We start from the raw sequence: 144,179 nt of genomic DNA on the forward strand, positions 1-144,179 counted from the left end.
GGGTGCTGGGCTTTCTCTTTCTGGTAGGCCTGTTTGAATGATGTCCCTAAGTGCAGTGGCCCTGGATGCTTGGTTGTAAATGACCCTCCCTTGTTTGTGTTGCGGGAGCTGCGTCTGATCTCCCACGTATCCTTATTCTCCTTTGAAGATTTGCTTAATTGTAGTGGATTCAATGTACATTTGTTCACGGAGGTTGAGCCTTATAGAGTGATTCTTGTGGATTCCCGGGAGATCTTACTGCCCATAGTCAAGGTATCATGCACCTGTTCTTCGTATCTCACATGATCGTCAATTGTACTCTTAAGAAGGCCCTGTAGGGGTTCAGATTGGATGGACATCACCAATGTGCCAACGGAGGGAGAGATGACTCTAGGATTGGGTTACATTTGGTGGGACCAGAGTTTCTGCGTTCGAGGTCAGTTTTCCTATCCTGGTTTTATGCTCGAGTGTCGTTTCTCCCGTGGACCATAACATGACCATTGTATGGGGAGAAATCGACTGCAGGTCACTTAAGTAGACACAGTCTGGGTTATTTGTATTTTGCATTCTTTGGGCACCCTGTGTTTCTCCTAGATTGCAAGACTGTTGCTTTTTCTGATCACATGCCCCTGAATCGTTTGCTATTGAGTTAGTTAAGCTGCGATTTTTACTTGTTTTCGTACTCTTGATAAAAATTGAAAAGAATGTGGCTGGCTTTTCTTGTTGTTTAGAAGGACCTGTGCCGGCACATAAACCCGATATCCCTGGGTGCCTTTTTTGAAGGTGCTGTTTTTTGGAAAGTTATTTCAGTTTCTTCTTTGCTATTCTGGAGAGGGAGGGTTCTTCCAAGATGTAAGAGTTTGGGGTGTCCTGAGAGGGACTCACGTGTATCAGAGAATTTAGGTGGGAACTTAAGGTTTTGTTGGCATTAGCGTTTACGCTGGCATTAGCGTTAGCTGAGTGGGATGCTGATTCCCCTGTTGGTGTGAGGGCACTAGTTGCCACTGCTGCGTTCTCTGGTTGAAGATTCATTGGGGAGCTGTTCTTTCTTACGTTGTCTAATACGGCCCGCAGGATTTCTGGTAATGAAGACAGTTTATCCATCAACTGGGTACAAGAGCAAAATAGACCCACATCTATCTGGCCAAGTTTGTGTTCAATCAGCATTAGCCTATTTCCTAAATCCGCAAGGCTTGTTGCTATCAACTCAATTAAGCCAATCTGTAGCTCCATGTTTTTAATTGACAGAGTAGGGCTTTAGCTATTGTGCCCTGTTTGTAGATGGAGAAATCCTTCTGGTCTAGGGTTGCAGGGCTTGTCAGACTAGCTTGCCCACTGTCCCCTTCATATGATTGATGGAGCGAGAAAGGATTGGTAGTAATTGCTTGCATGATTAATGGGGTTTGGGCCAGTGATGCTTCCATTTGAGCATCTATTTGAGCTTCTAAAGTTGTTAAAAATTCCTATAGTGGCCCCAGCTCAGGGTCTGATGTGCTGAGTCGAATTAGCTCCCTTAATGTGGATGGTGACTCCATGGAGACTGGAGTTGAGTAACAGCTTCCTGTGAGAGGTGCCCTATGTGAATCTGCGTTGTTGTTGTGATATCGTTATTTTGCGGAACCAATCAGTGAGTATCACAATCTTGGTGGAGTGTGAGGTAGGAGTTTGATCTCCTAAGTTTGCCCCCCATGGACTTATGCTGCTCTGAGTTCATTGTAACTGACCTCGTTAGGGAGGAAGAGCATCTTGTTGTTACCTTTGCGCCTTTTCCGGGGTCGGTATATGGGCGCTTTCTTTGCGTGACTTTTCAAATAGTCCTGGATTCTCCCCGTGGGTGGTAGAGCAAGGGTGTATCCAGTGATCCTTCTTTTGTTGGGCTTGTGCTTTGCAAGCTTCCACTTTCCATTGCAGAAAGAGTTAGTAACTGTGCTTGAGAGGCCCCCAGTGGCTCATGCTGGATACTGTCCTGCTCCCCTTTGCATGCCCCCAGCCTGGTGCTGCCAGTATCCGCTCTTCCCGAGTGGTCCTCATGGCTCCTAGGCCTTTTTCTGCTGACCCTCCCTGCTCCACCGTTGACACCACTCCCTGTTTCTACTTCTGCCTCTTAGGAGATTGGTGGGTGAGACAGGGTGAGAGCTGGAGTCTGGGAGCAAGGTGGGAGCAACAGGCAGCAGTGGACCAGCCCAGGCAGCACTTGCAAGCTCCCGCTTCCACAACCTGGCCCTCCTCTACCCCCTCTGCCCTCCGCCGTTGCCTCGTACCTTCATACCTCCTCTCTGCTTCTCCCCTCCCAGCGTGCTGGAGTGGTACGGTACAGGGTGGTGGTGCTGTGGTACGACCGCACCCGGGACAGAGCGGGTGGGAGCGGCGATGTCCTGGTAATGTCGGTAATGCCGGTAATACCCTGCAGCAGTGACTCGCTGCTTGCGGGTGCGGCTGCGGCTTGCGGCATCCAATTGACCCAGAAACGGAACAGCCTCAGTGACAGAAGGCTCTCACAACCTCAACCCTAGCACCTGATCTTTGCCATCTGTGAGACTACCATCCTAAGCGGTGCCACCCCAGTCCTGGACCCTTGCCAGTGGGCCTTAGGTGCTCTGCCAGCCTCTGTGGACCCAGTGGAACAGACGCTTCTCCTCTGCAGCGCGGCACAACCCTGACCCATCACCGTTGTTGAGTGGTTCTTCTTTGATGCAAAGACCTGCATCACCATCGCAGCCTCTTTGGAACCAAAACTGTGTGACGCATCCTTGGCACAGCCCCTTGCATCCTTTGTCGATGGCTGCCTCGATGATGACGCCGGATTCCACATCGCAGCCTCGCATCTCCTCGGAAGTGACCCCTCACCCCGACTGCTCTACGCACCCTCGACACTGGACTTCACATCAGAAACCTCCTGTCAAGAATTGTCTTTTAGACACAGCTCCTCAGGATCCGGACAATGCTCATAAATGGTCCACCCCTCAATATCCCCAATGCTGCATACTTGCATCCACAGAAGTTTAGAGCGATTGAGTGGGGGTAAAGGAGTTAGATAATGAACGGCAAGGAAAGAGACCTGCAAGAAAAAACAAGAAATTATTGTCTCCACAATTCCTGTTACCTGATAACTATTCTGAATCACTAAAAAAACTAGATATACCTGTCTAAATGCAAGTGCCTGGGAATAGAAGCCTCCTACAAATCACTGGAACTCAATTACTCCTCAGAAGGCACCGAAGACACTTTAAGACAGGCTGTACCCAGAGATATAAACAACATGTGAATGCAGGTCATCTCTTCAATCATGCCCAATCCCCACTCATCTCTAACTAACATGATGTTTGAATGTGAGAAGCATACATACCCCCTAAAGTATACACAGTTCCAATTACTCTTCCTTAGAATAATCGTACAAATGTGGATTTGTAAAAATGTTAAATTGAGCAATTTCTTTGATTTTCAATGCCATACTCTTCGAAAGGAAAAAAAAACGAAATTCCATTGATTTATTCTCATTGAGGAATGAAGACAGACATTAAAGACATTTATGCATGCCAAAAACAAAATAGAAATGTACTTATCTCAGAAAAAGTGTGTTTCAAACAAAGTCTCTCGCTCTCTTAAAGCTTTTCAGAACCGCTCCTTGCAGTTCAAACATCAGGATGCATATGCAGACACAGATCTGGTGTCTCAGCAGTGCTCTTGGGCATTGTTCCAAACCTTAAATCCAAAACAGGAAATACTCCATCACGAAATGTCAACAATAAAAGAACTCAGTGAAAACTGTTTAATCCTTGACAGAAGAATTGCCCTCGAAGCTCCTTTCAAAAGGAAAATACCACACTGAGTCCATTCTTTCTCTTCCCAGAACGCGGTGACATCCACCAAGGGTAAATGCAGCATTTTTTAGGTCGAGCCTAGCGTAGCAGCGCATGTGCTGCACTTTTTGCGAGGCATGCAGTATAAAGTATAGCGTGGAAGCTTCGTGGAAGCTCCGCCCACTCTCTACCCATCTTTTTCGTGGGCCTAGGTCCTAAATGCTGCTTTCCGATTGGTTTTAGGCTTGTTAGTCCCTCCTCATGACGGCCATGTCGTTATTAGTATCCTTCCATGGCTACAGGCCCCTTTACTCCTAACACTATTTTCTTCTCTGTCTACCCCCCGCCCCCTCTCGCAGTCTGTGACTTCTCGCCCCACTCACGTTTGTGCCGTCTCGCCTCCCACACTACCATTTCTAATGCAATAGGTCTTGCGTAAATGCGAGGTCTATTGCATTGCAAAGGGTTGTCTACAGAATGCAGCAAGGAATCTGAGTAGAAGTAAATTAAGGTCTTTGGGCGCCAGCTAACAAAACCGACAGGATATCATTAATAACGCACGGCCAGCCGTGGTGCACTGATCCTTAATATATCCCTCCTTTTTCTCTTCAGCTGAAACTGATTAGGTGAAGGGTCTCAGGGGAAATGTAGTTTTTGTTTCTTCTATAATCAAGGGAACATTCCTGATATAACCTACTTTGCATAAATTACTTCCTATTACCACATCATGTTTCTCAGTGTCACAGCCTGAAGGTGCTTACGTTATCGCTTCCTGACACTTCCGTCAGCAGAATCCTAGGGGACAGTGTAGGACCTTCCATTGCAGCCTCTCCGCATCTCAGAACTGATGCATTACTTCTGCTGTGTGACGCATCTTCGTTGTGAATTCCCGCAATGCTCCGCAAAGCAGAATTTAAGGTACTTTCTTCAGCTGGCCTGACTGGATCCCTGCAGTTGGGCTGAGCTCCATCATGCTCGGCCTGAACTTGTGACTTTGTCACGGTCTGGCGCGACCAGATATCCACAATTGGGGCTTTGTGCTTTTTGGAGCTATTTTTACTGAAATCTTTAAAGTTGCATATATCCGTTTCTACTGATTGGATTTTTGTTTGTTTTGGTCTTGTTTTATTTATTAAAGGATACTCTATTTGTTCAATCTGGTGTGGGTCCTTTTTGTGTGGTGTTTACACTTTATTACTGTTTGAAGGGTTGCACAAATACTTTACACATTGCCGACATGTTAAGCCTAACTGCTCTGTATCAATCTAACAAGGGTTGAACACAGGTTTATTTGTGGTGTGCTTGTGATAAGGACTGTGGTTGCTGCTTGACCAGGGCTCGCAACCCAGTCAACCAACAACCCCATTTTTTACAAAATATATTCACACTTTTCTTGTTTCCCAAGTTATGATCTTTATTCTCTTTTAGGCCTTCCACTCATAATCATAATTTGGGCCGACTGGTAAATATGGGCAGTATTTGTTATTATCAGTCTTCCTCTGTGCTGTCAGTTTTTTCAGTCTCTTTTACTGGTGCTTTTAAAAGAATACGACTTATGGATATTATTGGTAGCTCAGTTGTAATTCCACTTTTGTGTTTTAAACTGTAAATGTTGTGGCATCTTTTATTGAACTAACTGAGCCAAATCCAAAAATGGTACACTACATTAGCTTTCCTTATCACACACACCCATTGTTGAGATGGCAGTCTGCACCACTGCCATCAGAATAGAGTCTCTGCGATTCTGAAAGCTTAAAAACTGTGACATCTTTGCATGTCAGAATCGAAAAAGTTATCAAAACCTGGAGAGTTTGAATTTCGAGTGTGCACTAAAGCATTTGTAGTTTTTACTGCACTTCTATTGATGGTAGTTGGCCCACTTTCCATACTTCTTATTCAATTATTAATGTTAAAATTTGAACTATGAGTGACTTCTCCTTGCTATATGTTCCAGGGATGTAAACCTGAGATAGTAGAGTTGAATAGAAATATTTTGGTCCTGTGTTAAATTAGGGCTGGTTAACGTTCAACTGTAGAGAGGTGGTTTCAAATAAATTCGCTGTAATTGGCGGTTCCAGCAGCTCTTTGCAACCCCGCAAATGAGCATGCAGGTCAGGGTCCTCCTCTTGCCAGACACCTGTTGGAGTTCATCCCCCCTCTCCCCCAGGAAACTCTTCTGACTTTGATTTCATCGGTGAAAAGTGGCTCGCCGAGGGATCCCGCACCAATGAATGAACTGGAAAAGGTAGCACCCATAATTGCCCCTACCTGTCAGGGCTGGCCAGTTTAAGGCATCACTACATCAAAAGACACTTCCTGTGTGTGGCAAAATACATAAAGTCCGCCGATTTAGATCAAGCAGAAACTTACACCACCGTGGGCTTCCTCACTCCTTTGCGAAACGACCGATCCATGTACCGCGGAATTTCAAGATGGCCGCCGGCGATAACCTTTGAGGTTGCCGGTCTAGTGTTTTTTCCTCCTCCCCAGCGCAGCTGTGCTCGCGACTGTAATCGCGGCAAACTGCGCACTTCAACTGAATTTCTGAGGTAAAACGGTCGCGTGTTCCAAGCGGTGTTTTTCCTTGCCAGTGAATTCAGAGTTTTGTGAGTATTGCGGCATACCAGAGTTTCAGCTTCCACGGCTGCGGAAGGTAAGACAATTGCTCTGTATTTATTGGGACCTCAAGTATTTCTTTTGTGAGTCGCGCCAGAGTCAGGGATCTGACTAGTGTAGTCCATGAGAAGCGGCCACTTGTAAAAAGAAGGAGTTAGCATTCAGTTTTTCAAACAACTCACCTTTCAGCGCTCAACAGGCTTATTGAGAGAACTGCTAGAACTGTGTTTTCCTGATATAGATTTTCAGCAATGTGTGGTAGGGAACACTTACCAAAGAATGCGGAAAGAGCATAAATATTGAAGACAATTTCCCTAAAGAATCTACAAGTAGGTGTAGTTATGTATATATATATATTCACTGAAAAAACCATAGGTTTCAGGGGTGTTATAGTTAGCTGGACTTTTCACTTGTACAAAACCATTGAAATTCCCCCGTTATAGTTAGTTCAGCTAACTATAACTCGCGCGCCCGCAATGCACTGCTGATGACGTCACATATTACATCACTCATGACATGGTCAGTGACATCACTCATGACATCACTGATGACATCTCAAATGACATCACTGATGACATCACCCAGTGAATGTGTGTTTTTCTGAAAATTAAATATGTTTTATATATGTATATCTCAAGGTCGATGGAAGAATAAATGGGTATATAAGTGTCTAAATGGATGATTTGTTTTTGAAAAATGGATTGTGTAACTGACTGATTAAGTGTATCATAGTGAATACATGGCTTAGTGAGTAATGTTTAAATATGTAAATATCTGTATCAGTCTCTCACTTTGTGGCTGCATGGGTTGGTGAGTAGCTACATGGGTGTCTATATAGGTTATTAGTTGGTTTTTTGAGTATCAGTCTGAGTGTCTGCATGGTTCGGTGGGGGGTATTACGTAGTGCATAGGTGCATGAATGAGTGACCCACTGTTTGTATGTGTTGAACACAGCATGTGTGCAGGACTGTATGGGTGGATGAGTGTGTGTATGGGTGTGTTAGTGAGTGAATGACTGTCTCAATAGTATCTTTATGAGTAACTACATATGTTTTAAACTAGTATATGTGACTATTGGTGTATATATGTGAGTATATGTGAGAGTGAGAGATTGAAAGAGTTCCTGTATGAATAAGTATGTGTTTCTATAATTGATTGTTTAAAATACTAAGTATGTGTAAGTTTCCGTAGAAGTAAGTGTGGTGGTGTGTGTATAACTGTATATGCAAGTAAATGTATGTTTGATTCTTTATTAGCATGAGTGACTATGTGTGTGAGTAACTCTATGGATGAGTGGCATTGTGTAACAGGATGTATAGGTGTATGAGTACATATGATGAGTGAGTACATGTATGAGTGACTGTATAGGACTGTTGGTGAATGAGTGGATGTGTATGTGGATCTTAGAATTACTGAAGAGGTTGTTGTAACTGGTATTGGTATGTCCATTGTTTTGAACATTTTAGTCTCTATTTTTGAATGTGTGTATCAAAGGTTATATTAGGGTGAGAGGAGGTCTGCCACTCTATCACAAGGATGATGTCATCAGTGATGTCATCAGTGATGTCATTTGAGATGTCATCAGTGATGTCATGAGTGATGTCACTGACCATGTCATGAGTGATGTAATATGTGACGTCATCAGCAGTGCATTGCGGGCGCGCGAGTTATAGTTAGCTGAACTAACTATAACGGGGGAATTTCAATGGTTTTGTACAAGTGAAAAGTCCAGCTAACTATAACACCCCTGAAACCTATGGTTTTTTCAGTGAATTTCTGAGGTTTTTTAAATGCTAATTCCTAACTATAACGTGCCTGAAACCTATGGTTTTTTCTGTGAATTTCAAAGGTTTTTTAAATGCTAATTTCTAACTATGCCTACAGAGATAGGACATGTGAAGAAAGAAGAAAAAATGCACAGAAAGAAACAAAAGAAGTGCAGAAAGAAGCAACAGAAGTCCTCAAATACGAAGATAAGTGCAGGAAGAAGGATAACGTGCAGAAAGAACAAAAAGAAGAGCAGAAAGAAGCCTTGTTGCAAAATCATCCTGTACCCTCAACTTTTTCAGACGGATACTGGTGGTAACTGAGTCTGACTAACCAGTCCTAGAGCCAGTACTATGTTAAAAGACACTTAGAATACAGTGAAAACACCTACATACACTAGGGAACATTATGCGTTGGGGTCCCCCTGTGATTAGCATGACCTCCTCTGTAAGCCCCTAGTATATAATAGGGCATGGGGATTAAAACTACCTCTTAAAACAGGCCACAGGGCGTTTTTGTACACGTTAACTCAGGCCCCGTCCCCTCCCTTCACCACTGTGTAAACACGCCCTGTGTCCAATTTTAGTTGGGAGATTAAGTTCATTTGAATCCTGATGGTCCCTAGGGTCCAACTAGCCCACTAGGTACCTCCAGTAAGTGCCACAGAGCTGCGTTGCAGAGAGGTGTAAAAAGTGGCACGGCCTGGACCACCTCTCTGCAATGCAGCTCAGTGGCGCTTACTGGAAGCACTTGGTGGGCTAGTTAGCCCCCAGGGGCCCTCAGTATTGAAGGGAAATTATATCCCCAATTTAAAACGTGCCATAGTGCGTGTTTGCACACGTCACCTCAGGCCCCGTCCCCTCCCTTCACCACTGTGTAAACGCGCCCTGTGGCTGTTCTAAGTTGAGAGATTAAGTCCCCTTGAATCCTAAGGGTCCCTAGGGTCAAACTAGACCACTAGGTACCTCCAGTAAGCGCCACAGAGCTGCGTTGCAGAGAGGTGTAAATAGGGGCTTGGCCTCAGAACACCTGTCTGCAGCGCAGCTCCCTGGCGCATACTGGAGATGCCTATTGGGGGCGCGTTTGCAGAGTGCTGCACAGAGGGGGTATGGCCTCCGGCACAACGCCAGTCTTTTATTTATTTTAATTTTTTAAGAAGGGGGCTGTGTGGTTCCCCTTCTTATTCTAATTTATAGGCCCTGATGACCCCATCCCCCAGGGCCTGTCTCCTAATTATATTTTTTGACCCCAATCCCCAGGGCCGGCCACTGTTTTTTTATTATTTTTAAAAAATATATATTTATAGACACACCTAGGACATGCTGGACAAACCGTACGTACCTATCACCATGACGATTTGCGTGATATTCATTAAAAGGCGACTATGCATGCAATGAATCCACGTGGAATGTATTTACACCACTAGTAAAGCTCTGACATGTCTGATGCCCTACCGTGCCTAATGCCGGTAGACACCCTTGTCGTTTATTTATACAAACATGGGTAGCTATTGACGGGCACATTTAATACACATGCACACCAAGCCATTCAAAGAGGATTCGAAAAAAATTCGACCAAAACTATGTAAGAAACCCCCCTCACGGTTAATAAAACACACATCCACTGCCGGATGTGTAATACTTTTTATTTTACTCTCTGGAAAGGGGATGAACATCACTTGAGAGTCACAGCGCGCTCCTGACAGAGCCCAATGCTGTGTTACACCCACCATTGCCTGCCGAGTGCCACACACCTCTGTGTTGTATTCCACTAGCTAGTGCATATGCTATGACACTCTCTAGCCCATGTGCACTGTAACACCACCCCGTGAATATGTCATGCCACACTTGTCTTCGCACGGGTTATATTGCCCCATCTAACGTGCCTTCCTCGATGCCTATGTTATAACGCACAGTGCTATGTCATACATATTACAATCTGGGATCCATATCTTTGTCACAGTGCATATGCAACGTTACACTACCCAGCACATATTTTATATTACAACTTTAGAGACTAGTTAGGTTACACAACACTGCCCTGTGCATATTACACTCCAAGGCGCATATCGCATAGCACGCGCTAGTGCCTGTGCTATCTCACGCTCTCCAATGAATCTGTCATTGCGCACAATGTATTGCATATTATATTTCACGCCCGGTTCATCTTATATCACACTTTTTGGTGCATAGTTTATACCATACACTATATCTAGTTTTCATTTTCAATCGTGCTCTCAGGACTATGTTCTATATAACACTGTGTTCACCTACCCTTTTCACGGGCATTACATTTTGCGATAGGGGGTGGAGGGTCAGGGGGTGTTTCTGCCAAGTGAGCCCGGAGTCACAGTCACAAACGTCCTCTTCTTCCTGAATAAAAGTGAGATTATGCTGCATACTTGTTCATATTTTAAGTAGTTCGCACAGACACAATGTTTTAAAACCAATAAAGTTCCTAATACCCGCCTTCTCTGAACAGTTAGCTTGCTGCCCCATCCCCCTCCTCCCTATCCTCTGTTGTGTGAATCCATGAACTAGCCTCCTCCCTCCTGCCATGCATGGTCTAATGTGCTGCCACTGCCCTCAATTTAGTATGATGTACCAGTCCACTCCTCCTGCCCTCCATTGCCCAATTCTATGCCCCATCATTGACCTCCTGCTTAAACTCTGTGCTTAGCTTGCTGCCCCTATTCTCCTTCCCCCTGCCCTCCGATGTCTTTGTGCATGCCCCTGCTCCATCCTTTTTGCCCACCATGTTCCATGGACCTGCCACTCCTATCTACTCTGAGTGTTCTGTTGAGCTGCCACTCCCCTCCCACCTGCCTAGCATTGTCAGATGACTGTAACCTGTCCCTGCCACCTCCACCCTGCCTGTCCACATGCCATGCCCCTATCCTCTTCCTCCTGTCCTACATGGTCCATTGCACTGCCACACCCTTCTGCCCTCCCTGGTCTGTTGTGCTGCAACTGCTCCTCCTGCCTGCCCCGTGTGGTCTGTTGTGAGGTCCCTTCCCCTGAACTTTCTTGTCTGTGCACAGGTCCTGACCCTCCCTTCTATCCTCCATCGTCCTTTGTGCATGCCCCTGCACCCTCCTTCTTGCCCATCATAGCCATTGTGCTGCCACTAACCCTCCCACTTGCCATGCATGGTCTTCTGTGCTGCCATGGCCCCTCCCACCTTCCCTGTGTGGTCAGTTAGCTGCCCCTGACCCCCTCCCACCTTCCCTCCATGGTCTGTGTGAATGCCATCACAGTCTCACTGTTGCTCTTCATGGTGTGTCTTGCTTCTAGTGCCCATCCTGCCTGACCTCCATGGCTATCTTGCTGCTCCTGCCCTGCCCCCTTGCCCCCAGCCCTCTGTTTACATGTGCAGACCCCTACTCCCTCCCTCCTGGCTTGTCTGTTCCATTGTAATGCCCCTGATCCGTCCCTCCTGCCCTTTATGTTCTGTTATGCTGCAGCTTTCTCTCCTGTCTGTCCATTATGGTCAGCTAGCTACCATTGCCTCTTGCCCCTCTGTTCTCTGTTGTCCATGTGCATGGTCCTGTCCCCTCCCTCTTGCTTTCTATGGATTGTTGTGCTGCACTCCCGTCCTGCATGCCCTGTGTGGTGTATTGTGCTGCTGCAAACCCTGATGCCTGCCCTGCAGGATCAGTTTGGTGCACCTCTCCATGTCCCTCCTGTCCTCTGTTATCCAAGTCCATGTCCCTATCCCATTTCCTTCCATGATCCAATGTACCATACTTGCAAACATTTTGAACTTGGTAAGAGGGAGATTTTGAAAAAAAACTGGGGTATTGATTTTCCCCTTTGAGTTACATTGAAAAAGAGGATATTGTAGACAGGAGACAGTCAAATAAAGCCCATTTGAGCTTAAAAACATTGGACGTTTCCTGGCTGAATCGGGTCTGTTGGCATGTATGGTTGTACTACCATTGCCTCTTCCTTCTGCCCACAATGGTCTATTACATTGCCACAGCCTTGAAGGAGGGTAGATTTTGTATCACAGGGGGCCCCTGGCCCGTTCTGTCCACACCTGAAGTATGAGACCCTTGTCCTTGCCCTGCCAGCCGCATTTGTAGGCCGTATTAAATTGACCAGCGGGTCCTGTGTTGCTATATAATTATCCTGAGACATCCTTACCACTCAGCCAGCATAAAACCCCTGTGTAGGCCCTTTTGTTCAATATGTAGGCCTCTTTGTTAAATTGACCATAGCTCTGCAATTTTAGTGTATAGCAGTCTGAAGGCAGGTCTGCGAGGCCTTCTGCTCCAAACTAGTAGCCCCCACCCTACCCGAGTGCTCCGTGCTCGGTATCAAAGTTCAACATCCCCCTGAAGCTGTCGATATACAGTAGGCTGCATCCTGGACTGGTACTTGCTTCCTGGGCAGGTTTCCCGCTTTTAAGGAAGTGGCAACCGCAGAGCGTCAAGTTAGGAGAACTGAGAAGATTTTATACATGAATATATTGAATTCCCGTACAATACCCATTATTTTCTGCTTGCTCTATGGAACTTACGATAAGCGATTGGCCTGAGAGACTGACCTTTTCACCCAGTCCATTGTCAGCATTAAGTGGGTAAATGACGAAATGTCTGGTAAAATCTAACGACAAAGCTTTTGGGTAGCATACGTAGGTAGATGTAGCGTGCAAAGGAGCCCACAAAAGGATATAAAAAGGGAGCACCCACAGATATCGAGGGACTACCTCGCCGTCTGTATGTAGGTTAACAGGCTGTGCAGGTTTTCCCCAAGAGCTGGGAGCTCTTGTCTTCCTCTGCTTAAAATGTCTTGCTCTGCTTTGCTTGAAGTATCTTATTCTATTTTACCTATATGAAATGTCATGTTATGTTTAACCATTGTTCTCTTTACTTTTGCATTTAAAAGATTTTGTATTGTAATTGCAGGAATGCTTGCTCTAAGAGTAAACGTGAGTGTTCCTAGGTAACATTTTCGTTGGTGTAACTTGTTTCTCATGATGCATTTATAGATGTGTTTTCTCTCTCTGTCTGTCAGTTCATTAATTGAGATACAGAGAATATCATGACAGCTGTATGATTATCTGGATTCTGTATTTTGTACTTTATGTCTCTATTCTGCGGTTTCTTTGAAGTTGCATCTTCTCATTAAACTGCCATTGTATTCTGCCTCCAATTCCATGTCTCATATGTCTGTTTTCTTCATTTTTGGAGCAAGCGTTCCTAGGCACCCCGGCTCAAATTAAGGTGCCCCTTTTGTCCCTGACTCACTCTCCTGCTCAGTTCTGTGGTGGCTCCCGGGGCTCTGGGGACTGCCCCTAGCTTACTTGACCCGTAATAGATCTTCCCTCCAACAGCCTCTCTTGCAAGTCCTGTATTGTTGGTTTGTTGCCCCTGCCCCCTTTCCACTGCCCTCCATAGTCTGTTGTGCTTCCACGGCCCTTCCTGCCTGCTCAGTGTGGTTAAATTGTTGCCTTTGCACCCTCCTACCTGCCTTCAATTTTCAGAGTCCGTGCCCCTGGCCTCTGCCTCTCAACAGTATCCTAATGAACAACTGGATTGCTAACATTCTATATTTATTACAAAAGTGTGGAACGCCTGACATCATCTTGATGTAATCAAAACTGTAATACCTAGAGCATTTCCTTTAGAAATTACATATATGAGAAGGTCTTATTGGCATCAAAATTATGGTTAGTGCTCTAAAAGACTAAAATAAGGACATATTTTCTGAGTTTTCAAATAGCGACAAAGCACTTTTAAATTATTTGTTATCTTTATGTTTTTTATCCAGTTGACCACTTGATTAAATGTTGCACTTAGGGGAGAGGATGTGGTGTTACTTCCAGAACTGCAGACTTTGCAACTGGGGAACCAGGTTGATGTTTCTGCTTCAGCTCGACATTCTGTGATTCTGGTCAAACCACTTAGTTTCCCCATGTCTACAACCAAAATGAATTTGTTCTTGTGTGATGTAACCAATGCTCATGTAAAGCACTCCAATACCTGACAAGTCTGCACTATATAACACTGCAAAAACACAAAATAATAAGTGTTTTGCACACTTCTGTCATTGGGCTATATTTGGGCTACATCTGGGTGATTTTGGGCTACATTTGGGCTCTTTTGTCTCCGGTGGCCATCTTGGGAGATTTATTTGTTATGAAGTTTCCTAATTTCCTCATGTACTGCAGTCTCCTCAGTAGGAAATGCTTTCAGTTTTTTACTTTGATTCCATCATGAAAGTATTCAGATATGTCACACATTTGCCATACATTCTGAATGTTAGCACTCTAGTTGCTCATTAGATCACTGTAGTAAAACTACTGTTCACCATGGAAGACTGCTCCTGGTATTAAATGTGCATGTTTCAGTCTGCATGTCAGAATGTTTTAATGAAATAGAAGAGGATTTGAGAAGTCACTCAAAATGTGCCCTCATTTGCTTTCTTCAGCATTAATCATAATTTCTATGGCAAAATGAACCCCCTCATTGTGTTCCTTTTTAAATTAAATGTTTTAAGTGTTACCAGTTTATTCCAATCAAGATGGCTTCAGGTGTGCCATACTTTTGTCATAATGAAGACAGTAAGCGCTCTAGTTGTTTTTAAGAACATTCTGGGACATTCTGTCATTGGGCTATACTTGGGCTACATCTGGGTGATATTTGGGCTACATTTGGGCTCTTTTGTCTCTGGTGGCCATCTTGGGAGACTTCTTTGTTATGAAGTTTCCTAATTTCCTCATTTACTGCAGTCTCCTCAGTAGGAAATACTTTCAGTTTTTTACTTTGATTCCATCAAGAAGGCATTCAGATGTGTCACACATTTGCCATAAATTCAGAATGTTAGCACTCTTTTTGCTCATTAGATCACTGTAGTAAAGCTACTGCTCACCAGGGAAAACTGCTGCTGGTATTGAAAATGCATGTTTCAGTCTGCATGTCAGAATTTTTTAATGAAATAGAAGAGGATTTGAGAAGTCACTCAAAATGTGCCCTAATTTTTCTTTCTGCAGCACTAATCATACTTTTTATGGAAAAATGAACCCCCTCATTTTGTTCCTTTTTAAATTAAATGTTTTAAGAGTTACCACTTTAATCCAAGCAAGATGGCTTCAGGTGTGCCATACGTTTATCATAAGTAGGGCTGTTAGCGTTCTAGTAGTTCTTTGGAACACTCTGGGAAGCTGCAGTAGAACACAAAGGAATCAACTGACAGTCTCTGCCCTTGTTGGATGTACATGTTTTACTGAGAATGTCAGACTTCATTCTCACATGACTGAGAAAGATAATGTGAATTTACAGAAAATAAGCTCTCAGTTTAGCTTATAGATCACCTTCCAAACCTCTGTGGTAAAAGCATGAGTAAATATTTTTCTCTCAATCATGATATCCCAGCAGAAGGCTTTTTCACATGGTGAAATCACCTTAGAACATACCACAATTCCTAAAATGAGTATGGTACCATCAACAAATGATTTATAATGTAACTAAAGTCTTAAAACCTTCTATTAACTGCAATGCTTTTTAATGAGGTGCTATCATGTATATTGGTCCCAAGATGGCTGCCAACACTTCTTGGATGAAGTGCTGACAGCCAATCAGATCTCAGGACGAGATGTGTGGTTAGGCTCCGCCCACATATATATATGCTTTTAAATGCTATTTTCTCAGGAAATACTGAACAGATTTACACCAGACCTGCAAAAGGCACTTCCTTGACCTTGTGGCTACCTCTCTGCCAAATTTCAAGGAATTCTATTCAGCCGTTCGGGCTGTAGCTGTGTCTAAAGGTCCTATGGAAAAATGCATGGGAAAAACGCGTTTTGGGACCCCCCTTTTATCTCAGCCCCCGCTTGACGAATCACCCCGAGACTTTCAGGGTAGGAGCGGAGCGCAGCGCCCCACCTATTTTGAAAATTTCGCGAGGATTCGTCGACCGGCGCCAAAGTTATTCAAAATAGAATGTTGCGGTTTTCCTATGGAAACAGGGTCCTAACTATAACTACCTACTGGCGACCGCCAGTAGGTAATATATATATATATTCACTGAAAAAAACATAGGTTTCACACATGTTATAGTTAGCTGGACATTTCACTCGTAAAAAACCATTGAAATTCCCCCGTTATAGTTAGTTCCGCTAACTATAACTCGCGCGACCGCAATCCACTGCTGATGACGTCACATATTACATCACTGTATTCACTAACTGTTAATAAGTCAGTTATACAATTAATTTTACCAAAAAAAACATCCATTTAGACACTTATTTACCCATTTATTCTTCCATTAACCTTTAGATATACATTTATAAAAAATATTTATTTTTCAGAAAGACACATATTCACTGGATGATGTCATCAGTGATGTCATGAGTGATGTCACTGACCATGTCATGAGTGATGTAATATGTGACGTCATCAGCAGTGGATTGCGGTCGCGCGAGTTATAGTTAGCTGAACTAACTATAACGGGGGAATTTCAATGGTTTTTTATGAGTGAAATGTCCAGCTAACTATAACATGTGTGAAACCTATGGTTTTTTCAGTGAATTTGCAAGGTTTTTTAAATGCTAATTCCTAACTATAACGTGTGTGAAACCTATGGTTTTTTAAGTGAATTTGCAAGGTTTTTTAAATGCTAATTTCTAACTATAACGTGTGTGAAACCTATGGTTTTGTTAGTGAATTTGTAAGGTTTTTTAAATGCTAATTTATGTATGTATTATTATATTTTTTATATTTTTATTTTACAATAAACTACCTATGTATATAGTTATAGATTGACTGTATCCTGTAATATGGAATGGCTCAGCTCTTTTTTTTTTATTTGGACAAACTTGAACAGCATAGTTAATATCTTCTATAAACTTATAAACAGTTTAAAATGTGTTTTCTTTTTTTAAGGGTTTTTCACCATGCGGGCACGGTGCACGCACCCCGCGATTTTTTGAAAAAAAATTAAATGTTTTTTTCACCCGTCGGGGTCCTTCAGGGACCCCCTGACAAAGGCTAGGGGGTCAGGAACTCTCTACCCTGCCCCCTTTTCACGTTCTCCACCTTTCTTTTTCACTGTCACACACAAAATGTCGTCCGACACTTCCTGATTTCGACCGATTCGAATGTTGACTGACATCTAACCACCAATCAGAATTACGCTCGCGTACATTTGGTGCGCGCATGGTGCACGCACGGTGCGCGCATATAGATATTTATGTACTTTTAACTGCAATTTTCTCAGGAACTACTGAACAGATTGACACCATATATACAAAAAGCACATGCCTGACCTGAGGACTACCTCTTTGCCAAATTTCAAGTAATTCTGTTCAGCCGTTCGGGCTGTACCTTCGACTAAAGGTCCTATGGGAAAATGCATGGGGAAAACGCGTTTTGGGACCCCCTTTTTTATCAGCCCCCGCTTGACGAATCACTCCGAGACTTTCAGGGTAGGAGCTGAGCGGAGCGCCCCATTAGTTTTGAAAATTTCACGAAGATAAGTCAACCGGCGCCAAGGTTATTCAAAATAGAATTTTCAGATTTCCTATGGGAATTCGGTCCTAACTATAACTATCTACTGGCGATCGCCAGTAGAAAATGTATAAAGATACTTACCAACCATATGAAGTCCTCTTCCTCCACTCGAATTCATCTGGAAGCTTCATCAAAGGAAGTGATTTTCAACTGAAAAATAAAAGAGAAAAAGACTAGTTTCTACACCAGGGTAGCAAGGTAAAATATAGAGTATATTCCAATAGAAATAGATGAGTGAGAGTTATCTGAGACACTACATAATTTAGCATCTGAATTAATTTAGTATTCTATAATCTACAGAACCTTGGAATAACGGAGACCAAATAGGAAGCAACCTACAAGAGAATAGACAGCCACTTAACTAAGAGAGGTAATCATTTTTTGGGTTTAGTGTAAGACTAGAAAAAGGAAAAGAATACAATGTTAAAATATTAATGTAGATCTGTCTTGTAGGAAGAACCTTACAGAATAGAAGCAGACCTGTCCGGTGAAAGAAGACGTGGCGTATCTCTTTTCTTTCCAACTCCCCTTTCCCCCCTCAGGTTGCATAGGTATACGTATATATTATATATATGTGCGTGACTTGGGTAACGGAGTTGGGGAATTGAGGAATAGTCATCGGCTCCTGCGGAAGCTTGGCATTTTGTGACTGGTACTTGACACTACCATTGCAAACGTGATTAATGCCTCACTCACCACAGGAGTAGTTCCCCCCAACTGGAAAAGGGCAATGGTTAGGACGCTTCAGAAGAAACCCAATCTGGACCCGGCGGATCTAGGTAATTACCGCCCCATTTCCCTTCTTCCTGGGATTGCCAAAATCACCGAAAAATATGTTAACCATACTCTCTCCGACCAAATGTGCGTGAACACGACCAATCAAACTTTACATCCGGGGTGTTTAATTTCTTAATCGAAGGCCCTTGAAAAAACCTGAGCACTCCGTGACACCTACCAAACAAAAATGCACGGTCAAAACTACAGGGCCATGTGCCCAGAACATGATATCTCAATTCTGGCAAAACTGTCACCTCCAAGATAATTCTGCGTGAGCACTGCTTACCGATTTCTGCTGACACCAAATCCCACGGACAGCCGTACTCATTAGGCGCCTACAAATTGGCGTATGGAATTGAATTGATGGTCACATTTACCCGTGCAGTCAGCTATTGATTAGCAGGTACGTGATAGCATGGAATTTCATTACATAGTGAGAGATCGCATTTGACTGTTTAGAGGTTTCATTTTGCCACATTTTCTTTCCTTTCACAGTGTTTGTAGTTTGACCGGTGTCAAGATAGTAAGTGTCGTGAATTTCATGTATCTTTTTAATCACTGTGGTGAGGGGAGCACGATGCGTTTATGAACTGCACTAGTGTTTAAACACTCAATCTGATCCCAAGGGTGCATCTTTTGAAATGTTTTCCTTTTCTTCTTACAGAATACCCCTGACAAAGGGACCAAGTGTCCCGAAATGCAATATTTTTTTGTACAGAAAAAATATGTACTACTATTTTGGTAATCATTTGGTTTGTTAATGGAAACAATCAAAAAGTTGAAACTTATATGGATACTTGAATGTATACTGGGTTTATATCTCACTGAAAAATGTATTGAATGTATGAACCATTCATTTATAGTGCGTGTTGCAGTCCTAGCCGCCTTTCAGGGTCTAGGCCACTCAGGCAGCAAACTCTTAGCACTGACATCCCAATTGTAAGTTAAGCATGTGTGTGGCCTCTGTAGTACATACAATATGGGACTCATTACGATGTCAGGCGGAAAGCCTCCGCCCGACACTGTCTCGGATTCAGGACAGACTGATTTGCGGTCGGCGGTTCTGACCGCCGGATTACAATCCAACCGAACACTGTGCAGTCGGATTTCCATTGTTTCCTATGGGAGCTTGTTTTATGCAGGAGAACCAGCCATAACACAACCTCCTATGGGTAAATGGGGTGTGACTGAAAAACCCTGCACCCTGCTGGTGCCTGCCACACAGTGCATGGTTTTACAGGGGAATTCCATAGGTACCCCCTCGGCCACCAACCGTAGGCCGCAGGGGCTAGGGGGCCCTGCCAGGGGCCCCCAAAGTCACTTTCCAACAGCCTTTCTATGTCAGAAAGGCTGGCTCGGAAAGGCTGTTGGAAACCGACATCGTAATCCTGATGGTGGAAACGGTGGAAACATAAAGGTGTTACGGTGCGGTTCCAACCGACAGGAATACTCTGCGAGTCAGTCAAAACCGAGTCGGAATGACCGACCGGTTCACGTTCCGACCACGAATATCGTAATGGGGCGGTCAGACTGTAGATCGACCGGGTCAGTCGGAACGTCTCCGACGCAGTCGGGAAGATTCCTACTGTCGGGCGAAGGCTTTCCGCTCAACATCATAATGAGCCCCTATGTGTCTGAATGAACTTGCACAAAATGGAGGTGAGGTTGTTTCCACAGACAGTGAAAGTCGTTGGGGTAAAAGTAGGGTATGACCTATGTAGTGAGTGAGCCTAATGGACAAATGTGGGGTTTGCAGGGGGTCCTCTTCCCAGGAGAGAAATTTGAAATAAGATTGGCAAACTGTGTATTTACATTTTTGTTTTTTTAAATGATTGGCAGTATAACAAGGCGCATAGTGCAAGATTCATAACAGATATAGGTACATTAAAAGCAGTTATTACAATAGCGAGTAGTGCACTGTCATTGCATTACAAATACAGCCATCACGTTGCACACTGATCATGCACAAAATCAAAGATTGGACAGTCATGCCAGCCATTAACAGTGTAAATGCACATAGAACAGTCTTTTGCGTTTAGAGGGCTTATTAATTGTTAGCCACTACCTCCCCATCATCTGAAAAATCAGTATTCACAGTTTGCAACCAATTCACAAAAGGCCCTTAAATATCTTTTGGCCTAGAGGCAACTGGCATTAGCTCCCAAAAAGCTGTGAGCTGCTCCTGATGAAATGTTACGTCGGTGATCCAAGTCTTCAGTATGGGGGGGGGGCACGATCTGCCCCACGTCATGGCAATCCTGTGTTTAGCTAGTAGCAACAACATAGCAAGCAATTTGTGCACGCCCACAGGGGTCTCCTTTACGTAGCCCAGCAACCCAAATATTGCAGTGGGTTGAATAGATACCATGAGTATATCACTGATAATATGAAATATATCTAACCAGTATGTTTCTAACTGTGGACAGCTCCAAGCCATATGTAAAAAGGTGGCCGACAAACAGTGTATTTTAAAGAAAATATTAATAAAGAATTTAGTGAGAAAGCAAGAAGGTTCATAAAGCAATTTTTTATGTGTAGTCTTGAAATATTTAAACACATTAAAAACTGCCCCATATCTTACTGCATTAATATGTTCTATTATATAGATACAATGGTTCTCTCAGGGAACTTTTCAATTGCTTTAGAGTGTTCACAGTATATATACATTACATGTAACACATATCAATGAATCCGGAAAAAGAGGAAGAAAATAAAACACACCCGAGCGAAATTTCAATCGGTATTTTTTAAGGGAATAACGAATACACTAGGCTACAGTGATACAAATAAAAAACTTGTGAAGAAGGAGTGACATGTAGTGGTAAATACAGACGATACACTTAGTATATGACAGATAGAGAAATCAAAAAAATGGGAAGGTACAGTCTTTGATTTTGTCCATGTGATTGTTCACATACGCTTCATGATCCTGTGTAAGTTCATTTGTGAACAGAAATGTTGTGTAGACATATAGTATGCGTAGATGTTTCGACCCAGTGTAAAGCGCAATTTTTAATAAGCGTCACGGCGGGTCTTCCTCAGGACAATGGGGTAGGTATGTAGCCAATGGGTTGAAACGAAAGGCTAATTTAGGGTGTGGGTTTGTAAGAACAGTAAATAAATTGATGTTCTATGTGGTAGTGGTGCTTACCCTGCGCAGAATGTCAAGAATCACTGCGGGTGCGTGGGGCTTCTTAGTCCAGTAGAAATCAGTTTGATTTGACCTATGGGGTGATAATGTGGTTTCAGACACTCCCAAGGATGCAATAACTCCTAGCGCAGAAAACGAATTATCGAGTGAAAGTCAATCTATTTGGCTGAAAATGACGAAGGTAAAAACTGCTAGCATTTATTTAAACAAACCTTAAATGAAAGGAAAGATAGAATTATTTCTTATGGGTCATTTAATAATTACTTAAAGTTAGTCAATTTTGTCTGCAAATGCTCATGGTAAAAACTCCGAGCACAGATAATACATTGTATGGTTTATTTAACTTTAAGTGATTGGAGTGGGCCCCTAAATTCACAGTGAAAGTCAGTCTATTTAGCACAGACAATACATCAATCTATTTGGCTGAAAATGACGAAGGTAAAAAACTCCTGGCATTTATTTAAACAAACCTTAAAATGAAAGGAAAGATAGAAATAATCCGTGTGGGTCATTTAATAATTGCTTAAAGTCAGTCACTTTTGTCTGCAAATGACGAAGGTAAAAACTCCTAGCACAGATAATACATTATATGGTTTATTTAACTTTAAGTGATTGAAGCAGGCCCCTAAATTCCTTGTGAAAGTCAGTCTTTTTAGCCCACAGATAGCGAGGGTGAGACCTCCAGGCACAACCATTTATTTAGACGTACCCGAATGATACAAGATTCGTCGAGGTATTGGAATATTTTCTCACAAAGGTTAATCCTTGTGGGCCAGTCGAGTGATTTACTGCAAAATAAATGAGGAAAGCACTTGAGAAGCGGAGCGCTTCTAAACGTGAGCTTGGGGCTTTAAACTTACCACGATCCGGCTCAGTGCATGTCTCTCCAGCTCTCAGTCCGATGCAGTACTGAGGCTAGGGACGGAGCCCTCTACTTAATGGCAGGTTAACGTGCATACGACGTGCATGTTCACCCGTGACGGTGAATACAGAGATGTAACAGGCTACAGTTGCGCTCTGTAGCCCTGGAGTCAAGGGATGTGGTGTAAATGCACGGTGTCATGAAAAATGTTTTACAGAAAAAAGCAGCATTCAGTTGTTTGTACTTCAAGTAGATGTGTCTGTCTTAAAATACATTTCATCAAATTAAACGAAAAAAACCCATAAATTAGGCATAATAATTGAAATGAAAAAATATAAATTATACGCTAAAGTCAACATCACTGTCCTCGCATAAACATTGCAGAATACATGAGAAAAGCATTATCAAGATGATTTAAAAGCGCATGTCATGTTTTAACGCTGGGTTAGTAAAGACATATCTGTTTGTCATGAAATACCTTTCAGCACTTTAAACGAAGATCTGCCAAATAATTGTCAACATTAACACCTATTACCAGAAAATAACATGCGAGTGAGGTATATTTTACATCTGATTTATTTATGTAATCACAGAACAGAGTGAGCTCTATCCCTTGGGAATAGGAACTGGATCACTCGTCACCACACTAAATGAAAAAATCTCTAAATTAGAGAGGCTGGAGAAAAAACTAATTCGTACTCGCCTACATGGTCACCTTCTAACTAAATATTTACAATCAAACATTATTCCAAAGGGCTTGCAGGTCAGAAATGAACCTGCAATCTTCATAGAAATCCCCAAGTTCCGAGAGGGTTTCTCATTTGTTGCGAACAACTGCTCCCGACACTGGATGGTGTTGGGAGTCGAGACCGCCCTTGAGTACGCCAAAAAACTTACACAGGAAATTGCGGAACTAAAAAGAGAAATCTTTGAAGACAGAACAGTTACAAACGCGAAAGATGCCCTAGAACGCGCTGAAAAAACATTGGTAGAATTTAATACCATTACTCCTAACAAAAAACTGTATAAACTCAACAAAGACATCAGAGCATATGACAAAAAACTAACCTATCCGTACCTAAGTGAGGACCACTACGAACTGGACGCACAAGGCTTTTACACTACCCGGGAAAGACAAGGATACCGCAGGTACGCAAATCCCTCCAACTCATCGTTTGGCAGTGGATCTGACATTGGCAGTGATAGGCCAAACACAAGTATAAACAGCAGACCCTACCAACAAGAACAACGTTTCCAAGACCAACAGGGACAAAGCTTCCACGACCCCCAAGTCAGTGTTCCTTTTTTAGGAGAGCAAACATGGATGAACAGGGACACGAACTGGGACAGACCAGCAAGATTGAACCGAGGACAGAACAGACAACGTGGGAACACAAGAGTAAGGTTCCAAAGGAACGACAACCATGGAGAGATCACAAGAAGACAGACCTACAAGTGGTGAAAGAGGAAGAGATCACCACAGAACCTGAACCTGTACCTCCTCAATATGAAAGGTCACATAAGTCACCAGTCACCGTTGAAAACATTCACCAACCTACAAGGAACTTTGATATCCTAGAAAATGAACAAGCTACTCGTATTGTACACAATACTAAAACTACCGCTACTACCAAAGCTATACAAAAACCCGTACCTCCTCTGAGCGAGATCACTACTATAGACATCACCCTACCAGACGGACCTGCAGGGAACATCGACACCAACGGACCAGAAGAATTACTAGTGAATACAAACATAAAAAGAATTGCAAGACACGCAACAAACTGAAGATGAAGATGATGCCAATATTGAAAACCTGGGACACAGCATCGATGACCGTGAAGATTTACCAATACCAGGAAACACTGATACAAGAGAAGCAACACCTGAAATAACTAGACACGGACCATCAACACAGATTAATCCAAATGATCCCATAATTAACATCTCTGATCACAAATTGACACAAAGTGAATACGATATACTCTGTAAAGGCCTATCATTTATTCCAACGACCACTCCAAATAACTTTAACATCAAACTTGAACTCCAGCAATTTTTTCGTAAAATCCGCCTTAAATACCATGTCAAGAATAATGAAAATTGGAACAGACGCATAACAGCAACCAAATTTAGGTCAGCCTTGACGTTCCTTCCTGCTATGTTCCAAATGAATGAAAAGATCCTTGCATAGGAAAAGATCGTAATGGAAGAAATAATGGATCTTCTCAACAAGAAAAAATATATCAAGCACAACATATCCAAAGACGAGAGACAAGCACTACATTCACTGAATAAAAACACTTCAATTGTAGTGAAAGCAGCTGACAAGGGTGGTGCCGTTGTAATCCAAAACACCCAAACCTATATTACAGAAATCAACAAACAATTGAGTTGCACTGAAAGCTACCAAAAAATAACAAAAAACCCGACCATGGAAATTAGTGCTCTCATTAAAACACTCACTCAACAAGGACTGACAGAAGGTTTTCTGTCTCAACACGAGTATAACTTTTCTGAACAAAACTGACCCAAGAATACCTACCATTTACACTCTTCCTAAATTTCACAAAGATCTACATAATCCACCTGGCCGACCTATTGTATCAGGCTGTGGATCTATCCTCGAGCCACTCAATCAGTTCCTGGATAGTTTCCTTCAACCGTTTGTAATAGAAACACGCTCCTTCCTCAGAGACACCATGCATATAATACAAATAATGGAAAATCAGCCTTATGATAAAAAAAACTCAATTCCTGGCTACACTTGATGTGTCTTCATTGTACACTAGCATCCCCCAAGAACATGCCATCCACTTCATAAGGAGGACGCTGGACAGACGACCAACACCTGTCTGGATTCCAACTGAATTCTTGGTAGAATCACGATGAAAAAGAATTACTTCATTTTTCAAAACACCTACTACCTGCAATGCAAAGGCGTAGCCATGGGGGCTGGATTCGCCCCAAGCCTGGCCAATCTATACATGGACGACTACCAGGACACTTACCTGTATGATTTAACCAACCCCTACCTAAATAACATCTGAATTTGGAAGCGTTATATCGATGACATGCTAATGGTGTGGACAGGTAATGAACAGAGCTTAATGGAATTTAAGACATGGCTCAATGAACGTACCACTGATATACAATTCACCATGTCCCATAACAATCAGGCCATCAATTTCTTGGACATAACAATACAAAATGAGGATGGAAGACTATCCACCACACTCTACACCAAACCTACTGCGCGAAACACCACCCTGAAATATGATTCACATCATCCCAGATGCCTCAGGGACAACTTGTCATACGGCCAATTCCTTAGACTACGGCGGAATTGCTCTACAAAGAAACAGTCATTCTCATAAAAAAACGAAGAGACCGTGGTTACCCTAAGGGCCTTTTAAACCGCTCAAGGAAAAGAGCCGGGTACCGACCCAGAGAAACTCTCATGGAAATACAACCACATACAGAAGACACTCAGAAATTGGTATGTGTGACCACCTTTAACACACGCAGTCACGAAATAAAGAAGGTACTAGTAAAATATTTGAATTTGGTAAGCACGGAAATTGGGACACAGGAGAAACCCATGTTTGCTTTCAAAAGAGCCCAAAATATCAAAGACTACGTAGTAAGTTCCTTTCTTGATACCGAGAAACCACGAGACCTGAGGCAAGAACTCAATTTACCACCCCTAATGGGGCATTTCAAGTGTAGCACTTGCAAGGCCTGTGAATTCGCACTAACAGGTACGACCTTTCAACACCTGGGAAAGACATATCACTTGAGACATCACAGTAACTGTAATAGTCACAACGTGATTTACGCCATTAAATTCCCTTGTGAAAAAATTTACGTTGGTCAGACAACCCAAAATGTAAAGACCAGGATTCTGCAGCACCAAAGTAGATTCCGCTGCAATGTCCAGGGAGCCCCCCTGGTTGACCATTTCTCCACAAATACCCACACTGCGGATGACCTACAATGGTGGGTAATTGAAAAGGCCACATTACATCCCAGGGAAGGTAGCATACTCCAACTACTCAACTTCAAAGAATGCAGATTGATCCACCTGCTCCACTCAGTTAAAAATGGGTTAAACGAACAGGAGGAGACATATAAGCAAATGATAAAACTGTAGAACCTTATATCTGACCAGGTTGACACTATCTGTCAACATTAACACCTATTACCGGAAAATAACATGCGAGTGAGGTATATTTGACATCTGATTCATTTATGTAATCACTTCTCTTCACCAAAGAGAATTACTGGTCAAGTTCACTTAACATACTAACATACTTCACTGAATACCTAACTTGTTGCTACTGAATAGGATTGCCAAATCTACATATGTTTACTCACAGTAAGAATTGTAGTTGCTATTTTTATTGAAACTCAGTTCATTTTCCTTTGTTAAATTATTTGTGCCCAATATTTGGCAGATTTTCGTTTAAAATGCTGAAATGTTTTTCATGACAAACAGACATATCTTAATTAACCTAGCGTTAAAAACATGACATGTGCCTCTAAATCATCATGATAATGCCTTATTCATGTATTTGGAAATCAGTTTGTTGACTCAATCTGTCAACATTAACACCTATTACTGGTCAAGCATACTAAAGAAAATAACAGGCCAATCTGATTCATTTATGTAATTATGTATCTTCGCCCAGCTTTTCTTCTCCATAGAGAATTACTGGTCAAGTTCACTTAACATATTAATGTGTTACAATGTACATATGCTCAATCCTTTATGTAATCACATATTTCACTGAATACCCAGCTCTTTATTTATCGAAACGTTGTTCATTTTCTTTTGTTAAATTATTTGGCAGATCTTCGTTTAAAGTGCTGAAAGGTATTTCATGACAAACAGATATGTCTTTACTAACCCAGCGTTAAAACATGACATGCGCCTTTAAATCATCTTGATAATGCTTTTCTCATGTATTCTGCAATGTTTGTGCGAGGACAGTGATGTTGACTTTAGCGTATAATTTATATTTTTTCATTTCAATTATTATGCCGAATTTATGGGTTTTTTTCGTTTAATTTGATTAAATGTATTTTAAGACAGACACATCTACTTAAAGTACAAACAACTGAATGCTGCTTTTTTCTGTGAAACATTTTCCATGACACTGTGCATTTACACCACATCCCTTGACTCCAGGGCTACAGAGCGCAACTGTAGCCTGTTACATCTCTGTATCCACCGTCACGGGTGAACGTGCACGTCGTATGAACGTTAACCTGTCATTAAGTAGAGGGCTCCGTCCCCAGCCTCAGTACTGCATCGGACTTAGAGCTGGAGAGACGTGCAGAGAGCCGGATCGTGGTAAGTTTAAAGCCCCAAGCTCACGTTTAGAAGCGCTCCGCTTCTCAAATACTTCCCTTCCAGTAAATCATCCGATTAGCCCACATGTAGAAGCGCTCCGCTTCTCAAGTGCTTTCCTCATTTATTTTACAGTAAATCACTCGACTGGCCCACAAGGATTAAACTTTGTGAGAAAATATTCCAATACCTCGCCGAATCTTGTATCATTCGAGGTACGTCTAAATAACTTCAAAAAGTATGGTTTTGCCTGGAGGTCTCACCCTCGCTATCTGTGGGCTAAAAAGACTGACTTTCACTGAGAATTTAGGGTCCTGCTTCAATCACTTAAAGTTAAATAAACCATATAATGTATTATCTGTGCTAGGAGTTTTTAGGTCTCGCTTGAGACAGCGCATGCTGTCTCTTTGAGACATTTTGTAAGTGGCTTTTAAAAGTGCTACCAGAGGATTTTGCTGCCCTACAGCTTGCGTTCACGAGCTCGTGCACAGCTGCTATCTGTGTTTTTATTGCTGTAATCAGGCTCCTTTGCTCGCAATCCCGCTCCCTTCTCCCCCTCCCTCTTCGTCAGTTTCATTTGTGTCTTCTATCACTGTGAATACTCCTTTGCTCGCACTCCCCCCTAGTCTTAGAATTCACATCTGTGTCCCGCTGGTGCACAGTTGGTATAACAAACGATAAGGTCTTGAGTTGGCTCTAGGGCGCTCCCTGCTTGAGCGCTGAAGTTACTGGCTTCTCTCATGCACTGTGCTGTCACATTTGTGCTGTTTAAAAATACAGGCACAATCGCTAAAATAAAATACGTGTGTTTTTCTCGATAACCTGTTCTCGCTCTATTTCTCTGTATCCCTGTCTATGCTTACGTATCTATTTACACCTTACTATGTCTTAGTTTTTTGTTTCTTTACACTACTTTCTATAACGCCTATTTCGGTTTTCTTTTCCGTACGTTTTTTTCTCTCCATGTCTTTTTATTTATGTGCAAGAGGTAATGCAATATTTTTTAAACATGAAAACACTATGTGTTTATCAAGAAGTTTAGGCATTCCCAAACATTTGTGCACTTCTTTAATTAATTTCTAGACCTGCTTTAAATTATTAATGTTTAATGTGCTCCTTCTCAGGAAGCTTTCACATAAACATTTGGTTCCTCGGCTGCACAGTGGGTATAACAACAGATAAGGCCGTGGGACAGCTCCAGGACGCGCTCTGCTCACATTAACACTGCCAATGACGTGCGTTCAATAGAAAGGCCCTACTCCCCACCTCCACAATGCTACATTATGCCTGCTTTAATGTTAGCATATAGGTTTAAAGAGTGGGTCTAAAAAGGACGCAGTTATGGGAGAGAATTTCATGACACTTTTTACAAACAAAAGTGTTACAGCGCAAATGGAATGTTAATTTTCGTACAACATTTGTTTCTGTTTAAGACAATTGCAAGCCTGTAGTTTAAACAGCCCCCATATGTGCAACTTGATCAAAGCCACATTTACATCCCTTTCTATGATAACGATCTTTAGAAGGAAGCGGCTTTTCTCTTTACTGTGCCACTCCAAACTCCCATTCAAATCCATTTACAAACTATTGGAACGCTTCACACCACTCCCGACTTGTTGGCGGCTTCAGTTGGTCGTCTTTTAGAAGCAAGGTGTTAATGCATTTCAAACACATGTGGGGGGGCATGCTATACAAGCTGCCCACACACATCTTGATTATTTTTTTTGCAATGTAGAGGTACCCTAAATACAAAAAAAACTGAGCTTCACTGGTAACCTACATGGGCATACCTAGGAAGGTGCTGTTTACTAATGTCCATAGTTACTAAAAAGTTACCATAACTTGTGCTATAGAGTGGTGCTGTACAGTGGTGCTGTACAGTGGTGGTTTAGATTGGTGCTGAAAAGGGGTACTGTAGAGTGGTGCTGCAGAGTGGTAGATTAGATTGGTGCTGTAAATGGGTACTGTAGAGTGGTACTGCAGAGTGGTGCTGCAGAGTGTTGCGGCAGAGTGGTGGTTTAGATTGGTGCTGTAAGGGGTACTGTAGAGTCGTGCTGCAGAGTGGTGCTGTACAGTGGTGCTGCAGAGTGGTTGTTTAGATTGGTGCTGTAAAGGGATACTGTAGAGTGGTGCTGCAGAGTGGTGTTGTACAGTAGCGCTGTACAGTGGTGCTGCAGAGTGGTATTTTAGATTGGTGCTGTAAAGAGGTACTGCAGAGTGGTGCTGCAGAGTGGTGGTTTAGATTGGTGCTGCGGAGTGGTGCTGCACAGTGGTGGTTTATATTGATGCTGTAAAGGGGTACTGTAGAGTGGTGTTATAGAGTGGTGTTGTACAGTGGTGCTGTACAGTGGTGCTGTACAGTGGTGCTGCAGAGTGGTGCTGCAGAGTGGTGGTTTAGATTGGTGCTGTAAAGGAGTACTGCAGAGTGGTGATATACAGTGGTGCTGTACAGTGGTGCTGCAGAGTGGTGCTGTACAGTGGTACTGCAGAGTAGTGCTGCAGAGTGGTGGTTTAGATTGGTGCTGTAAAGGGGTACTGCATAGTGGTGCTGCATAGTGGTGCTGCATAGTGGTGCTGCAGAGTGGTGCTGCAGAGTGGTGGTTTAGTTTGGTGCTGTAAAGGGGTACTGCAGAGTGGTGCTGCAGAGTGGTGGTTTAGATTGGAGCTGTAAAGGGGTACTGCAGAGCGGTGCTGCAGAGTGGTGCTGCAGAGTGGTGCTGCAGAGTGGTGCTGCAGAGTGGTGCTGCACAGTGGTGCTGCAGAGTGGTGCTGCAGAGTGGTGCTGTACAGTGGTGCTGTACAGTGGTGCTGCAGAGTGGTGCTGCAGAGTGGTGCTGTACAGCCGTGCTGCAGAGTGGTGCTTTGGATTGGTGCTGTAAAGGGGTGCTGCAGAGTGGTGCTGCATAGTGGTGCTGTGCAGTGGTGCTGTACAGTGGTGCTGTACAGTGGTGCTGCAGAGTGGTGACGTACAGCCGTGCTGCAGAGTGGTGCTTTAGATTGGTGCTGTAAAGGGGTACTGCAGAGTGGTGCTGCATAGTGGTGCTGTACAGTGGTGCTGCAGAGTGGTGCTGTACAGTGGTGCTGTACAGTGGTGCTGCAGAGTGGTGCTGCAGAGTGGTGCTGTACAGTCGTGCTGCAGAGTGGTGGTTTAGATTGATGCTGTAAAGTGGTACTGCAGAGTGGTGCTGCAGAGTGGTGCTGTACAGTGATGCTGCAGAGTGGTGCTGCAGAGTGGTGCTGTACAGTAGTGCTGTACAGTAGTGCTGCAGAGTGGTGGTTTAGATTGGTGCTGTAAAGGGGTACTGCAGAGTGGTGCTGCAGAGTAGTGCTGCAGAGTGGTGCTGTACAGTGGTGCTGTATAGTGGTGCTGCAGAGTGGTGCTGCAGTGTGCTGCTGTACAGTGGTGCTGCAGAGTGGTGCTGTACAGTGGTGCTGTACAGTGGTGCTGCAGAGTGGTGCTGCAGAGTGGTGCTGTACAGTGGTGCTGTACAGTGGTGCTGCAGAGTGGTGCTGCAGAGTGGTTGTTTAGATTGATGCTGTAAAGGGGTACTGCAGAGTGCCGCTGCAGAGTGGTGCTGTACAGTGATGCTGCAGAGTGGTGCTGCAGAGTGGTGCTGTACAGTGGTGCTGTACAGTGGTGCTGTATAGTGGTGCTGCACAGTGGTGCTGCAGAGTGGTGCTGTACAGTCGTGCTGCAGAGTGGTGCTTTAGATTGGTGCTGTAAAGGGGTACTGCAGAGTCGTGCTGCATAGTGGTGCTGTACAGTGGTGGTGCAGAGTGGTGCTGCAGAGCGGTGCTGCAGAGTGGTGCTGTACAGTGGTGCTGCAGAGTGGTGCTGTACAGTAGTGCTGCAGAGTGGTGGCCTAGATTAATGCTGTAAAGGGGTGCTACAGTGCTGCAGAGTGGTGCTGCAGAGTGGTGGTTTAGATTGGTGCTGTTAAGGGGTACTACAGAGGGATGCTGCAGAGTGGTGCTGCAGAGTGGTGCTGTACAGTGGTGCTGTACAGTGGTGCTGCAGAGTGGTGCTGCAGAGTGGTGGTTTAGATTGGTGCTGTAAAGGGGTACTGCAGAGTGGTGCTGAAGAGTGGTTCTGTACAGTGATGCTGTAGAGTGGTGCTGCAGAGTGGTGCTGTACAGTAGTGCTGCAGAGTGGTGGTTTAGATTGGTGCTGTAAAAGGGGACTGCAGAGTGGTGGTGCAGAGGGGTGCTGCTGATTGGTGCTGTAAAGTGGCACTGTAGAGTGGTGATATAGTGGTGCTGCAGAGCGGTGCTGCAGAATGGTGCTGCAGAGTGATGCTGTACAGTGGTGCTGAACAGTGGTGGGTTAGATTGGTGCTGTAAAGGGGTACTGTAGAGTGGTGATATAGTGGTGCTGCAGAGCGGTGCTGCAGAATGGTGCTGCAGAGTGATGCTGTACAGTGGTGCTGAACAGTGGTGGGTTAGATTGGTGCTGTAAAGGGGTACTGTACAATGGTGCTGCAGAGTGGTGCTGCAGAGGGGTGCTGCAGAGGGGTGCTGCAGAGTGGTGCTGTATAGTGGTGCAGCAGAGTGGTGCTGCAGAGTGGTGGTTTAGATTGGTGCTGTAAAGGGGTACTGCAGAGTCGTGCTGCAGAGTGGTGCTGCACAGTGGTGCTTTACAGTGGTGCTGCACAGTGGTGCTGCAGAGTGGTGCTGCAGAGTTGTGCTGTACAGTCGTGCTGCAGAGTGGTGCTTTAGATTGGTGCTGTAAAGGGGTACTGCAGAGTGGTGCGGAATAGTGGTGCTGTACAGTGGTGCTGCAGAGTGGTGCTGTACAGTAGTGCTGCAGAGTGGTGGTCTAGATGAGTGCTGTACAGTGGTGCTGCAGAGTGTTGCTGTACAGTGGTGCTGCAGAGTGGTGCTGCAGAGTGGTGCTGCAGAGTGGTGATTTAGATTGGTGCTGTAAAGGGGTGCTGCAGAGTGGTGCTGCAGAGTGGTGCTGCAGAGTGGTGCTATATAGTGGTGCTGCAGAGTGGTGCTGCAGAGTGGTGGTTTAGATTGGTGCTGTAAAGGGGTACTGCAGAGTGGTGCTGCAGAGTGGTGCTGTACAGTGGTGCTGTACAGTGTCTCTGCACAGTGGCGCTGCAGAGTGGTGCTGCAGAGTGGTGCTGCAGAGTATTGCTGCAGAGTGGTGCTGTACAGTAGTGCTGCAGAGTGGTGGTTTAGATTAGTGCTGTAAAGGGGTACTGCAGAGTGGTGCTGCAGAGTGGTGCTGCAGAGTGGTGCTGTACAGTCGTGCTGCAGAGTGGTGGTTTAGATTGGTACTGTAAAGGGGTACTGCAGAGTGGTGCTGCCGAGTGGTGCTGCAGAGTGGTGCTGTACAGTGGTGCTGCAGAGTGTTGCTGTACAGTGGTGCTGCAGAGTGGAGCTGTACAGTGGTGCTGCAGAGTGGTGATGCAGAGTGGTGCTGCAGAGTGGTGGTTTAGATTGGTGCTGTAAAGGGGTACTGAAGAGGGGTTCTGCAGAGTGGTGCTGCAGAGTGGTGCAGGAGAGTGGTGCTTTACAGTGGTGCTGCAGAGTAGTGCTGTACAGTGGTGCTGTACAGTGGTGCTGCAGAGTGGTGGTTTGGATTGGTGCTGTAAAGGGGTAATGTAGAGTGACGCTGCAGAGTGGTGCTGTACAGTGATGCTGCAGAGTGGTGCTGCAGAGTGGTGCTGCAGAGTGGTGCTGTACAGTGGTGCTGCAGTGTGGTGGTTTAGATTGGTGCTGTAAAAGGGGACTGCAGAGGGGTGATGCTGATTGGTGCTGTAAATGGGTACTGTACAGTGGTGCTATAGTGGTGCTGCAGAGTGGTGCTGTACAGTGGTGGTTTAGATTGGTGCTGTAAAGGGGTGCGGCAGAGTGGTGCTGCAGAGTGGTGGTTTAGATTGGTGCTGTAAAGGGGTACTGCAGAGTGGTGCTGCAGAGTGGTGCTGTACAGTGGTGCTGTACAGTGGTGCTGCACAGTGGTGCTGCAGAGTGGTGGTTTAGATTGGTGCTGTAAAGGGGTACTGCAGAGTGGTGCTGCAGAGTGGTGCTGTAGAGTGGTGCTTTACAGTGGTGCTGCAGAGTGTTGCTGTACAGTGGTGCTGCAGAGTGGAGCTGTACAGTGGTGCTGCAGAGTGATGGTTTACATTAGTGCTGTAAAGGGGTGCTGCAGAGTGGTGCTGCAGAGTGGTGCTGCAGAGTGGTGCTGTATAGTGGTGCTGCAGAGTGGTGCTGCAGAGTGGTGGTTTAGATTGGTGCTGTAAAGGGGTACTGCAGAGCGGTGCTGCAGAGTGGTGCTGTACAGTAGTGCTGCAGAGTGGTGTTTAGATTGGTGCTGTAACGGGGTGCTGCAGAGTGGTCCTGCAGAGTGGTGCTGCACAGTGGTTCTGCAGAGTGGTGCTGCAGAGTGGTGCTGCAGAGTGGTGGTTTAGATTGTTGCTGTAAAGGGGTACTGCAGAGTGGTGCTGCAGAGTGGTGCTGTACAGTGGCGCTGTACAGTGGTGCTGCAGAGTGGTGCTGTACAGTGGTGCTGTACAGTGGTGCTGCAGAGTGGTGGTTTGGATTGGTGCTGTAAAGGGGTAATGTAGAGTGACGCTGCAGAGTGGTGCTGTACAGTGATGCTGCAGAGTGGTGCTGCAGAGTGGTGCTGCAGAGTGGTGCTGCAGAGTGGTGCTGTACAGTGGTGCTGTACAGTGGTGCTGCACAGTGGTGCTGCAGAGTGGTGGTTTAGATTAGTGCTGTAAAGGGGTACTGCAGAGTGGTGCTGCAGAGTGGTGCTGTACAGTGGTGCTGTACAGTGGTGCTGCACAGTGGTGCTGCAGAGTGTTGCTGCAGAGGGGTGCTGTACAGTAGTGTTGCAGAGTGGTGGTTTAGATTAGTGCTGCAAAGGGGTACTGCAGAGTGGTGCTGCAGAGTGGTGCTGCAAAGTGGTGCTGTACAGTGGTGCTGCAGAGTGGTGGTTTAGATTGGTGCTGTAAAGGGGTACTGCAGAGTGGTGCTGCAGAGTGGTACTGCAGAGTGGTGCTGCAGAGTGGTGCTGTACAGTGGTGCTGTACAGTGGTGCTGCACAGTGGTGCTGCAGAGTGGTGGTTTAGATTGGTGCTGTAAAGGGGTACTGCAGAGTGGTGCTGCAGAGTGGTGCTGTAGAGTGGTGCTTTACAGTGGTGCTGCAGAGTGTTGCTGTACAGTGGTGCTGCAGAGTGGAGCTGTACAGTGGTGCTGCAGAGTGATGGTTTACATTAGTGCTGTAAAGGGGTGCTGCAGAGTGGTGCTGCAGAGTGGTGCTGCAGAGTGGTGCTGTATAGTGGTGCTGCAGAGTGGTGCTGCAGAGTGGTGGTTTAGATTGGTGCTGTAAAGGGGTACTGCAGAGCGGTGCTGCAGAGTGGTGCTGTACAGTAGTGCTGCAGAGTGGTGTTTAGATTGGTGCTGTAACGGGGTGCTGCAGAGTGGTCCTGCAGAGTGGTGCTGCACAGTGGTTCTGCAGAGTGGTGCTGCAGAGTGGTGCTGCAGAGTGGTGGTTTAGATTGTTGCTGTAAAGGGGTACTGCAGAGTGGTGCTGCAGAGTGGTGCTGTACAGTGGCGCTGTACAGTGGTGCTGCAGAGTGGTGCTGTACAGTGGTGCTGTACAGTGGTGCTGCAGAGTGGTGGTTTGGATTGGTGCTGTAAAGGGGTAATGTAGAGTGACGCTGCAGAGTGGTGCTGTACAGTGATGCTGCAGAGTGGTGCTGCAGAGTGGTGCTGCAGAGTGGTGCTGCAGAGTGGTGCTGTACAGTGGTGCTGTACAGTGGTGCTGCACAGTGGTGCTGCAGAGTGGTGGTTTAGATTAGTGCTGTAAAGGGGTACTGCAGAGTGGTGCTGCAGAGTGGTGCTGTACAGTGGTGCTGTACAGTGGTGCTGCACAGTGGTGCTGCAGAGTGTTGCTGCAGAGGGGTGCTGTACAGTAGTGTTGCAGAGTGGTGGTTTAGATTAGTGCTGCAAAGGGGTACTGCAGAGTGGTGCTGCAGAGTGGTGCTGCAAAGTGGTGCTGTACAGTGGTGCTGCAGAGTGGTGGTTTAGATTGGTGCTGTAAAGGGGTACTGCAGAGTGGTGCTGCAGAGTGGTGCTGCAGAGTGGTGCTGTACAGTGGTGCTGCAGAGTGTTGCTGTACAGTAGTGCTGCAGAGTGGAGCTGTACAGTGGTGCTGCAGAGTGATGGTTTGGATTAGTGCTGTAAAGGGGTGATGCAGAGTGGTGCTGCAGAGTGGTGCTGCAGAGTGGTGCTGTATAGTGGTGCTGCAGAGTGGTGCTGCAGAGTGGTGGTTTAGATTGGTGCTGTAAAGGGGTACTGCAGAGTGGCGCTGCAGAGTGGTGCTGCAGAGTGGTGCTGCAGAGTGGTGCTGTACAGTGGTGCTGCACAGTGGTGCTGCAGAGTGGTGCTGCAGAGTGGTGCTGTACAGTGGTGCTGCAGAGTGGTGCAGCAGAGTGGTGCTGCAGAGTGGTGCTGCAGAGTGGTGCTTTAGAATGTTGCTGTAAAGGGGTGCTGCAGAGTGGCGCTGCAGAGTGGTGCTGCAGAGTGGTGCTTTAGAATGATGCTGTAAAGGGGTACTGTAGAGAAGTGCTGTAGAGTGGTGCTGTAGAGTAACTGTAGAGTGGTTGCTGTAGAGCTCTTCAACATCGGTCAAAAACATTGCAAAAGCCAATCGCTGTGGCCAAAAACTTACAAAGGTCCCAAAGGCGAGACCTATTGGCTATGGCAATGCTTGTTACCTTCGTCATTTGCAGACAAAATTGACTGACTTTAAGTAATTAATAAATGACCCACAAGGATTATTTCTATCTTTCCTTTCATTTTAAGGTTTGTTTAAATAAATGTCAGGAGTTTTTTACCTTCGTCATTTTCAGCCAAATAGATTGATTTATTGTCTGTGCTAAATAGACTGACTTTCACTGTGAATTTAGGGGCCCACTCCAAATACTTAAAGTTAAATAAACCGTACAATGTATTATTTGTGTTCGGAGTTTTTACCTTGGGCATTTGCAGACAAAATTGACTAACTTTAAGTAATTATTAAATGACCCATAAGGAATAATTCTATCTTTCCTTTCATTTAAGGTTTGTTTAAATAAATGCTAGGAGTTTTTACCTTCGTCATTTTCAGCCAAATAGATTGACTTTCACTCGATAATTTGTTTTCTGCGCTAGGAGTTATTGCATCCTTGGGAGTGTCTAAAACCACATTATCACCCCATAGGTCAAATCAAACCGATTTCTACTGGACTAAGACGCCCCACGCACCCGCAGTGATTCTTGACATTCTGCGCAGGGTAAGCACCGCTACCACATAGAACATCAATTTATTTACTGTTCTTACAAACCCACACCCTAAATTGGCCTTTCGTTTTAACCCATAGGCTACATACCTACCCATTGTCCTGAGGAAGACCCGCCGTGACGCTTGTTAAAAATTGTGCTTTACACTGGGTCGAAGCGTCGACGCATACTATATGTCTACACAACGTTTCTGTTCACAAATTAACTTACACAGGATCATGAAGCATATGTAAACAATCACATGGACAAAATCAAAGACTGTACCCTCGCATTTTTTGGATTTCTCTATCTGTCATATACTAAGTGTATCGTTTGTATTTACCACTACATGTCACTCCTTCTTCACAAGTTTTTTATTTGTATCACTGTAGCCTAGTGTATTCGGTATTCCCTTAAAAAATACTGATTGAAATTTCGCTTGGGTGTGTTTTATTTTCTTCCCCTTTTTCCTGATTCATTGATATGTGTTACATGTAATGTATATATTCTGTGAACACTCTAAAGCAATTGAAAATTCCCCGACAGAACCATTGTTCCTCAGAACCGTATACCCAGGTTCTGAGGAACACCGGGTCACCCCATTATTTTTTGTAAATAAGCATTAATATGTTCAGCAGTTACTGGAGTATCCAAATTGTATAGTGAAACTTCAGGCCATTGCATGTGGTATCGACTTTGGAAGTAAATCCTCTAACCAGGATTGGGGAGGCACCCACAGCTGCTGGCTGTGATCAATCATATAGAAATAATTGCATACAAGACTTTAGGTGGAATAAAAAAAAAGTGGGGAGTCTCTAATAGGGGCATGGCTTAAAAATAACCTACTTTTCTGTGATTCCCATAGTGTGTCACCCAACCTGTATTTTGGTTCCTCTCTGAGCTTTCTGTTATTCTATCCAGATAATTAACACAACAACTGACCTAGACCTAAAATCTGCCAGGACTATTGGCTTTGTCAATGGTTGTTAGGTGTTTAAGATATATGAGTAACAACAATGATTTTATTATAAATAATTAATATTAAAAATGTTTCAATTCTGAAATTGTGCATGTGATTTAAATATATTTGAGGCCTGTGGAAGGAGTATTGGTCTTCAGTTATGCACACTTTACGTTAGACGTGTATGCCCTTTCTCTCTCCACATTTCGTCGATCTGCATATCTTTCCTCTTCAGCACCCTCAGGTCACTCTATCCTGCATGCACTTCCTTGCATCTCCTTCACTTCACCTCCCTTAAACATATCATGTAAGCACTTTATCTTTTTTTACTTTTGCCTTGTCGATATTTTGACAACTGTGCTTTCCCATCATACACATTTATACAGAATTTCAATTGTAACTGGTATATGCGCCCAGTGCTCTGTATGATCTGCAGAGAGGCAAACCCACTGACAGGCACTGTGAGAAACTTGCACTGCCTTCAGCCTCAGTGCCAGTGCTCTCAATGGCCATAAACACCTGTGTGACTCGCTTCAAAGTATGTACTATACAAGAGTAACACGATGCACAAAAAAACCCACAGAAACACAACATGATGGAAATATCTAACACTCTTCGGGAATGCAAGATTAAGTAAAACACCTGGAATAGAACCAGGAGCTAAATCCCTGACATGCACTACGTTAACATTTTTAACAACTAGGACGTGCTTTATTGTGGATTTTTAATGCCTTATGACACAGCCAGATCCCCAGAGTTACGCAACCACAAACATCTAGCATGCTACAGCATCTATCTTTAAAAACAAAAACATGTCCAGAGTGCCACTTTGCGCCGATCGCTCGAAATAATCAAGACTTTAATAAGCTCCAAGCATGTGCGTCATATTCTAGGCTTTCATACTTATAGCATTTCATGGTTTTTGACATATCCTGGTATTCCACAAATTAGGACAGTATATGCATATCTCCCTTTGTTCGTGACGAAAGCTGAGGATATTTGGATCAACTTCGCTAGGGAGCAAAAGCCTTGCACAGCGCGTATTTGCACACTTAACACATACCAATACATCAAATTGCAAGCATGTTTCACCTTCTCTGTTTAGCACCATGAGGTATATTTACTGACATTCTTGGCGCTACGCAACTTGTGCCAAAGAAAGCATATCAGGTACCAATCTGTGCTCTGTGTTAGCCACTGAAGAGGATAGGTGTAATTTGCCTTTTACCATTAATCAAGCGTTTTTGGATCAAGTTCAGTGGGGAACAAATACAGCAACTCCACTTCTAAAGGAGCCAGCGACCTACAGCCACGGCCTGGGGTGTCACAGTGGGGGAGGACAGCATGACAAGGCGTCTCAGTCCAATATAAGTTTAGCAGCCATTAACACTTTACAGAGGATGAGGTCCCAAATCTCACTGCGCTTTGTATTCAGTTCTACCCTGTGATGAATAGTGTTGCAGGGATTCTGTGCAAACACAGAACTATGCATAGCATTATTGGACCTTGGTATATAGGGACTGAGTCATCCTAACAACTTATGACCCATGAGCTCAGGACCGACTAGCTATAGTGTTTCACTTGCCCTCCTACTCACTCACAGAGGAACAAGTGAATAGACACCCCAGAACATAACACTCCCGACCCTCTCAGGAATCGCAGTGACAAAACACACGCTTTCGCTCACACTCTTGTACTTGTCTACAGTAAGATCTGACAGAGACACAAACAAGTTTCAAATATTTATTTAATTAATGTGCTCCAATATGAAGTATACCTGCCAAAATAAGCAGAAAAATGCGTAACACAAATACGGTCAGCATAGCAAGTAGTCCATAGATCATAAAAGAGCTGTCATAGTGAGAGACGGTGTAGACTAAACTCCCTCCCCTTGCACAGACACAGCATGATTATATATATGAAGATCTCTGGTTATCTGCAGATCCCGTACCACGGGCTATAGATGGCAGTTCTACATCATAGGTGCTGTCATGCTCTGCTCCCTGGAAAGGTCCCTCTCCAAGTGTGTGCTACCTATCGTTGTATTCCAATAAGACCAAAGTACATATTCCCAAACAACAGCTGCATCTATATGTTTTGTCTAGGTGCTAGGGCCTGACCAGAGCAGAATAACAAGGCACCCTGTTGTTCGACCTTGTTCACAATGTTCAGACTAAATCCCGGGAACCTGCAAAGCATGAACACAACAGTGGGTTGCCATGTGAAAATATCAAAAGACGCGTTTGCAAAAAAACTCATGTAGTAACATGTGCAAAGCAGCGGACAGTCTGCAGTGTACTCATGCTAACTTAGGGAAGAGGACAATGTCCCCTAGGTCCACGTAACAATAGGAAAGGGTGGGATCTATGATTGTGAATGATGAACTCTGACCTCTTGCAGGAATACAACCTCCAAAGCCCAAAACTGTGATGCCTGCAGCATCACCGGCCTACAGTGGATACCAGCATAGTCTTCCATGGCACTGAAGGGCTTTAGAAAGGTAATCCCTGTGTCATGAGGCACACTGCAGAAAGTATATTTACTGCCTAGCTTCCCGCTCCTTGTTCAGAGTGAGATGCGGCAGGTGCCTGGGACTGGCAGCCCATACTTAAATACATTGATTTATTTGGAGATATGATCTGCGATCGTATCGCTAAATAAATCGATGTAGTCAACATTTTTTGCAGAAAATATGTAGGCATTTCAGGGGGCAGCCTCAGCACCCTAAAGAAGAACTTACCCCGGCATCTCCTTTCGTAAGAGGGAGAGAGACCTAGACTTATGCTGTGGGTTCCTGTGGTAGCCAAAGAGACAGAACTCAAAAGTGGCAGTTTTAGGACTTTAGGGACTTATAAATGTAACTAAACCTACAACCTCAACACTACACCTATCCCAGATACTGACCAAGACAGAGCTCAAACCTAGGAGAGGGGAGAGAATGAGAGGAGAATGGAAGGCGGATTACAGACCAGAAGTACAGTGGTACCGCACCTGTGAAGTATCAGTATCTATGATCTGCAGTGTGTTGTGTTGACTTTTCTTTTAACAAAGAGAAGCATTGGGCTGGGCAGTCTGTTATTGTGCCACTGGTTGATTGTTGAGTTCTGACCTTAAAGTACCTCCACAATATCACTCTGAGAAGCCTGCAACTTCTTGCCTTCTCAACCACTGTGAGTCACGTTCTGAAAGGGTAGTACTTGGACTAGTTTCCAAAGCTATAGTACCACATACCGTAGGATACCAGAGGCAAATTACCTCAGCTCCCACAGCGTAGGCCCAGTAGCCCCTGCAGCCCCAAGGTCCCACCCCCAAACGGGGTTTGACATATGCTCAGAGCTCAGTGCGCATACTTGTGCAGGCAAAGGCAAATGCTGTTCCATAATCGATTACCTAGATTTAGTGCTGTGGTGAAGTTGCTTTTTGCTAATAACAGCCTTTTGTCTGTTAATATGTCTTGAAATGTGTTTTGATGTTCTCAAAATGCATGGTTTTTCTGTCTACCACCCCCAGGGATGGACAAAATACTAGGCCAAACCCGGTCTGGGGTGGCTTGTGTTCCTGTCTGGTGGGGACCTGGCCTGGAAATTTGAGCCGATCTGTTCCTATTGGAGCAGGAGCATGACTGATGTGAATATGGCAGGTCTCTGTCTAAAGCAGCATGGCGGGCCATAAACAATGGGTTGGAACACAACCTTGAGCGTGTGCCATTGCAAGCATTCCTTCCATCAGCTTATGTTTCCTGCAAAACATAAAGTTGGGCACAACCTCTTCCGTATCAGAAAGCACATGAACACGCCCCACTATAGTTTACCGAACATTGCCACTTCGTTTATCCCCACAAGGAGCATTGTAATGTTCACCCACAGAAGAACCCCACAAATATTCTTTCCTGTCTCTCAGTGTTGAACACTTCTGCAAATTTAGCTCTCAGTAAATAGTTTTAGTGGTTCCTGGGAGAAATTGTGTGTTGCTTCACAAAAAGCTAACAGATCAACTAAGGTCTGGAAGTTGTTTTGGTTTCTGGAGCTCATTTGACCCTCCATGGTTACTGTTAGAAATGGGATTTCTGGTTGGCTAAGGCTTGCGCCAAAGGCAGGCAGAAACCACCACTCTAGTCAGGGCAAGGAACTTACACGCCAAAGATAACCCCTGCTCACCCCCTTGGTAGCTTGGCACGAGCAGACAGGCTTATCCCTGAGGCGATGTGTAAAGCGTTTGCGCGCGCACCCAGCAACAACACCCAAGGCCCACCACAAAGGAGACTCCACACAAGGTATTATATAAAAATAACCTTTGTATTATACCAAAAACACATTAGATAAGAACACACACTCTACAATGTGCCATCAGGCACGGGCAGAATTTACAAGGGATTATATGTACAGGGGACAGGGCCACATGGACCGCTGTCCGGAATTAGCACTCTTAGAACATAGCCCTTAGAACATAGGAAATAAAATTACTGTTGCACGAAATTACACCTAGCACACAACCAGTCACTACTGGTATCAGGTAAGTACCACCCATGCAACCCTAACCACCTTAGGACAATATTGCGCAGGGAATCAGGACCTCACTGGCACCACCTGTCCTAGGGAGAAACAACCACCTAAGTATCACAATACCTGTAGGGGTAAACGCACATTACACATGATGCATCACATTCAGAGGTGCATAAAATAACACATTCAGAGGTGTAGAGCAAAGCACATGACGCATAAACACATTCAGAGGTGCAGGAAAGGAACACTAGCGCAAAAACCCACATTAGCCACTATCTGTGGCAGTCCCCAGGCCAACTGGCCTGGTCGGGGCTAGGACGCCCTATGTCCCAGCAAAGTCAGGGGCAAGACTGCGCCAGCTGCGCCAGCCAAAAGCGTAAGGATCCCCACCTAAACGTTGCAGCTGCCCACTAAGTGCTGGGCAGCTGTAGAACTGAGCGTGGGCACCACGGTGCCCTTCGAACACAAATCTGTCGCTCTCGTGGGGAGCCTCTCTGGGCTCTAGCTAAAAAGAATGCCCCCTAGAGCCTTCGTGGCTCTAAATAATACTGTGCTCCAGCGTTGGAGTCCCACACGGGGGACTCTTTAAACACAATGCCCCCGGAGCCTTCACGGCTCTGAAACAAAATGCCCCCGAGGTCGGAGCGTTCACTGCGCTCTTCGTTGGAGTCCCTCTCAGGGACTCGAGACACCACAATGCCCCCGTTCGTTGGAGCGCTCTGGGCGCTCTGAGCACAAGGATGCCCTGTACACGTTGGAGCCACGGGGCTCTGAACACAAGAAGGCCCCCTCGGTGCAGGGTATGGAGGAAGGATACGGAGGAGCTCTACGTGAGCTCCTCACTCAGCCAGCACTCACCGGACAGACGCGGGGCTCCTCACGGCGAGGGCGCCTCCTCCGGGGTAGGCGCGGGGCTCTCCCCTCCTCACGGGAGCCCCGCCAACCACGGCTGCTTCTCTTCCGGAACTTCGGCGCCGTCCAGCGCGGGGTGTCACAAGAGAGCTCCCGCTCCTCGGGGCTCTCTCGCTCTGTCGTTCTCACTTCGTGGACCGGAGCGCGGGGTAGGCTCCCGTCGGCTTCCGGGTTGCGGCGAGGCCCTGCCCCAGTCACGACAAGACTTGCCTGACTTCCTGGTTGCACCAGGGCCGCGGCGGTGACTTCCTCAGCGGCAACAAGGGGTAGGCTCCCTCTGTAGACGCAATATACGGCGGGGTGAGCACCCGCCGTAAGATAAACAAATTAGCGGGGTGGGCACCCGCCGACAAAATAAGCAAATAAGCGGGGTGGGCACCCGCCAACACGCACGGCAATGTCCCTGGCAGGGTGGGCACCTGCCAGTGGACGTAGGAATCGGCAAGGACGGGGCACATGCCGGGTGGGCACCGGCTTTTCGAAATAGCGCGCTCCAAGCGCTAAGGAAAACAAGGGAGAGCGCTCCCAGCGCTCACGGCCAGTTCAGCGCTTCCAGGCGCTTAGAGATCCAAATAAAGCGCTCCCAGCGCGTTAAGGGTGCCAGTAGCACAAAGTCCAGTAAAGTTCTCCCCTGCATGCAGCAGGGCAGGGGTGGGGGGCAAGGCTGGACCCAGAGCCAGCTCACTGGGCCTCCAGGCAGGGAGGTAGTCCAGGTGGCGGTCCTCTGGTCCAGCAGCAGCAGCAGCCCCCCTCAGGCAGGATCCTGGCAAAGAACAGTTTCTGTGGGGACACAGCCCCATTTTTATACAGCAAACCCCTTTGTTCTGGGTTCAGGGTGAGGGGGAAAACCAGTCGCAGCTGGTTGGGGAGCACCCTTGATGTGCTCAGCCCCTCACTCTATTCACTGGCAGGGCTAGGGTCGTCAGTCGCACCACAGGGGGCGGAGCCAGCATTGTGTGTGGAAAACCCTGTCCTATTCAGGACCCAGGTGTACTCCTCCCACCCATCTAGCTGCTGATCTCCCCATTCACCACTGGGTGACTCATCCTGACTCTGGGGAATCCCTAGCCCGTCACATGACATGACCAGCCAATCACGCGACAGACACACTGCACACAGAAGTGCCCACCTCTAGAAGTGGCACTTCCACACTAGGTACATGCACGCCGCACACATCATCGCGCAGCATTCACTCCCACGAGTCCGCACATACCAAACTCGGGCCTGCACACCCCACGCATCAGGAACTACTAGGGACACATACACTCCCCATGCATTCCTATGGGAGGGCAGGCCTATCTCACCACATGCACTCAGAGCACGCACGCACTTTACCCTGGGACACAGGGAAAGTGCACAGAAACCAAAAAAATCACCACACCAAGTCACCAATAAAAAGCAAAAAGTTCAGGGGTGAACCTGCCAGAAGGGCCAAGTCCAACAGTTACCACCACTCAACCCAAACGAGGTTATCATTTTTAGGATAATGAGGGATTGAATCAATATGATGTGCCTGTTGCATGGTGCATGCAACAAACAAAGCATAACTCATTGAATTATAGATTGTTACCATCAGGTTACTCAAGGATCTCTTCAGCAAAAGCGATAACCCGCTGCCCTCTTTAATACAGAATACCCATATGTGACATATTCCCCACAGAAGGTAAATTATTCATCTGAGCTATTTTTTTAATAAAATTTCAAACTTGTGATGAAAGATTTATCACAAATCTCTCCAGCAAGTGAGTTAACCACCTCAGTTATCTTATCATTATATCCTGACACATGCTGGACAGACATAGATTTCTGCTACGGGTGCCTGAGCCCATAGCATTATGATAACATGTAGTGTGTTTGTGACAAGTTACAGCAGTCTGAGCCGCTTTACTGTCCCATTGCTCCTTTGTGCAGATTTCTTTGATGGCCATGTTTGTATAGAGATTGGATAGGCGGAGAGTCTTGGACTTTGCTCAAACACTCTACAGGACATTTTAGACAAAACACTGAACTGACATCCAACAGAGCACATATACCCAATGCAGCTGGACATCAATGTGAGCACAGCAAAAAGTATCGCAAATCATGTCACTTGTATACCATCCAACAGTACATGGTAGAAAAAATGATGAACACACATCAAACACATCACAGATATATTGCATACCTGGATATTACCCCACTCACAGCAGCACTCTACGCCAGGACAGGCCATACACTACACTATAACCAAATACTTAAAAATCAAGCTCCTGACATACAATGTATAAATAGATGAGATACTTGTGTATCATGCAATGGCAGGGCAGAAAGCAAACTGCAGTAAACGCAAAATTAGTTGTAAGTCTTGGGAAAACACAATTCCCCTGAAATGTTATGGTTCAAAGTGTAAAAACTTTTAATCACCGATGTTTAAATAAAAACTGAGACAAGTCCAGCTGAACCAATAACAAGTAGAAGCTGAGACAACAAGCCATAAGCTTAAGGGTGTGTAGCTTGTTCGACAATTGTGAAACAGCCATTTTGCTGTAGTTGGAGCCCTGTGTTTGCAACGCCACCCTAAGAACAGTTCTTCATTTAAGGCATCTTCATGAGAGTGGAAATGTTAACAGAGACTTTTCAAGGTATGGGCAGAGAGGGCAATTGCACAGGACCACCACTTTCCAAGGGGCCCCGGTCAAGTATTCTTACTTCCACTCTATCACACCTTTGTCGCTTTCAGAATCTGTCTCTGCTTTTCTCTACTCATGACTTTCTCTATCCAGGGTCATTTTTAGTAAGCTTAGTTTCCAAGGAAAGACTATCAGCTGTTTTTGTGTGAATGTTAATGAATATTTCATTACTGTATGGCATCCTACATGCTTGAATTAGCAGCAAATATGCAATAAAGTTAAAATTTGTTCCGAACTGGGGCCCCTAAAATATTGCTTACCCAGGGCTCAAAAAATACTTGAGATGGCACTGAATGTTAGCTTCTTATTGGGGAGAGGGTGTGACCTAACAGCTAGAGCGGTCGACCTCGAAGCTCAGGAACCGGGTTCTAGTCTCGGCAGGGATGCTCAACATCCTGTGATTCTGGGCAAATCACCTAACCTCCCCGAACCTAACAAAAAAAAAAAAGGAATGCGTCTATCTGTAACGCAACTGGTGCTCATGTAAAGCGCCCTGATACCTTCTGGTCTAGTTTGCTCTATATAAATCACCCCAAAAAATAACTCAATCACAGTGGTTGTCAACCTGTGGTCTAGGGACCCTTGGGGGTCTGAAGCCTACTCAAGGGGCCTGCAACTGTTTAGATAATTGAATAATATTAACAGATGAATTGAATGTACATGAATAAAGAAGAGAATGAAAAATTGAAAAATGTATAACTTTCTGAAAATTTCAAGGAATTTTTAAATTGGGGCTAAAAATTAAGTTAGTATCCTCAGGGTGATTCGTGCTAGCAGCGCAAGTACATCAAACAGACTATAGTATGGACGATGAATGGCCTTAGTCGAATTTAGAAAAGCTCCAGCCTTCCCATTATAATTAGACGTTTTTATTTTTTTATATGTTTCATCAATCATGTATTGGTAGATTAATACTTGTTCTGTTTTTTTGTTTATTGTTTCGTGGTGTAAATCCTCAAACATGCTTAGGCTGAGGTCCTAGGCATCTAGTTATAACTCAGCGAGGGGTTCCCGGATTCCAATAACGATTGAGTAGGGGGTCGCCGGATTCCTGAAATGATTAAGTGGGGATCCTCAGAAGTCAAAATGTTACGAATCACTACTTTATCACATTGAACAAGTGAAGCCTGTCACAGGGTCAGCTAATAGTGAAGCTCTATTCTGCAGCCACAGCTGCTGTTGTCATTCAGCAAGCATCTGGAAAATTCCCCTTTAGGTGAACGAACATACACCAGAACCCATGCCGCAATTTTGCACACACAAAACATGCTGCCAGTTTACAAAAAATAAGTAAGAAAGCCACGTTTATTTTGAGGCCTAATTTTCATGCTTAATGCACGCTTGGTAAGTGAGCATACTAAAACACACTCTCAATGCACAAACACCAAGAGAGTTAAAAATTACTTCAGCCTTTTCTGCACACTAACACGGGCCAACCCATTTAAAAGATGCTCTACATAGGACAGGTGCAGATTCAGAACTATGTTTAATGAAGAAATTCAGCATATCATGCATTTTCAAAAGCATCTATAAGTGAGGCAAGGTGCTTTCCCATGGAATGGAGGCCAGATACGGTTTACAAGGGGGTCTCCAGCCAGTAGCTTGTGAGCTCCAGCTACCTGTGAGCAGCTCAGCTGTGAGCAGCCCAGCTTATTCAATTAGAAAGCTTTTGCTTGGTTGAATTAATATACATATAAAAGATTGAGATGATATAACACTAATATTATTAGTAGCTCTCAATGCGCTTCATGGAACATAAGTAGCTCTCAGTACAGAAAAGGTTGGAGACCCTTAGACTCTAAAGTAGCAATATGCAAATATTTCAGTAGATTACAAATTGGCACGGCACGTTGAAAAAGAGTCTAGATTTTTCAAAAAACAATTCCTTTATTTTTACCTGGAGTACGAAGTATAAGCTACTGTGGCATGTATATGTGTATCAGTCAGTATACGACTTCTCGGGGTGCAAAGCACTCAAGCCCACCACAAAGGACAATCTGATGTATCATAGGTCTGGTATATGAATTCTATAGATGGCCATATTATTAACATTCATGGATTCCTTAAGACATTGGTTTGGTTGAGAGGATACTTTTGATATAATTATAAGCTTTTATTGCATTAGTTATTAGCCACAACTTGATTGATCCAGGCATTGTAGTTGCAGACTTTGGTGTATACAGTTGGGTGGCCCTTCATGGCGCAATCGTATCCCCAAGACACAACGCCTTGAAGCTGTCCATTGCACGCTAGGGGTCCTCCAGAGTCTCCCTGAAACGGAAACAGAAAGATGGTGCATTAGAAATTGTCATTTGTGTTAACAGACAGTTACGAAATAGGTTTTGGGAACTTGAAAAATATTAATGGCAAATGTATGAACAAATTGGTAAATATTTTAAAATCCCATGGCATTTGCGAATGATATCCAATCACATACAATTCAGTGACAAATGGAAGTGCTTAATAGGTCCTGATGACCTGACAAACCTGACAAACCTGGAAAGTTGCCCTTAAGAGCACACACTTACATAGCTGCATAAAATCTCATCCATTTGATATGTTATCCGTGGTGTAATATGTGAGGTCATAAACAGTGCATTATTGTGGCGCAAGTTATTCTTATGTCAGTTACGTATAACTGTTTAACTGGTGAATTTCAGTGGCTTTTTTTGTTTTAAAACTGTAGGTTTTTTATTAATATAAAACCTACGTATAACTTCACTTTAACTTTTGCTTTTTTCAGTTAATCTTTGTGTATATATATGTATATATATATATTACCTACTGGCGGTCGCCAGTAGGTAGTTATAGTTAGGACCACGTTTCCATAGGAAAACCTCAACATTCTATTTTGAATAACTTTGGCGCCGGTCGACGAATCCTCGCGAATTTCTCAAAATAGGTGGGGCGCTACGCTCCGCTCCTACCCTGAAAGTCTCGGGGGGATCCGTCAAGCGGGGGCTGAGATAAAAGGGGGGTCCCAAAACGCGTTTTTCCCATGCATTTTTCCATAGGACCTTTAGAACGAGCTACAGCCCGAACGGCTGAACAGAATTACTCAAAATTTGGCAGAGAGGTAGTCCCTAGGTCAAGGAAGTGCCTTTTGTAGGTTTGGTGTAAATCTGTTCAGTAGATTCTGAGAAAATAGCCTTTAAATCAATATATATATCTGAGCCCGCTTACGGTACGCTTACCGTACGCTTACGGTAAGCGTACGGTGGCGTGCGCGAGCGCGATTCTGATTGGCTCTTAGATCTTAGTAAACATTCGAATCGGCCGAAACCAGGAAGCGGCGGCCGCCATTTTGTGTATTTCACTCTGAAAAAAAAGAGTGAAAACAAGGAAAGGGGGCAATGAGGAGAGTTACAGACCCCCTAACATTTGTAAGGGGGTCAAAGAAGGACAGAAAAGTACAAAAAAACATTTATTGATTTTAAAAAAAAATCACGGGGTACGCGTACGGTAAGCTTACGGTAAGCGTACGGTAGAAAAAAAAAAAAAAAAAAAAATGAAAATCAGATTTAAGTGTTTAGATATTAGGGGGCTCTAAAAAGAGCCGTTGTGTTTATGAAATGATTTTTTAGTGGTACCTACAAGTAAGTACCGATGCAGAGTCTAAGGTTCAAGAGGAAGACTCTGTTCCCTTCATCATTGAAGTGCACACCATCTCCTCTATAAATGTCTTGCATGTCATAACGCAAGTTGTTGTGGTAAATGGCACCCATACCATAGTCACGGAGGAAAGCAGAAACAGATTTGTTGACGTGCTTTCTTGCTTTGTCATCGCACCGCGTGCCCACCGTGCGTGCACGGCACTAACTGCGTAAAGTGGGCGCGCGGTGCGCGAAGCGCACCGCGTGCTCACTGTGCGCGCACGGTGCGCGAAGCGCACCGTGCGCGCACGGAACGAACTGCGTTAAGTGGGCGCGCACGCCACGAATGGCGTAAAGTAACTTAGCATTTAAAAAACCGTACAAATTCACTGAAAAAAACATAGGTTTCACACACGTTATAGTTAGGAATTAGCATTTAAAAAACCTTGCAAATTCACTGAAAAAACCATAGGTTTCACACATGTTATAGTTAGCGGAAATTTTACTGATAAAAAACCAATGAAATTCCCCCGTTATAGTTAGTGCAGGCAACTATAACTCACGCGACCGCAATCTTCTGCTGATGACATATGTGTCTTTATGAAAAAAAAATATTTGTAATATATGTATAGCTAAAAATGTATGGAAGAAGACATGGGCAAATAAGTGTCTAAATACAGTATTAGCATCAGCAGAGGATTGCGGTCGCGTGAGTTATAGTTGCCTGCACTAACTATAACGGGGGAATTTCATTGGTTTTTTATCAGTAAAATTTCCGCTAACTATAACATGTGTGAAACCTATGGTTTTTTCAGTGAATATATATATATATATATTCACTGAAAAACCATAGGTTTCACACATGTTATAGTTAGCTGGACATTTTACTGATAAAAAACCAATGAAATTCCCCCGTTATAGTTAGTGCAGGCAACTATAACTCACGTGACCGCAATCCTCTGCTGATGACATATGTGTCTTTATGAAAAAAAAATATTTGTAATATATGTATAGCTAAAATTTAATGGAAGAAGACATGGGCAAATAAGTGTCTAAATACAGTATTAGCATCAGCAGAGGATTGCGGTCACGTGAGTTATAGCTGCCTGCACTAACTATAACGGGGGAATTTCATTGGTTTTTTATCAGTAAAATGTCCAGCTAACTATAACATGTGTGAAACCTATGGTTTTTTCAGTGAATTTGCAAGGTTTTTTAAATGCTAATTCCTAACTATAACGTGTGTGAAACCTATGGTTTTTTCAGTGAATTTGTACGGTTTTTTAAATGCTAAGTTACTTTACGCCATTCGTGGCGTGCGCGCCCACTTAACGCAGTTCGTTCCGTGCGCGCACGGTGCGCTTCGCAGTTAGTGCCGTGCACGCAGGGTGGGCACGCGGTGCGCTACGCGCACCGCGTTCCCACGTTACGCTGGATGGGCCATGTACATGGAAGACATATTATGCGCTTCGTTGTGAAAGGTAATGTTTGATTTTTTGAAGTGTCATGGTATATTAGAATAAGCCATGCACAAATGGTGCCCTTCTGGCACCAGTTGCACACGGGGTGTGGAGAATATGGATATTTTTTATTTTTTTTATTTTTTACCGTACGCGTACGGTAAGCGTAATCGGCGATTTTTCGAAAAAAAATAAAATTGAATTATTGGCCTTGGGGGTTCTTTGAGGACACCTTCATCAAGGCTAGGTGGTTGGGAGCTGTCTAAAAGGCCCCTTTATATGTTTTTGGTCTTTGTTTTTCTTCCAATACCTCAGAGTGCGAGATAGAAAATGGCGGACGCCGCTTCCTGGTTTCGACCGATTCGAATGTTTACTAAGATCTAACAGCCAATCAGAATCGCGCTCGCGCACGTCACCGTACGCGTACGGTAAGCGCACCGTAAGCGCACCGTAAGCTGGCTCAGATATATATATTGATTTAAAGGCTATTTTCTCAGAATCTACTGAACAGATTTACACCAAACCTACAAAAGGCACTTCCTTGACCTGTAGACTACCTCTCTGCCAAATTTCAAGGAACTCTGTTCAGCCGTTCGGGCTGTAGCTGTGTCTAAAGGTCCTATGGAAAAATGCATGGGAAAAACGCGTTTTGGGACCCCCCTTTTATCTCAGCCCCCGCTTGACGAATCCCCCCGAGACTTTCAGGGCAGGAGCGGAGCGTAGCGCCCCATTAGTTTTGAAAATTTCGCGAGGATTCGTCGACCGGCGCCAAAGTTATTCAAAATAGAATGTTGCGGTTTTCCTATGGAAACAGGGTCCTAACTATAACTACCTACTGGCGACCGCCAGTAGGTAATATATATATATATATATATATATAAATTGAGAGAGAGAGAGAGAGAGAGAGAGAGAGAGAGAAAAGCACCTACCAATATACCAACAGGTGTGGCCCCACACATGTTTTCAGAACAATTGAAGGCAACAATTATTGCTGCTGAACCAAAGACTGTTAGATGTGGTGATGGGTTACACAACACACATGAATCCACTAGCATTCTCATAAAACCCGTGTGACAAGTAGGCTGTTACAGCCACAGATTCAGTGAGATATGCCTGTAACAGTCTTGCCACTGGTAGCATGGCACTGATTTGTCAGGACATGGTGGAACACCTCTCACCAAGCTCAAACGTGCAAAACATTTATACAATCTTAGGATTGTGCTAGGGGCTAATGGGTGTCACATACATATATTTCTATACTTGATATATTTGGCACATAGGTAGTGTTAGAAATGGAGGTCTCTAGTTGGCAGTGGTATGCCGCCTGTCCAAGAAGTGATCCTTCCTTCTAGTCAGGGTAAGGGAGTTGCACACCCAAGATAGCCCCTGCTCACCCCCTTGGTAGCTTGGTACAAGCAATCAGGCCTATCTCAGAGGCAATGTGTGAGGTATTTGTACATAACACACACAGTAACACAGTGAAAACACTACTAATGGACACCACACTACTTTAGAAAAATAAAATATCTTTATCTAAACCGAACAAAACCAAAATGACAAACATCCAACATACACAACTCAAAATATGACTTTTAAGAGGTTTTAGCAATTCTGTCCATAGAAAACTATGGATGCAGTGATTTCACACAAAGTACCTTCAGATGTACCAAAATTCACAAGGCAAAACAGCCGCAGAGGAGGGAAGCGTCGGAAAGCACAGCGATGCATCAGTTCCTGAGTCCACAGGGAGGCAAGGCGTCAGTTCTGCTGCACGCAAGAGAAGTGTGGCGTCAATCCAGACTGTAGGGGGAGTAAAAATCCAAGACGGTTCAGGTCTGCGGAAACTTGGCGCAAATGTGCGATGCATGGAAATTCAGGCAGGCTGGAGTTCAATGAGGCGGCGACAAACAGGTGCTATGTTGATTTCTTCAGCCACTGTCCCACGATGCATCGATCTTTTCAGCCGCACAGCAGGGCCTGCATCCTAGTCAGTGCGGGGTTCTTGGACATTTCAGAGGCATGGTGCGCTGAACTCGGGATGCTGTGGCTTCTTCAGTCATGGGCAGGCGCTGCGTTGATTTCTTTGGCCACACAGTGGCGATGCATGGAAATTTCTCCCGCAGGGCGGTGCTGCGTCAGAAAAAAGGGCGCTGGAAGGCAATGTGTCAATGATGTCTTTTTGATGCTTTTTGCAGGAGGAACAACCTCCAAGGGCCCAGAACTGGAATTGGCACCACAAGGCAGGTCAGAACTCCCAGCAGTGGAATTCAGGGATGCTGTAGATGAAGTCTTTGTGTCCATAAGACTTTTTAACAGGAGGCAAACTTTACAAGCCCTTGGAGAATCACAGGATGCATCAAAGTAAAAGTCCAGTCCTCTCCACTGCCCACAGACTGATGCCACAGCTGCAGGCCAACCCAGCAAAGCAACACACAGCAAAGGGGCAGTACTTCTCATGACAGCTCTTCAGGTCTTATTCTTGGCAGGGCCTTCTTGATACAGAAGTGTTCTAATAAAAGTCTGACATTTTAGGTCCAATATTTATACCCCTTTTTGCCTTTGAAGTAGACATACTTCAAAAGAAAGTCTTTGTTGTTTACAAGTTACTTTCTTGTTTGGCCTTGTCTCCAGATACAACGCAGGGGGGTGGAGACAGCATTGTGAGAGGACAAGCACAGCCTTATTCAGTTGCAGTGCAGGTGACAGCTCCTCCCACCATTCTAGCTTAGTGTAGTAATTCACTCAGGAGCAGGTAGAAGTAAAGTGAATTTATTCAAGGTTATTCGCATTTACAACAATGCTGCCCAGGTTGAAGGTGGTTGTTGGTGAAATCTGTCTAGACTTATTAAAACGAGATCTTGCTCTTCCTCTAAAGATTCAAGTGTGTCGAGCAAAGCACACACCAATTCCAATTTTCTTACTGGACAACGTAGAAAGAGTTCAAGAATTCGTGTTACTCCTCACAGGTTTCGTGACTAAAGTTGTATGTTAGTTTTATTTATTGTATAATATGTTTAGTGTTTTAGTTTAGTTTATCAGGAGGAAAGGAGGTATGTTATATGCTGTAGTCAATGTTAAGTAAACCTGAGTCATTCACCTGCTCCTATCTGACTCGACCTTCCAATATGGCTGTAATGATGCAGACAAAGATTTCTCACTTGGCCACCCATCCCTGACCAGCTGGCACACTTCCTGAAGAAGACAGTCACCCAACAATGCTGCCCTCCAATCAGATTCAGAACCAACCGCAAGAACTGGGATATCTATTGAGGCCACCAAACAATCTTCATTGTCCTCATCATTTAGATCTTGAAAACTGGTCCCTTCACTATGTCCACTGCTCTGAGGAAAACGAGATAGAAAATCTGCCCTGAAATTCTTACCCCCAGAAACATGATGGACCTCAGATTGATATTGAAGAAGTTTGCTAACCATCCTCGTGATTCTTGGAGTACAACACTTACTAGGCCCAGCTGACAAAATGGCAACCAAAGGTTTGTGATCCGTTAGCAAACTAAAACGTCTTCCCCATATGCAAGGTCGATATTTTTCAATAGCCCATAAGCAAGCAAGAAGTTCTCTCTCAATCACAGAATACTGCGTTTCTGCACTCCTGAGCACCCTTGAAGCAAAAGCAACAGTATTCTCAACATTCCCATTCTGTTGCGTAAGCATGGCTCCCAAACCTCTCTGACTGGCATCAACAGTTACACAACATGGTAGATCCGGATCAAATGGGGTGAGAGCATCACTTTTTTTTAAAACCTCTTTAACTTTGCTAAAAGCCTGGTCACACTCAACACACCACCTGAACTTACTTGAAGACTTAAGCAAATCACTAATGGGCCTGACTATTGATGCGTAATTTGGAACAAATTTTGAATAATACTCTAGGAGACCTAAAAGAGACTTTACCCCTTTCTTGTCTTCTGGAACAGGGGCCTCCAGAATTGCATCAATCAACCCCTGCCTAGGCTTGATACCCTCGTGAGACAACAAGTGTCCAAGATATTCAACTTCACTGCATGAAAATTTACATTTTTCAGTTTTGAGCACAACCCCACTCTTCTTGAAAATCTCAAGGACTCGTCTGACGATAGCATCATGTGAATCATCATCCTTTGCGTAAATAAGGACATCATCTTGAAAGACAATGACACCTTCCACGCCTTTAAGCATGTTTTGCATGACCCTCTGAAAAACTGATGCCGCGGAGGCTAATCCGAACGGCATTCTCCGGTACTGAAACCTACCAATGGGAGATACAAAAGCAGTTAAGGCACATGAATCCGGATGCAACTCTATTTGATGATAAGCACTAGCCAGGTCCAACTTTGAAAACACACAAGCACCTTTGATACAAGTGAAAAGATCTGAAATTCTTGGCAACGGGTGGGAATCAACCCAAATCTCTTTGTTAAGCGACCTAAGGTCCACACACACACGTAATTGTCCATCCCTTTTCCGAGCAACAACCAACGGAGACAACCAAAGAGAGGACTCTGTGGGTTCGATAATACCCTTTTCACAGAGTTTATGAAGTTCTTTGTTAAGATCCTCTCGAACACTGAACGGAACACCTCTAAGCTTGTGTTTGACCGGGATAGCCCCATCTTTGACAATGATTTTATGTTTGAAGCCTGAAATTTTACCCAGTTGGTTGCTAAAAACGGAAGGAAATTCATTTTTCCACTTGGTGCACACTCCATCAGAAGTGACTAACATCACTTGCTCCTTAGTACCAGGTCTTAATATCATGCCAAAGAGGCCTTGGTGAAACCACCCTAAAATGTTCAAGCCCTTAACCGCCACATACATTTTTCCCCTTATTTTCCTCCCATCGAAACTTAAGAAATCTTCAATGAAGCCTAAAAGATAAATTTTCCGTCCTTCATACGAAACCGGTGACCTATCTGGAGGAAACAGATCTCTATTTCCCCAGGTTTCATGAAATAGCTTCTGGGTTATCATTGTGATTCTAGCACCAGAATCTACAAGAAGATTGAGTTTCTTATCACCCACAACTATTTCAACTACCGGGTCAACACAGCATGAAGGGTCACCAGTTAAAGGTATATGCGTTCCGTTGACCGAACATTCATCATGAACAACAGAAACAATTTCCTCATCAGACTCATCAGCCGACTCCACAACACAAGCTATTGACTTTTTTTGAAATTTCTTCTTAAGACATACAGTTGCGAAATGTCCCATTTTTTTACAGTAATTACAGATTGAATTCAAAGCTGGACATTTCCCTCCCTTGATATGTGATGCATTACCACATCGCAAACATACATTGTTAGGTATAGTAGGATCTGATTTATTATTTGAGAAACTCTTATTGGCGCTTTTACCTGCTTTGCCCTTATCCTTCTTTGCACCCCCAACAAAACTGACTTTTTCAACTGGTTTATCATCAAGCTCCTTTAGTGAGACTTGAGAAGTCTCGATACTTTTAGCAATCTTGATTGTTTCATCAAGTGTTGGGTTGTCCATGGAAAGTAGTTTCTGCCTAATGTTTTTATCTTTCCCATGGCATACAAATTGATCACGAATGAGTTGTTCTGAAAAGTTTTCAAACACACACACAGAAGCCAATTTCCTAAGAATGGAAATGTACCCATCAACATCCTCATTTTCGGATTGCTTTCTCTTGAAGAATTTATGTCTTAACACAATCAAACTGGGTTGTTTGTCAAAACGAACCTTGAGTTTAGCTACTGTTACCTGGTAGTCGTCTAACTCCTCCCCATTGCCTGCTAACTCTGGTAGGTGTTTAAATATTGATCTGCCCTCAAACCCTAGTGAATGTAATAATAGATATTTTTTCCTTTCAGGACGATATCTTAAAGCACCTATTGCTCCCAAGTAAGTCTCGAAGGCATCAAACCAAACATCCCACTTGACAGGAGGTTCACCTGGAGACTCCAAAAACGCAGGAGGAGCATTGATTGATTGCATGCCTGACATGTATAGAAATTGATAAATGAAAACACCAATTGCACATCCACTATGCAAGATTAGCGTTAAGTTGAATAAATATATATCTTTTGATATTTAAGAATACACTTAGACATAAACTAGTGAAGCTAAAACACTCATACATATGCCTGAAATAACTATTTGGTAGAGTACTTATATAAGATACCTGTGTACCACAAACTGAATGTATATATAAATATACAAAAAAAAAAAAAATCAAAAAAAAAAAAATAATAATTTTCCTTTTTCTTCTTTTTTTTTTCCCCTATAAATATATATACATTTCAATACAACCTGTTTAATTTACCCTTTTGAAACTAATGTTGTTAAAACAAGACAGATATCCAATGGTTGGCGAAAAGTCGTGGTTAGCACACGAACAAAGATGGCAATCAATTAGTTGTGAAGTCCGTAGTTAAGGAAACCACCAAGCCTCGATGCTGCCCTCGTGCTCCGTGACACTCGCTGGATCCTTGCGCAAGTGCTAACTCGTGGTTAGAAACCGATAGGTTTGGACAACTGTTGCCACAGAAACAACTAAACCTCGATGATAGCTCTCGATGATCGCGCACTCTGACGCGTTTGACAGCTGTTGCCACATAAACAAGCAAGTGTCGATGATCGCTCTCGATGATCGCGCACTTTGACGCGTTTTGACACTTGTTGCCACGGAAACAACCAAGTCTCGATGATCGTGACGCTATGCTAGGTACTTACGCACATGCTCGAGCCAGAACCACTCCATCGAGCACATGCGCGTTGACAACAGCTCCAATTACAGCAAGTTCGACGCGCGCATGCGCGCGAAAACACACGAGCCGCCTTGAATGGCCGACGCGAGGAAGACCAGCAGCCAGGGGTTTGAAAAATAACAAGTAGCTCCGTCTGGGCGCGAACAGTCAATTCTCACCAGGAAATCGCCCAAACTTCCACACTATTTCCCAAATCAAACAGGAAGCTGAAAAGAACACCAGGCACGACCAAAAGAGGCTGCGAGAGAAAGAAAAACGCCCCTTTCTCTCTACCAATTCAGTCGACTGCTTGTGAGCAAAGGAAGTCCCTCACACTTTCCACATGAAAAGTCCAGTCAAACACGGGTACTTTACCATTGGATGTGTAGAAAATTAGAGCCAGCAGTACATCAGCAAGGAAATAAAATCCAGAGCGTGGAAAAGTGGAGATCACATGAAAGTGGCAAGTGCAGGCTAGTGAGGATAACGCAGCAAAACCACAACAACCATGAGGGATGCGTAGAAAACGCCGTGAAGGTAAAGCTGATTTTTCTTTAAAAAAAAATAGAAGTGAAGTAGATATTTTCTTGATGAGTAGGTCTTGATGGTTGACAATAGATTTGATGAATTGAGGCTTGATAATAGATTCCCGTGGGTTCTGCTGTGTAGTCAGCTCGTCGCCAAATTTCTGTAGTAATTCACTCAGGAGCAGGTAGAAGTAAAGTGAATTTATTGAAGTTGAAGACTACACAGCTCTTGAACTGCCAACCATCTTCACCATCAGTCAGTATGCTCAGTTGAATTATAACATTCTAACAATGACATCACGAGCTGACATCACACACACACTCAACTAGGAGCAGGTGAATGACTCAGGTTTACTTAACATTGACTACAGCATTTAACACTTAGGAAGACCAATCAGCCTGGTGATGGGTCATCAGGATATGCAGGGCACACCTAAACTCCCTTTGTGTGACTGTATAGAGTGAAGGCACAAACAGGCCGTGTCAGTCTAAACCAGATGTTGACTCCACAGGCAGGCAGCGGCACAGGATGGGTGAACAAGAAAATGCCCACTTTCTTAAAAGTGGCATTTCCAAACACACAATTTAAAAACCACCTTTACTAAAACAGGGGTTTTTGAATTCTGAGCTCAGAGAGCCCAAACTCCAAATCTCCAGCTATTCCCAATTGAAAGTTATACTTGTAAAATGTTACAAGGTAGCTCCAATGATAATCTATGGGAGAGCTAGTCCTTGCAATAGCAAAAAAACGAAATTGCCAGTATTTCAATATCAGGACGTGTAAAACACAACAGCACATGTTCTACCTTTCACATACACTGAACCCTGCCCATGGGGGTATTTTGGATCTACCTGAGGGGCGCCTTACATGTAGTAAAAGAGAAGGACTTGCCAGGTCAACATGGCAGTTTTAAAACTGCACTCATAGACACTGCAATGGGAGGCCTGAGACAAGTTTACAGGGCTATTTGTGAGGGTGGCACAACCAGTTCTGCAGGCCCACTAGTACCATTTGATTTACATGCCCTGGGCACACCAAGTGCACTTTACTAGGGACTTACCTGTAAATCAAATATGCCAATCATGGATAACCAATCAGAAATAAAATTTACACAGAGAGAATATGCACTTTAGCACTGATTAGCAGTGGTAAAGTGCCCCAAGTCCTAAAACCAAGAAAAACAAGTCAGAAAAAATAGGAGGCAAAGGCAGAAAGTTTAGGGATAAACCTGCCAAAAGGACCAGGTCCAACAGGTAGCAGATGTCTGGAACATTGAACAGCTCCTGTGCATGCTAAGTAGTACAATGAGCCATGGAACGCCAAACCTGCATAATGATCCGTACCTGTACACACTGAGCGGTGTTCTTGTATATTGAGGAGGAACCCTGACACACTGAACCACATTCCTTCATACTGAGGTGCAACATGGCACATTGAGTATCATCCTTGCAAAATGAGCAGCCCCTGGCATACGTAGTGAGGCCATGGCATATTGAGAGACACATCTGATCGATACATCATCATCCTCATATTACTTCTAGAATCTCTCCAAACTGAACATCACACTTCTGCTAATGTGGAAATGCTTGAATATTGATGAGCACCACGTTTTGTTTGGACACGCCCTGAATATTTACGCAACATCTTGATCTATTGTGCAGCAACATAGTATGGTGAGCAGTGTCCTGTCACTTCTGGCAGCACCTTGGAATATTAGAGCATCATCTACATATATGTTGTCTGCACATTGGCAAATGATGGCTATCATCATTGTGCCTTTTTGAAAAGTTTAATGCTGAGAGTCTTCCGTATTGTGTAAAAGGTTAGGCCAAATGCTGACTTGATCTCAATGAAAATATATCAGTGAATGATGCAAACACAAATCCATGAAAAGACTTATGACCTCATTTTTACTACGGAGTCCCAGACACTGAATTACCAGTGGCGGTGCCTCCATTAGCGCACTGGAGCATTGCCCCACTGTAATTCTGGCCCCCTACATCACTGCATTTAATATATCTAACTGCTGTAATATAACTGGCAAAACACAACCTGCAGCAAGAAGTAACACTTTACATTCTGGGTCAGCGGCCGGGCAGTGCCCGCGGCAGTCAGCCGACCTGAAGAAGGTGAGGGCAGGGCAGCAGCTTTAGTCGTCATGATGACTGGATGCATCATAAGGGTGGTGGTGACATTGAGCCGGCGTAAGCGCACACCTGTGCGCATGTTGGTTTTGGATGAAGAATTTCTCCAACTAGTCTCGATGTGCGCACTGTAGGCTTCACTGTGGCTGCACATTAGGAGAGCAGGGGTTAATCCATGCTGCAGCCCCCGGTCTCCTAATGAGCGGCAAAAACCCCTGCTCATGCCATTCCTGGCGCTGCTGAAGCAGCATCTGGATTGGCTGAGATGTGGTTGCCACTTGCCAGGGCTCAAGTAGCAGCTTTGTGAGCATGAGCGCAGTGGGGGGTGGGAGGATCTACCTTCCAATGGAGTATGACCAATCACTGTAATGGCTTATTGAGAAGCCATGCAGTTATTGGCAATTTCTACTGTTGCTGGGCTGCTCACCCTGACAGCCTGGCTGTCCCTCCCCCCTCGGGTAGCCCGTGACGGAGGCAGACCACACCACATTTTTGTGAGGATTCATTTCGATGAGGCCTGTTGGGAGTGACATCTTATGAGTCCGAAGTTGACGAGAAGACAAGCCAGCGAGCACTTAACTGACTTTAACCCGACTCCAAGAAGGAAAAAGTAGGTTGGTGCGGGTGCGCAGTTACAATTTGAACTACTGCAAAGTGTAGATTAGATCATGCATTGCTTCCACAGTAGTTTAAATGATTGTATTTACCTTGTACTGCCTCTCCTCTTGTTTATTTTCTTCTCCTTGGGTCTCTCTGACTCTTGTCTCAAAGTACGGCAGCTTTATATTCCTGGGGACAGTATTGTCTAGCTAAAGGCCCATATCAGCAAACAAACATCAAGCAGCACTTGATCCAAGTGACCAACAACTAGGACCGATTAACTCATTCAAAGCTAAGGGGGTGGGAAATTATTAAGTGTTTTTTTTTTACTTTTCAAACGCTCCTGACCTTATTTCACATACTAATTCCAAAAAACTGTTCAGAGCACCACCATAAGCAAAAAGTATCAAAGTTTGTATTTCCTGTGGGTCCTTCCAGTTATGTTCAACAGTACAGCTTAATAAGTGCATAGAAGCCAAATGGAAAGTTCCACGTTCTTTATTTTCAAAATCCAACTTGAACAACAGCTGAAACGTGTTTCGTCATGAAACATCTTTTTCAAGGCTTAAAGTAACAGTAGTTGAGGAATTGTTCACAGCACAATATAGTGGTGTGTTCCTCTATAGCCGAAAGCAGGTTCAGTCCAGTAGGCCAGAATATATACCGATCTCAGTGCAAGAAACAAAGTCTTAATCCATGGAGAAATGTAAAAAATGGAGCCAGGACCTTGATAAGTCCCTAGCCCTCAATTCAACAGGTAGAGCAAAAAGCGAGTTGTCCGTCCTGAGGCGTAATGAGCTTAAAAGCGAGGGCGAGATGAGACAGGAGGTATTCTGAAATTATGATTCTATAAACTACAAAAGACTAGAAGTCCTTTGTAGTTTTTAGAATCATAACTTTACTCAATTCTTTTATTGTAATCGGAGTACTCAGGTGGTATTGTCTGTGGTGGACTTTGTCTAGTCATATCAAGTCTACTGTGGCAAAAAAAGTTTTGTATCTTGCTGTGCTTTGGGCAGACTGTTTAATCCCTATATGTTCGTAATCGAATGGTTCTCGTGCTGTGTCAGGGCGCTTGGTTGATGGAGTAATAGTGGTGCAGGTGTCTCGTGGCTGTGATTCCCTTATGTTCTGGTAGGGATGTGAGCAGGGCTGGCTTTGGGTCCTGGTGGCACCTGTGGTGAAATTGTTCGCTGGTGCGTGCCACCCTCCAAAAAAAACCTCCTTCTTCACAGATTCCCTCACTACCACTCTCCAACAGTGCCTCTCATCTCCCCAATAACCACTATCTCACATGCATTTCTTTTCTTTTATGCTGTGTAGTGCAGGGTTTTGGAGCCCTTTTATGATACACACTTTATACAGAGACAACGGATCAGACGCGGTGTGTAAATCAGTGCATAGTAAATGTAACATAAGACAAAGAGGACTACATGGTGCAGATGCAGGCGTCACATGTCATCTATACTGTAGGCAGTATAGTTTAATACTGACTGTTTGGTCTGGAGCAGTACAAACTCCTGATTTAAAACGTAACACAGTCGTTGTGTTGACTTTACTAATAAGAATTAATTTCAATCCAAATGATTAGGATAATGATCTAACCTATGCCTTGCAGTTAGCATGTAGCTCTTCGATGACCATTAACAGCTCTCTCTACTATGTTAGGTTTGTAATTTTTAAACTGCAAGTAACAAAAACACCTCTCTGACAAATGCAGTAACCTGTTGAACTATCTACATTATAAACACTTTTGTGATCTGTGAGGTACCCAGCATTGTATCCCGAAGTCTGTTATGAAGCTCTGTGGTTAAACTGAATAAGCAGCTACCTATGTTGTTATATGACATCTCTTTAAGGTAATAACTGCACTTTCGTGTTTGCTTTATCAACCTTCTTGCTTTCTCACATTTGCTTGAAAATGCACCATTTGCCCACTCGTTTTTTTCAAAATTTTCTTGGTGGAGAGTACCCCCGCCGAATCCCTTTATTTTGTTCGGCCTCTCTCACTATGCTCGCTCGCCATGATGCACTCCGACGCAAATGTCATGAATGCCACTTTCAAATGTCATCAGCCGCCACTGTGAATTACTATTGTGTTGGTAGCTGCGCCTGTTCCACACCATCTGCAGGGGGGTCACCAAAATTAGAAATGTATATATTTTGCCCTGGAACGCTCCCTGAAAATGATTATCATATGAATAATCCATGGAGGTTGTTCCATGGTGACATGGCAGTAGCTCCCCAACTAGGGGGCAGATTTATGAGGCCCGTTGCGCCATCGGAACGTCACTTTTTGTGACGTTCCGTGGCGCAGAAGCCTGCGTGAAATTTATCAGGCAGCACTGAGCCACTTGTTTTGGCTTAATGCTGCCTCATAAATATCAGTCCCTTTAACGCAGTGTTCTGCGTTAAAGGGGCGTGCAATGGGTGTTGCTGGGGGCGTTCCCAGCAACACCCATGGCCTTTTAACACTGCCCCTGATTTACGAGAAATCGTAAATCTGAGGCAGCGCCAAAAGCTTCCGCCTCCCCAGGGGAGGCGTAAGGGAGGCGCAACGGGGAAAAATATCTTTATTTCTCCTCGTTTTTCCTTTTTCTATGTGTGCTGCATTCTGCAGCACCCATACAAAGAGGAAAAACCTCTTGTGATTATTTTTGTACAGAAAGGATTCCCTTCCTGTACAAAAATATTCATCTCCGCAACGCAGGCACCCTTGCACCATGGTGCAGAGGTGCCTGCATTGGTGCAGGCAGCCCATTGTGCGCCGGCGCAGGGGAAAAGGACAGGAATGCACCGCATTTTATAGATACGGCGCATCCCTGCTCTTTTCTTTTGCCGTAGGGAAGCGCAGCAGGAAGGCCTGCTGCGCTTCCCTACGGCAACACCTCATAAATCTGCCCCTATGTGTTCATGGAGATAGCCTCCCAAGGCAAGGGTATGTGCACACATTTTGCATACCTAATGTCCCGATCCCACTGAGAGCTGCATCCCAGCATGTGGGAGGATATGTAAATATTTTCTTTTCCGTTGTAGGCGGCCATGACTTCTATGGAAGTCCCAGATAAAAAGCCCACCTTCAACATTGAAATGGAAGGGGCCACCCTTTATAGGAGTACCTTTTCCATTGCCAGTTGTCTGACCGCTGATAGGTGGAGACGCAGAGAGTCCGTCACCATCACTTTTCACGGGAAACTATTGATGTTTGTGTCTTATTACAGTATTTCATTGATGCCTTAGAGGAGGGATGATTCGAACTTGGGCTGTTACCTTTATGTGTAATACAAAGTAGGTCCTTCAATGCTTAACGCGTTTCTGCTCATTCATCGGTTACTAAACAGTCTCCCTACATGACAAGCAGATCTGCCAGTGCATTTGGTTGTATATGCAGTGCTGACAGACCTTACATGCCCCCATGTCCAAAACACACCCCTTCCAAATACAGATTTTGAAACCATTTCTTAACCCATTTGGTGACCTGGAAAACCTTTTCAGATTCGCTAACTGGGTTTAGTACATTTGAAAAAGGGTTTTAGCATTCACCAACCCTCCTATTGACCTAATCAGAGGGTTTGCGAATGCTAACACCCTTTGTACACAAGGAGCGAAGTGCTGGATTGTAACCCTGAGCAGAGCCTGATGTTCTCACCTGGCAGGTGCTTCGCCCTCCCTGCATGAACCCGGCACAGACCATGTTGTTTGTGTAGTAGTAGGGATAGGCTTGCTGGCACTCGGCACTGGAGATGATCGGCTCATTCAGGCACTGGAGAACCTTGGGATACACCACTGGAAGAAGAAGAAGCCATCAGATGAAACAAAGTGAGGATTTGTTACTAACACAAAGTTAATTTAAGCAAAATGTTGTACAAGTGAAGATTGCAAGGATTTGAACATTTCGAAAAAACTTAATTTGAGGATGAATTCTTTTGAGAATTGTTTTGTTAAAAATCAGTTATTGCTCAATTTATTTTTTGCAAAACCTCCTTTAGAAGGATTGGTCCCTCCAAATGCAACCATTGCAATAACAAGATTACACAGAATTATGCGAGGAGCATATCCCTGCATCTATCCAGTGGCGGCTCCTCCTCTAAGGTGGAGGACCGTCACCCAAGTGCTTTGCAACAGCGAAATAAAGAAAAAATAAAATGATAATAACTCGGCAGCTTTGTGACTGGGCGGGGCTACTCTGGTGACAGAAGAGCAGGGGGAGGAATGGTGGCACACTGTAAGTGTCCATGGCTGTTTGACCGGCCGTCTGGGGTCAGCCAAACAGTCATGTGCACTTAGCATGTTCTCCACTCAGGCTGCATTACAGCCTTGGCGGAGAACATGCCCAGGCTCCCATTTCCCGGCTGAGCGCCGTACCACGGCACTCAGACCAATCACAACGCTGCATTGCAGCATTGTGATTTGTCTAGGGGAGCCTCAGCTTGGGTGCTTCCTGTTCCTTTCCGGCCAGGAGAGATGACGGCGGGACAATGGAGGAGAGGCGCGGCGAGGGGGGTAAGTCTTTTTTGTACTTTATTTTACAGAAACTACTTAAAATATTTGTCCTAGGCCTAGTTAACCCTAAACTGTGCATATGCTTTCTGGAGATTGTGGAAATATCATCTATATTTTTGTACATTTCTTTATAAATTTAGCACAGGAGCTTATAGTCGTACAGTAGCCAAAGCAAAATGTTTCGCTGCAGGACATTAGTTTGCAAATTTGCAATATTGTGTAGAGACAAACATAGAAATGGCTTACTTTGCTGTTATACTGTTCACAGACACAGACATAATACCATGCACCTGTTTATGCTTGCAAAAGTAGACTTGGACATCGCCATTTTACCTCCATTGGTCACTGTATTTCCCCATCCAGATGTGAGGCACCATGTACCAGCTGCTGCACAGCTGGTTGGCAGAGCTATCGGAGTGACGTACTGGTTGTACTGTGCCGGCTGAGAAAGCTTGACCATCATGATGTCGTTATTTTGAGTCTGGGAGTTGTAGTTTGGATGCTTGATGACTTTAGATACTTGTATGGCTTGTTCCCTGCCTTCAACAACAGTTGTATCATATTCACCAAGGTAGGCTACCAAGGTGTTGGCCCTAGCAGGGAAAAACATGGATGAAGATGAGAGATCCTAGACATCATTGACAGGCAGATGAATGTAAACAAAATGTTACATTGAACATCTGTAGGCTAATCCCAAAGCATCAGCGCTTACCAATGCCAAGTACTCTTCCAGATTCCACCTTCGAAAGGAATGTTTTAAACGACTCTTAAAGAGGAGACAAAATAACCCCCTCTATCACTTGTTTACCAAATGTACTATTGCCACTCCCACCATTAAATTAAACAGCAAGCATAATCACTTTAATACTCCCAAGATACTCAAGTGCTTTAAGAAATCTATATGGGTTAACAACGACCTAAAAACAAGCACACCCACTACTTCTGAATCACCTGAATAAACAACGCTTTGAAGGACATACTGTCTAATTTCAAGACCTTCAGGAGCAGTTCACACTAAACAACTGAAAAGCAATGCAGTATAAAACAATTGTAAAATATCCTCAAGGCATTGGACCTATTAAGGTAAAAGGAAGGCTGTTGCCACTGTTTCACACCAATTTCCCTCCCTGGTGCTGATGTTCTACCTTGATCAGCAACCATCTGCAAATAAATCAGAAGCAACCACATTGTTCCATTTGTCTGTCCCGCCCCTGGTGAATCTATGAAAACTCTCCTTACCACAACAGACCAGAAGCAAGTCTGGGAAAGAGTCATTGGATGCTCCACATCAAAGTCGATCACACATTCAAGATATTTCAGTTTTTGAGAAATTCATGGTCACTTAGCAAACTTTATATAGCTGGCCTATCAGAGAATGCCTTCTGCAGTGTAGGAAAGTGCCCCTTTTTGCATGGTTGCCCCACTCTTTTTGCCTGATGTTGATGGCTTTTGTCTAAGCGTGCCCTGGGTTCCTGCCAACCAGGTCCCCAGTGCCTATGTGATTTCCATAAAACTGCACTGTTGCACACACAATTTGCAACTCTCTGGCCACATGTAAGTCCCTTGTAAAAGGTACCATGGGTACCAAGGGCCCTGTGACCAGGGATGGCCTCTAAGGACTATAGCATATTCTGTGCCACCCTTTGAGGCCCTGTACCCTGTTACACACACATTGCCATTGCAGGCTGTGCGTTTTGGTGCAGAACAAAGTGAAGAGTCGACATGGCACACATCTCTCTGGGCCATGCCTACAACCCCCTGCCTATGGCATAGGTCAGCCACCCCTCTAGTTGGGTGCACTATGTCACTGGTGAGGGCACAGGTGCATGAGCCCTATACCCTTACAGTGTCTAAATCCATTCTTAGACATTGTAAGTGCAGTAAAGCCATAAAGAGTTTATGGTCTGGGAGGTTGTCATTACGAACTCCACAGCACCATCATGGCTTTACTGAAAACTGGAAAGTTTGCTATCAAACTTTTCAGCATAATAAACCCACACTGATGCCAGTGTGGGATTTAATGCAAAATGCACTCAGAGGGCATCTTAGAGATGCCTCCTGAAAACTACCTGACTCTAGTGTCCTGGCTGACTGGCTGCTCGCCAGCTGGCATCCCCAGATATGTTTCTGGACCCCTGGGTCAAGAGCCTCCTGCTCTCAGGGTCCGGAAACAAAGCACATCCTGGGCAGAGGTGTAAAGACTCCTCCCCCAGGATAGGCAGGGTCCACGAAGGGGAATCTTCAAAGGCTTGCCACCTTTGTGAGCTGACCCTGCCATTTGCTGCTTCCAGAAGCTGGTCCCCATCAGTTCTGACCCCCACTTTGTGCAGGAGAATCGGCCCGTAAAACCAAGAGGAGGAGAGGTGTGCCCACCTTTGCCAACCCCATCCCTCAGGTGGGGGAGGCGAGGCAAAGCCCAACTCTCAGTCCCCGTCATCTTGAAGATGGGGGGACCCAGCCAACCAGAGTGAGGCTTTTGCCCTCTCCCACTGGAGGGTGGCATAATAGGGGGTGTACCCACCCCAAGGAAGGGACCCATTGGTCCCAACCTGTACCTACCTGAAAAGACACATTTAGTATTTAGGGGCAACCCCTAACCTAGCCTCCTCATACTAGAAGAAAGAAGACGAAGATGGACAGAAGAGCTGTGCTGAAGGAAGAAGAGGGGGGGAGAGGAGTTGGCCTAACTGCTAGGGCGGTCGACCTCGAATCTGAGGAACTGGGTTTGAGTCTCGGCAATGGTGCTGAATATCCTGTGATTCTGGGACAATTACTTAATCTCCCCGTGCCTTAAAAAAATTAATGTGTCCTCATATAATGCAACTGGTGCTATGTAAAGCGCTCTAATACCCAATCCGGGTCAAGTTCGCGCCTTATAAAACTCTGTAAAATAAAAAAATAAAAATAAGGGAGGACAACAACTGACTTGGCCCCAGCCCTAATGGCCTGTCCCAACCTTGAACTGCGCCAGCAGAATTCCAGTGTGTCCTGCAGCCAGTCTGCATCACTCTGCACGCGAAGCCCATGGTCCAAGTTCAAGTGGCCCAAAGCCATGAGGAGGTCTCCCCGGAAATTCTAACCTGGGATCTGGAGATCACTGACCTACCTCAAGTCTCACGACAACGTCTGCAGCCCCTATCTGGAGGATCCCTCTGACCGCGACCGGAGCCGGTAAGGAAAATTCGACTCCAAAAGGCACCCCTGCACCCAATGCCCCACAGCCTTGGGTTGCCCAACTGATGGTGTCACGGCATCCCACGATATCCCAACTTTGCTCTCCAACCGGTGGTCACCTCCAGAAAATCTTCATGGCCGAGCCTGCAGTGTTTGTTCTGACTTAAGCTTCCCCATTAAAACCAACATGGCTCCCGACATCGATCCAGTACCCTGCATCTAGCAAGCCCTGTGCTGTTTTGAGTGCACCTTGTGTGCTAACTTGGATCTCCCTTTGCCCTGGGCTAAACCCCAGGAGTTTTGTTTCCACATCCAAGTGGCGTGCCCGTGAGCAGCCACCTACCGGAGGCTCCTTATCCCCCATTGGAGTGTATCCTTGACCCTTGGGGCATCCTGGTTCTAACCCCAGAAGCCCAACTCCCACAACCAAGTACTTACCTTTAAACCGATAACTTAATTTCCTCTGATAGGATGGCGCTGACTGCTTTTTTGTAGAAAATGTTCAAAGTATGGAGTTGGAAATTGAATGAGGACTTAAGATACTGTGTGTTTACAACAAATGACTTACTTACCTTTTATGTAGGAAATGTCCCAGTGTGATATCTAGGCATATCGCACTGAGTAGAAAAAGTAATCTATAGAGTCATCACAAAGTAATTTCAACGGAACTGAAAAATAATTTCAACTGTTTCTGAACATTTGACCTTCCTTTAACGACAGTTTTTACTTAACTGTACCAAGTCTGACTTGGTTCTAAAAATAAAATACAACAAAGAAATATTTTTATACAAAACAATTGGTCAGAGTTCAGTCTTTGAGCGTGTGAAATCATTTCTTGCCTGAGTGTGTACAATAAATAGTTAACACTACCCTCTGATAAAGCCTTACTGCTCGCCCACACTACCGCAAAGAGGGAGTAAGGTATTATCTACTTTAACATCTGTAAGCCTTTGGGGATCCACTGGACTCTGTCCACAAAATATACCTTACTTTGGTATAGTATATACAGAGCCAGCTTCCTACATTGGTGGATCAGCGGTGGGGCCTACAACTTTGCTTGTGTTGGACTGACTTGGCCAACACCTGATTCCTCCTAAATTGTCTTTAGAATTAAGTTTTTTTTGCATTGACAATTTTTTCAAATTACTAAAAGTCTTGTTAGGGCCTTGGTTAAGTCCTTTCAGAAAGTTTTAGAAAAATAAAAACTCACCATAGTTGGGGTAAGAGGGTTTAGAACTTTTAAAATGTCTCTTAACAAGAACCCAACATTCCAAATGATATAGAGAACATGGCTGAGGAGCTCGACCTCACCCCTTATCTCCATTTAGAATTTAGGGAGTTAAGGTCTCTATGTAAACTCAAAAACATTGCTACGGGATTCCATCCCTCTGAACAGAAGCTCCAGAAGCTGTTGGCAGGGTATGCTAAAGACCACCCCTCTGAGCAAGGTGAAGACGTCTCAGATGGGGAAGAGGGTGGAGGGGATGAGGGTAACTTCCATACCCCCTCACTTCCTAGGGCCACCTTGTTCCCTGTGCCCCTAACTCCAAGAATACTACTCACAGCACTTAGATCCCCCACAGGTACTTCTGAGCCCATTGAGGACAGCCTCAATGAGCAGACCAACCTTTTAGTAAGGTTGGCCAAAAGATTCGACCAAGAGACCAGACTCCTGGCTCTAGAAAAAGAAACAGCAGAGATGGGCCAAGCACCCATCAATGGTGGCAGCAACTTAATAAATAAGGACAGAGAGCAATCTTATGATCCTAAAATCCTTAAAGGGGTTGTACCCAAATTTGAGAAAGGTGATGACATCACCAAATGGTTCACAGCCTTTGAGAGGGCCTGTGGAATGAGAAAAGTGAAGAAGTCGCACTGGGGGACTCTCCTTTGGTAACTGTTCACTGGAAACTGCAGGGACAGACTCCTGACCCTTTCTGGGGCAGATGCTGGGTCTTATGACCTCATGAAAAACACTCTGATTGAGGGCTTTGGGCTCACAACTGAGGAATATAGAATTAGATTCAGGGAGGCTCACAAAACGCAAAACCAGTCCTGGATTGACTTCGCAGACTACTCAGTTAAGACACTAGATGGATGGTTCACTGGAAATAATGTGCATGATTTCAATGGACTTTACAATCTTTTTATGAAAGAACATATTTTAAGTAATTGCACTAATAAAAAGTTGCATCAACATCTGAAAGACCTAGGTCTAATTTCTCCACAATAATTGGGAAAGAAAGCAGATCACTGGGTGAAGACTAGGTTCACGAAAACAGCCACTGGGGGTGAGCAAATGAATGGGGTTACCAAACCTCCCCAGGGGAAAAAACCCAAGAGTCTTTAAAAGGGCCCCATACACCTGCTCAGGGAGCGTGGGTCCCAAAACATGTCCCAGTCTGATGGTAGTTACAAAGGGAAAAACATTGATCCCCAGAAGGCCTATTGTTTCAACTATAAAGAGTTGGGACACTTAACTGGAGATGCTACTTGTCCTAACAAAGAAGCCCCCTGGTAGTACTGGTGTAGCCAATCTCCTGATGGAATCAAAAGTGTGCTCAGAACAAATCAGGGTTCACACTGAAGCAGTTCTAGTCACTGAGGGTGAAGTTAAGTTTTCGACTTTGGCTGTGTGGCCTCCCAACTTAAAGAAGTATTTGCAATACCCCTGGATAAATGGGACTAGGATAGAACCCTTGGGGGATACAGGTGGCAGTGCCACCATGGTGAGAGACACACTGGTTTTTCCAGAGCAATACCTGATTGGAAAGTCATATCCAGTCACCAATGCTGACAGTGTTACCACTAATCATGCCATGGCTATGGTGACATTAGACTGGGGGAGGGGGTTTCTGGCATGAAACAAGTAGTGGTCCCTCCAAAACCTATAGCTGCCTGTCTGCTTGGAACGAGCTGGAGACCTCAGCATGGGCCGAGGTAGAATTAAAAACCCATGCAGCAATGCTGAACATCCTTGAGATTGTGTGTCAAGACTAGAGCACAGAGCTGAGCAGAGGGTGACAGTGTTGGAGCCTGGAAGAATGGCCCAACCTTCCAAGAGAAAAGGTAAGAAGACTGTGGAACCAGCTTCTGGACAGCAAAAGATTCAGGGCCCCTCTCCCCAGGAAGAGGACTTGGCAGCCCCAGAGGGAACTGAGCCCATGGAACTGGACCCCTACCAGGTAGAGTAAGTTCTTAGGCCCAGGGGTACCCAGTAGGGAACAGCTGTGCCTTTGACAGCAGATCTGCCCAACTCTTGAAGGTCTGAGGCAGCAAGCTGCTGCACATGAAAAGGGAGATGTTAGTGGTACCCACAGAGCCTATTGGGAGGAGGAACTCCTGTATACTGAGGCCAGGGACCCCAACCCTGGTGCCAGTAGTAGAGTGGTAGTGCCTCTGAGGTAGAGGTTTTACTCACTTTGGCCCATGTCAGCCCCCTAGCTGGGCACCATGGCCAGACCAAGACTTGGGACAGGCTAGTTAGCCACTTTTTCTGGCCCCAGATGTCCCAGAAAGTAAATGAGTTTGTCAGCCACTGTGTCATTTGTAAAGCCAGAACTTGCACGTTGGTCCTGAACAAAGCCCTCCGACCCCACCTGGGCGATAACACAGGGCTGAAACATGTTGACTGTTTGACTCTCATCACAACAGCATGGTGCTATAGAACATTAACACTTCTATAGTAGCACCAATTCACCTTTTTTAACCTTGCTATCACTCTTTCTGAATAAAGAGTTTTTGGGGAAGAAGAGTGAAGCAATTTTAACTCACTCTCACCTACCCTCACCTCACTTTTCATTCTATTTCTGGTCACTACTGTAAAAACCAGTGGTCCTACTTCCGGGTGGAGGAAAGCATTCCAGAATAAAACCCTATGATGATGCTTTCACGTTCATAGAGACGGAGAATCAAGATATACCGCCCTAGCTGTTGAACGTGCTTGAGGGTTTTTAACGCAGGTCACCACATCTGACCCTGGAATTACAGGTACAAGTGATCCATTCCCTTTTGATTACTAACCCATCCCTGTGTGCCATTCCTGCAACTCACTACCTATGGCATAGCTCAGCCACACCTGTTGCTGGGTGCACTATGCCACTGGTGAGGGTATAGGTGCATTAGCCCTGTACCCTTACAGTGTCTTAGTCATTCTAAGACATTGTAGGTGCAGTAAAGCCATAAAGAGTATATGGTCTGGGAGGTTGTCATTACGAACTCCACAGCACCATAATGGCTTTACCTAAAACTGGGAAGTTTGATATCAAACTTCTCAGCACATTAAACCCACGCTGATGCCAGTGTGGAATTTAATGCAAAATGCACTCAGAGGGCATCCTAGAAAAACAACCTGACTCTAGTGTCCTGGCTGACTGACTGCTCGCCAGTTTCTACCCCCAGACATGTTTCTGGACCCCAGGGTTGAGAGCCTCCCGCTCATGGGGTCCTGAAACAAATCAGATCCTGGGAATCCTCCTCCCCCAGGAAGGGCAGGGTCCACAAAGGGGAAGCTTCAAAGGCTTGCCGCCTTTGTGAGCTGACCCAGCCATTTGCTGCTCCCAGCAACTGGCCACCACAGGTTCTGACCCCCCACTTTGGGCAGGAGAATCTGCAAGAAAACCAAGATAGGAGGAGAGGTGCGCTCACCTTTGCCAACCCCACCCCTCAGGTGGGGGAGGCGAGGCAAAGCACAACTCCCAGTCCCCACCATCTTGAAGATGGGGGGACCCAGCCAACCAGAATGAAGCTTATAAGCCCCCTCCCACCCCAAGGAAGGGAACCATTGGTTCCAACCTGTACCTACCTGTACCCTAAATTTTGTATTGAGGGGCAACCCCGAACCTTGCCTCCTCAGACAAGAAGAAAGAAGAAGAAGAATGACCGAAGAACCATACTGAAGGAAGAAGAGGAGGACACCAACTGACTTGGCCCCAGCCCTACTGGCCTGTCTCGACCTGCTCCAGTGAGATCCCGGTGTGTCCTGTGGCCAGCTGCCCCCCAGAACCTGGAGGACCTGCCCTGCCTTCCGTAATGAGACTTTGTCCGCTGTGAGCACGAGATTTGCTCACCAACAGACTCTGGGCTCCGGCCAAATCCACAAGTCTGCACAACTCCGCACCCAATGCCCACGGCCCGAGTTCAAGTGGCCCAACACCACGATAAGGTCTCTGCGGCAATCCTGATCTGGGATCTGGTGATCCCTGACCTACCTCAAGTTTACCCAACGATGCCTGCAGCCCCTATCTGGAGGATCCCCCCCCGACCGGAGCCTGTAAGGAAAACCTGACGCCAAAAGACACCCTTGCACGTGACGTACCATGGCCTTGGGTGGCCCAGCCGACAGTGTCCCAGCATACCAAGACATTCCAACTTACCTCTCCAACCAGTGGGTGCCTCCAGAAGATCTTCTTGCCGCTGTGGGTGCACCTTGCGTGCTAACTTGGATCCCCTTTCAAGTGGTGTGCCCATGAGCAGCCACCAACCGGAAGCCCCCAATCCCCCACTGGATAACACTGGATAACATTGGGCCTAAGTACTCTGGACCCGGCCACCCTATTCTTGCTGAGGGTGTTCTTTGAGTGCATCCTTGACCCTGGGGAAACGCTGGTCTAACCCCAAAAACTCAACTCTCACAGCCAAGTACTTACCTTTAAACCGATAACTTCATTTCCTACCATAGGATTCCATTTACTGCTTTTTGTGGAAAATATTCAAAATGTGGAGTTGGAAATTGTATGCGAACTTAAGAAACTGTGGGGCATATTCTCAAGAACGTGTGATAACCATCGCAAAAGTTACTTAACGCAACCTACAACATCACAGTCGATCGCAGGAATTTGACGCCGTGTTTACCAGGCATTCACAACACGGCAGTACCATGCGATAGTCACCAGATTACGTGTCAACTGACCAAGATAAAATCAACGCCACGACGCAAAAATGCAAAACGCAAATGCAAAAAAAGCTGGGATGAGGCCAAATGCGATACAAAAATCAGCGAAACCAGTGACAGGCCTGCAGTTCAAATGCGTCACGCGGGAACAATCACCAAAAAAGTAGAAAAAAAACTGACAAATGCCAAACTACAGCCAAGCACAATGGATGTTGCCGGAGCAAGTACGGAGGAGAACCAGAACCCCACAATCCCCCCGGAGCACCTGCCTGGGACCTCTGGGTCAGGGAAGGCCAAGGAGAAGAAGATTAGGAAGAAGAACTTCAGTCCGCAGGAAAACAGGATCCTGATAACAGAAGTGGTCGAACACCATCAACAACTGTTTGTCACCTCCACTGTGTAATTGGCAACAAAAAATGGACTATGGCAGGCCATCGTGGACAAGGTGAATGCAGTCGGAGTGCTGACGAGGGCAATGAACGAGGTCAAGAGGCGCTGGGAGGACGTCAAGTGCAAAACCAAGCTGAAACTCGCCAACAACCGGAAGGCAGCAATGCAAACTGGATGACATGGAGGAAATGGTGTCCACAGTCATCAGTGGGGGGACGGTGGCAGAAGTTGGGGGACCTGACACTGCTCAACAGGACTGCACACAACAGTAAGAGGGTGAGTAACGAGCAGGGACTGGGGGGACGGGGGAGATGGGCACAATGGCACACATAAACAAGTAAGTAAAGCACAGCTGTGGACAAATCATGCCCCAAACCCCAACTCCCACCAAGAGAACTATATACCCAAGTATGCAACATTTCAGCACTGTATGAGCACAGAAGTCAGAGGCACCTAATGTAAGGGATAAGGGGCAGGCAAATCAGAGCTGCAGGGGCGACTCCCTCAAAATGCTGCACACACACATCACGTGCACAGCACATCAACATTGACAACGAAGTGGCACAAACCGCAACACGTTCACCACAGAACAAAGGACACAACTGGTGCCAACTGGGTGTAGACACTGCCAATCATAAGTGGCATTGCAGGGAAATGTGAGTTGATAATTTACAAGTACAAACACACAGCCGTGATGTTGAAATGTCCACTGTCCAGCAGCAAATGGGCAGCTCCTCCGAAACAGCCACGATGTACACAGTCATGCAGTCTGTATGTAAACATGTACAATGTGACAACACACATGTGAACACATTGTTAAACTGCATCTCCCCTTCACGTTGCAGTGGGACAATCACCACCTCCTGCAGAGCAGTCCCAACCTCTCTTCTCTGATGACGAAGAAGACCACGACACATTTGACTCCGACGCCCTCCGAGAGTACATTGACAGTCTCCGCATCACACCTCCAGGAGCAGGGCAGCCCAGCTGCAATGAGGAGAACTCACACCCTGCACAGACAACACTGCAGGCAGCCTCCCAGGACCCCCACGAAGAACAAATGGCCTTTCAACGCCGTGTGTTGGGATGCCAGGAGCAGCTGGCTGAACAGGTGTGGTTGGGCTCCAACCACATGGCAGATAAACTAGATGCATACATGGGTGTCTAAGTCCCATAAGGGACCACTCACAGTCCTTAACGGACACCCACAGTCTGCTCCATGCTCTCCAATGAACCATGACCGACATTGCTAGAGTCCTGACTGTGAGACAAGAACAACTGTCTAGTCAGAGTGGCTCCAGCAAGCTCGCCCCGGAGTTGGGACTCATGCAGAAGCTCATGGAGAACATGGAGCGGGCCAATGCGGAAAGAGTGGCGGCCACGGCTGCACACCGGCGAGAGGTAACTGGGTTCCACAATGACCTCAAAACCATCTTCATGGCATTGCTGCCACAAGGCCTGGCGCCAATGCATGCTGCTGCTACCACTACATCCACATCTCTGCCCCCTGAAGTGTCAGTGCCACACAGTGTGGCAGACATTCCACCTTCGGCCCCTGAGGTGTCACTGCCACACAGTGCTGGAGAAAGGCCAGTACCACCCATACGTGAGGCACATGAGACAACAGAGGACGAAGAGGCGGATGAATCTGTGACCCTGCCAGTAAAATGGGCCGGGTGCACGTGCACAACGCCATTTCCAACCTCTCTTGCCAGGCGCAAACATGGAAAGTGCACCCTATTACATGGAATGCGCTGCCCCCAGGGCAACCGCGAACTTGCGCTGCTCTGAAGGCAGTGCATTCTTGTGAAAAACGGTACGGCTGTTTTGAAGTCGCTCTGCGTTTCACAGTGCTGGCGGTAGCCCACCTGCAATTTTAAGGGGGATTAGAGATCCCCTTGCAGGTGGGTGCAGTGAGTGACTGCACCCACCTGCAAGGGGATATCTGGGGTCCATGGGACCCCATTCACCCACACAAGAAGGCTACCATTATAGGCCCAGCGCAAACAATGAAAATGTGCCGTATTACCATGAATGTGCTGCCCTCGGGCAGCTGCGAACTTGCGTTGCCCAGGGGGCAGCAAATTCTTGTGTGCCTCCTGAGAGCTTCTTTGCCTCTGCGCTTGCATCTGTAATATGACACGTGTGCAGAAGCAAAGGGATTCCCTCATTTGCATGGTGCCATGTCCCCAAGCAAATGAGGGAATGCTGTCTGAAGATAACGCTAACACTTTATGTTCACCAGTGCTATTGGTATTACAGAAGGGGCCGTACAAGCGTCTGTGGCCCACTTTTGTAATGCAGAAGCAGGCGCAAACGCCCTTTTCGCCCTCAGGGCACTTCCATAATGCGGGCACCGATAGTGATCTGGAAGCACACCCTGGACACCGTGGACTCTGCAGGGGGCAAGAGGGGTGGTGGGCAGAGTGCCGGCTCTAAATGTAACACTGAGGCAAGGATTAGCTACATTTTCAGCTGATCAGACTAAAGGAGAGATGTAAAACAGAGACTATAGCATTCTGTGAAAACCCTTCTATCGCTGCAGATAGTGTGATAGAGAGTTTACTACCACTGATGCAAAGTTCTGTTGAGTGTGTTTTTTATTTCTACTTCATCGATTCTATCGCTGTGATAAACTCTTGGCTCTAAGGTCCCGCTTCACTGAAACACAGAGCAATGGGACTTTGTCAGTAAAAATGCACAAGCAGCCACCCACCCTCTGCTTCCATAAAGCCCCCGTCGTCTCTCGGGCTGCTTTACACCCTGGGCTGCACCGGCATTGCTGCTGGTCCCTCATGGAGTTTTTAGCCCTTCATTCAATACTATTGGTAACTAGCTTATAAAATGTGTCGGTCATTTAAAAATACCAGTCATTTCGCTTAAAAAATCGTTTTCAGACACACTATTTATAAATGCACAGAAAATGTTGCTGCATACATTTAAACATATTGTTGCTTATGATTTTGTGACAGAACTGTTTGTGAATTTGCGCAACACAGGATTCTAGTGTCCTCTATACGGTCACGTCCTTTGTTTCAGAGGCCACGCATTTTCTATCCCAGTTAAAGCCCTGCTCCAGAGGGTTCGTGAGTGGAGCCCCACAGCAGGATACCGGAAGTGGCTGTCTTATGGCCTATGAATAGAAAAGGCTTGGCTGTGAGCGGACGAGTGAGTGGGTTTGTATATATTGGAGCAAGAGAGGGGGGAAAAAAAGCCTGCGAGCAACTTTACAGATCTACAGTCGAATAAATGACCAACAGAATAGGGTTAGGAGCTCTCAAGACTACAAAGGTATCTTTTTCGGATGTAGAGCTTCCACCTGGGGAAGATGTGCATGAATAAACTCTGTACTACATCACTTAGCATGACAATGGCATGCGTCGCAATGACTGGTTTTGGAAGAGGAAACTTATCTGCAGCTAAAGGATGCTCGCATCCAATTGGAATCATGGAAGGCAATTGATGATACTTCTTAGAGGCGAGATAAGCCTTTCATGTCACGCAAACCAAATGAAGATTTGTATTTTATAATGGCAGAACAACACATCAATGCATTGTAGGGAAAAAAATCCTATATAGGGCAAAACGTGTTAAGGGTTTCAATAGGGAATCACGTATACTAAATCGTGATTTCATCGCATGCCCCTAGACTCAGGCAGCATTTGGGTCCCTTGACCTGAAATTCTACATGTTTTTAGAGTGAGGCTTTCTTTCTTGTAGTAGATGCTTTCATGTGAGCGAAAAAATGTGTCCCACTGATGTGCATGAGTCAAAGTATGAAATGGGGTCACGGGCTATTGCAAAACGCATCTAGGTTGCTATATCTAGTGCTTAATTTGAGACATGGATTTCGGTGCTCGCACTGGTGCTTAGGGCCAGATGGACAAAAATTTGGAATACCAATTTCCTAATTTCGATTCTCTCTGAATGGCGATTAGGAAATTGGTATTTCTAATTTTATTAGCACCTCTTTGTGAGTCGGAAGTAAACCTACCTCATACATATTAATGAAGTAAGTCGCAATTTGCAAACCATTAGGAATCGCAGACATCAAAGGGATGGTGACTTGCTGAGGTCAACAACCAACATTTCCGTGATTGCTTTTTAATAAAGCAAGGCTTTTTTTGTAAAAGCAGCCTGTTTACCTTAAAGGAAAACATGATGCATTCAAAAAGTAGAAAATGAAACCCTGAAGTGTCATTTTTTAAGAGTAGACAGTGATCTGTGGGACAACTGCTGCTTCTAAAAAATATTATTTACATCCTAAAAGGGAAAGGGCCCCTGGGGACCCCTTCCCCTCTGCAAATGGGTTAGCATCAGTTTTAAACTTGTGGTAAAGTATTACTGTTTTGCGACCAGAATTCGGTTGCAAAACAAGATCACATACCATACGATTTGGTATTTGGAAGGGATGCCCTAAACAAGACCCATCCAAATACTGATTCACAAATGCAAAATGCTAAATGTTATTCAGTAACTAGTTACCGAATTGCATTTTGCATTTTGTACATCATAAAAATACGTTTTCTGCTCGCAAACGGCCTGATTAGACCGGAAAAATCCTTCTTTGTACATCTATCTGGCCCTTAATTCTCAACAGTACCACTAATGCCAGCATTCCATATGGTGGCGGTATCTGTCTAATTTTGAGATGAGCACAACAACAGTGTTTAATAATTTATGTACATTAAAAAACGAATAGTACCTGCCGCCCACGCCATTCTTATTGCTTTGGGTGGCCAGGAATAGTCTGAATTGTCAGACTTGTGCAGTGGTGTGGTGTGGTGTGCAACGGTTAGTAGTTGTGTTGCTACTGTCATTGGCAGTGCCGGTAGTAGACAAAGGTTGTGCAAGCTGCAAACAATTGCATCCTCAGAAGGTCCCTGACGCTTACTTTTTTAATAAACTAAGCACGGCTTGTGCGCACCTGCTGAAAAATGTTCCTGCTGATCCCTGCAGTGTCACGGTCTAGTACAACATATGGGGGGAACTTTCAATGTGTCCGTCTCGATTGTGCTGCTCAGTAGGTGCGAAGGGGAAATACCACTCTGTGTGCTGCTCACAATGAGAGCTGTGGTCACGCAGCCTCACATGCATCTCATGAGTGTGGTCAGAGAAAGGGGCAGACATAGGTTGTAGATCAAATAAAAACCTCATCGACTGATACGACATGTGGGATGCTATTACATTTTTGAAATTTACGAAAGTCGCATCGTAGTCTAGTAAAACGAATATATTTATACCCTCCTATTTTTCTCCAGATGGGAAAAACGTTTCCATGAGGCAAAAATGGTTTCCCTGAGTCTGCAAAAAGGAGTGCTTGTGGCACACCCTACCCACCCAATATCTGCACCCTGAACAGCTCCTTGTGAGCATCTCTAGAGGAGGCTTTGCTGGGAGCAAGGAGTACATTTTTTTTAGAGTTTTATATAGTGCGAACTAGACCCGAGACATCAGGTATCAGAGTGCTTTACATGAGCACCAGTTTCGTTACACAAGGACACATTCAGTTTTGTTTGGCATGGGGAGATTAAGTGATTTGCCCAGAATCACAGGATGTTGAGCGTCGTGGAAGACTCGAACCCGGTTCCCCCGCTTCAAGGTCGACCGCTCTAACCCTAAGGCTACATCCTCTCTCCTCTAATTGGGAGGAATATGCGTGCTGCCACAGAAAAAGTTCTTGCCCTCCACACAGATGTAAACATTTTATTCATTTATCCAGCTTCCCAAGGTGGAACTTTCAGGGCTACACACATGACATTGTATAGATAACCAGATAATTCATACTGTTTTTCTCTGGCAGCAGCACAGATGGGAGGATGGCAGTCATTAACCTAAATGGATTTTTTCATCTTGTTGACAGTGCATTCAGAAGCCAGACCTATTGGTGTTGCCAATGCTCATTGAGTAATAAGTTTAGAAGTACAGTTAATGAGGTCAAGTTTTGAAAACTTCCCACAAGGGGACGTATTACAGAAATATCCCAATGGTGCAATGGGCCCGTTTTTGCACGCCGTGTACTTTTCTGTATTACAGAGGGGTGCACAAGAGTCTGTACTCATTTTGTAGTACCATTACTGTGCACGGGAATACTAAGCATGAACACCTGAAGAGATACTCCTTCATCTGAGTGAGCAAACATCTTTGCCCTTGCGCCGGTGCCGTATTACATAAAAAAACGCATGGACGGGCGGTTCTCGGGAAGTACACTAACAGCACAAACAAGACGTGTGCACAATTGGTGTGCTTCACACAGGTACCTAATGGTAGAGGGCACAGGGGGCCCAGCATTCACCTTGCTCTTATCATGAGTTAACATTGCTTTAAATAGTATTTTTATCTGCATTTATACACTGTTAGACATTCTTTTGCCTTGAAGTACAATACCAACAGAAATGTTTCAGAGGTAAATGAGTAATAGCATCATTCCTGTGCTCGGATCATGCACCCATCTGTATATTTCAACAATTGATCGATTGTGTGGAAGAAAAAAAACACTCACGGCTGATAGCAGTGTGCAGCTGATACGATCCAGTACTGATTGATCAGAGACCCTCCACACCAGCGGCCTCCATTGCACATGAAGTAGACCTGCCAGGGAGCACTGTTTCGGGCACAGTTGTAGCCATTGACAATATCATTGATATCTTCAACCTTTGTTGGGTAGGCAGCTGCAAGAGAGGATTCAGGAGAAACTTGAAGAGGTCTAGGTCAGATGTTCTCACATTTATGGAATCAGATACCTAGTACATACAGGAGTGACCAATAGCTTATTCACCTATCCTAGGCAAAGTAGTGATAATAAGTTGCCCTTAACAACTAACTTTTGTGAAGAGTTATCGACACTTGGGGCTATGCATTTCTGACTTCTTATATTCATAGATAATTTTAACATCTTTTGTGGGAATGCAGGAATATTATCTGAAGTGAATAAGGACAACACATGAGCTGACATAGTTGATAAAACTGATGTTTCAGGAGTCGCCATAATTTTACCTCTTTTTGTTGTGAATTTTGTTTACAAAAAATTGCAATCTGGTTGCAAGTTTCCAGTTTTCCAGTGATGGAATGAAGGATCATGGGAAGCACAGGAATCAATTTTGTGACAGAGCTCCCCAGGGTGGATTTTTCCAGCCATAGTGAACACAGTTCATGCTTAGCGTAAAAGGGAGCAGGTATAAGACAAGATAAACTACCTGAATATCACTCCAGAACCCTGAGTATTAAAACACCTTCTCAGCGTCTTTGAGCGCAATTCACTGATTCCTGTTCCTAGATCTAAAATGTATTGTTTGTTAATGGGAATGTCTCCCTTTGTGAGTTATGTTATGTGTTTTTGTAGAGTGTGCAATTCACCCAGTAAAGTTATCCTAGCACAGTTTGGTCTTGGCCGAGATAAAGAGCCACACCTTCAGCTTCTTGCGGAGCTCAAGAACTGAGGAGGAAGCCCTGATCTGCATGGGCCGCTCGCTCTAGGCTTTAGGATTGAGGTAGGAAAAGGAACGACCAAGCATCCTGGTTTTGAGTATGTGTGTGATGCGTGCGAGTAGGAGTCCGGCTGAGCGGAGGTCTTTGGTAGGTTTGTGGAAACTGATGTGGTTGTTGAGGTAGGCAGAGCCTATATTGTGTAAGGCTTTGAATGTCTGCATGAGGAGAGCTCCTTTGTGGATGGGGAGCCGGTAGAATTCTTTGAGGTGCCGGGTGATGTACGTGCAGGGAGGAAGGATGAAGGTGAGCCTGGCTACTGAGATCTTTATGGCCTGGAGTCGCCTGGTCAGTTGAGTGTTGATTCCAATGTAGAGGGTGTTTCTGTTTACCGGGTGTTATTAGAGCTTAAGTGATGGTTCTGCAGGTGTTGGTGGGTTTGATTTGATGATCTGTTTTAGCATCTTTACTGTGTGGAAGCAGGAGGTGGAGACTGCATTTACTATGTCGGTCCAGGTGAGTTATTGATGACTAAGCTGAGGGTATTGGCCTGGGTTGTTGGTAGGGGGGTGGGTCCAAGACCAGCAGGCCACCAGGGGAAAACAACCATTACAACGCAGTCATTACAACGCACTACATTTACAATGCAGTAATTAAAACACAACTGCCTTTACATCACATGCCATTACAACACAGCCATAACAAAGCATGTCACTACAACGCATGCCATTACAACGCATTATAAGGTAAGTAATGGGTAATAGTAATTTGTAACCCTACACCATCCAACACTTACCCTACTGTTGCACTCACTGGAGTGGGAATAGTAGTTTTTACCCCTACACTATCCAACCCTTACCCTACTGTTGCACTCGCTGGAGTGGGAATAGTAATTTTTACCCCTACACTATCCAACACTTACCCTACTGTTGCACTCACTGGAGTGGGATTAGTACTTTTTACCCCTACACTATCCAACCCCTACCCTACTGTTGCACTCACTGGAGTGGGAATAGTAATTTTTACCCATACACTATCCAACACTTAACCTACTGTTGCCCTAAAAGTATTAAGTGTAGTAATGGTATGCATTGTAATGGTATGTGTTGTAATGGTATGGGTTGTAATGGAATGCGCTGTAAATTTAGTTTCTAAAAATGTGTTGTGATGGCATGTGTTGTAAATCATGTGTTGTAATGGATGTTGCGATGTAAAAACCACGTTGTAAAGGCATGCGTTTATTAATTTAATTTATTTATTTAAAGAGTTTTATATAGTGCTAGCTAGACCCGGAGGTATCAGAGTGCTTTACATGAATGTGGAGTAAGAAAACAGTTGTTGGACTAGGGAGCCCCGGACAATAATAGTGAGCACTGTGAATATATAAGTCTTTATTTAAAATTGTATTAAGGACAGTATAGCCAGGGCCACTGGAATTATTTGGCAGTGGAGGACCAAATTATGCTGCAGGGTTGACTGAATTAAATGGCAAGAAAAGGCAAATTATGTGTGTTGGACTTGGCCCTTTCTGTCAGGTTCACCCCTAAAACTTTTTGCTGTTAATTGTGACCTGGTGTTAGTAATTTTTGGCTTCTGCGCACTTTACCGCTGTGTCCCAGGGTAAAGTGCGTGCGTGTAGTGAGGTTGGCCTGCCCTCCCATAGGAATGCATGGGGGAATGTATGTGTCCCTAGTAGTTCCTGATGCGTGGGGAGTGCAGGTGCGAGTTTGGTATGTATGGACTCGTGTGATGAAATGCTGCGCGATGATGTGTGCAGTGTCAATGTAGCTAGTATGGACGTGCCACTTCTAGACGCTGGCATAAATGTGCAGTGACTGCCTGGCGCGTGATTGGCTGGCTGAGGTCATGTGATGGGCTAGGGAATCCCCAGAGTCAGGATGAGTCACCCAGTGGTGAATGGGGAGATCAGCAGCCAGATGGGTGGGAGGAGTACACCTAGGACCAGAATAGGGCTGGGCTTTCCCCACACAATGCTGGCTCCGCCCCCTGTGGTGCGACTGATGACCCTGGCCTGTCCTGTGAATAGGGAGAGGGGCTGAGCAAAACAAAGTGCTCAAGAACAAGTTGCATCTGGTTCGCCCCTCCCCTGCACCTTGAGACAAAGGTATTATGTGTAAAAAAAGGGGCTGTGTCCCCTTACAAAATATTCTCTTTCTGATCCTCACTTGAGGGGGGGCCTGCTGCTGCTGGGCACCAGGAGAGACCGCCACTGGGGACTGCCTCCCTGCTGGAGGGCCCTGTGAGCTGGCCCCTGGGCCCAGTCTTTCCCCCCCTGCTTCTGAAAACCTTGCCTGAAAGGCTTTTCCCTGGACATTGCCTGCCAGCGCCGGGGAAGCGCTAAAACCTTGATTTACGGAAGAAGCGCCTCCATTTGTGGCCAGCAGCACGGCGCTACGACACACTGCAAGGGAACCCCGATGTAGGGATTCCCCCGCTTTTGCCGTGTTTAAAGCGGGTGTCCACCCCGCATTGTGGCGCTCGTTGGTGGGTGCCCACCCCGCTGATCTCTTTATTTTGCAGGAGCCCACCCCGCATATGTGTGTCTGCCGCGGGTGCCCACCCCGCTTATCTATTTATTTAAAGTGCGGGAGCCCACCCCGCATTGTGTATTTGAAGAACGGGTGCCTACCCCGTGTTGCCGGCGCCAAAGCCTCCAGGGCCGCCGCGCTGCCCGCGGTGACCCGGAAGCAGTCCGGGAAGCTTTAGTGTGGGCGGGGCTGAAGCCCGGAGGCGAAGCGCCGCATCCCCCACCCAGGCGGGAGCCCACCCCGCACTGGGACGTGCTGCCTTCGTGTTCGGAGCCCGTAGGCTCAGCATTCAAGTCCCGGGTCCCAGGAGGGGGCCCGGGTGAAGACCGCCGATACCCGCGAGAGAGGAGTCCCACCTCCGCCATTCCCCCCAGCCGGTGAGTGTGCACGGGAGTCCGGGTGGGGAGAGGCAGAGGCAGAGCGGCCCCGCCTGGCAGCGGGCCGCTCCAATGGGGCGCATTGTTTGTTCTAGAGACTGTAAGGCTCCAACGTTACGGGGCACAGTTGGTTCCGAGCGCGAGTGCGCTCCCTCGCTTTTGGGGGCATATTTGTTTTAGAGCCCCAACGGCTCCAACGTTATTCTAGGCATTTCCTTGGTGTTCAGAGCCCCGAGTTAGGCTCCAACGGCAGGGGCATTTCTTTGGCGATTTCGAGCCCACGAGGCTCCAACGACGGGGCAAATTGTTTGTTAACGAGTCCCCCGAGCGGGACTCCAACGAGGCGGGTATTCTTGGTGTAGTGTCCAGAGGGACTCCAACGGGACCGCAATATTTGTTTTAGAGCCCGAGCCAAGCTCCAGCACCTTGGGGGCATTTTTGTCTTGCTGAGTCCCCGAGTGGGACTCCAACCTTTTGGGGGCATAATTCCTTTAGAGCCCTGTGAGGCTCCAACGTTGGCCCCATCAATTGTATATAGCCCACAAGGCTCCCCCATTGTCATGGGGCATCCCAGAGAGGGCTCAGGAGGCACAATGGTGCCCGGACTCATTTCCCCAGCTGCCCAGCACTTAGTGGGCAGCTGCGACGTTTAGGTTGTGCTCAGTTGCTCCTGGGTTGCGCAGCCTGCGCAGTCTTGCCCTGACTCTGCTGGACAAAGGGCGTTTGAGCCCCTGAAAGGCCAGGTTGGCCTGGGGACAGTTTTCTTGTGTTGTGCCCTCACCTAGGGTACATGGGTATGTTTACCGGGGTACTTTTGCGCAATGTGCCTTTCCTTTATGCCATGTTTATTGCTAACTGTGCCTATGCGTAGGAGAAGGTTTTTCCTAGTATAGGTTACAAATAGTAAGTTCATGGTTCCCTGCGTAATATTTTGCTAAGGTGGTTAGGGTTGCGTAGGTGGTACTTACCTGTTACCAGTGGTTATTGGTTGAGCGCTACATTTTCTAATTGGTGCTACAGTGATTGTATGTGCTATGTTCTAAAGTGTTGTTCCTACCAAGTGTTAGATCTAAAAGTGCTTATTCCTGACAGTGGTCCATGAGGCCCTGTCCCATGTAGATAATCCCCCTGTAAATTCTGCCCGTGCCAGTTGGCACAGAGTAAATTGTGTGAATATTATCTAATGTGTTTTGGTATAATACAAAGGCTATTTTTATATAATACCTTGTGTGGAGTTTCTTTTGTGGTGGGCCTTGGGTGTTGTTGCTGGGTGCGCGCGCAAACGCTTTACACATTGCCTCCGGGATAAGCCTGACTGCTCGTGCCAAGCTACCAAGGGGGTGAGCAGGGGTTATCTTTGGCGTGTAACTCCCCAGCCCTGACTAGAGTGGTGGTTTCTGCCTGGCTTTGGCGCAAGCCCTAGCCAACCAGAAATCCCATTTCTAACATTGGTGATCAGCGGTGGGATCGGACTTGCGTTTGCGCTGTACCGCAGCAGCAACTGGCTGCACCACAAAACTCTACATTTTAGATAATCACATTTTGGGGATTATTGTTTTTGAGTTCCATTATTTCCTCTCCTAAAGGTGTCCTTTGCGAATTGTGTACTCCTGTTTTAGCTCAGACACCTAGGTTCCTTGTGTTGAACTTTTCTCGAGAACGTCCGCCAAAATGGAGCCAGCTTTTAATTTCTGTGGTCTGTTTAGATACAGTATGTTAGAGTTGGTTAGGTTCTGTGAAGAGAGAGACATAGAGGTGGGTGAGTCAGACACCCAGTCCAAACTGAGGGACAACCTGATCCTATGGCAAAAGGATGAATGGGAACGTGAGCGCAGTGAGGAAGATAGGGCCCGGGCCACACGCCAAGAGGGTGATGGGTCTGAGGGGAGCCCTGAGGAATCTGAAGAGGAGGAAGAAAGTGACCTGACAGGGACGCCAGTAGATAGTGAAGACCCCATAGATAGGGAGTCCCTTGCTGGGTCCAGTGTCAGGAGCAGCGCCCCATCCCTTTTCCTGTCCCCAGAGGAGTGGGTAGATACGAGGGAAGAAAGGGAGCATCAGCTGGCTTTGGAGAAGCTCAGGTTAGAGCATGCCAAGGAGATAGCGCAGCTGGGTGCGGAGGAGAAAAAGTTTGAGACCGAGAGGGTCTTAGCACAGGAAAGGATGGCAGAGGCAGAGAGGGCCTTTGCCAGAGAGAAATTAGCTCTGGAGGGTAAGTTGTCCCCTGAGCGCAGTGGTAGTTTTCTGGATTCCCCAGGGAGGGTAGAGTCCAGTGGTGGCAGCGAGATAAAGTCCAGTGCAGGAAGTCCCATTTCCAGTTCCCAAAGTATGGTACCTGTTTCCCAAGACGAGTCTAGGTTGAAATTCAGGGGCAGTAGGAAGCTGTCTCACCAGTCTTGGGAGGAGTTTGTGGATGAATGTGATGATGCACTGGATGATTGGATAAAGGTTAACACGAAATGGGATTTTGACGGACTGTATGATCTGGTTATCAAAGAGCAGCTAGTCAGTAGTTTTTATCCCGGGTTGCGCCAATACCTGTTGGGGTGTGACTCCTTGAGTCCTTGGGACCTTGCAGAGGAAGCAGACCGTTGGGAAAGGGCCCAAGGTTCTGATGAGGAATGGGAGAGTACTTCTAACAGTAGTGGCTCAGGTATCTTCCCGTCCAGTAGTGGGGAAGAGGTTCAGAGTAGCCCAGCTAGGTCCCAGAGTAGTGAGAGGGGTGTAGGGGCTCACGTCCTATCTCAGTGGAGTAGGAGTGAGTGGGTGACTTCGAGTCCCCAGAGGCCCGAAACCCAGTCTCAGAGCCTGGATGGTTTCTTCAGGGAACGCCAGGTTGGGGGCCTAGGCTGTCCTGTTAGTCCCTTTGAGGAGGATCACCGAGGGTATGGAGAACCTACAGCATCTGTAAGTAGAGCTCCAGTGGTTCTGATGTCTGGCAGTACCGCTCCAGTAGGGAGGGTAAAGAAGTCCAGCGAGAGGAGTGGCATGGGGCTGTGTTCCCCGGTGGAGGAGCCAGTAGGTCAGGAACCAGCCGGGAGGGCTGAGTCTCCTAGAAGTGACCATGGTGACCACGCGTCTTTCCTGGGGGATCTTCGCGCACTGTCAGGTGGACAGGGGACGGGAGATCTGCGCCAGGCAGACTGTCACGCAACATATGAGGCATATGTTACTCTCGGGGGGATGGTGTGTAAGTCCCCAGAAGTCCTGGAGTGCCAGGCAAGTACTCAGCCAAAGGGTTTAGACCCCTGGTTGGGAATCCAGGTTCAGGATCAGCCTGTCCTGGAGGGCAGGTCGACTGTAAGCAGTGTCCTGACCGATGTAGCTGTTAGGGGCACCACTCCAGTTGGGAGGGTGCCAAACTCTGGAAGGGGGTGCAGAGGGAGGGAGTCCTCGCCTCTGACCCCGGTGCAACCTGAGGGGTTAAACCCTAGGTTGGGAGACCAGTTCTCAGGGAGAGGTCCTGAGCTGGTGGGAAAGTTGAGTTATGAGGGTGCCTCTCAGAGGAAGAGAGGACGGAACCCTAGAAGAAGAGGTAGGGGGAGGAGAGCCTCGCCCGTGACTTTTGGTCAGCTTCAGGGTACAGACCCTAGGCTGGAGGATCAGTGGCAGTTTAGAACTGCCCTGATGAGGGGTAGAGTGGAGAATGGTTGCAATGTGCCAGGGGTTACTACCCCCCCCCACTCTGTGGTTAGGCAAGGACCAGTGGCACCTGGATGGCCTAGGGCCTGGTCCTGGCTGCGGACAGCTGAGGAGTACCAGTGGGGTAGCCCAGTTGGTCCGCCGAGTTTTTTCAGAGGGAACCACGTGAGTTCAGAGTGGCGTAAAACCGGAGAGTGTCCCAGAAGTTAACAATGTGGCATAATGTGGCACATTTTGTGATATTATTTGTGACATTTTTGTAATTTGTACACATTGTAGCACTGCCTGTGCAAAGACTTTACCTGATCAGCACCACTTAAACACTCAAATACAGCAACATGGAATTGAAAGATGACCAGTCAACATTTCTGACTGGCTTTACAGTGCACAGGGACTTGTTGCCATGTTTTTAAGTAACTTTTGTTCCATTTGAGCTACAAACAATTATTTTTTGTTAAAATCTGCAGATTATTCATCAGATGACAGATTATGTGGCATATGCAAAAAAAGTTGTGGCCACAGAATCACATAATCTCAAATCCAGTGGCCCAGTGTATAAAATAGGCTGATACAAAATGATTTAGTGTTTAAGCTCTAACAAGTGCTTTCAAAGAATACATTTTAGTAATAGGTAATCAGACAGTGCCTAATGCAAACATTTTTATAAATCCACTAAAAAGTCAATTTCTCATTAGTGAAGCAGGCACCATGGCATACAAGCCCAGGAGTGTGAGGGCCAACAGCATCACAATTATGAGAGATTCACTTTACAGAGGCATGGCGGCTCATGTGCATTGCTAGCATTAGGCCGGAGGGCATCCATGCTGCAAAGAGGCGAGCAACCTGTGGAAGTTCCACTCTTTCTGAAAGGGACAGAGAGCCAGGGAGCAGTAAGCAGAGCTCGGTGGGGGTGAAGGGAGATGGAAAAGCGGGAAAGAGTGGCAAAACGATGGGAAGAGGTGACACTGATGGTTTATCTGTTCCCCGATTTACGAGCAAGGAGCATGTGTATAGAGCTCCTGTGGTAACGGAAAAGCTGAAGCATCAATTTCCGGAATAATCTGCACTCGTGCACCACATACACTTGTAAATCAAAGCAAAGGGTTCTTAATATAGGCCCAACTAAATAGCATGTCTGTCGCGATAAAACGTTTGTCAAGCTTCTCATAAGTAGCGCATTGAAGCTCTCGTCATGGGTTTACCTGCACGCCACACCGCCAGTACCAGCAGGAGAAGGAGCTTCATCTTTGAGCTGTGGTTGCCTCTGGAGCGTTCCACTGGTCACACTAAGCGGGGGAGTCTTTATTTATACCCCCTGTTTATCACTTCCCGTACATTAATGATAACTTTAACGTTTATATTGGCAACTATCAAAGTCATGGGGTGGGGAGGGGGGGGGCGGTGATTAAACAAGCACATGCTGATGCGATAGCTTTATTTTCTGACCATGTTCCAGGGTGTATTGAAATAAAACCCTGTGACCGTGTTAGTGGATAACTGGAACCATGTATCACTGTAATAGCACTATCAACTTGGAATTTACACAAGATGGGCCTAGTGCCAGGTCTAAGTCACCTTCTAGTTCCAAGTATTGGTTCGATGGTGGATGGAATTCATTTCTTATCACTGAAACAATGTGGTTTTTTTTCTAGCAGAGCACAATATGTGAATATCCGGATGACACAGTCAAAGTCAAATCCTTGGTGGAGCAATGTCAAACTACACTTTGACAAACAGCAGGGACCCCCTAATTCAAGGTCGGAGCAGTGATTGATTTTGTTTCTATATATCTTTTAAGCAGTAGAATGTTGATTATCTTTATGAGGGAAATTACAATTTATAAACTAAAAAGGGTAACAGTTAATCAATGCCAAATATTCACTTTTCCAGAATTTTAGCAAACAATGCATAGGGAAGTAAACATTTTTCACCTTGAGAAGAGACTTCTGTATGAGCACGTGGAGACTCGTACTATTCACTGAGACCTCTCACTGGTACTTGCTTTGCTCTGATTCGTTCTTCCTCTTGCCCAGAGCTTGTTCAGTGCCAAGCTGCCAGCTCACCACTAGGGAATCTTCAAATCACCAGGCTTCATCTTAGGCAACAACTTGAACCTGCAAGCTCCCATCAAAGGGTCTAGATCTCAAAGGAGCTGGAGTTGATGCTGTGCCCCTTGAGCCAATGAGATGATTTTAAACTGGTGGTCCAAGATCTGTGACTGGATACTATACAGTGTCCGGACGTTTTCTGTACTCCTGGGGCATTGTAGTATTACAGAAGAAGGCATACTCTTCTGTAATACAAATAACGCCGGAGCACATAGAGTGCAGGCGCTATCTTCAGGGGACATTCCATCATTAGCAGGGGGCTGTGACCTCAAGCTAATAAGGGAAACAATTTGCCCCTGTGCCTATCATGGGTGTGGACGAAGAGGAAAAGAGGCCGGCAGAAGGTGCAGTGACTGTGATACACAAAAAGGTATCGCACTGTCAGTGTGCCCCCTGAGTGCGACCCTTGCAAGGGGCAAGGACCCCTTGGACCCCCCCAAGACATCCTCCTGCAGCCGGGTGCAGTCACGGGCTGCACCTGCTTGCAGAGGGATCTCTGTTCCTCTTTAAAGTGCAAACAGGTGCCACGTGCACAGAGAAAGACGGAGTGGCTAATTCAAACGCGACTGACTTAGGGCAGTGCATAACTAGTAAAAGGGGGCACTGTGCTGGTTTTCACTCAACGCACCTGTTTAAATGTGTGTTATGTTCAGGAATTGCCAAATTACACACAGTCCTTTTCAGAGGCCCTCTACAAGCACTGGCCACGCTAAAACTGCCACGAGAATATTTCTTATTTTTTTTAATTTCAAAGTATTTTATTGATTTTAATTAACAGATACATTAGCATTTCTGTTGCAGGGTTAGTCAAACTTAGTATGTATTACAGTGATTACAGGTACATGAGATATATGTCCAGATGAACTAATCTACATGGCTTGGAGGGAAAATAAGTATAGTGTTATAGAAAGAAAGAGACAGTAAAGAAAGTGATGAAAGGAGGGTACGGGAAAGGCTCTGTAGCGATGAATCTAGCTGGGATTATAGTCATCTGACATCCCACTGGTTAACCTGCGGTGGAAATGGCAGACCAACAAGGTCCCCCCCCTTGGCGTCTCTTCGGCCTTTGGTGAGAGCGTTCCAGGCTCTCTCGCTCCTCTCCCCCCGAGGGGGGCGGGACGAGGGACTTGGATTGTATTCAAGGGGGTTCATAAGAGTCTCAGTATGTGTCGAGTGACTCCCACATCCCTCTAGTTGCTGGCCTCCAGGGTGAGTTCTGCAGACCAATGTTATCTGCGCCTCTAAGGTACGTCACCCAGTTAAGCCAGCCTTTGTATGAGGTCTTGGCTGTGTCCTTCCAGTTAGTCAGGACCATTTTCACTGCGGCGGTGAGAAGCAGGTCAAGTAGGCCTCTGTCATGTTCTGAGCTTAGTCCTATGGTCATGAATGTGGTGACGAGGTCGGAGAATTCAGCTGTTAGAGTGCAGCCCAGTACTTTACTAATGAACTCAAAGATTTTGTCCCAGAACGGTTTGAGCGATGGACAATAGTAGATAAGATGTGCTAGGTCTCCCTTTTCCTTGCGACAGTTCCAGGATATCTCATCTTCCCTGAGGCCTAGTGTGAATAATCGCGCCACGAGAATATTTCATCATATATTTCTGGTTCTCATCACACTGAACTGATGCCCTGTTGAAGCAAGAAGTGTTTATACCCTAGCATGTATTATTCATCAAGAACTTCATCTTGACTTTCCTTCATTTTTAGTCGGTAAATTCGCAACCTCTGCTGAGCAGCAACAGCTTCGTAGCTCAGACTCTTTTCTTCTGGAAAAGCCATCTTTAAAAAAGTATAATACAATTAAACAATCTTTATTCGCGAGTGCCTGTAGGTTCTGGAACTCCATCGCGCTGGGCATCAGGACACTACTGTCTCATGTTGCTTTCAAAAATAATTTTGAAATATCTGCTGTTTCAACACTTCTTCAGTCTTTGAGTAACTCATTGCAGTGGCAAAGGCATTCTAGCCTGCAAGTCTGCATTCTTTTTTTTTTAAAATATCTTTATTCAAATTTTCAACAATTTCGCAATACAAACCAAGCAATCATAGTCCAATTCTGCACTGATATACAAGGTTATTATCACTGTGGCAGTACCAGCATAATTACAAATCATCTCCTGTGATATTCACTGCACAATGTTACTGCTTTTTCTCATCAGTTCACCTGTTAATAGTTTGACGTGGGTATGTGATACCCCCATATACCATTACATCTGATTGAGAGGTAGGACACTCCCATCCTATACATCTACTGTTTGCATATATTAGTGCTATGCACATATGTCTGTCAACATGTCAATATATGGTGTATATATGGTACAATCACTAGGAAACAATGAGCAATAAAACATATATTTTTAGGGGGGCAAGCAGCATCACTGGTTTGCCGGATGTCTACATCTTCCAACCGTCAGCTAGTGTCCTCTGTCGCCGCCCATCCAGATCGGCGATCACGCGGGCCGTCCAGTCTCCGTCTCTGAGTACTTCCTCCCCACCGCTGCAGAGAGCAGACGGACCAGTTCCGCGGGGACGGGGGCAGGCGCACGACACAATGGGGGCTCCATTCACCCACACCATCCAGCAGCAGGCAGCGAGCACCTCATCCAGGGACTCTCGCTGGCCCCTCAGGCAACTGCGTCATGGTCTGCAGCCTGGTGGGTGGAGCCAGACCTCGGGCTCCAGTAGCTGTAGTCGGCGCTGCAGAGGCCATGCAACAGGCAGCACCATGAGCCGATGTCGGCTTACGGGGCTCCGGCAGGCTCTAAGCAATGCCGCTGCTTTTAGGACGGTGGCGCTCGCATACTCCGTCAGGCCGGTGTTTTCTGCAGCGGCAGCATTCGGCTATATTGGCCTGTTTAGGGGAGCCTCTTGCAGAGCTCTACCTAAACACGTCCTCTGCCATCTCCGTCGTAGCCACACCCCCCTGCAAGTCTGCATTCTTTACTGCTAGACTGATATATCCTCATATTATCCGGCTTTGTCTTTCATGGCAAACCATTTATGTATCTTCATACAAAATAGCTTCCACCATGGGTTCATGTAACTGGATGCATTGTTGGCCCTCCCTAGTCACTATAATTGTCCTCGTAATATTGATATTCTTACCTCTAGCCTGTAACTGATAAGTTATCCTTAAGTAACGCATTAGGGTCCCACATTAGGTTACTCTGAGCTCCTGAAAACCAAATTAAATAAATAAATATGTTAGACCCTGTCAGCCTTACTGTGGTCTGCCGCCCAAAATGTTTTGCCTTCACCTCCACTATTTTTGCTGATCTCTTTTTCGTTTGCCTCAAGAGTCTGGGCAGTTACAACTGCTAACCAGTGCTAAAGTGCATGTGCTCACTCCTTAAAACATGGCAACATTGGTCTATACCCAATTGGCATATTTAATTTACTTATATGTTCCTAGTAAAGTGGCACTGCCTGTGCCCAGGGCCTGTAAATTAAATGATACTAATGGGCCTGCAGCAGTGATTGGGCCACCCACTTAAGTGTCCATTTCAAACATGTCTTAGGCTTGCCATTGCTCCTTTTGTGTGCAGTTTAAGATGCCATTTCGACCTGGCAAAATCAACCTCAAACAAACATTCATTTATAATACATATAAGTCACCCCAGGGCAGGATGCAGTGCATTTAAAATGTTGGACATGTACTTTTAAGTTTTACATGTCCTGGTAGTAAGAAACTCTTAAATAAATTTGTCACTACCTTATTACATTTAATAAGCTGTAACTTCCAAATGGGAACAGGTAAGTCATTCATGCTTCTGTCTTTGGAATTGTAATGAAAAATACTAACTTATGGTCAAGTTGGATTTTAAATCACAAATTTGAAAATGGCTCTTTTAGAAAATTGACATTTTCCCTCATTAGTCATTTAGTGACTGCAGCCTGGGCTTTGTGCACACCTGGTGGATTGGCACACACAATGGAGCACTTGATGGGCCATTCCCGGCAGAATGGGAGGGAGGAGCTGGGTAAACCCCTATTTAAACATAGGCTGTGTCCTGCCTCCTAACAAAGGTCTGCATACTCCCTGTGGTTAGTCTGGAGCCAGGGCAAATAAGACAGGGCACCTTTGTACTACAAAGGAAAGCTTCTAGAAGATTCCCCCACTTCCAAGGCAGAACTGGGTATAAATATTGGACCTCAGATACCAACTCTTCAAAACACTTCTGGACCTGTGGATGCTCTGCCAGGGAGAAGGACTGCTGTGCTGCTGAGCAGACTGCCACTATAGTGGACTACTGCTCTGAAGGCCTGCTGCCCTGCTGACCTGCTGCTTGCTTCTGCTGTCTTCTTGCCTGGATTTGAAGGAAAGGGACTGCATCTGTTGGACCCACAGCCCCAGAGTGACTCCAAGGGCTAGTTGGCTGGCCTCCTGACTTGAGCCTCAGGGGTTTTTAGGTTTATTTATTTTTTGCATAAGTTAATTAAAACCATTGCAATACAGTACAAAAAATAAAGATCATTTTAAAAAAAGGAAAGCCGTAATACTGGACACGCCCTTATGTAAAATTAAAAAATAAAAAGAAATTCTAGTAAAATGCAAGTGTTATATACCTTCGTTTGGCTCGGGCTTATTTTCATATTTACAAATGTCTTTTGCTCTGCAACCTGCCCCAGTCGCCTATCTGGCTCATGGTGATCCTGATCTTCCTTCATTCCCGTTCTCCTTGAATACCACGTGTTCTATCATTAGACCAAGTTCCCTGGTAAAGTGCTTGTGCTTTGAGGCTTTGTGCAAATTTGAAACAGTCTTTTATTGAATAAAATAATTGGAGATCTCCAGTCTCAGTTGCTTCCTCCAGGGCAAAGACTGAGATCTGTCGGAGTACTATGTACTCCGTCTGCAGTCATATCATTACGAGGATGAGTAAATATTTTCCTTTTTTCAATTCTAGTTGACAGGGAGTTATTTTATTTATTTAAGGTTTTTGTAGAGCGCGTAGTAACCCTTGAGCATCCAAGCGCTTGAACCTGACTTCGGGGGGGAACAGCAGCAGGAGGGAAGAGGAATCAGGGAAAGACAAGAGTTTTCAGTGCCTTCCTGAACTGAAGGAGATTTGGTTTGGTTCTTAGACTCCGAGGGAGACTGTTCCAATGTTTGGCAGTGTGGACCGAGAAGCGGCGTCCTCCAGACCGAGCTTTTTTTACTCTGGGAACCGTGATGAAATTCTCTCCGTTTGATCGAAGAGCTCTTGTCGCTTTGTAGGGGATGATAAAATTATTGAGGATGGGTGGGCCTTTGTTATGGAGAAGTTTGTGGGCCAGACAGAGGGCTTTGAAAGCAACCCTCTCTCTGACTGGGAGCCAGTGAAGGAGCTTCAAAGCTGGCTTTGCCGAAGATCTGGCTGGTGTGTGAGTGAGTAGTCGGGCAGCGGCGTTTTGGATTCTCTGCAGGGTATTAAAAGTAGCTTCCGGGGCACCCAGGTAGATTGCATTGCAGTAATCTAACCTTGCCAGGATGAGGCCCTGGATCAATAGTTTCCGGGAAGTGGCGGGAAGCAAAGGGAAGACCTTCCTACATGCCCTGAGGAGATCAAAGCATATTCCTGCTGTCTTTTTGGCCTGAGTTCTGAAGCTCAGATCCTTTTCGAGCCATACGCCCAGGCTCTTGACCTCCTCCTTGGGGGCAGGGGGGTCACCTAAACAGTCGGGCCAGATGTTAGGCGGCAGGGAGGGCTCTTTATGTCCGAGCAGCAGGATATCGGTCTTGGACCCATTCAGTTTCAGCGCTGAGGTGTTCATCCAGCTGTGGATTTCGGTAAGACAGCTGTGGAGATCGGAAGGATCTTGGTGTGGGTGTGAAAGGGTTACCACCAGCTGGGTATCGTCGGCGTAATTGATGATCGTCACGCCGAACGGGGTGACCAATTCCTCCAACGGAGACATGTAAACGTTGAATAACGTAGGGCTAAGAGATGAGCCCTGCGGTACTCCACAGCGGAGGGGGATCGCGGGAGAGTGGCTGTCATTCTCCCAGACTTGGAAAGAGCGACCATCTAGAAAAGACATGAGCCACTTCAAGGCCGTGCCCCTTACTCGAGTGTCTCTCAGCCGCTGGATTAAAATCTGGTGATTTACAGTGTCGAAGGCCGCACTGAGGTCCAGGAGGATCACTGTCACTGATCCTCCTGTGTCCAGAATGCTTCTGGCCTTCTCCACTGCCGCCAGGAGGGCGGTGTCAGTGCCCTGGCCGGGGCGGAAACCAGCCTGGGAGTTCCTGAGTATGTTGTTACTTTCAAGAAATAGTGATAGTTTTTTATTCACTAGCTTCTCCGTGATTTTACTGTTTCCGGGGAGGAGGGAGATTGGCCTGTAGTTGGCTAGGTCCTGGGGGTCCAGTGAAGGTTTTTTCAAAAGACCTTTGACCACCGCCGCTTTCCAGCTGGGAGGGACTACTCCCTGAGTGAGGGAGACATTGATGAGGGACGTGAGAGGAGGGATAATGGTGCTGGGCACTTTTTTCAGGAAACGAAGCGGAGCAGGGTCGCTGGGGGAGTCACTTTTAATTGTGGCCAGCGTCGCGGCGACCTCTTCCGTGGATACTGGGCCGAAGGTGTCGAGAAGGGGTGAGGGGGCATCGGTGGAATGACTGTGGCAGTGGGGAGAGTTAGAAGGGTCCCTGTCCGTATGGCCGGCGGGGGGTAGGGATGCGAGAATTTTTTGAATTTTCTCGTCGAAAAAAGTGGCCAGTTGAATACATTTACTTTCCGCGGCTTTGGGGTCCAGGGGTTTTGCAGGGGGATCTGGAGCCTGAAGAAGTTCTTTAAGAATAGCGAACGTTTCTTGGGCAGAGCAGGGCGAGTTTTTAATTCTATCTTCGTAGAATGCGCTCTTGGTTTTTTGGAGCTCCCGTTTGTAAGTTTTTATGGAAGCACGGAACGTACCTTTCTTGTCTGCTGTCTTGTCTTTCCTCCATATGCGTTCATTTCTCTTGCATTCCTTCCGTAAGAGATTCAATTCGGGGGTGTACCAGGGAGAGGGGTTAACTCTCTTGGTACGTTTAAGGGTGCTGGATCTCGGTAGGAGGCAATCCAGTGATTGGGTGAGCCATGTATTGAATTCAGTGTCGGCTGTAATGGTGTTTTGGGAGGGAGGGGGGATATCTTCCCTAAGTTTGGCTGCCCATTCTTCTGGGACCAGTTTGTGCCAGCGTCTGATAAGAGTTCTGATTTTGGGCGGTTGGGGTGGAGGAATATTGATGTGCCATTCGAAGGGGACCAGGAAATGGTCGGTCCAGGGAAGAGGGAGGTGAGCGCGGATATTAAGGTCTTGAATGTTTGTGAAGATGGGGTCAAGTAGCTGTCCTTTGTCGTGAGTGGCCTGTGGGTTCTTTAAGCAGAGACCAGAGGAGGAGATGTCCAGTAAAAATTCGGCTGCCTGAGTGTCGACTGGGTCCAGAAAGTGAAGATTGAGATCCCCTAACAAGAGCTAGTTAGAGGTAGTTGTAGACTCGAGAGTGACATGGTCGATGAGCTTGCTGGGGAATTCGGCGAGTAGGCCGGGGGGGCGATATACAAGCAGTCCCGACAGGGATGTTACTGGTGAAATTTGGATGGTGAAGTGGCAGCTTTCGCAGTCTTTGATGTTGCCATCTAAGATTCTGCAGGTGAGGGAATCCTTGAATATTATGGCTAGGCCACCTCCTCTACCACGCGGTCTATTCAGAGAACAGATTTGATAGCCCGGAGGGAGCGCGTTGACAATGTCAGGGCCGTTGTTGGGGGTGAGCCATGTCTCAGTGAGAAACAGAATGTCCATGGCGTGGTTTGAGATCAGGAGGTTTATTTCGTGGGCGTGTTTAACAAGCGACCTGCAGTTGAGTAGGCCAAGCTGGAGGCCACCGCGTTCAATATCTGCGCCGGGAGGATTACAGAGACTGCAGCCGGTAAATGGATTATCGCCCATGAGGGTGTAATTGCAGGAGGGATGTTTTAGTGTATTCAGGGCCAAAAGCCTATCTCGGGTATAGACAGGGCATTTCTTGGGAGAAATGGGCATAGTGGCTGGGCCTTGGACCGTCCGGGCCCGGACGGGCCCAGACGGGCCCAGACGGGCCCAGACGGGCTTGCCTTTGGCGCGCCTTCGGCGCGCTGACGGCGCGCCCGCTGCGCCCGTCCGCTGAGCGTCCGAGTGCTGCACATGATTTTATGCCGGGAGAGGGCATGGGGGGCGTGGCCTGATGAAGTGGGCGTGGCCTGTGAGCAGGCTCGCTCGCTGATGGCGGTGATGGCGATTTCCTACCCCGTGGCAGCGTTCAGATCGGCTGCACGGGTGTTAGGGATTCTGGATAAGTGCCCCAACCAGACTAGCAGGTGAGGGAGAGGTGCGCAATTATTAAAATCAATTTAACACACAAGTTTTAAAAACAGTTCAATTTCGAGCAGAGCTCCCGGCTGTGCCTCAGGAGTACAGGATCTGGAGAAGGCTGAGCGTCAGCGCTTTAAGTAGTCAAGGGGTGTGTGGCCCAGGGAAGTGGGCGTGGCCTGATGAAGTGGGCGTGGCCTGTGAGCAGGCTCGCTCGCTGATGGCGGTGATGGCGATTTCCTACCCCGTGGCAGCGTTCAGATCGGCTGCACGGGTGTTAGGGATTCTGGATAAGTGCCCCAACCAGACTAGCAGGTGAGGGAGAGGTGCGCAATTATTAAAATCAATTTAACACACAAGTTTTAAAAACAGTTCAATTTCGAGCAGAGCTCCCGGCTGTGCCTCAGGAGTACAGGATCTGGAGAAGTTCATGCTGGCTTCCCTTTAAAGTAATCTGGGATCACCTTTTGGAGTATTCATGGGTGAGGTCAGGGCCCAGAGCGAGGCTGCAGAGTGTCCCTAATTTTTTGTGTGAATCACCCACAGTGGGCCAAGAAGTAGGGTTCCCTTTGTGTGAAACATATTGCCAAAGCCGCTAGGCAACTATTTGCTTTTTCGCTCAAGTATTGTTCCCTAAGGAGGGTTCTTCTTTCATTTGCTGTAGCATGGCAGCAACACAGGAGGTACAGCCATGATTCTCGTTTTTAGTTACATAAGCGGCATGCCCCCCTAGTTTTTTGGTTTGCCCAGGCAGGGCTAAATTCCGCTATCGGCAATGCTAGCGATCGCATATATAAAATCTCTCTTCTAGTTTTGGAGTTGAGAGCCGCGAAGAAGTAAGGCTGGGGTTTGGATACCAAATATGGTGCGTTGAGTAAGAAGGGTGATGTTTTTATTGATTCCTGGTCTTGCAGGAATGAAACTAATCGCACTTGTCGATTAATGTGCTTTTTCCAGGTTGCATATGAGATAAAAGGCAGAGCGAGTGCTGATTTATTTACTTCTATTGTGGCAAGGGCTCTCTCGAGCTGAGTATTCCATGGGGATCCGTTTTTTTCAAATATATCACTAAGGCAGCTGTTTAAGGATTGCTCCGGGGCTTTCAGAATTTGAATGTAATATTTAAGAGGGTCCGCGTCAAGAGTTAATGATTGTTTACTCAAACCAAGCTCCAGCCTGAGTCTCGCCCTGGAAAGATGTTTTGTGAGCTGTAAGATCTTTGTAACCCAAGCACTGTGCTCGCTCCAGGATTTCCGAGCAAGCACCTGGGAACGCATGGTGCCCATATGAGAGAGCTGGTAAGAGAGAAGCTTGGATGACTTTCTTATGCCCTCTGCTGATGGGCTTTTTGTCTTGTTGTTAAGTTTGATTAGGCCATAAGTAATGGCCGTCGATTTCTTGATCAGATTGTTTTTGTGAGCAGAGGGTTGAATGGATTCTGTAAACCCGACCCCGAAGTACTTGTATTTTGGAACTGAATTGATTGTCATTTCACCTATGTTGGAAGTGATTTTTTTGTGTGCTTTTGCCGGCCAAGTACAAGGATATTCGTTTTTTCTGTGTTGATGATTAGATGGTTTGTTATTCAGTACTTGTGTAGGCTGGTCAAGGCACGTTCCAGTCCTACTTTGGTGTGATCCATGATGACAATGTCATTGCATATTGAAGAATATGTAGGGGGTGGTGGCCTATTCAGGTAGGGACCAGACATCTGTTGGAGAGAGCTTTACCCAGATCTACTGTGTACAATTTAAAGAGTAAATGGGCGAGCACACAGCCGGTCGTGCAGATTTTGGCTGAAAGAGATGTGGGGCTTGTTTTAAAATACACCCAGGTTTCTGAGTTGAGGGATATTATGGCTGTTAGGAGCGAAGATGGAATGCCCCAATTTGCTCATTTCTTCCAAACAGTTTGCATATCCACTTTGTCTAAAGCTGCTGTCGACAAAGCAGCAAAAGAGAGGAGGTTGGTTCACCTGGGGAGCTTGCTGGCAAAGAGCTGATAAGACTATTATGTTGTCAGTGGTAGCTGCTCCTCCTCGAAAGCCTGTTTGAAAAAACAGGAACAGCTCATTTTCTTCTGCTCAGGTTTCCAGTTTTTCCAGTAAAATTTGGGCGTATGCCTTTGCTTCCAGGTCTAACAAAGCTATTAAGCGGTAATTGCTTGGATTCAGGAGGTCGCCTTTTTTGTGAATTCGGCATAGCGTTGAGCCTCTCCAGGAATCAGGTGTTTTGCCAAGTGTGTAAGCGGTGTTGAATAACGGGGTTAGGAGCTCGTTCCAGCCCTCTCGGGCAGAGTGAAAGATCCCAGCAGGGAGCCCATTTGGTCCGGGCACTCCGCTGGCCCTCATAGATTTGATTAATTTTGCTATTTCTTTAGATGAAATTGGAGCTTGGTGTTCTTCTACTTTAGGCCTAGCGGGCCCTACGGTAGCTATGGAATTGTAAGCGAGGATCTGGCACCTCGTGATTCTACCACACTGATGCTGGAACTGCATTTGCCATTGGTGGCCTGGGGGATTTCAGCATATTCACAAACTGCCAAAAACGGGCTAGGGATCCTTTCTTGAGCATTTCAAATATTTTTTTCCATTCCTCCTCCTGATATTCTCGTTTCAAGGCCCAGACATTTTTTGTGGGCTTTCCGTGCCACTTTTGTGGCTGCTAAGTTTCCAGATGTTAAGTTGTATTTAAGCAGACGAGTTCTCATTTTCAAGTTCTTCTGCGTGAGGTTAATACTCCATTGCCGCAGGGGTTTGTTGTGCCGACTAGGGTGCTGCCGGTTTCGCTTTGGGGGTGTACTGTGTCTCTGGAGAGATGAAGCCAGTGTTCTAGTCAGGTGGTCCCTGGTTGATAGGAATAGGCACCCTGGATGGTCCTTCAGCCAAAATCTGCCCTCCTCAAGCCATTTAGGCACCTGGGGTGAATGGTAAGGGTGCCAATTATTTCTCCAATTAATTCTCCTTACTAGGATCTTTAATTCCTCTCCTGTTGAGTGGCCTAGCTCCTGGCCAGTGTCAGCTGTCTGATGGTTTAGGTTCAGGCTTATGATGAGGGGATTATGGTCACTTTCTGTGCGAGTTACTATGCTGAAGCTCTGAAGGTGACTTATTAAGCCTTTTGACATGCAAATGTAATCAATTGTTGAGTGATTCTTAAACGTAGGGCGGGTAACGTTCCCAGCATTCATCCGGGTCTGGTCTGCCGATATTAGACCAAATGTGGAGAGTAGTTCAGTGAATTGAACTTGTTCGTTGGTCATTTGCGCAGCATTATAGCGATGACCCAGGTATTTGGTATTAAAGTGCCCTGCCAGGACAATGTCGTGAGTAGGGTAGTTTTCAATCATTTCTTTTATACTCGAGCACAGGGACCCCATGGGACATGCTTTAGAAGTATTGCGAGGTTTTAATCAGCAGTTGATGAGGAGCAAGGAGAAGGTCTTCTGGCTGCATTTTAGGCCTTCTATTGATAAAGCTTGTAAGTCTCTATAATATTGTGTGGGTGTGGTAGTTGATAATATGTCTGCTTACTTCAAAAAAATCAAGATGCCCCCCGAGGGCAGCCCAAAAAGGCTTCTTTGTGTGGAAAAGATTGTCCGGTTGAAATTTTTCGTAGACTCCATATATTGCCGTGGGATTCAATGACCATGTCTGCTGAAGGCATAAGATAATTCTCGTGTTTCAGAAATCGCGCCCCTGTTTCGATCGTAATGTTGAAGCCAGCCCGCCACATTCCAGCAGATGATAGAAAGTTGATCTTTTGGTACCTATTTGCTGGTCTGAGGGGGCAGGGGAGGTATAGAACTTGCGCTGACACGTAACTACTTTTGTTACAAAGATGACCTGTACCTGCAAGTGTCCAGGACATCCATGGGCGCAACTTTTGCGCCAAGTCTGGCCTGCATCTATGTAGGCCAGTTCGAAAAACACCTCCTGTACCATCCGCCAAATGCCTTCCAGAGACACATTGGTCTCTGGAAGAGATATATTGACGATGTGTTCTGTAAATGGTCTAGAGAAGAGAGTATCCTCTTCGATTTCTTGGACTGGCTGAACAACCTTGACACGTGCCTGCGATTCACTTGAACAAAGAGCAATGCACATGCAGTTTATCTAGATTTGGACATTAGTGCACAGGAAAACAAACTATGTACCATAGTCCATCAGAAAGGGAAGGATAGGAATTCATTGTTTACACTATCAGTTCTACCATCCAAGAGCCCTACGGGATAATTTGTCCATAGGTCAATTTTTGAGGTACCGTCGTAATTGCACGACTGTTGTGTCCTTTTTACAGCAAGCTGAAGGTCTGTCGGATAAATTGATGCAAAGAGCTTATCCAAAGAAGCTAGTCAATAGGGCCCGTAAAAGAGCACGCACTAGTCCTCGGGAGGTCTTATTGGAGAAGAACATGAGGGAAGCAAGTGATTGCTTACCTGTGGTTATGACATTCAACCCCTTAGCCTCCAAGATTAGACATGCGATCAGGAAGCATTGGTCATTGCTGTCTACTGTTGTGTTCAGGATGCCGCAACCCAGATTTGCATTTAAGCGGGCAAGTAATTTGAAAGATAAACTTGTACAAAACGCGTCAGGCACATACACCGAAGATTACAACAGTGCCAGCTGGACACTACCCGCGTGGGGGATGTTCGATCTGTGGACTAACTGAAAAAAACAATACTGTGCAGCTGCATAATGGTGGAACATGGCATTTGAATACATTTTCGAATTGCAACACAGTTAATGTTATATACAGACTGACATGCCAGTGTGGACTACAGTACATTGGCCTAACTACCAGGAAGGTTAAAGTGTGAATTCAAGAGCACTTAAGTACCATCCAAGCGGGCAAATTGACAACACGTCTGGTACAGCATTTTAATGAACATAAACATGATCTTCGAGCATTAAGATGGGTTGTTCTTGAGAGGGTAATAGCCAGCAGCGACAGTATTGAAAGAATATTGGCCAATAAAGAAGCCCGTTGGATTTTTTCTGAGAGAGTGGATCAGTTGGACTTGAACGATCTGATTGAATGGAACAAAGTCAGCAGATAAGTAGGGCCCTACGACTGACTTGCCTACTATGCCAGGTTGTATGGATGTATGTAAAGTACAATATTTCAATGAATGTGCGCTGAATACTACTTGCCCTATATTCATTTGGATAATAATGTAATTGAATGGAGAAGCATACGATTTTGTGGTGCTTACAGATAACCCTCCCCTTTTTCTTTGGGGTATACATTTAAAAAAAAAGGGTTTAAAAACTGAACATGATTGGTGCAATGATATCATTATGGAGCACAAGTTCTTTATACAGCAAACTAGGAATACAGGTCAATTCTAGCTGATAATTTATTCTGTGATTTAGCACCTCGATGTGTTAACATTCTATGACACTCTAAAGACGGGTGGTCAAGGTAATCTCGAGAGGTTAGAATGAAAATATGAAAATCCCCATTTCGAGAAAATCCCTCTTGTTACTGGCTCTTTTGAGTGAGGCTTGTACTTGCATACATATTAAACTCAATTAAGTGTGTAATTACGTGGAATTGGGAGTGGACTGGCGAGAAAATCAAAGTGTCAGACACTTGATAACTATAGAACTACAAACATAAGGAGATGTTCCAATATGGCCGCCAACACAGTGCCTGAATTCAGCCGATCTGTAACGCAGCGCGTGGTCACATGATTGGCATGTGACCGCTACGCCAAACACCGACGGGTAGATATTGCACGCAAACTAAGTGTGCTGTGATGCTGGGACGAGACACGGTGGCGTTCGAATACGGGTGCGGAAATAATACACAGTGAGTTACAGGGACTGTATATGCGGAGACTTTTGAAGGGCCAGTACTATGTCCTGTGAGTAGAGTATGACATCGTAAGGGAAGGTCAGTGTAAGGGCGACAAAGAGCGATAAATCAAAATTATGGCCACATATGAAATTGAAATTGATATTGATGGGGTACATCGCAGCTGTTGGAATGTTTATCGATGAGCACATAATTAGAAACAGTATATGTACTTTTACTTAACATACAATTTTTTGATCATCACAGAACATGAAAAAGCAGTATGGGAAACAGACTAAATGAGGGTCAGTATATACCCAATAGATAATTAGAGCATTGTCATGGAGTGTTTATCGTTAAGACAGGGTAAGAACAAACTTGAGAAATAGAAGGGGGACACAATAACTGCCACCAGAATTGCAGCGTTGTTGTTTAGTTTTATAATTATTATTGTTTCTGCAGGTGCAACTGAAAAGCAACGTTAGTTCTTTGAACTAAGAGGTAATAGTGAAACACATCCCCTTGTGGTCTGGTACAGGCTGGTATGAAAGCCCCCTGCTGACACCGGGTAACTATATACGATTAAAACCCATGAAGTGATACTTATATATTATTGTGGTGTGACTTTATCTGGTTATCCATGTTTTATTGAAAGAGAATCACTGTCATTTTTGTCTTGTCATCCAACCCGCACAATATAAAGCAGTGCTCAGATGATGAATACAGGCCCCAGCTAGGCCCGCAGGACACAAGGGTTCGCTCTCCTGTAATGAAATCTATAAGGAAGTTGGCACGGAAACTGCAAAGTACAAAGACAGCATTTATTAACCCTTAAGGGTGGTCCTACAATCCACACAACACTCTTCAGTATTGCATAGAGTAGCACACAGAACTTGCGTACACAGTCCCCTTTTATACACAACAGAGGGGCTCATAAGTGGGTGGATACAACATGAGGCTGAAGAACATTACCATTTATGGTCATTTTCGATACTGAATCAATATGTGGGCGGAGCTAACACACTCCTTGAGCCCGCGAAAACATGGTCAAGCAAGGCTAACTGATAACAGATGCGGTCAAGTCTGGGCATGTGCCAGATGGACAAAGGAGCTATTTATAGACTGTTACTAGGCAGATTACAAGAGCAACTAACACAGAGGTTGGACTCTTCTCGTGGGGAACACGTGGAAGCATGACAATACAAAATGGAGTCCGAACTTCGGTCAACATAACAGAGAAAACATGATCTATAAGAGGGGAATTAATGTCTTTAGTAAATGCTTAATCACATCGTTGTTTCACTTTACAACACAGAGAGGCAAGCGATTGAACCCTAAGCCGTGAGGAATTTGCCACAACGCTTGTGAATTGGCAATGAAACATGTTGGCCTTCCTGGAAAAGGTTAGCAGCATGAAGTGCTTTTAATTCGAGTGAGCTCACGTTTTCAAATAAAGAGGGCAACGTAATAGTGAGTCTTAACTCGATTTTAAGTTGCATTGAACACGTTGTTTTCTGCACATCACGGGTTCTATACATGGGATAAGTTGATTTCTTCTTTTTTCTTTGCCTTCCTTGTCTTTCTTTTGGACACTAATTTTTCTGTTTCAGTGAGTGGGCAACCAATGATGATATACGTGGGCATACTAGCGAGAACCTGCTAGTAGCCTCCCTGGTGTTGCATATGTGAGGTGCCCTCTCACTCTTTCACTTATTTTTCATTTATTATTCTTGAATAAGTGGTTTTCACCCATATCTTTTGGGGGTTAAAAGGAAGGTGTGGTTAGGCGGCTTGATTGACAGTGACTCTTCTTTCCCTCTTTCATAAAAAAACATGACATTGAGAGTATTGGGACTGCTGGAAATTGGACGGGATGCCAAAAATTGGGTGAAAAAGAGAAACCCATGTTGAAAGCATTGCCTAGAAGTGTTATCTGAATAACTCTCTCAAGCCAGGTCTTTGTTGTATTGAGGAGGTATAGAGGAAAACAATTCCATTGTGCTAGGTTGCGAGATCAAACTTGCTGTCCCTCGGTATTGGCTGCAGGGTTGTCCCCGCTGTCCCCTCCTGGTTCTGTGCTGCAGATTGCCAGCTGATGGTCCGACGCATGGAACCACAGTGGACCGTTAGGGGGTTGGGTACCGGCATAGACCTTACTAGCCATTCATGGGTGGCTCCCCAGGCTCCCTTCAGTATGCTTCCTCTAGGGGGAGTTTTATGGACTTCAGTTAAAACGTGTGGATATTTCCGGGGCTGAATAGGCTCTAGCTCAATGCCCCATTCCTCGAAAGTGGGACCCTCTTTGAGGATGGCATCTCTCGTAGCTATTTAGTCCCAATTGGTTATTGTGGATTCGAGTACCCTTGAGCTCGGGATATGGGCACATTTTACTGATGAAAGTTCCGCTGTGGTGAGATGGTTCAGGGTTGGTATGGGTTGGAATAATCTTAGAAGGTTACCTCTATTCAAAATATCTGCTGGCCCTCTGGAAGTGTAGTGGAGGTGAATGCTAGGCCAGCCATGGACTTATCTACCCCCATTTGCCTAGCTCTTTTGACACTGGGATGCATTAGTACTCCCAATTGCTGGGTTGGGGGTGCTGGGCTTTCTCTTTCTGGCAGGCCTGTTTGAATGATGTCCCTAAGTGCAGTTGCCCTGGACGCTTGGCTGTAAATGACCCTCCCTTGTTTGTGTTGCGGGAGCTGCGTCTGATCTCCCACGTATCCTTATTCTCCTTTGAAGATTTGCTTAATGGAGTGGATTCAATGTACATTCGTTCACGGATGTTGAGCCTTATAGATTGATTCTTGTGGATTCCCGGGAGATCTTACTGCCCATAGTCAAGGTATCATGCACCTGTTCTTCGTATCTCACGTGATCGTCAATTGTACTCTTAAGAGGACCCTGTAGGGGTTCAGATTGGATGGACGTCACCAATGTGCCAACGGAGGGAGAGATGACTCTAGGATTGGGTTACATTTGGTGGGACCAGAGTTTCTGCGTTCGAAGTCAGGTTATATGCTCGAGTGTCGTTTATCCCGTGGACCATAACATGACCATTGTATGGGGAGAAATCGACTGCAGGTCACTTAAGTAGACACGGTCTGGGTTATTTGTATTTTGCATTCTTTGGGCACCCTGTGTTTCTCCTAGATTGCAAGACTGTTGCTTTTTCTGATCACATGCCCCTGAATCGTTTGCTATTGAGTTAGTTAAGCTGCGATTTTTACTTGCTTTCGTACTCTTGATAAAAATTGAAAAGAATGTGGCTGAAAAGAAGGACCTGTGCCGGCACATAAACCCGATATCCCTGGGTGCCTGTTTTGAAGGCGCTGTTTTTTGGAAAGTTATTTCAATTTCTTCTTTGCTTTTCTGGAAAGGGAGGGTTTCCAAGATGTAAGAGTTTGGGGTGTCCTAAGAGGGACTCACGTGTATCAGAGAATTTAGGTGGGACCTTAAGGTTTTGTTGGCATTAGCGTTTACGCTGGCATTAGCGTTAGCTGAGTGGGATGCTGATTCCCCTGTTGGTGTGAGGGCACTAGTTGCCACTGCTGCGTTGTCTGGTTGAATATTCATTGGGGAGCTGTTCTTTCTTACGTTGTCTAATAAGGCCCGCAGGATTTCTGGTAATGAAGACAGTTTATCCATCAAGTGGGTACAAGAGCAAAATAGACCCACATCTATCTGGCCAAGTTTGTGTTCAATCAGCATTAGCCTATTTCCTAAATCCGCAAGGCTTGTTGCTATCAACTCAATTAAGCCAATCTGTAGCTCCATTTTTTTTTATTGACAGAGTAGGGCTTTAGCTATTGTGCCCTGTTTGTAGATGGAGAAATCCTCCTGGTCTAGGGTTGCAGGGCTTGTCAGACTAGCTTGCCCACTGTCCTCTTCATATGATTGATGGAGCGAAAAAAGGATTGGTAGTAATTGCTTGCATGATTAATGGGGTTTGGGCCAGTGATGCTTCCATTTGAGCATCTATTTGAGCTTCTAAAGTTGTTAAAAATTCCTATAGTGACCCCAGCTCAGGGTCTGATGTGCTGAGTCGAATTAGCTCCCTTAATGTGGATGGTGACTCCATGGAGACTGGAGTTGAGTAACAGCTTCCTGTGAGAGGTACCCTATGTGAATCTGCGTTGTTGTTGTGATATAGTTATTTTACGGAACCAATCAGTGGGTATCACAATCTTGGTGGAGTGTGAGGTAGGAGTTTGATCTCCTAAGTTTGCCCCCATGGACTTATGCTGCTCTGAGTTCATTGTAACTGACCTCGTTAGGGATGAAGAGCATCTTGTTGTTACCTTTGCGCCTTTTCCGGGGTCGGTATATGGGCGCTTTGTTTGCGTGACTTTTCAAATAGTCCTGGATTCTCCACGTGGGTGGTAGAGCGAGGGTGTATCGAGTGATCCTTCTTTTGTTGGGCTTGTGCTTTGCAAGCTTCCACGTTCCATTGCAGAATGAGTTAGTAACTGTGCTTGAGAGGCCCCCAGTGGCTCAGGCTGGATACTGTCCTGCTCCCCTGCGCATGCCCCCAGGCTGGTGCTGCCATTATCCGGTCCTCACGGCTCCTAGGCATTTTTCTGCTGACCCTCCCTGCTCCACCGTTGACACCACTCCCTGTCTCTACTTCTGCCTCTTAGGAGATTGGTGGGTGCGACAGGGTGAGAGCTGGAGGCTGGGAGCAAGGTGGGAGCAACAGGCAGCAGTGGACCAGCCCAGGCAGCACTTGCAAGCTCTCGCTTCCACAACCTGGCCCTCCTCTGCCCCCTCTGCCCTCCGCCGTTGCCTCGTACTTCATACCTCCTCTCTGCTTCTCCCCTCCCAGCTTGCTGGAGTGGTACGGTACAGGGCGGTGGTGCTGTGGTGCGACCGCACCCGGGACAGAGCGGGTGGGAGCGGCGATGTCCTGGTAATGTCGTAATGCCGGTAATACCCTGCAGCAGTGACTTGCTGCTTGCGGGTGCGGCTGCGGCATCCAATGACCTAGAAACGGAACAGCCTCAGTGACAGAAGGCTCTCACAACCTCAACCCTAGCACCTGATCTTTGCAATCTGTGAGTCTACCATCCTAAGCGGTGCCACCCCAGTCCTGGACCCTTGCCAGTGGGCCTTAGGTGCTCTGCCAGTCTCTGTGGACCCAGTGGAACAGACGCTTCTCCTCTGCAGCACGGCACAACCCTGACGCATCACCGTTGTTGAGTGGTTCTTCTCTGATGCAAAGACCTGCATCACCATCGCAGCCTCTTTGGAACCAAAACTGTGTGACGCATCCTTGGCACAGCCCCTTGCATCCTTTGTCGATGGCAGCCTCGATGATGATGCCGGATTCCACATCGCAGCCTCGCATCTCCTCCGAAGTGACCCCTCACCCCAACTGCTCTGCGCACCCTCGACACTGGACTTCACATCAGAAACCTCCTGTCAAGAATTGTCTTTTAGACACAGCTCCTCAGGATCCGGACAATGCTCATAAATGGTCCACCCCTCAATATCCCCAATGCTGCATACTTGCATCCACAGAAGTTTAGAGCGATTGAGTGGGGGTAAAGGAGTTAGATAGGGAACGGCAAGGAAAGAGACCTGCAAGAAAGAACAAGAAATTATTGTCTCCACAATTCCTGTTACCTGATAACTATTCTGAATCACTAAAAAAACTAGATAGTACCTGTCTAAATGCAAGTGCCTGGGAATAGAAGCCTCCTACAAATCACTGGAACTCAATTACTCCTCAGAAGGCACCGAAGACACTTTAAGACAGGCTGTACCCAGAGATATAAACAACATGTGAATGCAGGTCATCTCTTCAAACATGCCCGTTCCCCACTCATCTCTAACTAACATGATGTTTGAATGTGAGAGATCAAGCATACATACCCCCTAAAGTATACACAGTTCCAATTACTCTTCCTTAGAATAATCGTACAAATGGGGATTTGTAAAAATGTCAAATTTAGCAATTTCTTTGATTTTCAATGCCATACTCTTCGAAAGGAAAACCGAAATTCCATTGATTTATTTTCATTGAGGAATGAAGACATTAAAGACATTTATGCATGTTAAAAACAAAATAAAAATGTACTTATCTCAGAAAAAGTGTGTTTCAAACAAAGTCTCTCGCTCTCTTAAAGATTTTCAGAACCGCTCCTTGCAGTTCAAACATCAGGATGCATATGCAGACACAGATCTCGTGTCTCAGCAGTGCTCTTGGGCATTGTTCCAAACCTTAAATCCAAAACAGGAAACACTCCATCACGAAATGTCAGCAATAAAAGAACTCAGTGACAACTGTTTAATCCTTGACAGAAGAATTGCCCTCGAAGCTCCTTTCAAAAGGAAAATACCACACTGAGTCCGTTCTTTCTCTTCTCAGAACGCAGTGACATCCACCAAGGGTAAATACAGCATTTTTTAGGTCGAGCCTAGCGTAGCAGCGCATGCGCTGCACTTTTTGCGAGGCATGCAGTATACAGTGTAGCGTGGAAGCTTCGTGGAAGCTCCGCCCACTCTCTACCCATCTTTTTCGTGGGCCTAGGTCCTAAATGCTGCCTTCCGATTGATTTTAGGCTTGTTAGTCCCTCCTCATGACGGCCATGTCGTTATTAGTATCCTTCCATGGTTACTGGCCCCTTTACTCCTAACACTATTTTCTTCTACTGTCTTCCCCCCGCCCCCTCTCGCAGTCCGTGACTTCTCGCCCCCACAAATGTTTGTGCCGTCTCGCCCCCCACACTATATTTTCGAATCCAATAGGTCTCACGTAAATGCGAGGTCTATTGCATTGCAAAGGCTTGTCTACAGAATGCAGCAAGGAATCTGAGTAGAAGTAAATTAAGCTCTTTGGGCGCCAGCTAACAAAACCAACAGGATATCATTAATAACGCACGGCCAGCCGTGGTGCACTGATCCTTAATATATCCCTCCCTTTTCTCTTCAGCTGAAACTGATTAGGTGAAGGGTCTCAGGGGAAATTTAGTTTTTGTTTCTTCTATAATCAAGGGAGCATTCCTGATATAACCTACTTTGCATAAATGACTTCCTATTACCACATCATGTTTCTCAGTGTCACAGCCTGAAAGTGCTTACGTTATCGCTCCCTGACATTTCCGTCATCAGAATCCTAGGGGACAGTGTAGGACCTTCCATTGCAGACTCTACGCATCTCAGAACTGATGCATTACTTCGGCTGTGTGACGCATCTTCGTTGTGAATTCCCGCAATGCTCCACAAAGCAGGATTTAAGGTACTTTGTTCAGCTGGCCTGACTGGATCCCTGCAGTTGGGCTGAGCTCCATCACGCTCAGCCTGAACTTGTGACTTTGTCACGGTCTGGCGCGACCAGATATCCACAATTGGGTCTTTGTGCTTTTTGGAGCTATTTTTACTGAAATCTTTAAAGTTGCATATATCCGTTTATACTGATTGGATTTTTGTTTGTTTTGGTCTTGTTTTATTTATTAAAGGATACTCTATTTGTCCAATCTGGTGTGGGTCCTTTTTGTGTGGTGTTTACACTTTATTACTGTTTGAAGGGTTGCACAAATACTTTACACATTGCCGACATGTTAAGCCTAACTGCTCTGTGTCAATCTAACAAGGGTTGAGCATAGGTTAATTTGTGGTGTGCTTGTGATAAGGACTGTGGTTGCTGCTTGACCAGGGCTCGCAACCCAGTCAACCAACAACCTAATTTTTTACAAAATATATTACACTTTTCTTGTTTCCCAAGTTATGATCTTTATTCTCTTTTAGGCCTCCCACTCATAATCATAATTTGGGCCCACTGGTTAATATGGGCAGTATTTGTAATTATTAGTCTTCCTCTGTGCTGACAGTTTTTTCCGTCTCTTTTACTGGTGCTTTTAAAAGAATACGACTTATGGATATTATTGGTAGCTCAGTTGTAACTCCACTTTTGTGTTTTAAACTGTAAATGTTGTGGCATCTTTTATTGAACTAAATGAGGCAAATGCAAAAATGGTACACTACATTAGATTTCCTTATCAGACACACCCATTGTTGAGATGGCAGTCTTTACCACTGCCATCAGAATAGAGTCTCTGCGATTCTGAAAGCTTAAAAACTGTGACATTTTTGCATGTCGGAATCGAAAAAGTTATCAAAACCTGGAGAGTTTGAATTTCGAGAGTGCACTAAAGCATTTGTAGTTTTTACTGCACTTCTATTGATGGTAGTTGGCCCACTTTCCATACTTCTTATTCAATTGTATTAATGTTAAAATTTGAACTATGAGCGACTTCTCCTTGCCATATGTTCCAGGGATGTAAACCTGAGATAGTAGAGTTGAATAGAAATATTTTGGTCCTGTGTTAAATTAGGGCCGGTTAACGTTCAACTGGAGAGAGGTGGATTCAAATAAATTAGCTGTAATTGGCGGTTCCAGCAGCTCTTTGCAACCCCACAAATGAGCATGCAAATCAGGGTCCTCCTCTTGCCAGACACCTGTTGGAGTTCATCCCCCCTCTCCCCCAGGAAACTCTTTTGACTTTGATTTCATCAGTGAAAAGTGGCTCGCCGAGGGATCCCGCATCAATGAATGAACTGGAAAAGGTAGCACCCATAATTGCCTCTACCTGTCAGGGCTGGCCAGTTTAAGGCATCACTACATCAAAAGACACTTCCTGTGTGTGTGGCAAAATACATAAAGTCCGCCGATTTAGATCAAGCATAAACTTACACCACCGTGGGCTTCCTCGCTCCTTTGCAAAACAACCGATCCATGTACAGCGGAATTTCAAGATGGCCGACGGCGATAACCTTTGAGGTTGCCGGTCTAGTGTTTTTTCCTCCTCTCCAGCGCAGCTGTGCTCGCGACTGTAATCGCGGCAAAATGCGCACTTCAACTGCAATTCTGAGGTAAAACAGTGGCGTGTTCCAAGCTGCGTTTTTCCTTGCCAGCGAATTCAGAGTTTTGTGAGTATTGAGGCATACCAGAGTTTCAGCTTCCGCGGCTGCGGAAGGTAAGACAATTACTCCGTATTTATTGGGACCTCAAGTATTTCTTTTGTGAGTCGTGCCAGAGTCAGGGATCTGACTAGTGTAGTCCATGAGAAGCGGCCACTTGTAAAAAGAAGGAGTTAGCACTCAGTTTTTCAAACAACTCACCTTTCAGCGCTCAACAGGCTTGTTGAGAGAACTGCTAGAACTGTGTTTTCCTGATATAGATTTTCAGCAATGTGTGGTAGGGAACACTTACCAAAGAATACAGAAAGAGCATAAATATTGAAAACAATTTCCCTAAAGAATCTACAAGTAGGTGTAGTTATGTATATATGTATGCCCATGTGCCAAAATGTATGTTGGAAGTACAATTTTCCCTGTGAAAAAACGAATTTTGGAACATCTAAGAGCAATCAGAAATGTGGATTTGAATCACTCAACTGCCAGGCACTGGTTGCAATATCATGAGAAAGATGTTAACTGTTTTTCATTTTTTGGCATTGACAGGGTGCCACCAAACCCCAGAGGGGGAGATCGGGAGAAACAGTTGAGAATCCTGGAATCACAATACATCATCCTCTTAGAGTCCAAGAACCCTTTTGGTTTGAATGAAGATGAGGAACTTTTTGTCCATATTGGATGAGTAGCCATTTGGTTTCTTTTTCCTTTTCATCACCATCTCTCTTTTGTTTTTTACATATATATATTTTTATATGTAAACTTTTTTGATCATGCCCTTATGGCTTTGGAAATCTATTTGTGCTAGTGATGGTTATATTGTCGCAGCACAACATTGGTTTTTGGAAAGATGTATATAATCATAATATTCATTTGAGATGCTGTGAGGGTACATTGTCTGTGCTGATATTTGAATTTGGATTCATATGGATTGTTGACTATGAACACTAACCTGTGAAGCTCCCCTTGATTTTTTCGGCTGCGTAAAAAATTCCGTACAAATGTTTGAAAAATTCAAAACTTTACACTTCTCACCAACTTAAGGTTTAAAGTAATGAATTAGAATTTATTTTTGAGTATGGCTTAAAGGCCACTTGGCCTGTAAGTTTAAGAGTTTACAACAACAGACGGTTTCGGAATCTATATTGTGAAGCATTGTTTGTGTTGTTTATGTGAGGCTTCACATAAAAGGCCACTTGGCCAGGATTTACTCTATGTGTTATTATATGTTTACACATTCTTTACATTTTTTTAAAACATTTTTTGTATTGATTAGAATGATTGGAATGCAGTTGCTTACTTTATATATAATTGTTGGCAAATACTGCAAGTTACGCGCTGTCATTATGCAAGTGACAAGTGCATGATTTATATATGTTTTCTTATTTTAGAATGGAAGTCTGTTGTTGATCTCTATGCTCGGATCACGATTTTGGTCCGTTTTCTATGTTGTTACCCATTAAGTAACGGTGGTTGAGACAGTTGTAAACATGGCTGGTGAAGAAGAGCGCTTGCTCGAAACGCGTTGCCAATAAAATTCTCTTTGAAAACGAGCCTTGGAGTGCGAGAAGTTCCCTTTGTTGATTTACTGTGGGATTTTCTACATAGTATCACCGGGACCCGAATCCCGGGATCTCGCACCGACCCCGGGAGGAGTGGAGCTGACGAAATCGGGGGACTCCTCAAAAACATATATATATATATATATATATATATATATATATATATATATATATATTACCTACTGGCGGTCGCCAGTAGGTAGTTATAGTTAGGACCACGTTTCCATAGGAAAACCTCAACATTCTATTTTGAATAACTTTGGCGCCGGTCGACGAATCCTCGCGAATTTCTCAAAATAGGTGGGGCGCTACGCTCCGCTCCTACCCTGAAAGTCTCGGGGGGATCCGTCAAGCGGGGGCTGAGATAAAAGGGGGGTCCCAAAACGCGTTTTTCCCATGCATTTTTCCATAGGACCTTTAGAACGAGCTACAGCCCGAACGGCTGAACAGAATTACTCAAAATTTGGCAGAGAGGTAGTCCCTAGGTCAAGGAAGTGCCTTTTGTAGGTTTGGTGTAAATCTGTTCAGTAGATTCTGAGAAAATAGCCTTTAAATCAATATATATATCTGAGCCCGCTTACGGTACGCTTACCGTACGCTTACGGTAAGCGTACGGTGGCGTGCGCGAGCGCGATTCTGATTGGCTCTTAGATCTTAGTAAACATTCGAATCGGTCGAAACCAGGAAGCGGCGGCCGCCATTTTGTGTATTTCACTCTGAAAAAAAAGAGTGAAAACAAGGAAAGGGGGCAATGAGGAGAGTTACAGACCCCCTAACATTTGTAAGGGGGTCAAAGAAGGACAGAAAAGTACAAAAAAAACATTTATTGATTTTAAAAAAAATCACGGGGTACGCGTACGGTAAGCTTACGGTAAGCGTACGGTAAAAAAATAAAAATAGATAAATGAAAAGCAGATTTAAGAGTTTAGAAATTAGGGAGCTCTAAAAAGAGCTGTTGTGTTTATGAAGTCATTTTTTTAGTGGTACCTACAAGTAAGTACCGATGCAGAGTCTAAGGTTCAAGAGGAAGACTCTGTTCCCTTCATCATTGAAGTGCACACCATCTCCTCTATAAATGTCTTGCATGTCATAACGCAAGTTGTTGTGGTAAATGGCACCCATACCATAGTCACGGAGGAAAGCAGAAACAGATTTGTTGACGTGCTTTCTTGCTTTGTCAATCTGTGGACAGAAATGATTGGACCAGTTCCATTTTTGCCTTTGGCATATGTTGGAAAACACAAAGGCAGTTTTAGGGAAAAGTGTAAACAGTTGTGCAAAGGTGTCCTTCATAAGCATTTCCAGACCTACCCCAGTCAAAGTGCCTAGGTCATTGCCACCACAGTGCACTATTATGAGGTCAGGGTGTTGGATTTGAATGAAGGATTTCACCAATGGCATCAATTGGTGCCACTTTAACCCTCTCTGACCAATCCATTTAATGTCTACATTTGGCAAAGCAAGGTCTCTCACCATATCTGTTTTCTCTGCAAACTTTTCACTCCAGAAGACATAGCTGTGCCCTACAATCCACACTGTGAACATCTTCAAAGGAGAACTGGATGCACTCAGGAGGTGTCTTTCAGTAGAATGGCAATATGAAAAGAAAGACAGTTTGGAAATGGAGGCATACATATTTTTTTAAAACAAAAAGAACTGATTGGCTGTTTCATACCATTCTAGAATAAAAACTAGGCTGTATGTGAAAATTAATAGAAGCATGTTTTGTATTGGTACAAAAAAATGTGTAACCAAAGAACAGTACTATGGATTTGCTGTAAGGTTTGAAAAGTCAAGCACTCTTGCTCTGTGGAATTGAAACATTGTGTGTCGAACTTCTGACCTAACTGCACACAGCAGTGTTCCATGAGCTGTTGCTATGGTAGCAGGCAGAAGTCAAGTTGGGGGAAGGGTACTAGGCAGAAGTCAAGTTGGGGGCAGGGTACTTTTGGAAAAGGGTTGGTTTTCAACCAATAGAAATGTGTGATTACATTTGAAAAAAAGGGGGAAGCACTGAGATTTGAAACTTACATGTATATGTGTGGAAAAATAGAGGGAAAGTTTGCCATTATCTGGTTCTGCTGAGAGGAGAGAGGTGAACACAACAGAGATCCTGGCTCTGATAATCTGCTGTTTGAGTGTCACATTTCTTTCACAACTAACTAATTTTAAAGGTGAGTTTAGAGTTTGAGAGGGGATGTATGTGGTAACTTAAGAAATGAATAATAGAAATGGGAATTGTTTTTGTTGTAGTTACACATGGTGGTTTCATAATGTGACAGTGTGTAAAAGTGATTTACACTTGCCCCGAAAAAAAAAAGAGCAGTAAGTGTGCTTTCAAATTGGCAAAGAAATTTCGTTTTGGGACTAATGTGAAAACATGACTCTGTGTGCATAGAAGAATTATAGGCAGAGATTTATTGCGTCTTGCTCTGGTGATTTCACAGTTGCATTAGATGGAAAGGGGGAGCGAATTTTTGGGGGAAGAAGCAGAGGCTTAGCACACACCCATGTGCTTGCCATGTATAGTCATGCACAGTATTTAGAAGCCAGTGGGGTTTTCAGGTTTAAGTCTGTAATGCAAATACATTCAGCATCACTAAGGCTGGTTGCCCTTGGTGGAGTGTAGGCAGTCACAGAGAATGCACATGGTGGTGGTCTGAAAAAAAAACAGCTTGGACACGTGCAATTAAATAAATCAAAAATAGTGGTTTCATAATGTGTCAGTCTGTAAAAGTGATTTCAAATTGTAAAAAGAGATTTTCACTTGGCCCGAAAAAAAAAGAGAAGTAAGTGTGCTTTCAAATTGGCAAAGAAATTTCGTTTTGGGACTAATGTGAAAACATGACTCTGTGTGCATAGAAGAATTATAGGCAGAGATTTATTGCGTCTTGCTCTGGTGATTTCACAGTTGCATTAGATGGAAAGGGGGAGCGAATTTTTTGGGGAAGAAGCAGAGGCTTAGCACACACCCATGTGCTTGCCGTGTATAGTCATGCACAGTATTTAGAAGCCAGTGGGGTTTTCAGGTTTAAGTCTGTAATGCAAATACATTCAGCATCACTAAGGCTGGTTGCCCTTGGTGGAGTGTAGGCAGTCACAGAGAATGCACATGGTGGTGGTCTGAAAAAAAAACAGCTTGGACACGTGCAATTAAATAAATCAAAAATAGTGGTTTCATAATGTGTCAGTCTGTAAAAGTGATTTCAAATTGTAAAAAGAGATTTTCACTTGGCCCGAAAAAAAAAGAGCAGTAAGTGTGCTTTCAAATTGGCAAAGAAATTTCGTTTTGGGACTAATGTGAAAACATGACTCTGTGTGCATAGAGGAATTATAGGCAGAGATTTATTGCGTCTTGCTCTGGTGATTTCACAGTTGCATTAGATGGAAAGGGGGAGCGAATTTTTTGGGGAAGAAGCAGAGGCTTAGCACACACCCATGTGCTTGCCATGTATAGTCATGCACAGTATTTAGAAGCCAGTGGGGTTTTCAGGTTTAAGTCTGTAATGCAAATACATTCAGCATCACTAAGGCTGGTTGCCCTTGCTGGAGTGTAGGCAGACACAGAGAATGCACATGGTGGTGGTCTGAAAAAAAACCAGCTTGGACACGTGCAATTAAATAAATCAAAAATAGTGGTTTCATAATGTGTCAGTCTGTAAAAGTGATTTCAAATTGTAAAAAGAGATTTTCACTTGGCCCGAAAAAAAAAGAGCAGTAAGTGTGCTTTCAAATTGGCAAAGAAATTTCGTTTTAGGACTAATGTGAAAACATGACTCTGTGTGCATAGAGGAATTATAGGCAGAGATTTATTGCGTCTTGCTCTGGTGATTTCACAGTTGCATTAGATGGAAAGGGGGAGCGAATTTTTGGGGGAAGAAGCAGAGGCTTAGCACACACCCATGTGCTTGCCGTGTATAGTCATGCACAGTATTTAGAAGCCACTGGGGTTTTCAGGTTTAAGTCTGTAATGCAAATACATTCAGCATCACTAAGGCTGGTTGCCCTTGGTGGAGTGTAGGCAGTCACAGAGAATGCACATGGTGGTGGTCTGAAAAAAAAACAGTTTGTACACGTGCAATTAAATAAATCAAAAATAGTGGTTTCATAATGTGTCAGTCTGTAAAAGTGATTTCAAATTGTAAAAAGAGATTTTCACTTGGCCCTAAAAAAAAAGAGCAGTAAGTGTGCTTTCAAATTGGCAAAGAAATTTCGTTTTAGGTCTAATGTGAAAACATGACTCTGTGTGCATAGAGGAATTATAGGCAGAGATTTATTGCGTCTTGCTCTGGTGATTTCACAGTTGCATTAGATGGAAAGGGGGAGCGAATTTTTGGGGGAAGAAGCAGAGGCTTAGCACACACCCATGTGCTTGCCATGTATAGTCATGCACAGTATTTAGAAGCCACTGGGGTTTTCAGGTTTAAGTCTGTAATGCAAATACATTCAGCATCACTAAGGCTGGTTGCCCTTGGTGGAGTGTAGGCAGTCACAGAGAATGCACATGGTGGTGGTCTGAAAAAAAAACAGTTTGTACACGTGCAATTAAATAAATCAAAAATAGTGGTTTCATAATGTGTCAGTCTGTAAAAGTGATTTCAAATTGTAAAAAGAGATTTTCACTTGGCCCTAAAAAAAAAGAGCTGTAAGTGTGCTTTCAAATTGGCAAAGAAATTTCGTTTTAGGACTAATGTGAAAACATGACTCTGTGTGCATAGAGGAATTATAGGCAGAGATTTATTGCGTCTTGCTCTGGTGATTTCACAGTTGCATTAGATGGAAAGGGGGAGCGATTTTTTTGGGGAAGAAGCAGAGGCTTAGCACACACCCATGTGCTTGCCATGTATAGTCATGCACAGTATTTAGAAGCCAGTGGGGTTTTCAGGTTTAAGTCTGTAATGCAAATACATTCAGCATCACTAAGACTGGTTGCCCTTGCTGGAGTGTAGGCAGACACAGAGAATACACATGGTGTTGGTCTGAAAAAAAAACAGCTTGGACACGTGCAATTAAATAAATCAAAAATAGTGGTTTCATAATGTGTCAGTCTGTAAAAGTGATTTCAAATTGTAAAAAGAGATTTTCACTTGGCCCTAAAAAAAAAGAGCAGTAAGTGTGCTTTCAAATTGGCAAAGAAATTTCGTTTTAGGACTAATGTGAAAACATGACTCTGTGTGCATAGAGGAATTATAGGCAGAGATTTATTGCGTCTTGCTCTGGTGATTTCACAGTTGCATTAGATGGAAAGGGGGAGCGAATTTTTTGGGGAAGAAGCAGAGGCTTAGCACACACCCATGTGCTTGCCATGTATAGTCATGCACAGTATTTAGAAGCCAGTGGGGTTTTCAGGTTTAAGTCTGTAATGCAAATACATTCAGCATCACTAAGGCTGGTTGCCCTTGGTGGAGTGTAGGCAGTCACAGAGAATGCACATGGTGGTGGTCTGAAAAAAAAACAGTTTGTACACGTGCAATTAAATAAATCAAAAATAGTGGTTTCATAATGTGTCAGTCTGTAAAAGTGATTTTCACTCGGCCCGAAAAAAAAAGAGCAGTAAGTGTGCTTTCAAAATGGCAAAGAAATTTCGTTTTGGGACTAATGTGAAAACATGACTCTGTGTGCATAGAGGAATTATAGGCAGAGATTTATTGCGTCTTGCTCTGGTGATTTCACAGTTGCATTAGATGGAAAGGGGGAGCGAATTTTTGGGGGAAGAAGCAGAGGCTTAGCACACACCCATGTGCTTGCCGTGTATAGTCATGCACAGTATTTAGAAGCCAGTGGGGTTTTCAGGTTTCAGTCTGTAATGCAAATACATTGAGCTTCACTAAGGCTGGTTGCCCTTGGTGGAGTGTAGCACTGTGGACATGGGCTTTTTAAAAAATCTGAAAAGTGGTTTCATAATGTGACAGTTTGTAAAAGAGATTTTCACTTGCCCAAAAAAAAGAGCAGTTTGTGTGCATTCAAATTGGCAAAGAAATTTTGTTTTATGACTATTGTGAAAACAAATGTAGTAATATATTTAAATACAATAAAGGATTTTTTTTTTAGTTTTTTTCAGGTATTGCTGAAGAACAGTGAACAAAATTTAAGATGCCTACAAAATCTCGAGCTCAAAAAACGCTAAAAAAAAAACTATATTTGAAGACAACTGGAGGACCAAAGTTAGTAGAAGATGCTCATGTTGGGAAAAAGAAAAAATCTTCTGGTAAGCAGAAAAAACAATTTCTTAACAAAATATTCAAAACAAAGAAAAATGTACAAAATGTCTGTCCTCGGAAAAATGTAACAAAACATAGAGAACAGCAAAAAATTGAGAATTTAGTTAATGCAAATATACCTTCTGCAATTGAAAAGTTTAACATAAACAGAAAAACAGCGTTTAAAGAGATACGTAGAAAAATGTTTCAGAGAAGAGTTATGTCCAATTTGATAAAGGATGTAAAGAAATATAAGCAAAAGGCAAAATATTACAAGAGAAAAAAAGAAATTGAAGCCATTGCAGCAAAAGCATTAGAATTAAAAAGGAAACTATTCATATTAATTTTGAATAGGATGCGTACATTAGATAAAATGGTTAATGTACTGAAATCACAAAGCAAAAGCAAAAGAGTAGTGAACAGAACAAACTTTTGTAAAGTGTTTTTAGGAAAGTGGATGCATAGTTCAAGTAGTGAACCTTTTTTTAATGAAGAGAGCTATTTTCAAAGTAATAGTTTGCTGCATGCAGTTGACACCAGAGGTCGTTCATACGAAGTAAAAAATGGTTGCATAATGGAGAAGGAGATAATGGTTCCAAGAGATGAGGTACAAGTGATGGCAGATGAGGCAATGGGGAGACGTCCTAAAGCCCCAGTGTACACTTGGAATTGTAGTAGTATTTGCACTGTGCGTCAGGAATCTATTGACAGATTTCGAGAGTTTCTAAGAGAATATAGTAAAAAAAGTGTAAAACAAAAGATTAAGGTGCTTCAAAGTCTGGATCCATGCAGAGTGAGAGAGAATACTGGTTTGCAGGGTCATTCTCTTGCTTGTCTATCTAGAAAAGTGTGCAATAGTGTTTTCCATCATTTTAGGATGCTGGCTGTTCATCATATTGAAATGAGAAAGTTTGTGAGACGGTTGTATTTTGCCAAAAGTCCAGCAATAAAGTTAAATGAATTGAATAGGGCTCTGTTCCGAGGAACGGTATCAGATGTAGAGAAGGTTGTTGATGAAATTCAGTTTTGTTACTTTGGTCCTGAACAAAACAGTGCAGAGAAGGACACAGTAAATGAGGCAGAAGTGGAAGAGAATGTAGAACCCTCTGTAAGTAACACATTTAATGATCACATAACAAAATTTGCAATAGTCTCTAATGAAAGACCAAATGTTACTTGTATTTGTTGCCGCAGAACTCATTATAGAAAACAAACTAGGAATGTTGATCTCTACAGAAAGAGTGAAAATGAAGATAATTATAAGTGGATGGATTTTGCCACATATATATTTCTTGAAAATTGTTTTGAATTGGGTGAAGATCAGCGTATTTGTAAATACTGTTACAACAAGTTAGAGGAAAATAGAATGCCGACCAGAGCTGTACATAATAATTTAGAATTGGATGCTATTCCTGCTGAACTTTCTGAATTAAATACATATGAGTCTATACTCATTCAATGTGTTCATCCGTTCCAGACCATAGTACGTATGGAGCCCAAAACTGGTAAATTACCTCCTTCAGATTTACTGAGAGGTTTAAAAGGTAGAGTGGTGTATTTGCCCTTGGATTTGAAAAAAAATATGGAAACTATTGATGCGGATACTTTGGAAACTGAACCATTAATTATTCTGGTTAATGGTGTACCTACAAAGAATAAGAAGATTTGGCAGGAGCTGGTAGATGTGCGGAAAGTACAAAGAGCAAATTTGTATTTGAAAAAAAATAACAAATGGTATGAATCAATTTATATAGAAGAAGAAGAAGAAGAAGAAGATTTTCAAGAACACACAGAAACACCAACTGGACAAATTGAAAAAGTGGACAAGTCAAAGGAAGAAGAAATTTATGAACATTTTAGCATACATCCTCTCCATTCGAAAGAAGTTATGGGAGACAATATTGATCTCTTTCAGATGAAGAAAGCAAAAGGAAATCCCGTGAGTGTATGGGAGGAGAGCTTGGAAGCTCGATGTTTTCCCCAGCTGTTTCCTAAAGGAAAAGGAGGACGATACGATGAACGTCCAGAACAGATTCCAGCTTCAGAGTATCGGACTACAAGACTATATGCTGAAGATCCCAGATTTCGACAAAGTATTCCTTATTTGTTCCATCTTTTATTTGAAAGCGACTTGTCTGCACTGTCTTATGCAGTAAATCACATTTTAAAAAGTGGAGTACATTTACAAAATGTGTCTGCTAAGGATTTTATGGAGAAAGTGCAGCACCGAGATGATCATTTGGAAACACAACTGATCAATCTGATGGCTTGTCAGCGTGGGACAAATGAATATTGGTACCGACGCCATGGTGAACTAAAATGCATGTTACGCAATTTAGGAACACCAACATGGTTCCTTACCCTAAGCTGTGCCGAGTACGCTTGGGATGATTTACTGGATTTTCTACGAGAGGCCAATTCAAACATTAAAAACATCGAATACAAGACAGCAGGAGAACTGTGCTCATTGGATCCGGTTAATGTTTGCAGATATTTCAATCATAGATTTGAGGCTATGATGTCCTTCATCTGCAATAAAAAAAAATCCACCCCTTGGAGAAGTAGTGGATTTCTTTTGGAGAAAAGAGTACCAGGCAAGAGGTGCTCCTCATATTCATATGCTGCTGTGGATCAAGGATGCCCCAAAGTTTGGAACAGATACTGATGAAGCAGTGTTATCTTACATTGAAGAATATGCAACATGTGGTATACCAAAAAGCAAAGAAGAGAACAAGTTAAAGGAGCAAGTTCTACGTTTCCAAAGTCATCGGTGTGGAAAATACTGTCGACGGAAATACAAGAGCAAAGAAAAATACTACACTAAATGTCGATTTGGATTTCCTAGACCTGTTCTTTCAAATGGAAGAGTCAACAGTTTTATGTCAGCTGTGAGACATACTATCACAAGAAAATCACCTAAGAATACCTACAACCTTAAAAGAAAAGAAGAATCAAAAAATATAAATGACTACAACCCAGTCATTTTATCCATGTGGAACGCTAACATGGATATACAGTATGTAGCTGACAATTCCATTGCTGTTGCACGATATGTAACGTCTTACATTACGAAATCAGAAAAAACAGAATTGAAGGAAATGTGGGAAGAGATTTCTCACGAGAAGACTGTCAGTAAGAAGCTGTACAGTTTCAGTTTGAAGATGTTATCGCATCGAGAAATTGGATCCTACGAATGTTCAGATAGGTTATCTTCTGCAAGTCTCTACTCGAAGTCAAGAAGAATAATTTGGGCAAGTTTAGGCCTTGCAGCAATGAGAAATCGGGTACTGAAATCTGTTGGAGAAATTGAATATTTGGCCGAGAATGACCCAGAAAGTACAGATATATTGAAAACAAACATGTTGGACACATATTATCCCAAGAGAAGTCATCATCTGGAGAACATGTGTCTCTATGAAGTGCTGCAGAACTACATTTATTCACGGAAAGCTGCAGAAGACATCAACAGTGGAAAATATAAAGTTGTTGGTGAAGAAGGATGTTTGGTGAAGCAAACCAAAGGAAGTTTGATAAATCACCGGAAGCTGAGTTGCGACACAACTGACAAGAAAGAATTTTACTACTTGGCTCTTTTACAGTTGTTTAAACCATGGCGTACAGAGGATGAACTACTGGGAGAATTCCAGAGCTATGAAGATTCTTTTAATGCTTGCAAAGACAGCATACAATGCAGTACATTCTCAACTTATCTGCAAATGTTAAATGAAGAAATTGAACAGGAAACTACAATTGCAGCAGAAATAGCTAGAGACAGTTCTCAGGACAGCCAAAGTTCAGGAACATACAGTCAAGATCCCCTAGGACAACCAATCGTTGAAAATGAAGCATCAATAGCCATGAATGAAGTGGAAACGGCTATGAATCAAGCTCAAGAAGAATTTATAGACTTACAAAATTTGGAAAGACAACTGAATCAAGAGCAGCAACACATTTATGAAGAGATCAAAAACAAAATTGATCACGGATTTCTACATATAAAAAAAGAGTGCTCATGCACATCATTTCATCCAATCAGGATGTATGTAAGCGGACAAGCTGGCACTGGAAAAAGTTTCCTAATTAAAGTCATCAGAAGCTACCTAAAGCAAAAAACGGATTCTACTTTGTCTTGTGTGGTTACTGCTCCAACTGGGTTAGCAGCATATAACATAAAAGGAATCACCTTACATCGTTTGCTAATGTTACCAGTGGAGCATGAGAACAAAATACAATTCAACAAGCTAACTGGAGAAGCATCCTTGGAAGTTTCAAGAGTATTGAAGAAGATGCAAGTTCTCATTATTGATGAGGTGAGCATGGTATCAAACTTAATGCTTGCCTTTGTGCATTTAAGAATGCAGCAAATTTTGAAGACAGACTATGACGTGTTATTTGGTGGAAAACACGTCATAGTTTTTGGGGATCTTTTGCAACTTACTCCAGTTAAAGGACAACCAGTGTTTAATACTGTGACACATGAAGACACGAAGAAGTCATTGGGAAGCATTGGAAATACAAATATTTGGTCCTTCTTTGAGTACAAGGAACTTACAACTAATATGAGGCAAGCAAACGATGAAGAATATGGAAGTATTCTGAAAGATATCAGAATTGGACTACTCACAGAAGTTGGGAAAAAAGCATTACAGAGTCGGCTGCTACATAATTTATTTCCAAAGGAAGAAATAGTTGCAGAGAAAATATACAAGAATATTGCAGAAAACAAAAGTGTCATCTGCTTAATGCCAACTCTACGTGAATGCTCAATATTTAATGAGGAGCTTTTGAAATTGGAAAAGGAAGAGATCAGGAAATTGGAAGCAGTGGACAAAATTGAGGATGGAAGAATTACTGTCACAGTAACAGGCAAACTGAAAAATAAATTGGACTCACTAGAGAAGAACATCTCCAAAACAGCAGGATTAGAAAAAAATCTATATGTTTGCATGAACTGTAGAGTATTTTTAAGGAGAAATTTGGATGTTGAGAAAGGCTTAGTGAATGGAGCGATGGGAAGAGTTGTGGGTTTTATTAATTATCAGAAAAAAGAAGGAATTGAATGTTTACAGGTAAAATTTGATCAGATAGATGAAGTTAAAGATATTTGTCGTTGTACAGTTCGTTTTATGCTTGTGAAAGACTTATATGTACGTAGGAAGCAGTTTCCGTTTTCTCTAGCATATGCTGTAACTATCCACAAGTCTCAAGGATTGACTGTAGATTGTGCATTTGTGAACATTGGTTCAACTGTGTTCAAAGAAGGTATGGCATATGTAGCTTTGTCACGAGTCAAAACATTATCAGGTTTATTCATGATAGACTTTGATGACTCAAAAGTTAGTGCTGATACAAACTGTGTAAAGGAGTATAATAGATTAAGAAGAAGCTATGCTCCTCATTTAGGTCAGTATCCTGTGTTGGAGAAACGTGTAGTTTCTCGTAAAAGGAGAAATGAGAATATCTGTAATGAAGATATAGAGAAGAGGAAAAAAAAGAGGAGTGATGTAATTGCAAGCAAAAAGAAAAAGGACAATGAAGAACAGGTTGTAGGATGTCATTTTGAAAATAGCTCTGGTGTCAACTGCTACGCTAATGTAGTGCTGAATGTTGCATTTTATCTGGAAAGTTTGCAAGAGCAGATAATAGTAAATCAGGGAAAAAGATTCTGTTCAGAGCTGAGTCTCCTTTTTCAAAAGCTGAGTAAAGATAAAACTCAAATAGAAAGTGCTACTGATATTAGAAAACTTTTAGATGTATGTTCAGGACGAACACAGTTTTCACAAAATGAACAGCAAGATGCACACGAATTTTTGATGTATTTTCTTCAGGTAGTGGAAGAAGAAGGAGTTCCCATTGACATTTTTTTTGGTCTCTCTTATAAATGGGAACATAGTTGTGATAATTGTTATAATATATGTGGCTCTATTGTTGATAATGAAAGGTTTATTTATTTGACATTGCCAGAGAGTAAAACAGTCACTTTTGCAAAATTAGTTAAAGATGCTAATCATAGCATGAAATGTGGTGAGTGTAATTCTGACATGTTTTCAACATTAATTTTAAGGGAATACGGACAGTATGTAATTTTAATGATGCAACGATGTAGAGCTGATGGTTCAAAATTGGATACTTTAATAAAGAAGTTTACAGGACAGCAATTATCAATTTCAGGAAAAACTTTTGTAACTGTTGCAATAATTTTCCATGATGGACCTACTGTTACTTCTGGACATTACACAGTTTATCTAAAATGTGAAAAAGGCTGGACACTGTGTAATGATTCCCAATTGATTTTCAAACAACGTTTGCCTTTTGATTTAGCAAATTCCTATCTAATCTTCCTGAAACCTAAATTTTAGAGAGACTTGGCAAGATCTGGACAAAATAATTTTACCATTTTACTGGATTACCATTGCAATTTTGTAGAAAAAATATTTTTAAAATTATCATTTGGCCTAAAGGAAAGATAACCAATTGTAATGTGGACTTTTTTAATTTTTAATGCAATTTTGAAAAACCAATAATTTATAGATAATCGGTAACTTCTGCACATTTTAAATTTTGGAATGCTATTGGACTGCCATTGGAAATTTTTTCAAAAATGATTTAAAAAATTACTATTTGGCCATGTGGAAAAGTAAGCAATTCTATTGTGGACTAAATAAATTATTCAAAAAATTTTCGTGAACCAAAATGTTACAGAGAATCGGTGAGATCTGGACAGATTAAACTTTAGAATTTTAATGGATTTCCCTTGGAAATTTATTCCAAAAAAAAAAAAAAAATACTATTTGGCCTAAAGGAAATGAAATCAGATGTATTTTGGAGTTATTTGAGATATAATATTGTGATTATACTTCTGAAACAAACATATCAGACGGTATTTTAAAGAAATAAGTATTGTTTTTAGATGATATTTTTTTAGAATAATATGCATTTCTGTAATGATAAGTTTAAGTGAGAAGAGATTCTGGGCTTTTTTAATACAATCTTTGAGATTGTTATTTTTTTTTGCCCGCTGTAAAATGATGAATGCAATTGCTTTCACAATTTATAGTGAAATGCAATATATTCTGAAAACAGCAAAAATAAGGCAAAAATATTTTTTTGAAAAAAATGTAAATATGTATACTGTATTATAAATTGTTAAAAACATATTATTACTTTTTTCTTTTTTTTCAGATCGATATAGAAAATTTTCGAAAACTACAACCATTTTTAAAACTATTTTTTAAAAAAACAAATGAATAAATATTTTTTTGAGTGAGTATGGTAAGTCAATAATAATAATTGTAGTCTCTCAAGGACCTTGTAATGTGATAATTGATTTTTAGTGTTTTTTTTAAAAAATAAAAAAAAGGTACGCGCACCGTACGCGTACGGTAAAAAAAAAAAAAAAAAGGTTTTAAAAAACATATGTAAAAAAAAGATGAAAGATAAGGTTGGCTCTTAAAAGAACCGTTGTGTTCATGCAGGGACAGAGGAAAGGAAGCATGGGAAAATCATTCAAAGCTACAAATGTGCTGATCTATTTTGTTGTTCACTAGGGAAACACTGGTCTCCCTATGACAAATTAGACCTTTACAAAATGTGCAATGAATATCAACCTTCCGAAATCGAAGGTTCATTTCCAGAGGGCCAGCAAAAGGAGATTCTCCCCCCACAGATGAAGGGCTCACCTGACCTGCAGAAGAAGGAGTCAGCCCTGCAGATGATGGTCCAGGCTGAGCTGCTGTGGATGTACTGGCTCGTCTTTCTGAAGAGTTACCTCCAAAAAGATGACCATGTGTCCTTCCGTGTACATCCTGGAGGTGCCTCTTCATGGTGTGATTCCCAAAGGAATACTTCCTGTTAGGATTACCTCTAGAAAGTACACGCTTACACAGACAGCAAGTAACTAAGGGTGCATTCACCTTTTGCTGGCCTTCTGGAAAAGTAAAATAATCCCAAACATAAGAAGGCTTTTGTTTCCTCGATCTCTGCCTCAAGACAGTGCTGCTGGTGCTAGGCTCACTCTCAGAAGAGCTCTGCTGTTCTGCCATCGTATCCCAAAGACAAACCAGCTCCTTCTCCCAAGGGATCACAAGCAGAAATGAGGGGAATGGGTGTGGTGTAGGAGAGTTCTAGAACTGAAAGTAGTTTCAACCAATCAAAAGTTGTGTTTCATGATCACATGACCTACCGTACGCTTACGGTACGCTTACGGTACGCTTACGGCAAAAAGTACGCGTGCGCGTAAAAAAGACACGCGCTTCCGCGCATGCGCATAACAGTCACTCCCCGGCACTTCCGCGTAACGTGCGCGTGTGGCGTAAGCGCGCACGCGTCCCACGCGCAGTACGCGCGGCTACGCAAATTGCGTAACTATACGCAAGCAGCGTAGATAGATTACGGACGTTGCGTAAACCGTACGCTTACCGTGAGCTTACGGTACGCGTACTAAAAAAAAAAAAAAAAAAAAAAAATCTGGTAATAAATTTTACATGTTTATTTTAAAAAATATATTAAAAAAAAATATTTAAGGATTTTAAAAATTTAAGCATAGTCTTTATAAAATGAAAGAAAATTAAATTAAAAATATGTTTGAAAAAAATGAAGAATAAAAAAAAAAATTAGCATTTAAAAAACCTTGCAAATTCACTGAAAAAACCATGGGTTACACACACGTTATAGTTAGGAATTAGCATTTAAAAAACCTTGCAAATTCACTGAAAAAACCATGGGTTTCACACACGTTATAGTTAGGAATTAGCATTTAAAAAACCTTAGAAATTCACTGAAAAAACCATAGGTTTCACACACGTTATAGTTAGGAATTAGCATTTAAAAAACCTTAGAAATTCAGTGAAAAAACCATAGGTTTCACACATGTTATAGTTAGCTGGACATTTTACTCGTAAAAAACCAATGAAATTCCCCCGTTATAGTTAGTTCAGCTAACTATAACTCGCGCGCCCGCAATGCACTGCTGATGACGTCACATATTACATCACTCATGACATGGTCAGTGACATCACTCATGACATCACTGATGACATCTCAAATGACATCACTGATGACATCACTGATGACATCATCCAGTGAATGTGTGTTTTTCTGAAAATTAAATATGTTTTATATATGTATATCTCAAGGTCGATGGAAGATTAAATGGGTATATAAGTGTCTAAATGGATGATTTGTTTTTGAAAAATTGATTGTGTAACTGACTGATTAAGTGTATCATAGTGAATACATGGCTTAGTGAGTAATGTTTAAATATGTAAATATCTGTATCAGTCTCTCACTTTGTGTATAAGTGGCTGCATGGGTTGGTGAGTAGCTACATGGGTGTCTATATAGGTTATTAGTTGGTTTTTTGAGTATCAGTCTGAGTGTCTGCATGGTTCGGTGGGGGGTATTACGTAGTGCATAGGTGCTTGAATGAGTGACTCACTGTTTGTATGTGTTGAACACAGCATGTGTGCAGGACTGTATGGGTGGATGAGTGTGTGTATGGGTGTGTTAGTGAGTGAATGACTGTCTCAATAGTGTCTTTATGAGTAACTACATATGTTTTAAACTAGTATATGTGACTATTGGTGTATATATGTGAGTATATGTGAGAGTGAGAGATTGAAAGAGTTCCTGTATGAATAAGTATGTGTTTCTATAAGTGATTGTTTAAAAGACTAAGTATGTGTAAGTTTCCGTAGAAGTAAGTATGGTGGTGTGTGTATAACTGTATATGCAAGTAAATGTATGTTTGATTCTTTATTAGCATGAGTGACTATGTGTGTGAGTAACTCTATGGATGAGTGGCATTGTGTAACAGGATGTATAGGTGTATGAGTACATATGATGAGTGAGTACATGTATGAGTGACTGTATAGGACTGTTGGTGAATGAGTGTATGTGTATGTGGATCTTAGAATTACTGAAGAGGTTGTTGTAACTGGTATTGGTATGTCCATTGTTTTGAAAATTTTAGTCTCTATTTTTGAATGTGTGTATCAAAGGTTATATTAGGGTGAGAGGAGGTCTGCCACTCTATCACAAGGATGATGTCATCAGTGATGTCATCAGTGATGTCATTTGAGATGTCATCAGTGATGTCATGAGTGATGTCACTGACCATGTCATGAGTGATGTAATATGTGACGTCATCAGCAGTGCATTGCGGGCGCGCGAGTTATAGTTAGCTGAACTAACTATAACGGGGGAATTTCATTGGTTTTTTACGAGTAAAATGTCCAGCTAACTATAACATGTGTGAAACCTATGGTTTTTTCACTGAATTTCTAAGGTTTTTTAAATGCTAATTCCTAACTATAACGTGTGTGAAACCTATGGTTTTTTCAGTGAATATATATATATATATACATATATATATATATTCATTTTCCGATTGCTCCTTCTGTCTCCCCACGCCCCAGGCAGGCAGGTCGTTCGGTGTCGGCGGAGCGCGCCGACTTCAAGATTATCAAATATAGCAAGTATAACGACCACCACCGAGCTTTACAATCACCAGATCTAATTTATTAGGTAACGCGTTTCGCCTGACACAGCAGGCTTGATCACACACGGAGTTGTGGGATGAATACACGTTTATACTATCAGGGAAACAAAGCAGAAAACGGACAACATTAAAAACTGTTATCAACCAAGTGTGTTACTGTGGCGGCCATTTTGAGCTAGTCAAAATTATACATGAAACATATATTCAGTCTAGTGCTCTATATGGTCTAATACATGTAATTTCTAGTTTTATGAACTATTGTAATCATAGTTTTAAACAGTTAATTCCTCTTATTTTACATGTTGATATCATTTATACATTGTATCTGAAACGAAATATTCTGTATACAGTCTAGTGCTGTATTCAATATATGCACACAATATAAACTATTCATAAAGCATAGTGCTCTGATTTTGAACTATTAGATTCATAGTTGCAAACAGTTGTTATACATGCTTTCTTTATACAACCAGCTAAAAAGAAAAGAAAATTATCCTCTATTCCGTCTTCTGCTTTGTTTCCCTGATAGTATAAACGTGTATTCATCCCACAACTCCGTGTGTGATCAAGCCTGCTGTGTCAGGCGAAACGCGTTACCTAATAAATTAGATCTGGTGATTGTAAAGCTCGGTGGTGGTCGTTATACTTGCTATATTTGATATATATATATATATATATATTCACTGAAAAAACCATCGGTTTCACACATGTTATAGTTAGCTGGACATTTTACTGATAAAAAACCAATGAAATTCCCCCGTTATAGTTACTGTAGGCAACTATAACTCACGCGACCGTAATCCTCTGCTGATGGTAATACTGTATTTAGACACTTATTTGCCCATGTCTTCTTCCATTAAATTTTAGCTATACATATATTACAAATATTTTTTTTTCATAAAGACACATATGTCATCAGCAGAGGATTACGGTCGCGTGAGTTATAGTTGCCTACAGTAACTATAACGGGGGAATTTCATTGGTTTTTTATCAGTAAAATGTCCAGCTAACTATAACATGTGTGAAACCGATGGTTTTTTCAGTGAATTTGCAAGGTTTTTTAAATGCTAATTCCTAACTATAACGTGTGTGAAACCTATGGTTTTTTCAGTGAATATATATATGTATAAAGATACTTACCAACCATATGAAGTCCTCTTCCTCCACTCGAATTCATCTGGAAGCTTCATCAAAGGAAGTGATTTTCAACTGAAAAAGGGAAAAAGACTAGTTTCTACACCAGGGTAGCAAGGTAAAATACAGAGTATATTCCAATAGAAATAGATGAGTGAGAGTTATCTGAGACACTACATAATTTAGCATCTGAATTAATTTAGTATTCTATAATCAACAGAACCTTGGAATAACGGAGACCAAATAGGAAGCAGCCTACAAGAGAATAGACAGCCACTTAACTAAGACAGGTAATCATTTTTTGGGCTTAGTGTAAGACTAGGAAAAGGAAAAGAATACAATGTTAAAATATTAATGTAGATCTGTCTTGCAGGAAGAACCTTACAGAATAGAAGCAGACCTGTCCGGTGAAAGAAGACGTGGCGTATCTCTTTTCTTTCCAACTCCCCTTCATCCCCTCAGGTTGCCTAGGTATACGTATATAATATCTATGTGTGCGTGACTTGGGTAACGGAGTTGGGGAATTGAGGAATAGTCATCGGCTCCTGCGGAAGCTTGGCATTTTGTGACTGGTACTTGACACTACCATTGCGAACGTAATTAATGCCTCACTCGCCACAGGAGTAGTTCCCCCCAACTGGAAAAGGGCAATGGTTAGGACGCTTTCGAAGAAACCCAATCTGGACCCGGCGGATCTAGGTAATTACCGCCCCATTTCCCTTCTTCCTGGGATTGCCAAAATCGCCGAAAAATATGTTAACCATACTCTCTCAAATTTTGTGGAATCCCTGAGTCTGCCATACTCCTCCCAGACAGGATTCTGCCCATGTCAGGGTACTGAGACCGCTCTGCTAGCGGTGGTAGAGGAGAGTAGAAAGATCTTGGACTCAGGAGGGTCAGCTGCCATTATCCTCCTTGACCTGAGCGCAGCATTCGATATGGTGAACCATTGCATCCTGATTCACCGTCTCAGAAACTGCAGGGAACCCAGCCACCTTGTTTTCCGAAAACAACTGAAAACACTTCTGTTTCCTTAAATCCCCGTCTCTGTTTACTGATCATGTGCAGCGCTGGGAGGCCTCCGGGTAGCCATGCGCTTTACAAATGTCCCTTTCATTTCATTTGATTTCAGTTGAACAGGCCAGATGCAGGTTGACCTCATTGCCTGTTCTCTGGTAAACAAACACTCTGGTCTTATCTAAAAGGACCAAGGGCCATATTTATCAAAGGGCGACGCAAAACCTAGATGAGATTTATCAAGCTATCCAAGACCACCTTTCATGGTTCTGCAGTGCTCTGTAAATCTGGATTAATGTAAGGCAGTGCAAGTCGCTGCCTCAAATTACTCTGCCCCAGGGTTGGGTTCCATGGGCGGAGCGTGGGTTTTCCCATGCATCCACCTATGGATTTTGGTGCATTCCCAGATATACCATGAGTGGTAGCATTGGTTTTTGTCAAAAAGCTACCCCCAGAATTGGCTGTTTACCGGGACGAGCTAAAGGAGGTTTTTACTCTGAATGGTGCCAGAAAATACCTTGGTTAGCTTATGTTAGGGACACCTTTCAGAATATGGGCAGAGCGAGCCTATGGCACACACCCGAGGAAGCCTGTGTCATAGTTTCTTGTAAGGAACTGGTGCAGGGATACAGGGAAGACAGACTTGCCAGAATACAGGGGTGTTTGGCAAATGGTCCACTGGCAGCTTCGTTCATGAGGGTCAAAGATCAATATAGCCTAGAGCCTGCCCTGGATGAGATACAACCTGTGCTAGCGAGGAAAGTTTATGTCCAATTTAGGCACGGGACCCACCCACTACGCGCCTTCACGATCAAATGGGCAGGTGTACCTACTCTAGGCTGTGCTGCCTGTGACCATGCAGAGGAATCAGAGTTACATGTCTTCTTTTTCTGCCCTGGTTATAGAAATTCTAGGCGTCGTTGGCTGACTCAACTTTGCAGACACTTGGGTACCAGATGCTGTGTGGAGGCTTTTAGGCTGCTGAAGTATAACACTCTAACCCCTATTGTATTTGTGTTGTCACGTTTTTTATTATCAATGTGGTGTGTGCGCAGTTCATTTTTTAAAAGCATCCTATAGGGGTGTAACTGATAACATCACCTCTCTTTTTTGTTGGGTTGCCCCTATGTGGTTTTTATGTTGTAGACCGTGAAATCCATCTGCACCTGTTTCTTAATATGCTGTACATACCTTTTTATATGGTTTTTATGTATGTGCTGTAATTAATTTTGCTCATTTTTAATCGGGGAGTGGGTAATTACAATAATTTTGAGATGTAACTATTAGGCCTCTGGTGTTTTAAGACTATGTATTTGAGAATGTTTTTATCAACATGTTGCTTATCCTGCACTTTTATGGTCTATTGACCGCAATAAAGTTGTTTTGGATTGAAAAACGTTACGCCTTCCCAGGCGTGGCATAGCAAGGAGAAACATCTTTACTTCTTCTTGTTTTCTACTCTTTCTACATGTGCTGCATTCAGCAACACCTGCACAAAACAAATACTTCATCCAACGCAGGCATCCTGGTGCCTGTGTTGGCACTAGGCAGACACAAGTGTGCCAGCGCAAGGAGAGAGCAGGATTACGCCATAGCTTAATAGATATGGCACATTCCAGCCCTCTCCCTTTCAGCAAGAATTGATAAATATGGCCCTAAGAATCTACAGAATGTTGGATGCTTCTTGGTCATGAGTTGAACTTTACCAGACCAGCTGGAGCCATCATGCCTTGGTTTGGCAGCCTCCAAATCGATTGAGGCGGGGCCCTACAATCTCACTCCTTGACTTTAAGTCAGTGGCATAATGAAACCTGCAGACCCTCCTGCAGAGTGCATAGAAGGGCCCCCCACGCTCTGAACCCAGTCAGTAGCTCTCAGGCCTGCCTGCACACAGTGCTGGTGGAGGCCTCCTGGAGCTCTGCCCCCTGCACCGCAGAGGCTGCGGAGGCTATTGTCATGCCACTGCTTTAAGTCCCTTCTAAGGCATTTTGAAACAAACTTATGCTTGTCTTTTTGTTGAAAGTTATTACTGAGTGCTAAACAGAGTGCAGTTTTAAACGTACCTTCATTGGATCATACACAAGCTTACACTGATCTGACTGTTAATAAAGAATTTCTACCTATTAGTATTTCTGCTTTCACATTTTTCCTTGTAACTTTAAAAGAGATCCTAGACTTGACCACTGATTCAGTACCGGGCTAAGCACCAGCTTCTTTCCCGGACCCTTTTGCTCTGTTCTTGAAGGCCATTACTAAATTATTACTTCAACATGACATAGTCCGTGTGCCTCCTGTTAAGCAACTACAGACCCACAGTCAACCTCCAACTGACTACTAAGTTTCTCTTTCAGGGCACTCTGCCCCTTTCTCTGCCCAAAACATTAACGCTTTCTGTGCCAAGGACGTCTTCCGCCACAGTGGCCGTGTGTGGAGGACGTAACCGTTACACCTCTGCGCACGTCCAGGAAATCCTTCTGCTGGATACACCAGTTGGATTTCATTTTTATTTTTATTTTTCAGCCTGGGGAGCAAGGGAAGTGCTTCCCCTGCCATTTGAATCAAGGATGGCAGGTGAAAGGAAGTTTATGGCTCCCTACAGATTCCAGAACCTTCCATCACAGAAATGTTTGGAAAATGTGTTCTTTATAGTCAAAGTTTGAGGTTTGCAAAGCATTCTGGGTAATAAAACGTGGTGAGAGCCATGCAGGTTAGCCCACCCTGGATAGCCCTAGGTTAGCTAGGTTTCCCTGGGTCCCGACTGAGCTAGGAACTAAAATCTAAGGGAACAAAAGTGGTAGAGTGTTAAAACCATTTTTCCTGGCCCAGAGAGCCTTCACCTGAATGGCCGGGTCCAGGAGCTCCATCTGGCCTAAGGGCCCCAGGGCTCCGTCCTCTGGCCTGCAGCACCACCAAGGGCTCAGGACAGGCTTCCATCAGGCCCGGGGAGGCCTCCTCCACTTCGTCTGCATGATAAGGTGCCTGTGGGCCCAGGGTCAGAGTTCCATCAGTGCCCTCCTCGCAGCCCCGTGCCTTAGGCCAAGCTGGGGTTCCGAGCACCCGGGCCACAGGGTCCCCTGAGCCTGGCCATTTGGTTGCATGCCATGCTTTCCACTGGGGGGAACCAGATGGCCGGCCTGCCCTGGAAGTCCTGATAGGGGTTCATTTGCTTACCCAGATCCCAGCCAGGGCTCCAGTTGCATTTGCGCCTTCGGTACCCTCTGTCACTCGGTGCGCACAGATTCCAAGAAAGGGGGTATTTTTCCTCCAGATTAATAGGGAGAGGGTACCACAAACCCCCTTGGGGCCCAATGATTCTGATCTGGGCGTAGCCAGAGCTAAGACCCGCCTATCTGGTCTCCCAGGGGCCGGGGTCTGCTCCTGCCTGATGGGCCTTTCCTAAGAGCCTGACTTCCCCGAGAGCCGGCAGGGACATTAAGTGGATATCACAGCTGCCCTGGAAGTCCAGCTGAGGGCTCAGTTGCTTCCTTAAACCGTGCTGAGACAGGGCTCTAGGAGATTGAGTGCATTTGTGCTGGTTGATCTCTCTGTTCATCGGTGTGCATGGAATACAAGTAAGAGTCGTAGCCTTCCTCTGGATTATTAGGGACAGAGTACTCCAGACCTTCTTGAGGTCCAGCAGTTCTCAGTCGGGTGCTACCAGGGCCCGGGCCGCAGGGACCCCAGGGGCCTGGTCGACACTTGCCACCCAGACCTGCCCAATAGGCCTTTCCACTGAGCCTGCCTTCCCCGAGGGCAGGCAGGGACATGAAGCGGCCATCCCATCTGCCCTGGAAGTCCCAATAACGGAACCCTGTACTCCTTAAGCCTAGGAGGTTGGGTGTGTTTGTGCCGGTTGTCTCCTCTGTCCCTCAGTGTGCACGAATTACGAGAAAGGCAGGAACCCTTCCTCCGGATTACTAGGGACAAAGTACTCCGACCCCTTTGGGATCTGGGGGTTCTCAGCCAGTGACCAGGATCTGCCCACCTCTGTCCTTGGCTCTGGCCTCGGGCCCCCAGCATGCCAGAGCACCTGGGACAGGATTCCGAGGCCGGGGGGGCTTCCACTGCTTGGCTGGGTCCAGGAGCTCCAGTTGGGGCCCCTGCGGGCCCTGGGGTGGGTACCCCCAATTGTGGGCTCCATCCTCCAGCCCACCACGTGCAAAGTGCCAGGGACAGGGTCCCGCAGGGCCAGGGAGGCCTTCCTTGTGCTGGGCACCGGGGCGGGCTCTCCTGCCCTGGTCTCCCTCCTCCGGCCTGCCCGATGGCCAAGGTCCCTGTTCGTGGGTCCACCGGCCCAGGGAGGCCTCCCCCCCGCTCCGCCTGCATGTTAAGATGCCTTAGGGCCCCAGGTCAGTGGCCCATCGGGGCACCCCTCAAAGCCCTGTGCCTGAGGCCCAGGTAAGGCTCTGAGCCCACAGCCGTAGAGCCCCTGTCCCTTCAAGGACAAGCAGAAGCCATGTTCATTAAGGCAAAATGCAACCAGGTGACAGTTCTTTATGCTGGCTATCTGGTCGCGCGCAATACTATCCAATGGCACTGCCAGTGTCGGCTCTTCTGCTAAGGCGGAGAAACATTGCCCCACTGCTTTGCAGCAGTGAAAGAAAGGACAAATAAAATGATAATAACTTGACTTTATCATCATTTAGCTTTTTTCCCGCTGCTGCAGAATGGAGGCAGGCGGGTCTGCTTTGTTCAGAGCAGGGCAGGGGAAGAGTGGTGAGCACACTAAAGTGCGCATGACACTGTGGCAGACCGTCCCGGGCTGGCCAAACATTCATGTGTCACTAAACCCTGTGTCTCGCTCAGGCTGTGCCTTGGCCTGCCTCTCCCCTCCATGGAGACAGCTGTCCCTGCCCTTTAGACCGCAACTGTCCCCCCAGCATGTCCCCCAGGTAGATGGGCATCCCCAGCAGGCTCCTGAGCAGTGTGAAGGTTGGTCAGGGGACAGCACGCGTCTCCCAACAACTCCATCCAGCAAGTGTGGCTACCTGGTTGATCCTGCCAGTAGCATATGCTTGTCTCAAAGATTAAGCCATGCATGTGTAAGTACACACGGCTGGTACAGTGAAACTGCAAATGGCTCATTAAATCAGTTATGGTTCCTTTGATCGCTCCATCTGTTACTTGGATAACTGTGGTAATTCTAGAGGTAATACATGCCGACAAGCACTGACCTCTTGGGATGCGTGCATTTATCAAACCAAGACCAATACAGGCTTGCCTGGCCGCTTTGGTAACTCTAGATAATCTCGGGTCGATAATACGTCCCCTTGACAGCGATGATACATTTGAATGTCTGCCATATCAACTTTCGATGGTACTTACTGTGCCTACCGTGATGACCACAGGTAATGGGGAATCAGGGTTCGATTCCGTAGTGGGAGCCTGAGAAACGGCTACCACATCCAAGGAAGGCAGCAGGCGAGCAAATTACCCACTCCGGACTCGGGGAGGTAATGACGAAAAATGACAATACAGGACTCTTTCAAGGCCCTGTAATTGGAATGAGTTCACTTTAAATCCTTTAATGAGGATCCATTGGAGGGCAAATCTGGTGCCAGGTGCCAGCAGCCGTGGTAAATCCAGCTCCAATAGCGTAATTTTTCATTTGCTGCAGTTAAAAACCTCATAGTTGGATCTTGGGATCGAGCTGGTGGTCCGCTTTGATGCGAGCTACTGCCTGTCCCAGCTCCTGCCTCTCGTTGGCCCCTTGACTCTCTTTACTGAGTGTCCTGGGGTTCCGAAGCGTTTACTTTGGAAAAATTTGAGTGTTCAAAGCAGGCCAGTCGCCTGAATACTTCAGCTGGAATGATGGAACAAGACTCCGGTTCTATTTGTTGGTTTTCGGAACCGAGGCCATTATAAAGAGGGATGGCCAGGGGCATTCGTTTTGTGTCGTTAGAGGTGAAATTTGTGGACCGGCACAAGAGAAACTAAAGTGAAAGCATTTGCTAAAAATGTTTTGATGAATCAAGAACCGAAGTCAGAGGTTCGAAGATGAACAGATACCATTGTAGTTCCAACCATAAACAATGCCGACTAGCGATCTGGTGGTGTTATTCCTATGAACCACCGAGCTGCTTCCAGGAAACCAAAGTCTTGGGGTTATAGGGGGAGGATGGTTGCAAAGCTGCTATTTAAAGGAATTGATGGAAGGGCACCACCAGGAGTGGAGCCTACGGCTTAATTTGACTCAACACGGGAAACCTCACCCGACCCGGACACGGAAAGGATTGACAAATTGATAGCTCTTTCTTGATTCTGTGGGTGGTGGTGCATGGCCATTCTTAGCTGGTGGAGCAATTTGTCTGGTGAATTCCTAAAACGAATGAAACGTCTACATGCTGACTTGTTAGGTGCCCACAGCGGTTGGCATCCAACTTCTTGGAGGGACAAGTGGAGTTCAGCCACACTAGATCGAGCAATAACAGGTCTGTGATGCCCTTATATGTCTGGGGCTGCTTCTGTGCTACAATGAATGGATCAGCATGTGTCTACCCTTTACCGACAGGTGTGGGTTACCCGCTGAACCCTGTTCATGATAGGGATTAGGGATAGCAATTATTTCCCATGAACAAGGAATTCCCAGTAAGTGCGGGTCATAAGCTCGCTTTGATTAAGTCCCTACCCTTTGTACGCACCGCTCGTCGCTACTACTGATAGGATGGTTTAGTGAGGTTCTCAGATCTGCCCCACCGGGGCCGGCAATGGCCCTGGCAGAGTGCCGAGAAGATAATCAAACTTTACTATCTAGAGGAAATAAAAGTCGTACCAAGGTTTCCGTAGGTGAACTTGTAGAAGAATCATTTATGGTGGAGTGCACTGAGCGGTGTATTGCGCCAGCCTGAAACCATCGGCTGACTCCCACATGAAACATGTACACTGTAGGTACCAGGCCTGGCCCTGCCCTCATGCACTCTGGCTGGTTGAGCAGCCTGCGGCCCCTAAGGCGCTTGGGTGCAGACTGAGTGTGGGGCAGGCTACTCCACTGGGGAGGAACCGACCGATGAACGTGTGAGGCTCGTGATGGGGGTGGCCCCTGGCTCCTGCCCCTCTGGGAAGGACACAGCAGTAGGGCCTCCTGAGAGGGAAGCCATGCTCACTGAGCATGACCCGTGGTGGGGAAATTGAATGACAGTGCCTCCCAGAGCTGGGACCACCCCTGAAGGCCCTGCCACCCCGGTCCCTCCCGTGCCCGATCCCAGCCTGACAGGGCTTTAGGTGACCAAGGCATGGCTCTTCTTGAGCGACAGGGCAGCCTGGAAGAGGAGCCGGGGCCTGTGAGGGGATCCTGTCTCCTCTTAGTGGAAGGTGTGCAGGATGGGGAGCCACCTGGCTATTCCCTTGCGGCGCCTCTGACCAGGGCAGAGCGTGGGCTACCCATGGGTTCACCAGCATGGCATGGGGCTGCCGCTCAAACCCGGGACTCCTGACGCCACAGGGGTCGAGCCGGATGGTGGACGGGTGATGAGCAGGTGGAGCAACCCTTCCTCGTAGCCAGGTACCCGGTTTGTCCCGGTCCTGTGTGGCTAGGCTTAGGGTATGAAGACTTGTGCTGTCCCTCCCGGTTGAGAGACCAGTGGCAGTGGGGCTGCCAGATACCGTTGCTCTAGGAGGCTCTATGCTCTAACTTTGTCTACTGTGAATGTTTGCTGAGTGAGTATGAGTATACATAGTTATCTCTCTTGGAGGAAAATTAGATGAAAGGCAAATGCCAAGAACACCTTGTACTTAATCTGCAGAAGGCTTACTATGCTGAAAAGTCTCCACCCTAAACTGAGAGAACACTTAGTGCCTTATTTAGAGTTTAGTGGAATGGTGCTCTGTCCCAAATGTGACGGATATCCTGTCAGCCTAATTGCACATGCATTATATCTTAATGCACTTGTAATAAGGCTGACAGGATACCTCTCATGTTTGTAATTGAGCACCCATCCACCAAACTCTAAATCAGGACCTTGATCAAGCAAGCATTGTACCCATGAGCCTAGCTCTTCTATCACATAGAAGACTATGGGATGTCCTGGCAACAGCCAAGTGAGTACCTGTTTGAGTCATCGAGGGCTTTTGAGCAATGTCCTGCCTTTGTGGCATTTACCAATGGAACTGGATACCTGTTTGAAGAACAAAAGAGCCAGGAAACAGTGTCTCAGACACTGAAGAGAGAAAGTATACGTTAAGTTCGAGGCATGGAACACATTCCGATGTTATGTTTGAGATGTCATCAGTGATGTCATACAGATGTCATAGACAGCATGTCATGAGTGATGTAATATGTGACGTCATAACAGATCAGTATATATATTCCTGCATATATGGTTCTGCATTCATGATGCTCAGATGGTCATCCACCATAGCCCAAGGGAAAGTTAGGAGAGCTATGATTACCGAAGTGATAGGTTTAAGTTTAAGTTTAGACTCAACTGAATGTGTTGGTTTTTTGTATTTCTTGCAGAAGATATGTTTATATTTCACGTATTACTGTTTATCTTCCTAGAAAATGCCTATTGATTTTTAAAAAATGTACCAATAGGATTGCAAGATTACAACCATAGTATATATCAGTCTCAACTGTGATCATTTAAGACAGTAACACATATGAAATAAGGTTCATAATGATGCAATATGCATAAAAATGTTGAATGTTTATATTAGTCCAAACAAGCGAATAATGAAAAATTCTATGTAGTTTTACTAAGCATAATTTGCTTGATAAAACATTAACTCTTGTGTACTTAGGTGAAGTTAATCTAGTTGATGTTAACATGGATGTTTTAGTATTTTGTTTAATTTGAAGTGCAACATGGAGGACTGATTCAAATAAGTTGCCACCAAGTGTGTTGTGAAATAGGATTGTAATTTGTAGAAAAGTAGACATATACTGTGTATGTACACGAATTTTGATTGAAACATCACATTTATCTGCTTTTCATAGGTGTGAAATGATTCATGACTTTATGTTTGTAACAGCCCTGAAGAAGCGCAATGAGGCGTGAAACAAGTGTTGGCTGTTTGCTGTTTTGAAGGCTGTATGCTGTACTGAGTGAAGCTTCTAAAGGAAGGAATAAAATAATTATAAGGCAACAAAGCGGGAAGAAATCATTATTGTGTATTGAATTCTCAGTCTTTGCAATTGATATGATGAAAAAATACTGTACTGGTGGGGACCAGTAAACTCAGATACCAAGCACCAGGCAAGAGTCCTATTACCCCAAAACTGTTTTATATATATATATATATATATATATATATATATATATATATATATATATTACCTACTGGCGGTCGCCAGTAGGTAGTTATAGTTAGGACCACGTTTCCATAGGAAATCCGCAACATTCTATTTTGAATAACTTTGGCGCCGGTTGACGAATCCTCGCGAATTTTTCAAAATAGGTGGGGCGCTACGCTCCGTTCCTACCCTGAAAGTCTCGGGGGGATTCGTCAAGCGGGGGCTGAGATAAAAGGGGGGTCCCAAAACGCGTTTTTCCCATGCA

General features: G+C 44.6%; 1 protein-coding gene and 1 pseudogene across 1 annotated transcript; one reads left to right on the top strand and one right to left on the bottom strand.

Annotated features, from left to right (window-relative positions):
- Positions 1 to 48,003: 48,003 nt before the first annotated feature.
- On the bottom strand, positions 48,004 to 90,456 carry LOC146817643 (trypsin-like). Its single transcript, XM_085611103.1, has 5 exons — positions 90,333 to 90,456; positions 81,640 to 81,808; positions 66,014 to 66,273; positions 64,827 to 64,963; positions 48,004 to 48,407 (listed from the first exon to the last, which is right to left on the bottom strand). The coding sequence occupies exons 1-5, from the start codon at positions 90,373 to 90,375 to the stop codon at positions 48,258 to 48,260; spliced, it is 759 nt and encodes a 252-aa protein (XP_085467229.1). The 5' UTR covers positions 90,376 to 90,456; the 3' UTR covers positions 48,004 to 48,257.
- A 49,211-nt stretch (positions 90,457 to 139,667) lies between these two features.
- On the top strand, positions 139,668 to 141,491 carry LOC146817644 (18S ribosomal RNA; annotated as a pseudogene).
- The last annotated feature ends 2,688 nt before the right edge of the window (positions 141,492 to 144,179 follow it).

This window comes from Triturus cristatus, chromosome 6 (assembly GCF_964204655.1).
Source record: "Triturus cristatus chromosome 6, aTriCri1.1, whole genome shotgun sequence".
Lineage (NCBI taxonomy): Eukaryota > Metazoa > Chordata > Amphibia > Caudata > Salamandridae > Triturus > Triturus cristatus.

Excerpts from the sequence above, each read along its gene's own strand:
- LOC146817643 (XM_085611103.1), bottom strand. The coding sequence starts at position 90,375 with ATGAAGCTCCTTCTCCTGCTGGTACTGGCGGTGTGGCGTGCAG. Across the intron at positions 64,964-66,013 it reads AAATACAGTGACCAATGGAG|TGGTGTATCCCAAGGTTCTC; the intron begins GTAAAATGGCGA and ends TTCTTCTTCCAG. Across the intron at positions 48,408-64,826 it reads GAGGGCGAAGCACCTGCCAG|GGAGACTCTGGAGGACCCCT; the intron begins GTGAGAACATCA and ends TTTCCGTTTCAG.